Raw genomic sequence first — 140,318 nt, 5'->3', positions numbered from 1 at the left:
TCTTTCGCACAAAGTTAGGATCACATAAAGATAGGAAGATTTTCAGGTGTCAATGCCTGTGTAGACTTTGGATGAACTTGTGAGATGCTGGTATCAAAACAGAACATAGCATCATCAGAATGAAGACTTATTTTAACTTTTTAACTTATGTTCAGTAAAAGCTTTCTAAACCTCTGAAAACAGGCTGCACTACAAATGAATGCATGATGGGAGAAACTCATGGTGATTAGATTAGTGTGGAAAATCACAAAATGCATGTATTTATAGAGGAATCTCATTATTTACCTAGTCAAATTGTTTTATTTCAGAAGATACTTTTATGTAAGAATTAATTCTTTCCAGTGGTAGTCTTGTCCATGTCAGTTTTAGCTTTATTCCTTTGTCTTTTCCATCATATTCATGTTAGCCTAGTTTTTGAGGTTAATAAAATATTAACGAAAAGAAGGGATACAGGACACAAAAAAGCATATTCATTCATTGTATATTAAAATTATTGGTGCAGAGTTGAAATACTTACATTTTTTTACAGCATTGATAGCTCTGAAACAAGCAGTTTATTGAACTGAGTTATATCAACAAAATATGTTTTTCATAACCCAAATCATACAAAAAGACATAAATCCCTCATTAATCATAGTTTTATCTTACATAGTAACACAGGGTGAATCTGTTGCAGCTTTCCTGCATGTCTTTTCTTGCTGGCACATAACATGTCTCTGAATCTCTTTCAGGGCTCATTATATGGATATGAATAAGTGAAATTTTTCATGGTTAGCATAGCAAAACCTCTTTTGGGGGTTCATCTTTCTTTGCATAAACGTGAATAAAATATAGGTAATCTATAAAATATTTAGAATTCATCATGACAAGGCACCAGATACTTACTCTTGATCTATATCTATGAATCCCCATTCCTTTCCAGATTAGCAAAGCTTTCTATCATGGCCAAATTGCAAAGTTTGCAAGTACTTAGCAAGCACTATATGACACAGCAACCACTGGTCTGGAGGAGAGAGGCATAATAAGGGTTTAATCTTGAGAATGTACCCATTTCTACTTTAGCCAAAAGAGGCAATATTTTGTTACAATTTTTGATGGGTTAAAAATTTTGATGAGGAGGAAAACAAGACCATCATACCATGCTATCTCTCTTGTTAAAATGTTTCCATTTGATACGAATTTCAATTTTTGAGGCAGTAGTATACACATGGGTTAACAGACAGGCCTATTTTTATTTGTATTGTAATATCGATCAATAATCCTAGAATAATTTGATTTATGAGAGTAACATGAATGTTTGCATGAATTGATATTTTTCTGAAAGACTGAAATTCACAAGGAACAGAAATCCTAGGGAAAGTATGCAATGTTAAGTGACTCAAGAATGACTAGCACATAGCAGCAAAACAACTGTGTTAGTGAATACCTTTAAATAGTGATTAGGATGGATAAACTATCTCAGAGAGTTTGTACTATATCAGAACATAGGTGGAGAGATTTGATGATGCATTATGTAACATAAAAACATAAATGCTCTGAGGTACCTCATAGGCAGCTTATAATATTCTGCTTAACATTACTTGTAATGATAAAGTATGAGACTCTTTAGTTTGCAGCCTCATGAGAATGACCATTGATCTAATACTTGTGATGACAGTGATCTTATCACTGCGTGTAGCAGATAGAGGCATGTTCTGCAAGGAGGCATGGAGCAAGGTCAGGAGTCTTGGAAGTGAAAATGCTGGGTCAGCAATAATCATTGCAGTATTCATTATCCTTTTTACATCTTCATTAGGTTCTACATCTGCATCTAATTGTGACATGTAAAGCTCTTTTCTTCATACATAATTTATAATTTCAGTTCAAGTATTTTTACTTAATTTTTGTTATAAAAATATTATTTTGTCAAAAGCAAAAAATTATAGAGGAATTTATATATTGGATTTAGTATTTAACTTTGTGCTGGTTTAAAGGTAAACCACTGGATGAAATGAAGTCGATTCAACATAAATTACAAGTCAGAATTAGAATTTCCTTAAAAATATTGCAATAAATATAATGATACAGAGAAAAACTGATTTTAACCCATAAAAAACAGATGCATAACCCAGCACCCTGGCTTGCAAACAGAATGGTGTTCACTAGCTGCTGTGCTGAGTTCCATGTGGTCCCCCTGAGTACAAAGTAAATGGAAAACCTCTTGGCGAGGATGATGATTGCAGTCTTGCCAAGAGTGGCAGCTGCCATTCTGTTGAAGTTCTGGTCCTCTTCTGAATCTGACAAGGGGTACCAGAAGTACCCAAACCTGAAGATTATATATACTCAGGCTAAGATGGAAATGCCTAGTACCTCCCCAAGGGGAGGGAGTTTCACAATGGGTGATTTACTCTGTGAGTCATGGGTTATTTTTGGAATCTTTGATTGCTCATTAGCAGAGATGACACTTCAGTCTGGGTGTGAAGGTGCTAATACCTTCCTTGAGGTGAGTTACCATGGCTGAGTAATTGATGTGAAGACAGGAACTTTCCTATCTCACAGGGTCCTTTAACACCCAGCTTCTGGCCTGAGGTGTCAGCTGTGCCCTGGCCAGCTGCTGCAAATGATCCACTTTTCATGCGAAATGACATAGAGGGTGCAGGATCCATAATTTTGGTTATATCCACACAGTGTTACCGCAGTGTTGCTGGTCTCAGTTCCTGTAACTAGGACAAATTTTCTAAAAAGTATATTTTGGTTAAGTATTTTCTATAAAGTAGCACTATTTCTGACTGATAAAAAATATTTATTTTGAGACTATGTGACATGTTTTCCTACACAATTATTGCATCATGAATTATTAGTTATTCAACATATTCATAACAGTTTTGTTTCCAGAAAAATAGTGTCCCTAGTTTTGGCTGAGAACATATTTTTGAACATTCAGATTACATAAATGCCATGGTTTTACCAGATTTATAGGCATTTTGAACACTGTGGACTATTATAAGCATTATATGCCTATTAAAACATTTTCTAAATGCTGGGTTGCTGTACTTTCATCAGCCTTTAATTACTTTGATTGCGTAGTATTCATAATAAAAATCACATAAAAATAAAAACAAATCTTTTTGATGATTTATGCTTAGATCAGGATGTGATTATTATCTCATATATAGGATGCTACCTCTGAGAGGCATTTGATAGTACACAAATCCACAGTGCATTGAATAACTTTGAGCTCGTCAAGTCAATAAAATTAACTAATCCCAGTTTGATTTGTTAAGTTCTGTGTGATGCTACTACCTAAGTCTAGGCTTATGGCAAGATTGGGCCACAGGGAAGGACACTTGCAGAGTCATTAAGAGAAAATTTATTTTCTTTCTCTAAAAATTACTCTTAGCTTACTATTACCTTCTATTATATTACCTTCTGAATTTATTTGCTCAGCTTCTAATATTTTCAAGAACTTGATTCTTAATTGCTTATGAGACAAGGTTTTGGTTTGTTCCTGATGATATATTAGCTGTTACTAAAGCTCTGTGTTTGGGATGGTTCCTTAAAAAAAATTATTTTTATTCAATGCAGTAAGCATCCTCAGTAAAGCAATAGCGTGTATAGAAGAGTTATAATGGAATGACACCTACATCCAGTTTTATCTGGTGTCTTTATAACAATGTGTCACTTGTCACATCTGTTTGATCATTCAGACCTACATGTGTATCAATAGCATTGATAAACACAAAAGGTTTCAAATTTAGAAATAATTTGCCTTCCCAGCCAGGCTTACTTCACTATGTGGATGTTGTAGCAAAGATTTTAATTTTAGTAGAAATGAATTAAGAATAAGAGTAGTACATGAGGTTTTGTGCTGGAAACTGTGTCAGAAGCTTTGAATTGTTTTGCCTTGTTGCTCTCTGAACTCTTCAATCTAAATGTAACTCAAATTTTCAAAACTGATGTCACTGAATAGCCAGGGCTCTAAAGGTACAGTAGGTCTGGATTTTCAAATGTGCAGAATTACACTCCATGAAAATGTCATTTATAAGTACTTCAGTTTTACTTTTCTACTCCTTTCATAGCTCTCAAGTACTTGAAAAGTCTTCCTTGAATTAGGCATATAATTGCAAGAGAAGGAGAGTGCAAATAACTTACAGACACAATGAGCAGCTTCTATTTTACTGTGTCCCTGTATGACAGTATCACTGGGATGATCCAATGTTCCCACTGAAACATAGGCACCAATTCTCTATCCTGTCATATATAAGATTATTTTATTCTTCCCTGTTATGCATTTTTTCTTAATATGAGATGACATATTTATAATGGGAAACAGCCCTCTGGATAAGCTACCAGCTACCAGAGAAAGTCAATGTGAGTGTCCGTAGCCAAGTCCCTTCCTCAAGCCTTTTATCTTGCCAAACCCAACACAGACCAAATATGAAAGCATCCTGATTTGCCCTTCAGAATGTTTTTAAAATCTTCAGCCTTTTAGACCAATTTCTGAATATTTCTTACATTATCACTGAGTTAAAAGCAACTGCTCAGAGTTTGTCAGACAGAACATTTCAGCTGAGTTCATGAGCCCAAGTTAAATGCCAGGGCTCTCCATGTAAGGGGAACTAAGCACCTAAGAACGAAACTGGCACTTGCTGGCAAGTGTTAATTGGTCAACGGAAGATGCAGAAGTGTTAAAGCATGGCCTTATCCCAGTCAAGGAAACATTTAGGAACAAACCTCATGGTCAGAGAAACTCACAGCTGCCAAACTTATCCTAGCTTAGTGTCAAAACCTGGTCAGATATTTATTTTCAAAGGAAGACAAAAAGGGGAAGAAGAAATACATTTACTTAGAAAAAAATTCTTCAGCTCATACATTACCTGGGAACGAGACCAACTAGAGACTTGTAAGTTCAAATTCTTATATATCCCCTGCATAGGAAGCAGGGATTGACATAAGTAATTTCTCTCTGCTTTTCTTTCCTAAGTAAAATTACATGTCTGGATTGCCACTGTTGTCCTCACCTCACTGAATCATTCCACAGATGATGAGGACAGTGAATTTAAGAATAGGCTAAAAACAGAGCTGTCGCAAGTAGAAAAGAAAAAATAATTCTCTATGGATATTTCAGACAGTCATACAAAGTGTTGATTATTATCTAATTAGAGAGAAAGATGGAAGACAGAAAGTAGTCAGCCTAGATAACATTTGATGTGCTAAAACTATTCCTGAACTGAACTGCAGGTTTGTATTTCACATCAAGATGAAGTGCACTATTGAAGCCTGGATTCTAGTTTTATAATCTCCTTGTAGCAGCTGCCACTCAGTCTTTCCAATCACATACATCTTTGATGTCAAACTATTGTTCCACTAAGGTGCAGCTCACTGCTTTTTTCAACTCAATCTCTTTTAATCTTGCAAATCAAATAAAGCTCAGTAATGCAGATAATATGTCAAAAATGTCCTTACCTCATTGACATTCCCAGTGGAAGTCTACTTTTGAAATAATTTCTCAGCTAAGTTCAGATATGTTCTGTAAACCATGAAACATAGTTGAGAAGTGCTTAGTGTGCATCAATAAAAGGAAAAAGATAGCCAACAGGTATGACAATAATAGTTAACTGCGGGGATTTTGTACGGTAGAATATAGACGTGCATAAAAATAAAATCAGATTTCATGTCAATGCTATTATTGCTAAATACCACTTCTTTATAAAAAAGAATACCAGATTGTATTTCTAGTGATATATCAATGGGCAGAATAATAATTGACTAAGCCTGCTAGGAAAGTTTTGATACTATAAGTAAATGGTTGTCGCAGGTCTTTAAGCACTGCAGCCTATTATGGGATTTATCCTTGGTGGTAAATATTTTCATTGGAAGTTTGAAGACATAAAAAAGCTGTCACTTTGATAAAACATCATATGCATATCTGAGGTACCAGCAGTTTTTTTTTCTAATGTGCTTCTATAAAGTAAGATTTAGATAGAAGGGACAGAACAGCTTTTAACTCATATAAAGGTGTCTGAGCTTAGTGGACAAGGAAGCCCACAAAGACTTGGGAACTCTGCTACTGAATGGGATTGGAATGGGCCTCTGATAGTGTTTATGCTGTGAAATATTCATGGAATGTTTACATATTTAAAAGGAGATACTGAATATAGAAAGTGAATATATAAAAGTCACATAAAAAGTAATAGCTAGATTGTATTCTTGGTACAATTTTATTCCTTTATTGATGAAGGAAACGTAGATTTGACTGATACAAGGCTTACGGTACCTAATCCATGTGCAAAATCAGTGTCAGTTGAATACAGATGTCATCAAATCACAGGACCACAGAATGGTTGAAGTCGGACAGGACATCTGGAGGTCATTTATCCCCATCCACCAATGCAAGGGTGGCCAGCTACAGCCAGTTTTCCAGGACTGTATTCAGATGTCCTTTGAATACTTCCTGTGTCTGAGGTTCCACAACCTCTATGGACAGTCTGTGTTAGTGCCTGGTCAGCTTCACAGTGAAAAGTGATTTCTGTCATCCAGATGGAAAGTGATCAGAGGCGTGCTGGATTTTCTGTCCTGAGCTCTACCTCTCCATGAGGCATGATGGGGCTGGTAGTCTCAGCAGAATTTTTGCACGCTCATGATCATGACATACAAGTTTTCATACCCTTTCTGGTCACAAGACTGCCCTTCTTCTTTGGGACTGGAATACATATATGTAAGAATTTAAGAATTGTTGTTCTTTAAGTATTTAAGGACAACAAGAAGAAAATAGATTTTGGACTACAGAAGCTAGAGAAAAAAAGGAAAGACTTCATTAAATATTTTAGTTTTCTTCTTGATAATATGAGATTTCTAACAATAGTCTATTCCTTAGTATTTAGTCTGGCCTAATGTGTTTTTGCTTTCAACATACAGATTTCTGTCATTTATGCAGGGAAAGTAGTCAGTAGCATTCCCTTAATGACTGTTAATAGTCATCACCTTGAGACTAGCTAGGAGTTTCAAGGAATCAAATTAGTTTACCTGTAAGTTTTATTCCCTAAAATTCCTTTATGATATTTTTGTTTTCCTTGTATGCTAGACATTTTCTACACAGCTTCAATTATATTTGCTCTTCTTGCTGTAAGCTCCTTTTGGTTCATCCAAATTACTGTTCAGTAAAAGCCCACTGTGATGAATAGCTCACAAGTAGTAGTATGCTCACCCTGGAAAATGTATCTTTAAATTTTTCTCTATATATACACTTTCTGAAGGATGAAATAGCATTTTCCTCCAGCAAAGAAATTCAAGGAGACTTGGTGTTCTTATTTTATTCAGTTGTTGTTTAAAATCAGCTTGAAATATATGCTCAATGTCCAGTGATCCATCATCCAGTGGCACGTACTGCAGTAAAATGTACTTCCAAGAGGGATATGAAAGAACAAAAGTAGGAGTGAAGGGATGCTTAGCTCAGTGGTAGTAAATCACTTCTTAAGTTTTCTCTGGTGGTTTAGCAGATCTGGCGGTGCAGATATAAATGTGCTGTGTGAAATATTGAAATATTTTCTTTTTATTTGCCATAGAAATTTCAGCCATACTATTTGTTATGTTTGTGCTGTGAAGTCATGCAGATATATTAACACACATCATGTCAGGTATAAATAATGAATTGAGATACAGTTGACATAAAAGCAAAACATCTCTTTTTAGAAGTCACAGTAAATGAAGTCTTTAATTTTAGTTGGGTCTACAGACAGAAAACCAGAATTTTAGCCACTGTGCAGTCCTTTCCTACTTGGTACTGTTTTAGAGTGTATTTACCTTAAAAATGTAAAGTGGCCATAGACTATAGATTAGATAAAGCAATACTAGACTTAGCAGAGAACAGAAAGCATATTCCATCACACAGTATGATTGCCTGCAACTTTGTTTCATAAAATGATGGGTGGGTGAAACTCTGAAGAATTTGTCAGAAGACTTGTTTGGAAATCTGAAAGTGCTGATGAATTCATGAATCCCTAAACTGCCCTAAGCCTTCTTCAATGACTGTTAAAAAAGTTAAAGAACAACCACAAATATCAGAAAATCTTTTGAAGCTGTGGGGATGTCAAAATCTGTGGCCCATGATTGTGAATTTGGAAAGGTTCTTACCTGTAGTAGTTTTGACTTTAGTCAGCATAGGTCCCCATTTAGGCCTCAGTTTTTAGCAGGCCTCAAAGGTCGTGACACAGATTAGAGGGGACAGATATCATCTGACTTAAGCAGCCAAAGAGGTATTTCATATCATCTGACATCATCAGGAAGTGTCAGGGAGTATAACAAGCAAGGTGGGAGGAGTCTCGCCCTCTTTTCGGTCCCTGCTTCTGACCAGGACGGTTCCCGCTCCCTGACTGCTGATATCAGGCCCTCCTGCCGGTTTGCGCGTCTGTTTACCCGTGGACGTGAGCACATTCCTGTTAATTCCTCTTTCCCTCTTGCTGGGAGGTTTCCTCTGGGGAGGAGGTTTGGTTGGTTTGGAGTTTCACCTGTTAGCTGGGGCGACCTCGGTGAGCCTGTTGTTGTTTCCTGTCACTATGTGCTATTTCATATTCTGTGTTAAGCTCTCCTCTTCTCTGTATAAATATAAAAACCTCACTGTGTCTAAAGCCTCGTTTCTGCTGTTTTCCCTCACTCTCCTGCTCTGGGAGTGGACTTTTTGACTGGGTACCAGGCAGTTGGCATTTTGCCAGATCAAACTATAACATTACCAAATAGGACACCTAGTTATCTTTGGTGTGTTCATAAGCCTTTTAAAATTTTTTGTGTGTATGCAAAATTTATCTAATTTAAGAATTTATAACAATTTTGATGAACATATGGTTGAAAATCATAGGATTGAAAGATCACTGTGGAAGCATCTGAGTTCAGAAATAGTTATTAAAAAGCCTAAAAAAGTATAGTTTTTTAGGTACTTATGACCAGCTGGACTGGTGTTAACTGGACCATTGTGCATGTTGGTGTAGTTCTTTCATTTAAAATATTTGTATTTATTCTTTTTTTTTTCTCCTCATGTAATTACTAATTTTCTTCCGTTTAACTTGGAAAGTAATCATTGTATTCTTTTATTAATTTCAAATACAAGATCTTTCTCTTATACCATTAGTAATAACTCACTGATTTGACTCAGACCTAAGACAATCCTTTCTTGAAACTAAAAATGAATTTTTCAGAAAACCATCACTTAAAATTGTAAATATATTTATAGAAAGTTCCTCTTCTAATAAGAGAGCAGACTTGTCTGAAAAACAGATGCAGGAAAATACTGCAAGAAACAGCTGTTTTCCAATTATAACTTTTGTTCTGACAAAAGGGATAAATTCTCCTTTATTTATACATGCTACAAGAAAAAGGTTGAAATAAATTGGTATTATAAATATTGCAGAAGCAGAATTTCAATGTATATGAATTGCCATATACTTAATTTAGCCCCAGTCAGAAGCAAGCAATTCTTTTGCAATTGTGAATATATCAGATTTCATATTGAATAAAATAATAATAAAGAAAGATGTTAATTAAATAAATGCACAGAATCTTGGCTGTGGACAATTTTAATTATAAAGAGGGTTAATTTTGTTCCAATGTGTTATTAAGAAGCTTTTCTTTCACTTTTTGGTTATCAGAGAGTGCTTAAAGATTAGAAGAAAGATAGTGAAATCAGAAAGCATTCTTAGAACACTTTTTCAGCAGCATTAATCTAATCTGCAAAAGTCTGAAGGGATTTCTAGCAAATTTCTGGTCCACTCTCTTGATAAAGAATGAAGTCTTGAGGTTTTTTTAAAAAGACCAAGTACATTTTTTAAGTATTGCAAATGAAGCTTGACTGTATGCAGATGTTGAAGGCTTTTTTCCCCTTCTGATAAGGAAAACTCATCAACATACAAGGCTAGGGTATCATTTGCAGACTACCTTCTTTGTTATTACAATTACATCATTAAAGACACACAGCTGTTAATAGTAAGGATGATGACTAGAGGTATATTTTTTACTACTTAAAATAGAAAAGAATTTATCTTTGCTTCTGCATAGGATCGTAAAGAGTATAACATTGCATCCCTGGATTTTAATTTTGGTAAATTTATGTTGAAAGTAAATACTGGAAAAAACAGAAAACAGTTCATTATTGGCAACAATTATCTTTCATGCTCATTGTGTGCTTGGGAAGTCATATTTGTGATATAACTAAATGTGGGATTAATGATGACTCTGAAAGTAGACTGTGAATTTCTTGTGATGTTTTCCAAAAATTTCTTTCCAATTTTTGTGAATCTTGGGATTTATGATACACATTGGAAAATTAATGCTAAAGAAAATAATTGGTTGGTTGTACATAATACTGTCATCAGAAAATACATCACTGTCATCATTAGATAGAGGTGATACTCTATTAATGAAATGGAAGATATATATTTTTTTGGAAATTAGATTTAGGATTATTGGTAAATAACAGTTTGAAACACTACAAACCTAAAGATAATTATTCTTTTCTGAGTTTGTGTCCCATCTGGTTCAACAATGAACACCAGGGCTTCCGGGTGCACTACGGAAAGTGAATAATTAATAACATGTCAGCTATGAAAAGCAATTGAAGAAAATGAGATTTGGTATGATCAGGTGCAATTGACATGACTCCATACAAATTCTTTCAATTATATCAAAGGTTATCGATGATTTATGAATTCAGTTTTGCTTCGGTTTCATCAGTTAAGCTTTGACTGAGTAGATTTCTCTTATTTTCAACCAAGATTTGCTTTGTCATTTGTGTCAGTTTTCATAGATGCTGATTCCCCTAGAGGATATTTTATTGAGGGATCTATTTAGTGAAATTCATGTTGCAACTTCTTGCAAAATAAGTATGGGGAAATAAATCATACTCTGTCATGTACTTTATAAATTTTACTTAAGGAGGTCTCCAACCGGAGTGCTTGAGTTTATGGAAATGGATACTAGTCTGTGTAGTGCACACTGAGGACAAAGGAGAAGCCCAGAATCCAGCTGAAGATACTGTAGGGATCTTTTTTTATTGTCCTAGACCTGGGTATGCTTTCATAATCCCTTTGTGCAATTAGCAGCTGGAGGAATGTGCCCGAGAGACAAAGCTTGACTCTGAGAACTTGATGGTACTGTAAACAGTTCAAATCTTTTTGATACATATACCCCTGTGGAGTGAATATGGCTATTTTGAGAGCTAGTGTTTCAAGGAGGCCACAAAAAATCCGCCTTCAGCTGAGATCCTGTATTTCATGAGCAATAGATTTCAAGGCCAAAAGGAACTGATACGGTCACTGTAGTCTATGCACACTAGGCACACAATTTTGCCTGGTGTTCTCTGTAAGTTGAAGTACACATTTTAGGAGCATGTCCAATCTTAAGTTCAATATTTCTAATGACGGAGACTCAATCCCTTCCTTTGGCAGATTGTTCTGGTGGTGAATTGCTTCCATTTCTAAAACTATACAATTTTTTTGTAATTGGAATTTATACAATTGTTTCTAGCCACAATGTTGTTTTGATTCCCCCAACCATAATCATTACATCTGTTCTTTTGAGAATGTATCGAACCATATTTAAGACTCATTCTTCTTAGGCAAATGTCATGTCAAACACAAACAAGAGTAGGGTGCATGGAATGATCTGTTTTTTATTTACCTTGTCTAGGACACTTTACTGAGAGAAGTTTGTTAATTATGTAGGTAGTGACTGTCAGCCTATCAACTGACTTTATAGTCTCAGGAAGTTTCTGTCTAAACCTGTGGAATTCCCAATATTCCAAGCCTGTCTTTCATGGATGGTTATTAAACAGTATTGGCTATCTCTAGTTTTGTTTCCACTTCGATAATAAATTAAATGGCATTTGCAAATGTTGTTGATGCTTCTCCTAAGTATTGATAAACTAAATTTATTTCATGAAATATAATATGGCTAGGACATTTTAGGATAATCAGTGTAAGGGTTACACTATGTTCTCTGAGTAGCTGGTGAAGGCACATTTCATGAATCAGATTACCTACCTGGAATTCATGAAAGAAAGAATAACTGACAGTGATTTGCTCACAGTGTCTCCTCTTATTTATATGAGAAACAGTTTAAGTGCAGAGGGACATTTCCCTAGAACCTCAATAAGTACTGAAATTTCAAGTACCTGGCAGCAGGGCTTGCACATAAGTATGCAAAACGCATATTTGGCTGTAGGATTAAGCTGTAATGGATGGTGAAAAATTTAATATTATTAATGTAATGACAGTTGCATGTAGAGATTTGAATAAACTAAAATTCACCCCTGAAAACAAACCGAAAAAACCCCAAACAAAAAAAAAAAAGACAAGAAAAAGGAAGGGGGAAAAAAGTAACAGGAAAGCATAATTTGAAATGTAGAATGTTTAATAAACTTCCAGAACCACCTTTGAGGTCAAATTAAAAACACTGTGGTTGTGGAGTAAGATAACGCACTGGTACCCTTAAAATGCCAGGCAGTGGAAGGAATGCAGGAAAATTTATTTCCAAAGTTGCGAACACTACACTTAGAGAACATTAAGGCTGTTTCAAACACTGAACCTGGGGAAAGACACACCCTCTGTTCATCTCAAGGCTTTTATCTTTCCTGGTTCCCACCCTGGGGGGGGCCTTCAAACATATCTGCGAGGCCTTATCCTTTTCTCACATCAGTAAGAGTTTCTCTGGAATGCAGGAGGAAAAAGCATCTAAACTGTCTCTGGGAAAGATGCCTCTTCCAGGAATGAAAACTTTCTTAAGCAAAAGAACCCAATCTCCTTGTAGTAAAATCTTCTGGAAGGATCTTCTACCTCTACAATGTCACATATCACATCTGAGCATTGTATGCTTTGGACTTCCTTCTCATCCAGTCTTAGCTTTGAGGCATTGACTTACTTATGTTGTAAGATAAAAATTGTTATTTTTGTCTTATTTTAGGTTCAGCAGATTTTGGAATTATGTTCTAATTGTAGTTAATTTTTCTAGCCTTACACTATTTTGTCATACAATGCAGCTCTGGTCACAATGAATATAGTAAGACTTCACTAGGTATTAACTGTTGCCACTTTCATGTGTAAACTGGTGTCCCAATAATGCTGTGGGAATCTCATGTGTTGAATTCAAGTGAATTGAAAGTCTCATCTATAAATCTGTATTCTTATATATTTAAGCAGAAAATTTATTCTGTGCAAACTGATATTCTGTCATCCTTTATCAAGGGAAGATAGGCAGCTGGTGCAAGAAAAAGGGATTACATTCTCTCAGAGATCTCAATTTTTTACCTACTTCTTACGTGTCCTGTATTCAAATTATCCTTCCATATTTCTGAAAATTTGGCTCAGCATTTTATCATATAAAATTCTTATAGGAACTGAATTAAATGTCTGGTAGAGCTCATTGGAGGATATTGACCTCATTTTTCTTCCTCATAAAAGTAAGTTTCATCCAATCAATTAAAAATAGAAGAAATTATGTTTTGATAGAATTTTATAAGTTTTTTTCTTATGCTAAAATATGGTCTTGTACAAAATAATCACTATTACTTGTTTTCAAGGAACACCTATACTCAATAATGACTTCAGATTTGGCATATCCTTAAGTATTCAAATTTACAAGAAGATCTAATATTCCCACAGAAGTAATAGCGACATTTAATCCATTCAGAGTAATCAGGAGATGCTGAAGCACAGAGCTCTCAAAGGGAGCACTGTCTGTGGATCTTGAATACAGCAGACATCTCTGATAACCATGGTCCTTCTCTGCTGCAGTGAATTCCATGGTACTATGGCTACTGTAGTTTCTGGTAAGAAAGAAAAAGGAGACCTGAGAGTCTGCACTGAACTTTTTTTTTTTTCCTTTTTTAAAATTACTTCTCTGGGCCAGGACCACTCCTCACTTTTGGAAATCCAATGCTTTCATTTTATTCATCAATGACTGTTTTCCTCGTATAAATCAGTTCTGTAATACTGTAGTTCTAGACTAGAAGTCATAAAAATCAAATCCTCTGAAAGTATTATGAGCAAATTATTTCACTGGAATAGAATTGAATGTAGCTGTTTCCACCTGAAAAACCTACTGCCTTCTCCAAGGATCAAGGAAACTTCTTGCAAGGATGTGTACATTTCAGAGTTGCTCAACATCTTAATTACATAAATCACCATGCAAAGCCATATTAAAATAGTGTCAAGGTGTATGAAAAATAGTACCTTCATAACAGCTGTACATATAATGGACATAAAAAGTGAAGAACCAAGATGAGTTACAGAATATAAATGTCTTTCTAAATATTTTGATTATAATATATATAAATATACATTTTTTATGTTGCTGCTGCATATGAGTTTAGTAGCTTCTTTCCATCTAAGTATTGTCATATAAATTTAACTTTCTAATGTGTTCTAATAATTACAAATAAGTGTGTGATTAGGTGTGTGCATACTGAAGGCTGTATAATGAGGGATATTCTTGAGACTTTATTGACACACTCACTGAGGAATGAAATGATTAATTGTGATGTCAACAAGGCCATCACTGAACATGGATGAAAAATGACCAGAATGATGCTTGGTGCATAGCCCGCTTTTCCTGTTGTTTCTTTAAGAAATCAACATTCTCATAAATACGATTTAGTTAGAACTTAATCTGAGCTCTTAAGGTATTAATCAAAAGGGAATGTAAAATGAAGGCCTGCTTCAATTAAGGGACTAGAACTAATGAATTTCACAGTGAGTTCAGCCATCTATTTTTTGTCCATGAGAGAAAAGAAAAATTTTGAACACTATGATTTCAGTCCGTGAAGTATAAAGATGCAGATTGTGAAAATCAGATACAACAAGATCAATATTTGTCTGACAAAAGAAACATTCTTGATGTATTATTGACTGGGAAAATAATCTGATGTTGGAAAATCCTGACTACCCCATGAGGTAGTCATGTTAACTCACAGGGCCAGGTTCCTCATTCTTCATTGTGTTCTTTGACATGGCTGTAAAAATTTGTTTATTAGTGGCACCCTGTTTATAATCCAAAGTAAGTGCAAAAAGAGCAAAGTTCTAGTCTGTATTTTTTTCAAATTAAACTACAGACTGCTGAGTAAGTCTTTAACATAAGATACATGCAATTAAACTATTTAGCAGAACTCTTCAGTCAGCCTTCTCATGCCCTAGCAACAGCAAGTCTTTAGGAGGCATAAAATTGTCCAACAGTCAGGGAGGCAAGAGAGGAAAGATGCAAAGGGATGTAGCATTTTCCTCCAAACCAGCAGTGCTTAGGCTGGAATGCTTTTCCTTGTGCTGCCATTTGCAGTCCTTCCCCTCAGAGTTGACGTGTGCCTTTTTTGAGATACTGCGAGAATCTTACAATAAATATTGACTTCTTATATCAATGGCTACATTTCTAAGTAATTTCAAGAGGCAAATGATTTCTTGCTCATTCTATAAAGAAAGTTTTCTAGTCCTGATTTAAAGATTCAATGATAGATATGTTACCATGTTTCTTGAGAAGTATCAATAATTAAATTACTTTCCAATATTTTTTAAAGCATTGTGCCATATATTAGTTTCCTCCTTCTAATTCTAGTCATTGTATAGTGTTTTCCTTCTATAGTTGGAAGTGTTGTTTTTCTGCCTACGTTCAGAATTTTGTCACTGCTTCAATTTCTCGCACAAAATTAATTTATTGATCTCCTTAAATTGCTAATTCTCTGGACCTGCTTCCATTTCTCAATATTCATTTTTCACTGAATAATTAAGAACTAGGCAGAGTGGAATCTGTCTGGCAACACTGAGTATCTTTGGGTTGGAAGGTGATGTAGTTGCTTGAAGTTCAAGAAGGCTGTAAAATATTATTACTCTCTTTCCAAGGAGATGGTATGACTGGCCTGAATCAAATCCACCTTTATGTAGAGAAGAACTATAAAAGCCTCAGCAAGACAAAGCATCTTTTCTCATTTAAACCCACAGAAAAATGTAAATCAGTTATCTTTTTCCCTCCAATATTAACAATGTAGCCCAGACATAAGGAAGGATGAAAGATTTCTCTACTAGGTTTGATAAGCATAGTGCAAGAACATGATTTTAAAAAAATGAGTGTGTCTTTGGACATAAGCTTTTGGGTTGCTTTCCTTAAATCTGGCAAGAACATGAAATATCTCCTCTCTACACCATTTTAATCATCTGGAGAGTCTAAAGATGAAAACGGAATTTCTCAAATATGTATTACTAACAGTAAACCAAAATTAAGCAAATTGTGTAAGAGATATGGTAATCTTTTAAGTATCCCAGTGCAATACATATGTTTTCACCATAGTTAGAAACTTTACTAAGCAGCAGTATTTAGTTGCTGTATTTACATGAGTAGCTCTGATCTGCCTATGGGTATTCTGTACTACTTCAGTATATATGATTTCAAAACACCAGAGAATATTTGATTTTCAATAGTAATTGTTATTAAGGTGATAAAAGATGTCTTCATTACATTAAGATTTTAAAAGATAATGCCAGATAACATACAAAAGCAGCTTGTGAGAAAATGAAGGATACATATAGCAGCAATGTATGTTATTAAAAGATAATATACAACTAAGAAATTTAGATATTACAATAATTAATAATGCATTTTATTGATGGCATATAACCACTGAAAAAGAGACTAATCAGAAAATTTTCAAGGGATATCCCCTTTAAATTATGCATCTCAACTCAGGTTTGTACTATGAAAAACCAATTTACCTCATGCATTTACCTTACATACTCATCAAATACCAATGTTGCTCATAAATGGCAGCTTTATTCCTTGTTTTATTGTAGAATTAAATAAGGGACTGGAAGTATTTGACTCCTTTAAATAAAAGACATTATAATTATAAATAATCTAATAGCACATTTATAATTTAGTATTTTCAATTAGGACATCCTTGGATATTATCTGCCGGTAACTATGATGCTCTTTCATCAAAGACTGAAATTCTTAAAGTATTATGTGAAGGGTTTGAGTTTGCCTTATATGTAGCTGATGCAGGAGCCTTCTTTTATGAATGCTCCCTTGATCTGCACCCACCTGTCTGGTACCTTTCTTTTGTGTTCTGCTACACCACAAGATTTTTTTTCTTCATCTTTATCAATGAACATCTTTTAACCAGTGGGGTTTTAATGAATGGTCCTGAAAAAATGCTTAGTTTTGCACATACCTATTGGACCTTAAGGATGGTCCTGGTTCAACAAAGGCCATGCTTAATTTTAATCACTTGACTAGTGAAATGCACAATGAACTGTGTGATCTAGTTAACTTTGAAGATGGTTTGCCAAGGTTTTTTTGCTAGAGCATAGTCTAGTGATTAATTGAAAAAATACTGAGTTCAGCTGTTAAACAGAACAGTCTAACACCTATTGCTAAGTCATAGTACTGACACCTAGAATAACTTATCCTTTACATTCTGAACAACACAGAGAAAGTCAGCTTTACCTTCAGAAACCAGAGGACAGTGAAAGCTGATATTGATTCCAAAAGAAACAGTTGGCCCTTTTGTCTCCTATGGCTGGTTTCGTTTTAGTAAAAGTGCCTGGAAGCACAATCCAGCAGGTCACCTACCGAATTACCTCTAACATCAGCTTTCAACGTCTCTCATTTTCCAAGAAGATCTTGTTACAAAGCTGTATAAAACCACATCACCTTAAGCATTTCAAAGAAGACCTCCATCACAGCAGGTGCTCTGACATCAAAGTAACAGTGTTTCTGGGGGAACAATGAAAGTTTATTCCTTAATATTCTCATTTGCAGAGTCTTATCTGTGTGTATGTTCCTGTCTTTTTTTTTTTTTAATCCTTGTCTGTCTTTTTGTTTTAAGTACAAGTTCCAATGCTCAGAGATGAAAAGAGAAAGGTCAGGGAAATATCTTATGTAGGGTAATCCCTTTTACCATTTAGCAACTTTCCAGAGAATTAAAAATATGAAGGAAAATTTTCTTTACTGTTATTAAAGCTTCCAGTGCAAAAATCCATACCTGCCTTGTCTAAATTTATCTTCAGGTACCTTTTTTTTCTTTTGTAAATGCTCACATAATTTTTTTAATGACTCCATGGAGCTGCAATATGATACGTTCTTTCACTTAAGATGATAATTTCTTTTGCTGTATATTTGTTTTATAGACAATTTTACAGTGTCATTTGGCAAGTTCTGTTTCAACAGTACAATTAAATAATCCCAGGAAATGGCAAACTTGAAATAACTACCTTTTCAGAGTACACAAGAATAATATTTAACCCAAAACCCGATATTATGAATCATTTGTGTGACAAAACAATCTCTCTTCCTGTGTGAAAATATTGTGCAGCAAATTTTTACAGATCTATACATGGAGAAGTGAGTCTTCATAATTCTGTTTTCCAGGCCCCCAAGGCCTTTTTTCTGATCCCACTGGAAATCTGCTGCATATAAGGTACTCTTCTACATGCCTGAGGTAAGAGGGCTTCTCAGAGCTCTCACACCTCTGACACTCTGTCTCAAAATAAAGGAACAAGCAGGCTGCATCTGGCAGATTTATTTCTGTCTTTGGGGTGGTTGCAACTGGGAAAAATTGGTAGGAAATCATAGAAAATATTCCTTTTGAAAATAGAAAGAAAGCTAAACATCAAATTAATCTCATTCTACCACTGCTATGCAGTATTCTGATTGACTTGGGTCCTTGCACACATAGTTCCAAGAAAACTAGAGAAGAAACAGAGAAATGCGTTGAACATACAGTAAATGCCACCAAATTGCTCGAAATATATGATAGTTGCTACTCATTCATGGGGAATAGATACAGCATCAGAAGACTGAAACAAATATCATTGATATTTTGCAACTGTAGAGTGGGGTAAGGTAGGCTGGGTTGTGTGGAAAATGTTATATATTGATGAAGGAAACAGGTTATGTGGAGATTCAATGTGACCAAACCATTTGTGGTAACAGCAGGATCGCTTTCCTGTAGGGGTGTTGCTCTATTTGACTTATATAGCCAAACCTAGGGTTATTTTCTCTGTGGTAGTAATGTAATAATTTGGAAATACAAATTTGTATGAGTGAATCTCACTGTTTACATGTGGAGCTCAGCCTTGTGTTTTCTGCCATAGCAAAATAACTCTACAGGTCTTAATTGTTATTTTCTCTCATCTTTCAGACTTAGAAGTCATTATTGTCATGCACCAAAACAACAACAAAAAAGAAACTTGCCATTGCAGCATGAAATCACATTTTTCAAAAATAAATTGTGTATGCATAATTTGCAAAAAATAGCTGAGAATGGGCACTGCCTGAAGTGTGAATAAAAATGCTTGCAGTCTAATCAGCGTAGTCACTGAAATTTTATTAAGCTTTGGTTGCTGTGTGTCACATTCAGTTTTAAGGAACAAAACATATCTGAGCTTGTTTGTCCAGAGTTCCTTATTTTTTTTTCCCCTGTTTCTTTCTTTCGTGTCAAGGCTACATATATCCTTACATTTTTCTCTATTTTCTTTTTTGAAACCTTCCTCTTAAATCACAATATAAAAGGACCCATTTAGTGCCTACCACAGTTTCATACTGAATAACAAGAAAATACTAATAGTTGAATCCCAAAAAGTCTACTTTTTGAAATTTAAACCTCTGAATTTTCTTTCCATCCAGAGAAGATGAAAAAAGATTGTCTCTCTTAATAATCTGAAGGAAAAAGGAGAGATAGGAGATTTTCAGAACACAAAGGACAGAGTACCTATGCAGTGATTCAAAATACTTTTCCTATTGAGGATTTTTACTTGGCAAAAGCACCAGGACAGACTAGGCAGAATTCAAAAAAGAAGTAATTTAAGTGAATTCTGATAATAATGATGTTTGTGCAAGAGAAAAGAATGGTAAAAAGATCCACCATGATATCTATTTTAAAAGATATCATGAGCTGAGAGATACATAGCCTCTAGAAAATACAAAATCAGAAAATGAACAGTAAAAATCCTAAAGAATGAATTGTAATAATTGGGGTTTCATTTACTAGTACTGGAATTTTACCCAGTCCTCAAACCTTCTCAGATGAAAACCTCTTATTTAAAAGTGTTTATACCATGTTTATTAATATATGATGGGATACTTAAAATATTGTAACACTAACCTTACTTAAAATAGTAATGTCTTCCAGAATTTCAAGGATATGTTTTGTGTTTAACAATTTGCTGGATTTTGGAGGGTTTGTACCTAGGTTGAAATTTGTTCTGTAGGAAGTTCCTACTTTACTCTGGTTTATAATAACAGTGAATGGTCTTATCCAGAGTCTCCAACATGATGTTGTGGTTTAGGAATGATATCCCCCAATTTAGTGTTACTACTGAAATACTCCAGACCATGAGCTGCTCACTCACTTCCCCTTCGCCCTCCACTTTGGTGGGCTGGACAGGAGAACTGGAGGAACAAAAGGTAAAGATCACGTGTTGAGATAAGAACAATTTACTGCAAACAGCAATGAAATACGCAAATGAACAATAACAGCAACAACATTAATAATAAAATAAGCAAGAGAGGCAAATGATTCACATGTGAAAGCTCACCATGCAGAGCCCAACCACATCCGACTGCTCGCTTCCCACTATGCAGCCAGAAGGGGTTCCTTCCTGCTGGCCTCTGCAATGATGTGATGTGGTATAGAATAAACTCTGCATTCTAGCCATGGCCACTTCTGGCTACTGCAAAAATTAACTCTGTCCTGTCCAGAACCAGGACACAGAATAATTTAATATATGTGAAGTACAGTTTTGTTAAATATGTTAAAACAGGGTCTAATACCCTTTATTTTTTTAATTCTACAGACATGTCATTAGTGTGCACATGTTGAAGGATGGTCAGATGTATTTTAGGTTAGTTGGTAATATTCTTATTAGAAAGATACAGTTTTAAATATATTTATTGTAGTTATAAACATCTACCAAGCCATAAAGATTTGTATTTCTGATGAATCTTGTGTTATTCCAGACCTTGTTGTTCCATTGACCCTTTTATAAGTCAATCCTTTGCAAGCAAATAAGTATGTAAAAATCAAAATCAGGTAAGCAGTAGAAAGCATGCTTGTTTCCTTATGTTTCTCTCTTTTGAATGGTAAGATTATCAATAATAGAAATTAGGTTGAAAAGTGTTCTTCAAGTATAATATGGTGTTACTTAACAGCAAATGTTCATGTCTTGACTCCTTAGATCAAGATCCAATTTTGCCTTCTGCCTAATACTGTTCTATGGCTCTTCAACATTATCCCTGAGTAGAACAACCTGTCAGTCAGTTGAAAGTACCCATTACACTGTTAATAGTATGCTGATTTATGACTTTTGTAATGTGTCTAGTGACCTTCAAAAAGAAATGTGGACAGACCTTTTCATTTGAAAGTACATTTAGAAGTATTTGTTTTGAACGTGCTATGGTTTAAAATCCCACACATCAATGTTTTTTGTGAGTTAGGCATTGGTTTACATGGTTCTGACTTTTTTTTCCTTGATTAAACCAAGTCTTAGTGGAATGAACTGTATGCTAAGAAAATCATGGTTATATAGCTGCAACATCTTGTCTCTCTTAATGTAACTGTAGACTTGATTCATAACACAGTCTGGGTTTTTTTTGTTTTTGTTTTTGTTTTTTTTTCTGCAGAGACTCAAATGAAAGTTTCATTTTCAGTATAAATGGACCTAACCAATGTTAGGCAATCATAAGTGGCATGAATTATATCGATTTTAGGCTTATAATCTTTCTGAACCCATCCCTGAAAATCATCTGGCTATTTGTTGGGAATATCTTAGAAACTTTGGAAGACTTATGCAGTCATTAAATCCTCATCATATGCACACATTTAATAGGAATTTTTTGTTGCTAATCTCAGCTCGGCAGACTGAGTCCTTCCCTTGTTGCCAGTATAATTTATATGTAATCATAATTTGACAACCTTAGTCTAAAGCTGCACTCTGTCCTCCAAGGAAATTTTATACCTTCTGCTCTGTACACTCATAGCATTTATCACTCTTACAATAGGCAGATATGACCCTGTTCATTTACCCTTCAGTGTATGCAAGGAGTTGCTTAGTACAACCAGGTTCTCTACATTATATTTCAGTGCTTTTTTTTGTAGCTGTTGACTTGCATATGGGGTGTTGTTTCTGTTTTAAAACAGAGTCAAATTTTCAAAGCATTTATTATTTTCAGTGGGTTTTCTTACCTTGTTTTCTGATGTTATGCAACCAACAATGAGTAAAAAAGATCAGAGTACACCAATTGCTACGCTTTTGCAAGTGTAAAAACCTGATATGAATGTTTTTATCTCTCAGGAAGTGCAGCTAAGATGTTTCCCAAGGCACTCAGTGAGATACTTCTGACCAACAAATAGGAGTTTTGTATTCTTTGCCAATTCCCACCTCTTCTGTTGTGGCAGGTTATTCTGTGACTATCTTCCAAACACCCACCAGGCTGCTCACTCATTCTTTCTCCTCTGTGGGTTAAGGGAAGGAAACAGGATGAAAAAATCCCATGGGCTTTCCTCCCTCTCTGCCCCTCTGAACTCAGACTTCACTCTCAGCTCAAGTGGCACAGAAAGAATGGGAAGGGAATTAATCCACAGAAGGTTCTTGCTGCTGCTGCTTCCTTCTCACAGTTACCCTGCTCCACCATGGACTTGCAGTGGGCTACATTGAGAATACCTTCTTCACCTTCTGCCGTGCCTCCTCCCCCTCCTCTTCTGACCTTGCAGCTATTTCTCACTGTTTTTTAGTTCCCTTTTCATCTCTCTGAGGGCATTTCTTTTTGCCTGTTCTTAAATTTGCTTTCCTAGAGGTGCCACAATCTCAGCTGTAGCGCTGAGATGTTCCCTGTGGTGGGTTAGTTAGAATAGGATGGACTGGACTGTGTCCAGCATGACGTAGCCCTGGCCTCTTCTCACGGAGGCTGCCCCACAGCCCCCACTGCCAGTGCCTGTGGACCTTCATCAAATACGTCTGTCACTGGCAAATAGCAATGATCATAACAGCTTTACAAAGGTCTGATTGTAAAAGGATTAGCAATACACTGGGTGTATAGCAGTTACTGTCTAAGTTTGGTCAGTGCTGCCCCATTAATCCAGTGTAAGATTAACTCTCACCTCTTGTTTCTTGTCAGAGCAGGGTCTTTGGATGTTCCTGTTCTCAGGGTCTGTTTCCCACATTAAGAAACCCTCCAGTCAGGCCCCAGTGCCCCATTGGTTCCAAATAACAGTAGGTCATACTCTAGTTGAACTAACTTCACGTGCTATTTTGGGAGACTGCTGGGTCATCTGCGTTGTTGGTAAACCATCTAAAGTTTTTAGAAAGGGGATCTGATTAAGAAGTTTCCCTTTATTGCCATGTTCCTGTGTTCTTCCATAAGCAGTTGTTACTGACTAGCTTTGGAGATAAGATGCTGTGTCTAAACCAGTATGGTCAAATGCTCAAGTGTACTTTTTCTAATTTATTTGTTACCTGTCTGAATTTATTTATATGTACTCAAAGAGGAAAGAGGAATGCAGCTCTGTGATAAATGGCTTGGGAAATATCAGGAGACTTCTGAAGCATTTGTATCTTTATGTAACACTACGTTGAGTAAATATTTTCCTTCATGGAGGATTGGATGTAAAGCCACTGGGCATTGCTAAGCCTGAGGGAGCTGTTAAAAAAAATGTATAACATAGAACTACTGGCAGTACTGGAGTGGCCAAGTAGCTTATACAGAGCATAACTATTTTTTAAATATTGCTAAATCATCTTCGATGTGTGACTAAGCCTGCACATGATGTGTCAGTCAGATTGCTGGAGGGTTATGGTACTACTCCACAGGAACATCTGGGGAAATCTGGCCCACCCTAGGACACACTATGCTTCTCCCATATTAAGCCAGGCATCCTGCTTGTCCAAGCCTATAGTCTACATCTCTGGGGTGCATTTCCTATAGCCCAGAGCTGTAGGTAGTGTGTGCTTGGAAGGGGTGTGAACAGTGAGGTGCACCAGAGTCCTCAAGCAGAATGGCTTTTTTGAGAAGAGGTGCTAATTAAACCTTATGCGCATTTCTCATTTTAAGTTCTCCATGAATAGGTACATAGTAACAACAGAAACAACCACAGAAGATTTGAATGCAGTGTAGCTGAAACTAACATTCAGTCACTGAGGCGAGTGGCTCTGGTTCTGGCAGGATTTTTGCAGTGCACTTTAGTAAAGCCTTTTACACTCTTTCCACGGCATTCTCCTGGGAAAATTGATTGCTTATGGTTTGAATGGGCACATTGTTCACCGGGTAAATTACAGTCTGGATGAATGTATCCAGAGAGTTGGGGTGAATGGAACTAAGTCCAGATAGCGGCTGGTCAAGTGTGGTGTTCTCAGGACTTGGTGTTGGGGCCAGTCTTGTTTAATAACTTTACTGAAGATATGGATTAAGGGGTGAAGTGTACCCTCAGTCAGTTTGCAGATGACATGAAGTTGTGTGGGAGAGCTGATTTGCTGGAAGGTAGGAAGGCTCTAAAGAGGGATCTGGGCAGGCTGTATAAATGGGCCAAGCCAATTGTATGAAGTCAACAAGGCAAAATCACAGATCCTTCACTTGAGTTGCAACAACCCCATGCAGCTCAACAGGCCTGGGGAAGAGTGACTGGAAAACAGCCCAGCAGAAAAGGACATTGGAGTGCTGGTTGAACAAGAGCCAACAATGTTCCCAGGTGGTTAAGAAAGTCAGTGACATCCAGCCTGTATCAAGAGGAATAGTGTGGTCAGCAAGACTACGGCAGTGATTGTCCCTCAGTATTTGGCACTGGTGAAGTTGCACCTTGAATCTTGTGTTCAGTTTTGATCCCCTCACTCCTAAAACATAGTTGAGGTGCTGGAATGTGTCCATGGAAGAGTAAAAAGTCTAGTGAAGGATCTGGAGCACAAGTCTTATGAGAAGTGGCTGAGGAAGCTGGAGAAAAGCAGACTTAGGGGGGATTTTACCACTTTCTAGAAGTAGCCAGGTGGGATTGGTCTCCTCTCCCAAGTAATAAGTGATAGGACCAGATGAAATGGTCTAAGCTTGTGTCAGGGGTGGTTTAGATTGGGTATTAGAAAAAATTTCTTCCTCAAAGGAAAATATTGGAACAGGATGTCCATGGAGATGGTGGAGTCACCAGCCCTGGAAGTATTTAAATGACATGTAGAAGAGGCACTTGGTGACATGGTTTAGTGGTGAACTTGGCAGTGCAGGGTTAATAATTGAACTTGATGATCTTCCAATCTAAAACCTTCTTATTCTATGATTCTAAATCTTTAACAGAGAACATGATACACCTGCGATAGGACAGGAACAGAATAGTAGTTTAATATGTATCAAGAGATCTTACAGGTAGGTCACATCATAGAATTTTTCAGGCTAAGCAAGAATTGAATGGTCAATCAAGAAATGTAAGGTGATTGGAGTAGAGATGATTTGATTTGCCTATCAGCCAATAAACATACTTCACACCTTTAGGTTTAAGGCATGTTACATTATTTTTATCAAGCCTGTATGAAGGACTGAAAAAGGTTATTAAAAAGTTATTATTGGCTCGAAACAGCTCTGTGTCTGGGTGGAAGGGACAGATTTAGTTCTGCTAAAGTGGAATGGTGCTCTGCCCTGCCCGTATCCTCCCTCCTTGAAAGCCACTGATGCAGCTGTCAGTCATTGTCATCCCAGGAGCACTGCCCCACTGCCCCTGAAGCCCCTAACACAGTCCCTGAGTAGCTGGCAGACCCCGAGCCCCACCTGGGAGGACTGGCCAAATGAGTCCGAGCAAGCAAAATCAGCACCATGCAGCCACTGTGTGTTCACAGCCCTACCTTTCCTTGGATCTCTGGTAACGGGATCTATGCTGGATCTAAGGTGGTACCTGTAAATCTCTCTGTCTCTCTCTTTTTTTTTTTTTAACTGAAATTTAAAAAAAAAAGACCCAAATTAAAGCACTGAAAGAATAATTATGATTTTCTGCCCATGAACTCATGTTTGGGCAGAAATCATAGAACCATAGAATGGTTTGTGTTGGAAGGAACCTTAAAGGTCATCTAGTTTCAACCCCCTTGACAATAAGAACTTAGGAAGTATGAGTTTAGGATTTCTCATGTCTTTTAGATGGTCATAATTTAATATGTCGTATTTGCAAGTCTAAAATTTCTATATTAATTAAAGGTTAAATATAGATCACTGAAGCATTGTTCAGTCTTTATGAAAGAAGGATATACTGAGCATGGAGAATTGCCTTCCACTTGGCTAATTATTTCAGAGAAATCATTTGAGTAGCAAGATTTGATGATATGTTCGTTTGTAAATGCTTCTTGATCAATGTGTATCCTTCACAAAGTTAGGGACCAGCTAGAGGTCTGCTTGAAACCTAGCAAAGTATATTCCATTAAGTAATTCTCTTGCTTGATTTTTCTAAAGCAAGAATGTAATCAGTCTTTGTGCCAAAGGAATAAGGAAATATTATGGTTTCTCATCTTCTTTCTCAGGTATCTAAAATAAGCCCCAGTTGTCCCAGGCTGGTGAGAGCTCTGGGGCAGTGAAGAAAGATAGACATCTGGTGTAGATGATTTATGTTCCTTTACAGTTTCCCTTGCTCTTTGCTCAGTTCTGCACCTACTTTAGCTGAAGTGAATATGATCTGAATAAAACAGCGAGCAACCCAAGAAAGGAGGGATGGAAGAGAACCTTCTGTCTCTCAGGTCTCTGCAGCTGGAGCAGTGGATAGGTTGTATCAGGAGCCAGTCACATCACTTTTGTATTTCTAGAAATTTCCTGGATCATAAGGGTATTCTCCATTCCTGAATTCATCAGTCTTTGATGTTTTGTAGTTTTTTCGTAAGACTTAAGTACAGTGAGACAGTAGATACTTGGGGTTTTTTTGCCCCATACTTAGAAGCTCTAAAGAGGGGCAAAAGTAAAACTAAAGAAGTGGGATACCAAGAAACATCAAATCAGTAGCAAGTCTAAATCTCTAATCTGTAAAGGTTCTTTCAGCCAGTTTCTGGCTTAAATCAACTCAATGTGAACAAAATATTTCTCAAATTATATTTACTTTATATTTTAACTGACATTTAATTGTTGCATTACCTTGTCCATTAATGCCAGTCTGTGTGGTTGTTTCTCTGTCATTTCAATGACATCTTGGAACTTTGGGTGGATCATTGTAGAAGGTATTTTAAAGTAGAAGGCTGGACTTGAGGCCCTAAAGTTTATAGGTACTTGTATCTGCTGATATCAAATTGTCAGATCAGAGGTATAGAATCATCCAAAAGTACAGCAGCAACATTCATCAGATTTTAACTCTTATCCAAGTAAATCGGAATTCAAGCCCAAGTTGTGGCACAAAAGAGAATTTTACCAGTTAACTATCTGAAGGAGTTGGAAAATCTTTGCTTCTTCCCCTATATTAAAATAACTTTATTAAATGACTCCTAGGACTGGAAAGAGTTGCAGCATGGTGAAGGAAGGCACTATTCTGAAAACTCTGGAAAGTTTCAGTTTCTCTGAAAACTTCCATGTGCCATGTTATCTTTCTATATTCAGTTGTATAGAGGAAGTCTGAAATAAATTACATTGGTAAGGCTCCTTAGGCAGGAAAAAAAAAGACGAGCTCAGAATCGTATTCTGTTTTTTAAACTATACATTCTCTTTATAGCTTAAGGTCAGCAGGTACTTTATGTGCATATCATGTGAGTCATTAACCACAGCTGTAGTTGACTAAGCAATGACCAGTGTCTTTATACAAGCAGGTGCAACATCCATCCAAAGAAGGATTGTACATAGTATCATGTCATTTCCCTTCAAGAACACTACTAAGATCCCAGGGGCAGATTTCAAATATAATATATCCACTTAACACACTTGCTGCTGACTTTGCCAATGTCTGATTGCAATGACTGTTGAGTTTTGTTTTTAGCAATGACTTCTGATTGCAGTATCTTGCCACAGGTTGCACCAAACCAATATGAAAAGTGTTGGACAGCTTATCAGGTACTAAATGACTCTTGCTTATCTCAGCATTTAAATCTCTGGGACAATGAGTGAAATTGAATTTTCTTACATCCCATCTGGTAAACAGAAAAAAAATATGACTAGGAAATACCATTACTTTTATCCAACAGTCAAGAGTGTCTGTTTGTTTTGGTATTAACTATAAATCCCTTTTGTGTGCCATGGACCTTTCAAATTATATTTGTGAACACTTTGCTTTCTTCTCCATATTACTAGCAGTTGCACTTCGTATCCTTTTATTTTAGTGAATTATGCCTCTTGTCAAGGAGGCAACTGTTTGCAGGAGATAACACACAGAGGTACAAACACTCAGGCTGCTGAATTTCTTGTGCCCAAAACACTATTCTGGCCTATTTTTAGATGCTTTTAATATATTTTAAAGCAGACAAGATTTGAAAACAAAAATGGAAACTAGCAATAAAACAAGCAAACAAACAAAACCCTGAAACCGTTCTGATGAATACAGATGAACAGTCTAGTAAGTGAAAATGTGATTCCAAAGAAAGCTGAGCTCTGCAGTTTAAAAAGCTACTTCTTTTCCTTGAGTGAATTCAAGTTGTGTATTGCAACATTTACAGGAAGCGCTGTGGGCATATTTTAGTCTATGAATGATCACGGTTTCTTAGACTTTATTTTCTGGTAGTATGTCTTATAAGAAATGAGTTTTGTGATTAGTTTGTTACTGGCATGCTTGGTGCACTTCTTTGAAGTAGTGAATGGTCTTTCAGTTAGTCATAAAAAAAAGCTTAGGGCTAAAGCAAGGCACATATATTTCTAGGCACAAGCATTGAAATTGTGTGCAGAAATTTTTAGATTTAGGTGTGAAATTGGGGTGTAGAGTAGTTACCTTTCATTTATTGGACTACAACAAATCATTAACTTTGTTTCCTTTAAAACATTTGGCTTTTTTTTTTCATCTTTTGTTTAAGCACTGGCAGCCAAGCTTTAATGTGGGCTTGGCACTTTTGGTATTGGGGAAAATCCATATATACATCTAATTAATCACAGCACTAATAAAATGACAAAACAAATCAGATATTTAGAGACTTCAAATCAAACATGATATTTATCATTTGTTGTATAGAAAGAATGCACTGACACCCTGTCTTCTTCAGTGAGGGAGGTAGGGTGAAAGAAGACTTGTAATAATTTCCTTGTGTGTTCATTTAACTTTATGATGGTTCCTCTCAGGAGAGCATAATGAAACGGTAAGAGACTAATGATCCATAAATTTAACAGAACCCAGACTGAACAATCTTTCAGTCTGACAAAATTAGTTAACAGTAAAATGCATTTACTTGAGATGAGTATGCATATGTGTGTGTGAAATCAAGCCCCAAGATAAGAACATTTTTTAACTTTTCAAGAAGTTTATTTTTAGACTACAACTTTAACCTTCCAAATCTGACTCCTTTCTCCTTCACAATCTAAATTTGATAATTTTATTTGCATTTTTGCTTTTCTTTTTTTTCTTTTCCCCCCAAAAATACAACTGTTGCTGGTCATACTTCATATTTGATCTTTTCCTTGCATGTATTGTCACAAATACTTACTCAAGTGACAAACCCAAGAACGTGGTTGATTCTTTTTATGGTGATTATATCTTTAGTAGCAACATAACCTATGTCTTATTTACCTGTAGTAAACCTAAACTTATCTGTAACTTAAACATAGATTGTATATAAAGTCCCACTCTAGTACTGAGAACTTCAACGTTGTATGGGGAAATTTAAGTTGAGTGAAATTGCCCTGTCAGCTACTGTCTCAGTGACTGCCATTTCATAGTGTGGACACACTCACTAGTGAGTATGAGAGCATATGAAGAGTTAAGTCCTCTAAAACCGTTTCTAAAGGAGGTTTTAAATTTCCCTCCTTCCTTATAGTGAGCTGCAGATACAAACCAGAATGGGTGGACCAGTTGAAAGCATCAGAGCTGCATCATGATTACCGAGCTTGACAAGTACTTGCATAGTAGTCTGGCCACCAATACAGGCTCACCCTGCCTCATTCTGATCCTTACATCTGCATAAAACCAATGTAACTATTTGGAACATTTGCTAAGAGTATATCAATGCCTGTGTACAATAACACAGCTTCTGCTTCTACTTCAAGTAATCATACCCAGATTCTCTTTTACCTTAGAACTTCCAATAGTAATAAATTCTCAGGAGACTGAGTTTTAGGTTTGAGCATACAGAAGCTGAACTGTCTTGACTCATTCACAGGTGGCTCGTTCATACTTGCCTAGCAATATTCAAGGTCTTTTATATGCCTGTGCATGCCGAAGTCAGATTTCTGATGGTAATACAGAACAGATCTGTGCTTTTACTCGCTGATGAGGTTTGTTTACGTCTTTCTTTCTGTGGCAGAAAAAATCCAACAAAGGATTGTAAAAGGTATGTATTATACAGATGACAGACACAAATTTCACAGATAGGAATTTTATACCAATAATTTTAACGGACTTATTTGTACTAACTTCATCAATATAGGATAATTATACACATGTTGTACTGTTCTCTGAATTTTTTCTTTGTGATGTTTGTTTTGTTTTTCCTCTACCTACTGTGCTACATGGCAGAAAACATGAAATTCAGGTTCTGTCCTTCATTTGATGCCTTCCTTTGCTCAGTTTCTAAGCAATTTCTTTCTGAAAGAAGGAGTTCATTTTTTCCTGGGTAAATTCATAGTATCTTATCAATATTTTGCTTATTCTTGCATCACTTTTTAATGTGGCAGCATTTCATATACATGCTGGAAGCAGTGCTCTTCATAATCATTCCCTCTTCAGTAAAGTCATTAAGTCTACATTGTCAAATTTTACCTTGATTACAAATGCACACATTTTCCATGCTGCTAATATAAAATAAATGTCATGTATGTTTATTTGCAGCTCTAACCAAAGTGGTTGATATTAACGAACCATTAAGGAAACCTGAATCCCAGATCATTATTCATTCAACAGTCAAAAAAAGCATCTGTGCATTAGATGCTATTAGCACATGCAGAATGCCAGATATAATGATCCCATTAAGTCAGACTTGATTAATAGTTTATAAAGACTGAATTTGTGTTATTTTTGGAAATGCAGTATATTATCCATTTGCATTATTTTTTGGAAATACTACTTCAGTGAAGAACAGCCCAAAGGCTTTTCCTTGGCAAATGTATAGTGTTCTGTCTATACTGATCCACTCACCTAGACCAGGAAGGTAGAAGGTCATTATACAGAGAAGATTGTTTTTCTCTCAACTTGCATGTATTGAAATATGCTTTTATTATGTACTGTTCTATGTAACCAAAACTTCCTCAAGGATTTAGCAAAAGTTACTCCTTTTTCTATTTGACTGTGGAAAAATGTTATTATGTTTATAGTTGTAGGGGTGCTGTATTAATTAAACCAAGGTAGTTGTAAACTTGTTCCGTTCCACTTCTAGGGCTAAAATTAAATAACTTCATTTCAAATGGACTTAGTCCAGTGGGTATTTTCTTTTGCTGCTTGGCCTGCAAAGCTGAGACACTGTGTCAGGATCTTTAGTTTTCCTTTGTTGCCACAGAACAACTAAACCTGAAGGTTTTGTTTATGCTAAGTAGTTACATTTCCAGGGTCACTGAAAGTGGTTGATAATATCCTTTTTCTTGGCTAAAACTGTCTTTGTCTTTACTGGCCCAGCAATTTGCTCGGTGACTTTCCAATGCACCTTGGTTGAGATGAGTTGCATATAAAAGGTAAAGGCTTTGTACCTGTTTTTGCTCTGCCAGCCTTGTCCATCGCTACCCACCCTGCCCCTTTCCTCTAGCTACAGAGGTCAGAAAATTTTAAGTAAGAGCAATTCTGGGCTAAGTTTGTAAGATTTACATTAAATGTGTCTGACAGTTAGGGCTAAAACTGCTGGACTTCAATTATAAATATTTTGGTGAACCGTGTAAAGAAAAAAAAAACTAAGAAGAGCAGGAAGCTTACAAGCATGTGAAAATAAGTTGTTTATGAGTTATTTATAAAAAATTAAAAGAAAGAATATACAAGTTTTTCTTAATACCTAAAAATATTTATTTCATGATGCTCCTAGCAAATATACTGGTTTGGTGTTTTGATGAAGAAGTGTTGGTGGTTTTGCTTGTTTTGGTGTTTTGATTTATTTACTTTGTCCCGAAGGCTGTGATTACTGATATACATTATTATACTTACGTATGACAGTTGCATATAGTAAGCCCCTTGCTGATGAATAATCTGAGATAATAAAGGAGAGGCAGGAAAATTATATTCTGTGGGTCAAAGTTCTGTGTTACATGAGGACTGTGAATAGCTTTAAGCTCTCTCTAAAGCAAGGATAATATAATAGACTGGTAAAACCTTTATCATGTAACACTTCATTTTATGGATTGATATGAAGGATTATCAAAAATCTCACCTCTTCTAATCACAGCTGGGGACAATTTTTTTCCTCCTAACAGTAGAAGGAAATTCCTGTATTTAAGGAATTATACCTAATTTATATTCTGCTCCTTCAGAAGAAATATTTATCTTCAAGTTGAACTACATCCAAAAATTATCTCTTTTGTCATTTTAGAGGAGGTGCAACCTCAGACTGCTGAAGACATTTCTCAGTGTTTTTTGAATTCAAACTTCCTCTTCAAGTGCAGAAACACTTTGTATTCCAATTAATGTTACATTTTTTTATCATATCCTAAAAATGCTTTTCCTCATCTAGCTGTCTATTTCAGCTTGTTAGTTTCCTGAAAGAAGTTGCTGCTAGGAACTGCTGCAAATTTAAACAAAGATACGGCTCATAAAAATGGTGGTTGGACACTCTCATCAAAGGGAAAGATTGACTGCTGCGGCAGGCAAAACACGCCCCTGACTGTTTTAAGCACAGACCCTTCAGGAGAACTCTTAGTTTTGTTCACTGAACCACAAAATTGAAGTACCATGGAAGAAATCCAGACATGCAACAAATATGTATCATACTATACTGAAAGGCTTCAAAATTACTGTATTTACACAAGGGTATTACTGACAGAATAAATGAAAATTTTATGGTCTAAGAAAAGAAACACAATTTTAGTTAACTAGCATTTTTCTACTGCTCTAAGGCTTTTATTGGGAGCAGAGGGAATTTGTACTCAGTGAAGTAGATCAGTGAAATGATAATTTGTCTTTGAATGGAATACTTTTATCCCATTAATTTCTGCCATTATGGTGTGAGATAAGATGTAAGCCAGTGACTAACTGAAAATTAAGGTCCAAAAAAAGAGGCAATGAAACAAAAGAATACCTTATGCAGTATTATACAAAGTGCATGCTAAAATTAATTTTTACTCAACCTTTTATTGTAACCACTTTTAAACTTAATTCTTTATGCACTTAATCATGCCTACTTCTGCTATATTTAAATATATTCAGTTTACTCATCAGAGCTGCTTTTAGGGACATTTGATTAAAATTCTTTCTTGTTGCAGTTGAGGAGAAAAAGGACATTGTAGTGGAGATAGGCTTTAGGTGAATGTATGACATTGAAAGCTTTCCCCGTATACTGCAAATGAAGGAATCACTTAGCATATTGCAGGAGAAGCATAAGAGAATACTTTAGTTCATGATATTTTCAAAATTAAGTTGGCATTGTATGCTGACTATAACTGATAGTAATCCTTTTTCAATGAAGTGTAATCACCATGATGTTTTGAAAGCACATTTCAGGTTAGCAGGAAAGGAAGAAAGGATCATAGACATATGTTGTCAGAAATTATCTCCGGAGTTTAAGGTATTTCGTTCCATCTATTGCACTGAAGCTGGATCATGTAAAACTACCATATGCTTGTCTAATCTGTTCTTAAAAACAGTGAAGAATGGTTCATCCCATCCTTGGATAGCCTGCTGAAGTGCCTCATTACTTTTCATTAGAACATTTTTACTGCTCTGAACCTAAAGTCTTTGCTGATTTCCACTTGTCTTTCCCCCTATGTGTGTGAAGAACAAATGCTCATTTTCCTTTTTTTAGCTTTTTTAAATAATGGAAGGAAGTTATATTTTCTACTAGCTACACCATTCTTCTTTTGGACTAAACATATCTTCTATTTTTTTTCTCCTAAGTCATGGTTTCTGAAACCCTTTACATTTCCACATTTACTCCAGTTTTCCCCTCTGGAATTTTCAGTTTGCCAGCATCATTCTTAAGACAAGAATATCCCCAGTGAGCCTGAATCCTGCAGCTGGAGATTTCACACTACCAGTAAACAGTGCAAAGGTAGCTACCTCTCTTCTTCTCTGTAAGACCTCTTAATACATATCCTGAAGTGAGATTTCTCTTTAAGACAGAAGTGCCTTATGAATTTATAGTATAAACTGATCTTTTTATCATGAATATCTTTTCTTCCTGGCTGATTTTTCACAACCTGGAACGATGCATTCTGTTGAGTTGTAGTTCCTATCCTCCTTGAGGTTGTTTTGCTAGTCTTTTTGAATTTGTCTTGTTGAACAATCATAAGATTGTCCAGGTAAAATTTCTCAGGAGCTATGCTTTGAAAAAGTAGGAGCTATGCTTTACTAATAATTTTGAGATTTCACGTAAGTCTTTTCATATGAGTAGCTGAAAAAACTCTGTCTGAGTGTTTGGAGGTCCATCCTGGGTTCATGCCACAATTCCACCTGCAGATTGTCATTACTTTGTTTCTTTCCATAGTCTGGCAGATCAAAACTCTACGTAAGGACTCTACGGGTTCTATGACAAGGAAAACACTGAGAAAAAGAAAATACTGTGTAATATACCAGGTTTCTCAGTTCTATGTTTTTCAGTTTCATAAGGTGTGTTCTCCACTGTCATCCACAAAATTCATTGTTAAATAGTGATCTTTGTTTATCAATACTCTGGGCAATCTGAGGATTTCCATCTGCTTACCAGATCTTCCCACTGATATTGTTAGTTAGCTAAAATACTTCCTAGCATCATCTTCCTCCTCAGGTTGCCAGAGGATTACCTTTAATGTTCATTAGGTAGCTTTAATATTCATGGACAGGAAAGGGGATGGTAGAAGAATTCAAGGCAGAGCTTTGTAGCTGGGAGCTGTAGGGCTGTGGAAGTGGACCACTTCTAATCAGGCAAATGCATCTTACTTGCATGCACTCAGAAGGAAAAAGAGTAACAAGAAGTTTTCATGTCCTCTTCTCAGCCATTCACTCCTTTTTCCTCTGAAGTTGAAGTTACCAGTTACTCCAGTTTTGCATACTGATGATCTCACTGTGTGTGTCTCCACCTTCTGAGAGGACATAAACTTCGTGGAGAGACTGCAGCTTAAGCAGGAGCTGGAAAGCTATTTTAAATTGATAATAAAAAAGATAAATGTATGATCACTTGTCAAAATGATAATCAGGAAATGTTATTAGCACTAATGTTTATTATCACAAAAGCCAAGTCTAATCAGCTTTTAAATATGTAATTAAATTTATATTTTGATAGTTTTCTGAATCTGGACTAAGTTTTAATTGGGAATTCCAGGGAGATGGCCAAGCTGAAATATATCTAAGGAACCCAGAGCTGCTTTGGAAACTTAATATGCTGCCCAGAACACTCCAGAGTATTCTATAGAGATCTATAGTTTGTAGGAAGAAATCCAGGCTCTTCAGGAAAAATGTACACATGTAGCTGCAATCTTACTTGTATCACTGTATGCCAAGAAGCTGAAGCTATAATGTGAGTTTCATAAGTAAAGCCATTTGTGTGCAGTTAAGTGAATTATTTGTTTATTCTGAGGTAGAAACAGAATGGTTATGAAATCATTAATACAGTCTTGGAAAAGGATTTAATTTTTTATTTTTCTCTTTTCCAATAGTTAGTAAATATGAAGGATAAATTCCAGAAAAACAGTTGAAAGGAGACGAGGGAAGAAAAGAGAAAAAAATTTAATTTCTGCAGCAGTAAAAACAATGTCATGATATAACCATGACAAGGAGTAACAATTTATAGTCCAATTCAGAAATCTTCTATGAGAGGTTTTCAAACACTGTGAAACTCTGATGTCACTTGGACTAATAAGATATGCATTATGACTTTTCCTTAAATATACCAGCTAGCTTTATTTTTATTGTACCCTTAAAAATAAAAAAAAATAGAAATCTTTAAAAAGTGAACTGCTCATAGGCAAAGTAATTGAAAGAAACCGCATGTGGTTTATTTTTTCTTCTGGTAAATGAGAAAAGCACATTATGCTTATTCTATGCCTTACACTGAGTTTCAAAGCACTTAAAAATTATTCTACTATTAGGTTAATTCCTATATTCAGTGTTAATTGACTGGGAATCAAAACCCTCTGGAAAAAGAAGTAGGGGAAGAGAACCAAAGGGAAGACTATCTTGTGTTGCAAGGCAGAAATTAGTCTGACTTATTTTTGGTCATGGTAGCACACATGGTTTACTCACTGTTATAGTAAAACAAAAACTTGGAGCTTGTAGGCAGTTTTTTCTATTGCATATAATTCAGTTTATTTTATTCAAGGTCTCCGATTTTTTTTCTAATTCTTTTTGGTTTTGATCTTCACAAACAGGTGAGGGGAGGAGAGGCACTATAGGAGGAAATTAATCTGTAAAGATATTAAGTCTCCTTTTTGTTTGTAGACACATCTACTGGGGGAATATCAAATCTTTCAATCCTAAGAGTAGGGGTTTCTTTGTTGAGTTTTATTTTTTTGCACTATACACTAGCTGCAAATTATGCAGTGCAACTTCTCTGTGTAAGTTCCTAGTTTGAGTGTCTTGGTCCACCTCTTGTTTACCCTGACTGTATCTCTGTGAGGTTGTGGAAGTGGCAAAACACAATACTCATTCTTAGCCAGGTCAGCCCAAAGAGAAGAAAGAGAAAATGCACAAAACAAGTGACTTGTGTGCTTTTCAACATCTTCCAGGGAGCAGCAGCAGTTGCTTTGGCACTATGGAGAAGGAGGGCAGTCTAACCAATGGAAGGGGTCACTCCAAATTCAGTTACGGTGATTCCTTACATTATATCCAGCTTCTATTTCCCTGCTGCTGGGAAGTCAGAAAGAGTATGTGGGAACTTCTTATGTGTCACCTTGTGTATCCTCCTTTTTTTTCAGCACCTTCTCTTCATTTATTTCTCTTATCTATTGAGATAGATGATTAAAATTTCATATAAAAACCCCAAAATTTATGGTGAAGAGCCAATAATGGAAAAAAGCAAACAGAAAAATAAGAGACAAACCCCTCCAAGCTCCAAATTCTATACTAAAAGAAATGTTCTTGATGCTTTAATGTGATACCAGTTTGTTGAACTCATAGGATTAACAATAAACATGTTCCATATTTTAAGAAAAAGTTTGTAATTAAAAAAGCAAATATATGAATACATTATTACAATGAATTATGCAATATTTAATAATTTTTGAAACATCAGAAATAGAGATGTTTTGCTTACATTGCTTCATGTTTCCCTAAAACAAAAATAAAAATAAAAAATAAAAGAAGTCTCTCTTTCTTCAGAATTTATGTCACAACTGCATAACCTGAATATAAATTTATACTATGCAGATAAAAGATGGAGATGATAGGGATGTTATGATTTATATAATCAAGATCAATATACACTTATATTTTTCCTTTCTGTTTATTCCTTATTAGTAATGTTTTTTTCCATAACGTTATCTCACAATACCCTTCAACAGTTAAATCTGACCATATAAATTCTGTCTATTTCTGCTACAGCTTAATTCACAAAGGTATGTAGTCCATTACCTGTGGTCATCTTCTGTGGGTTGAAACTGTTTTCATTACAGTATTTTTCTTTCCTTTTTAGGAACATTAAGTTATTAATAAAACAGAAAAAGTTAAAAGATGGCACTATGCCAAAAATAAAAATAAATACCTGAAAAATAAAAAGTGCATTTAAATACTGACTGCCAACACAATCCTGGGATTCTTTAGGATAAATGTTTATAGAAGGGTCGAGCTGGTGATCCATCTAGTCTACTCAGCTCTGGTGAGACACATCTGGTCTGCTGGGTCCAGTTATAGAGTCCTCAGTACAAGTAAGAGGTAGACTTACTGAACCAAGGCCAGTGATGGGCCATTAAGATAATTAAGGGATTGGAGGATCTCTTATTATAAGGATACACTGAGAAAGCTAGGGTTCCTCAGCCTATGGAGGACTTGGACATCATGGATGGGGATGAAAAAGAGAAAGATTCTTCTTGATGGTGCCTAGTGAGAGGACAAGAGACAGATAGCACAAATTTAAATAAAGCTAATTCTGTTTAAAAGTAATGAGTGATCATAGTGAGTGTTCATAATCTCAATCTAATGAGATATGAGAGTGAACGAACACTGGAAGACATTTACTACAGAGGCTATGTAGTCTTCCTCCATAGAGACATACAAATCCCAACTCAACATGGTCTTTAGCAACTTGCTCTAACTGACCCTGGTTTGGGTAGTGCATTGGACTTGTCAGTCTTGAGAGGCCCTTTCCAGCCTCAACAATTCTGTGATTGGTTCTGTGATTCCACAGATAAATGATTTTTCATTGGGAAAACCTTTACCTCTATTTGTGTTTCATAAAAGAGAGGAAATTGATTTAAATTAGTCCTTTATTTCTAAAAGAAATACAATTTTTTTTGCATAAATTTACCAAGAATATTCCTGCTAAAACTGTTATACTCTAGCTCACAATAATATTCATACAAATATTCTGTACAGCATCTTAGTATTCGTATGTTCTACTTCACTGTCTTTTATTTTAAAAATTGGACCTAAGTGGGATTTGTTTATAATAGAATGGCTCAGCAGTCACAGCAGTCCTCTTTGGAAATTCAAGAAATGCAGGGCAAGTTATATGTTTTACATACTACTCTGGCAGTAGCAGGATGAGCTGGTTCCTATTCCACTCTTAAAACTAAGATATGTAGAAACATATTTGGATTTGGGGGATTTTTTTTATTTGCTTTTTTGTTCTTTGGTTTTACCTTTTTTTTCTTTTTTATTTTTTTAATAATATTCTCATCTCACTGGGAGAAGGGTTATTTGTATTCTTGTTTGTATAGATAAGGTTATTTTCTTTGTTCTTGCTAGCTATTGCCTCTGGAATACAAATTTGGAGCAGACAAAAGAAGTAAGTATCACTTAAATGTAGGAAAGCTATTCAGATGTAGCTTTCTGCCATTCTTTTAGGAATGGTCTAGCACCAAGTTTTGATGGAGGAAGGAGCAGATATATACTGAGTTCTGTGTCAGCTCTGTCAGCCCTGGGCAGGTGACTCAGATGCAAATATTTTACTAGAACAAAGCAGAATGCAAATATTAATTATATTTTTTCAGTCTTTAGAACTACAATCATATTTATCTTTTGACCTTAGAATTTTTAAATGTTTTTCTTTAAGCTTTTCTGTGTCATTTTGAATTTTTCTGTTTTATGTCATGTAAGGGTATAATGACCTTCACAAATATATAGAAGTAAGGTATATATGCTCAAGGAACAGATTAGAAATTTCATATAGCAAAGAATTAAGTAATTACTTTATTTATGGAGCCTGTCACATTAGCATGACATCAGACACTTTAGAACAGGACACTATTTCATAATGCTGTGTTGTGCTTACTTATGTTAGAACTATTGGACCCCTTAATTTAGCTGGCACAACGCACAGAAGTACTGAAGTAGAAACATTTTATCATACAAATTACTAGCATGAAACCTGTATAACTATAGGACTAAATCAGGGCCTGAGTAGCCTGACTTAATCTTTCCCTCCCTAGCCTTTGTGCTGGTAAGAGTTATGACAGTGAGCAGAGCTCTGATTCACAGTCTGTCTTGTGGACTGTACTTATGCCTCTTTGCTGAGCTGGTGGGAAAACCACACCTGATCCTGTAAGAACTGTGTTACAAAATGTTCAGAGCTTTCATTAGACAGGAAATGAGCTCAATGCTAATGAAGGAAAAAAAAAGTTGGTAGAAAACCCTGTGGAAGAAAGCATTTCTTTTCAGTTTGGGTGTGGACAGTATGATCTTGTGGAAGGTAAAGTCTTTTTGAAAGGTTTTTGAAGCAACTTTCATGAAATTAATTCCCAGTGCCTATCAGGATCAACCCTAAATCTCAAATGAAAGAAAATCAAAGGTAGCGCTCTATGAGCTCAGTCACAGCTATAGTAGAGTTATTTTTCTATTGAGTTCTCAAAGTTATAGAGACTAAACAGAGTCAAAGAAAGTTTGGACCAAGAAAGAAGACAAATGCAATTTGTCACTGTTCCTGACCACAGTGGAACTGTTGGGCAGCCCAGCCCTTGTGACAAGTGAATATAGAGTTGTTTTCTTTTACACTGAATAGCGTTACATTTGTTGGTATTTGTTCTACATATTCTCATGTATTCAAAATGCTTCAGTATTTCACAAGAATTACTGACATTTTTTCAGAGAGTCAGGCAATTATTTAAAAAAAAGAGTCAAGGAGATGGAAATGATCATAGTACATATTTATAATAAATATGTATAAAATAACACAGTTAAAATGCTAGATTTTACTTCAGACCTAGTAGGGGAGCAGATGCTGCCCATACTGTAAGCTCCTGTGTTGTGTGTGGCCTCTGAGTTTAGCTCCTGGCCTCCCTCCTATGTTCTGAGGATGCCAAGCCTCTTCGTAAGATACCCTGGAGACACAGCAGTTCCTTCCCATGGCAGGATTAGCTCATTACTGTTGTTACAGAGTCAAATAGGATCACGTTTGAACATGATCTGTTTGAATAGCAATTACATTTAGGTGTGGAATAGCTTTCTTTAGAATAAGCTACCAACAGCTGAAATAGTAGACTGCTTTTTAAGTATTTATGTTCCTCAGTACCTGAAAGCTTGAACAGTTTATGCTCATGCTTTGTTACTTTTAATAAGACTTTCTGATACCTCCAAAAGAAATATATCAACCAAGTTTTAAGGAAGACAATAAAGTTTCCCAGTGCCTCTTTTTATTTAGATTTCATGAAAATACTGTAGAAGTTACATAAAGATCAAAAAGGCCAAAATTTGCTTTAGAGCCTAGAAATATTAAGTATTTCATCAAGCTGGTTTTTATGAGGTAATACTGAAAAGTTTTGTTGATTTTATGTGTTGCATTGTCCTAGAGGCAGAGAAATGGTAAATCTACCCCAAGTCCTCTTTTCATAGATGATAATACAAGACCAACTCTCAGTAAAGTGTGTTTTCTTTGATTTGTAACAAACTAAAGGAAAGCTGAGAGGAAAATAAAAATGTGACTGTGCAAATTTGTCCAGAAAACTTCCAAATAAATAAAATAATAAAATAATATGAGCAATTTGATAAAATGACAATAAAGTTTTGGGATTTATGTAAATCTTAGCAGTGGATGCAATTTCTCTTTCATTCCAAGAAAGCTATAAAAGCATGTCCCGTCACAGGCTACTGTGCTAACAAAGTACACTTGTGACTCAAGTTCTTTATACAAAAGCTGTTTACTAGCCATAGGAGTGATTTAAAAGAAAGTAATTTCTTTTCTCTGTACTGAAAAGCTTGATTTTGATATCTAGGCCAATCCTTTTACTCCCATAGTGACACTGACACAAAGCGAGAATCAGATTTAGGGATGAACTCCTCATTCCCAGCATTTAATATTTTGGTCACTTCAAGACCAAAATAAGGGCACCTGACTGATAGGGTACCGTAGCATTGTTGAAATGTAAGTGGTCAAGTTTTTCCTTGGAGCTCACTTCCAAGAGTCAAGATTGACCTCTTTACTTGCATGAGAACTGTGTTCTTCAGTAAGGTTTTATCTACTGCTAAAACCTCAGGCTAAGATCAGGTCTAGCCTTAGTGTCACAAGAAAAGAGACAAGGTGTGGGCAATGTGGCTTAGTTCAAATATAACTGTATTAAAGCAATTATCATGCCACGGGGAGTGGAGGACAGCAGTCCTGATTCAATCAATGACCTCTTTTTGAACAGATATCAAAGAAAGGACTAAAGGGGAACATTTTCTCTCCGCTAGACTAGATTTCTCCTCTAGGAAAGTATCTGCATTGGATTTAAAGAGAAAAAATACCAAAGCTACCCAAGCAATCTATCTATCAGCAATTATACAATCTGTCAGCAATTCCCTCCACTGTATGTCCTCTTTCTCCTTGGTAGTGCAGGGACTGAAGGGTGCTTTTCTCTCATGGTCCTTACTTCATGCAGTTAGGCTAATTCAAGTGTTTCAATATCTGATTTTCTACTAATAATTCCTACTGTATAGCTGGATTCCTTTTGACTGTCTAATTGTGATTTTTTTTTCTAATATATGATTAGGTATAAACTTCAAGTGTAGCAAGCTGATTACTAAACTCAGGCAAACCAAAAGATGATAATCTTATTTTTTCACTCTTTACTTCACAATCACCAGATATAATTTTTCATGTGTTTATAACTCTCCACCGAATTTTTCAGCATCTGTCCATTAGTGCCCGAGACACAAGTCTATGTCATCATGACTAAGGTTTGGCCTTCTTGCTCTGTAAATAGCAAGAGAGTGTAGTATACTTAAACATTTTTTCCTTTGGCCTCCTGACAGCCTATCTTCTGTCATCTGCAAATGTAATGAATATCTAGTGAAGACATAGCCTTGGAGCTCAATCTATGAGGAGCCCAGAAGAAAATTTAGACTACCGCAGGTCCTAAGATCAGAGGAGAGATAATAGTACTTTTAAGTCCCATTTGTAGTGCTAAAACTGATATTTCTGGTGTGTCGCTGTTGCCAAGAAACTTTGCTCTTTAAATGCTAACACTACTTCGACTACTGTCAGTTTATTAGTAAATATGAAAGGGAACACCTGTATTGACAACAGGTTTTTTTATACAGTGGTAAATACCTGCCTCCAACAAGACCTCACATTGAGTTATGTTTCTTGAAGAAAGTGTTTACTTACAAGTCAATAGGAGTAGTAATGATAAGACACATTAAAACGGCATAATGATTCTTCATTACCAAGTACCATCACTATGTCCTAGTTACAGGGGCCAGGACAAGTTTATTACTGTGTGGGTATAATCAAAATTGTGTATTCTATACCTTGCATATAATTTCTGATGGATCACTTGCAGCAGCTGCCCAGGGCACAGATGACACCGCAGGCCATAAGCTGGGTGTTAAAGAACCTTGCGAGGCAGAGGACTGTTTCTATCTTCACACCAAGGACTCAGCCATGATAACTCCCCCGTGGGAAGGCATCAGCACTTTCACATCCGGCCTGAGGGGGTCATCTCAGCTAATGAGCCATAAGAGGCTGGCATTATTGGCAGCTGCAGTGACCTAGACCATCAAAGATTCCAAAAATAACCCACGACTCACAGATTTAAATCACCCATTTTGAAACTCCCCACCCTCAGGGAGGTAATGGGCATTCCCACCTGAACCTGAGCACATATAATTTTCAGGTTTGGGGACGTCTGATACCACTCATCAGGAAAGAACTCCAACAGGACTGCAACTGCCATTTTTGACAGGAGTGTAATCATTACTTCAACAGAACTGTGACAATCATCCTCACCAACAGGTTTCCCTTTCACTTTGCACTCAGGGGGACCATGTGGTGCTCAGCACAGGGGCTAACAAATACTGTTCTACTCATGTCCCAGAGTGCTGAGTTATATATCTGTTTCTTGTGGATTAAAACCAGCTTTTCTCTGTATCATTGTATTTATTGTAATCTTTTTAGTAAATTGTAACTCTGACTTGCAGTCTCTCTTGATTAGAAAAAAATAGATTCTCTTGCACTTTCATGTTATGCCCTTTCTCTTCCAGGTTTGGTTTCGTGCTTAGGATTTTTTTATTACTATTTTTCTTCTTTAGTGTTCTTAGCATACAGAATTCTCTTGAATTATATTCCCAAAAACTAACTGAAAAAATCTAGAGGCATAAATGTGTTCTGATTCATCCAAGTTTGTTAGAGACAAACACTCTTAAAATGTTTTTGACTCTTCCAATTGCATTGACTTGGGGATTCTTCAAAAATATTCAACAAAATAATCCTCTTAATCAGAGGAACAACAAAGCAATATGTGACATTACACTTGGCAATCATGCTTCATAGTCAACAATCAATTCAGAATGTTTTGCTTACCAGATATCTATGATAGATATAAATAACAGGTGGGATGATGAATTATATATAAGAAAGCTACTGCTTTCTTTCTTATGGAAAACATTCTCTGAAACATTCTAATTCTCTATGAACCTCTTCAACTGCAATGCTCTCTTCATCCTCAGAGTTATTATCCTTGTCACACTGTCAGATATTGTGTACATTTAGAAGGATGTTTCTCTAGAATTGTTCTATCACACACTGCCTTTTACAGTCCTCTGTATTGTGAAACCCCATAAACCTCATACAATTCTCCCCCAACATTGTACTGCTTGAGAAGGTTTTACTGTCAGTACTCTCTACTTTCTGCTGCCAAATAGTAATACTGAAAATTACATTTCAAATGTCCACCTCCTCAATTTCTTCCTTTCTGGGAGAGCAGTAAAATATGATATTAAAATCTGTGAATGCCAGAAGGTGTTATTTATCTGTTTGGGTTTTTTTCAGTACTCCATCTTCTGTAGAAACATCTGCTTCTATCCATGTCTCCTGTGTAACCGAAATATATATATGGAATAATTCAGCATTTCCAGACATGTTGAATGACAGTAAAAAATGAACAGGAAAAGCTTTTGGTTTCTAGTTTTCTTTTCTAAATATTTTTTAAGCTTGGAAATTTGTATAATTCGTTTCATTCAGGTGTTCCCATGTTATTACCATGGCAAGACAAGAGAATCATCTCTTGTATTTGCCTTTGAAAGTAACGTGTGCTGTAGAAGTATCTTGCTCTTATACTGCTTATTTTTGCATTAGTGCATTTTAACATTTCCCACTCTTTTCACGTCTTACAGCCATTTTTTTGTAACTCTTCTTTTAAAACTCCGTTGTTTATTGATACAGTTAAAAAGGACTAATTCCCATATCTTTTAAATGGAGGTTTGTAGAAGGAAGTGAAAGTGATTGGAGACCAAGGCCATAAGCAAAAGGCAAATCTCCTGTGTTGAACCTAGAGGTCCTGTAGTTACACCCCCCAAAAATAGTCTTTCTCAAACTCTATGAGTTGTTAATCATAGAAAGTGTGCACTGCATTTTTATGGAAGGTGTCCTAGTTCAGCAGGTGGGACCAGTTTATCACTGTATGGGTGTGACCACAGCTATGCGTTCTACACCCTCTATTCATGTCCCAAGAACTGTTAACAATGGACCATTTGCAGCAGCTGCCCAGGGCACACCCGACCCCTCAGGGTGTGAGCTGGCTGTGAAAGACACCTGTGAGACAAGAGCTGTGATAACTCCCCTCCAGGAAGTTGTTAGCACCTCCAAACCCAGCCTAAGATGTCATGTCTGCTAATGGGCCATCAATGATTCCAAAATACCCTATGACTCACAGAGTGAGATTATTCATAGTGTAATTCCCCGCCTTGAGGGAGGTACTGGGAGGTCCCAACTGGACCTGAGGGGATATAATCTTGGGGGTTGTGGGACTTGGGGAACCATTCATGGGATCCAGAGGAGGACCAGAACCTCAACAGGACTGCCACCAACCCTCTTGACCAGACAGTGACCGTCATCTGCACCAACAGGTTTCTCACTTCTTTTTACTTTGGACTCAGGGGGAACCACGTGGGTCTCAGCACATGGGCTAACAAACCCATTTGTGTTTGTGCCCCAGGGTGCTGAGTCATACTTCTGAGTTTTGTGGGTTAAAATGAATTTCTTTTAGTGCCATTGCATTTGTTGTGATATAGTTATTAAATTGTAACTCTGACTTATAATCTCTTTTGTGTTGGGTTTATTTCTCCTGACGGTTTACCTTTAAACCAACACAGAAGGTAAGGAGCAATGGGCAATATTTTCAGTGGAAAGAGGTCCCGTGAGAAGTATGAAGTGAGATGCAACTTATAGTATATGGTGAAACAACCTAGGTAATTTTAATATAGAGCAGAATTATTTCAGAAAAAAAAGAGGTAGTTAAATATAATAGTATTGAGTGGCTAACGTTTCTTTTTTAGAGTGTGTTTAATTAAAAAAAAATAAATATTGAAGATCTATACAAATTTAAAGGTCTTATTACAGTGGTACTCCATAATATAGTAGTAAACTTCCAAAATCAAGATTTCCATTACAGTTATTTACACTATTATTTTAAGTGGTTTAAAATTCATCAGTACAAATTCAATGCAGACTAAATAAAATCCTACAGCTTTCTAATCCACAGAAAATATACTTCTAGTAGATTGCTTTTAACAAGTTACAGGATCCATACCAAAAATGTTGATATGGACACTCTTTGTACCTGTTCTTGTTTCTTCTCTAGGGCATGATCTCCTTCTATTAAAAAAAAACACCAGCAAACAAAAACAAAACAAAACACCCAACAAAACCAAACAGGCAAGACAAAACAGAAGAGGACAAAGCAGCTTCCTTCTAAAAGCATCACCTCTATTTTCTATATTAGCTCCAATAGCTGATGCAGTATTAGAATAGCTGTCCCTTGATAATTCTAGAAGACATTCTAAATCCCTCTAAAAATGGAATTTGAAATTTATTATTTCAGGCAAAGTGTAGTAGGAATTAAAAAAAAAATAAAAGAAAAAAACAAACAAACCCCTCAAATCCCAACCAACCTACTAAACCCAAGAACAGAAGCAACGTTAGTAGCAATTAGTTCAATTTCTCTTCAAGTTTTCAGGTCCTCCAGATAAATTCACTCCTCTTGTTGCAGCACTCACACAGACAGGTGCAAGAAATACAATCTCCCCATTGCCCTCATGTGGTATTTCAATGAAGGGCTCTGCTGCTCCCATCTAGCCTACATGATTGTATTTCATTTATATGGAAACCTGGAGCTGCAGAGATGGAGTGAAAAGGAAGTCTGAACTACCACTAGTCCTTCAAACTGGACTGCAAACACGTTGTTGTGAGAGTGCCAGGCCCAGACATGGATGTGCTTCTGGATACAATATTATAGATATCACTTACAATGTGGGTATTTTATTTGATACATGAAAAAAACCCCCATTCAACTGCTGTGAAAAATTAGGGTTAAATTGTTAAATTGTTGTGAATAATACATATGTGCACATCACTGCCATTCACCCTCTTAAAGAAGAAATCACTTGTATGACATTAGAAAGAGCTATTTGGTTCACTCTCCATGTCTATTCTAGAATGTCATTCAAAGCAGATGCATTTTGCATTGTAATCTGAGAGTAATTAGGCTCAGTAATGAATGCAGAATAGCGTAACAGCTTTCCCTCATGGGCTCCATTAGCCATGGTGTTTCCTCTCAGCACAGCTGTGATCATGAACAGAAAGGAATGATTCTTGTGATGTATCAGTAAAGCATTCTCATTTCTATGAAGTCTCAAAGTCAAAACCAAAAAGTCTGAATTGGTTTTAAACTCCAAGATTTGATTTATACCAACTATTTTTTAAAAAACACAAAACTTTAAAAATCATGCTGCAGTTCATCACTTCTTGTTGCAATGAGGTATATGTTATGTTTCTCAGGAACAGGAGCTCACAGAAGCAATGGAATTTAAAATGACAATTATAAATAAACTTGTGGAGAGAAAAATAGTTTTAGGGAGAAGTAAAAATGATGAGTATGCATACTCTTATTAGTGTAAAACTTCTAAGCTAACAGTAAAACTTGTTATCACATCTGTTTTATGACAACATGACTGATGCAACAAGAATAATATTTAGATCTGGTCTTTCTTTAGTTTACAGAGATTATGGCATTAGTGGTTATCAGAACACAATACTCTTCTCTGATGCTATAGTTTAAAAATGTGTCATGAAAGACACACATAGAGATGTCTCTAATATGACGGGAATATTATATGTGCTATTTCATAATTATTTAGGAATAATTCAAGAAGGAAAAGCTGCATGCATGTAGAAGTGAAGAAGGTAGTCTGGTTACAGGTGCTCTAAGAGTACCTGAGGGACTTCGTAATGTCAGGTTTTTGTGGGTGTGCTGGTAAATGATGGTAAAATCATGGCAAAATGGCAAGTGTCTTGTTTTCAAATAAATTTAGGCTCAAAATATTTACTGCTTACCAATGAGTGTGTTCTAGAAATATACATATTCTTTAACAGTGAGAATAAACCTGGGATGCACTAATGATCTTGATGGTCCCAGAAGCATACCAGCTGAAGCTTCCTAGAAATAGAACTCCTATAGAAACTGCGAGCATAGAAAAGGGGCCTGTCCTGTTGTAAGGATTGCAATTCCTTGAGTTGGAGTTGGAACAAAAAAACTGAAAAATACTTGGCTGCACGCTTTCTTAGACAAGATATTTCCAGAAATTTCCCTTTTGTTCTGACATTTTACTTGCATGTGTGACCTTGTGACACTACAGAATATAATTTCAGGAAATAAAGATATAATCTTTGTTTATTGCACAAAATTTTATACAATATATCAAGTCAGAGACTGAAATCTTCCCTGCTGCATCAGTTTCTCCTTCATTCTTCGTTTGATTCCTTTATCTCTGCTGTCTGTTTAAATTCAAGCTGGAGTTGTGCTATAGTAGATGACTCACTGAAGTGATTATGTGCATCATTCTGACTAAGTAATAGTGACAAGAATTACCTAGTGTCAATAACTTTAATTCTTATTTATCTTATGATAGTTTCTCCAGCCATGCAGCATGAAGGAGCCTTCATACAATAGAGAATGAGGCCCAATGAGTTGAATTTAAAATTGAATTACGACATGTTTCGTTACAACTTGTTCAGTCTACTGTCAGTGCTTGTCATTTAGCACAAATCCCTGTCATATTCTTTCCCTTTTCAGTGTCTGTTATGGTTATTTTTAATTAAAGGTTGCACTTTGAATGATATTTCAAATGTTTTATTTATGGACCAAGGAACGCTGCAAAGCTGATTTCAACATGTCCCAGTCTGAAACTGTTCCAGTCTGAAAACTGTCCTGTCACAGTAGTGAAATGTAAATGCATTTTTTATTAGACCCAAGCTTATCCATTGTAGTTCATTGTTTATTAGTGTTGAAAGACATTTGAAGCAACTGCTTCATTTTCCAGTTGTTTTTATAATATATTTTTTAAAATTTAAAATTCAAGGCTACTATTGTTAGTCTATCCTAGATATACTCTCCTGTTTGTCTGCATTGCTGTTAGTGCCCAGTAAATAATGTATGATTGTGATGGTCTTTTTGCATAGCAAATCTGAAGGGACTGGATGGATGCTCATTGAAGAGTTATACAATGCATATGAATTTCATCCTATTGGTGCATACATGCAAGGGCAATTGGGACTTAGGAGGATTTTATTCCTGGTTTGCTAGTGATCTATTGAAAGGCTTGGGGATAGCTATTTCACCACCTGTGCTTCCCTTTCTCAAGAGAAGGGCTACTGCTATTTATCTCCTTTCTAAATCACACTGATATCTGTAAGTGTGCTGGTTTAGAGGTAAACCAGCAGGAGAAATAAACCCAACACAAAAGAGATTATAAGTCAGAGTTACAATTTAATAAAAAATATTACAGTAAATTCAGTGATACAAAGAGAAATTGGTTTTAACCCACAAAACTCAGAAGTATGACTCAGCACCCTGGGGCACAAACACAAATGGGCTTGTTAGCCCATGTGCTGAGACCCACGTGGTTCCCCCTGAGTCCAAAGTAAAAAGCAGTGAGAAACCTGTTGGTACAGATGACGGTCACTGTCTGGTCAAGAGGGTTGGTGGCAGTCCTGTTGAGGTTCTGGTCCTCCTCTGGATCCCATGAATGGTTCCCCAAGTCCCACAACCCCCAAGATTATATCCCCTCAGGTCCAGTTGGGACCTCCCAGTACCTCCCTCAAGGTAGGGAGTTACACAATGAGTAATCTCACTCTGTGAGTCATAGGGTATTTTGGAATCATTGATGGCCCATTAGCAGACATGACATCTTAGGCTGGGTTTGGAGGTGCTAACGACTTCCTGGAGGGGAGTTATCACAGCTCTTGTCTCACAGGTGTCTTTCACAGCCAGCTCACACCCTGAGGGGTCGGGTGTGCCCTGGGCAGCTGCTGCAAATGGTCCATTGTTAACAGTTCTTGGGACATGAATAGAGGGTGTAGAACGCATAGCTGTGGTCACACCCATACAGTGATAAACTGGTACCATCTGCTGAACTAGGACAGCAAGGAAAAGTACTATATAAATGTATACTATTACTAATAATTATATAAAACTTACAAACAAAATAAAAATAAAAAAGAAAAAGCTTCAGTTTTTATTGGACCTGCCTGCCAGGATAAAAGACTTAAGAAGGCTGTCAACCTTATAGAAAATTGAAAGCGCGTCTAAATGGGGAGAAAAAGAAAGCCCATAAAGCATGGCAGTTTGAGCATAAAGACGAAGTCCAAAGACTAAAACAGAACATGAGAGTTGTTTGCAGAGGATGCTCAAGTTACTAGTAAGAAGTTGTTTACTTTTTTATAAGATATAGGAAGTCAAACAAGATAATTGATGACTAGGGTGTAGCAGAGTACTCAGGAATGAACAAGACATAGCAGAGTATTGCAACAGGTTTTTGTGTTAGTCAACTGTTTAAAAATCTTTGATAATTCCCACGTCCTCACTATTCATTACAGCAAAGAGATCAGAGGAGTTAGATAAATTTTTTGGAATTATACAAAAGGAATTAGACCAAACAGAAAAGTTAGGTAAGTTTCCAGAACTGGATGATGTTTGGGAGAAATTTTTGGAGTAACTCAGATGTGAAACAGCAGATCATCTGGCAAAGCCTTGTAAAATGTCATTGTAAACAGTGCAATGCAATTTCTACTGTGCTAGAAGAGCAACTGCCATTACAAAGTAAAAAAGTCTAAGAGCCAAAGAGGGGAACCTGGAAACTATAGGCTTAAAAATCTGATTTCCACCCTGGCAAGGTAAGCATATCTACAAGATAAGACTATTGAGTACATGGAAAAACACAGGATGCTGGGAAAATCTAAGCATAGCTTTAGTAAATAAAAATATTGACTCACAGACTTGCTGTAGCTCTGTTAGAATGTCTGACCAAACAAGGGTACTTATTTGTTTTGTTTTATGAAAAAAATTAAAAAGAGTAAGTGTCCTCTCTCTAACTTCTAACAAATCACTCCAAATAAATTTGATTCTTCTCCATGATTCAGGGCATCTATAGGATGCTGGCAGAGTTCTTTTTTCTTTTCCTCCAATGGGTGAGCGGCTTTGAATCTGAGCCTCCTGATGTTTTGCAAGCCTCTCTAACTGCCTTGCAGATGGCCACAGTTGGACAGGAGATGCTCTGCAGGTGTATGACTGTTTTAAGAGGTTGGGGGAAACTGCCATGGCTGCCTGGTAGAAAGTGTCTTGCTCATGTACTTCGTTAAATGGATACTCAAGTTTGTCAAGAAGGAATTAGGTCTTCGTATGGACAGAATTTTTTCCTGTCTTCCTCTATGTCCTGGGTTGTAGTTTACTTTGTAGTCTACTTTGAGTAAATTCCCTATTCTCTGAGCCTACAGCACATGTCCACTCTCTCTCATGCACAGAGAAACACACACATGCACATAAAAAGAAGCACACAGTCTCTCATCTCCTTGTAACCTGTCCTGGGTAATTGTTTGTCAAGACAAAAGGACCTTCTGAAAATCAGGCATTGAGAGCAGGGGAATGGAAGTGGGAAAGATGAGCAGGTGGGAAAAGCAGGCAGTGCACTCACTGCTTGGATAATCTCTCCATGAGAGAACTCCTGTATGGGAGTTCCCATTCCCATTTTACCTCTGCAGACTGTGTTAGTTTTGGACAGTTTTTTAAACATTTTCCTCCATCCTCTATCCTTCAAACTACATACTCTCCAGTGCTGCTAAGTGATACTAACCTGTCACAATGGATTTACAGTATCTGGAATGGAAAAAGTCCTGCCAGAAGTGGACTTGTGAAGAAGATGAAGAAGCTAACCCAAATGCCTTAAAACCAGAAGCTTTTACTGTTGTATAAATACACAAAATGGATTCCCTTGTTCTTTTTTGCTAAGTCACTTTTCCCCTTCCCCAGATTCCCTGAGATAACTGTTATCTGACCCCTTAGGAATGTATGTAGTGTTCTGGAAGGAAGTTTCAAGTTGCTTTCTCCTTGGTTCCTATTTATTCTATTGGTTGTTAAAGCTGGATTCCTGACAGCAGTCCAAATCCCCCTATGCTCTCTATTGGTGGTATTTTGATCCCCCCAAAACCTTTATATACCTTTACTCTTGAGCAATAACCTCTCTCTCGTTCCTCTCCCGTGGTCTCTGTGTGAGTCTTTTCGGACTCCCAGGAGGCCACATGGTGAGGGACAGCGATGGAGCACATCCCCTCTAGGTAACGGGCTAAACCCCTGGGACCTGGAGCCCCTCTCAGCTGTTGCACTGATCCACATGCTGTCAAGTGTATTAGCCTGCAAGATCAGATGGATATTTTTTTGCTTGGCTGCTTCTTTTTTGTCATGCACATAACAGTCTTTCCTCAAGGTTGCAATTCTTCAGTGACCAGTAATTGCTATTGGTGAGTTATTTGCAGGCATGGATATTCAATCATGCTTCAAGCCCTTTGCTGTCATCCTGTGCTTGAACTCCTCAAAGGACATTGGATACCAATGTCTGGGTCACATAGGAAGTTCTCAGAACAGGTTGATAGCAGGCCTGATAGGCCAGGTTTGGGGTATTTAAGGTTAATATTATGCAAAATTAACCTAACTGCTTTTGGATGTTGCTGTCAATAGCAATATGGTTTTTACAGTGTAACTTTCTTATAATTGCATCAGACTTAGGTTTTGCAGCTTTTAGCATTTCACATTACAGGATCTAGGTTGACTATTAGAGTTTTCAAGTTGTGGTTGGATCTAGATCAAGAATATATTTTATACTTCAAATAGTCATGACTGACTGCAGCCATTAAAAAATTAGACATTTAGAGGGTATGCTATGCAACTACTCTACAAAACAGCCTCAAAAAACATTCTTATGAGGCACTACAGAACACAACACTGTCTCTAGCTATCTGGGAGCCCATTTTTAAAAAAGAATGGTTATAACTACTGTGGGTGAGGAACGCTTTAAAAATTGTTTACTAAAAAGCTTTCAGCAGAAGGGGAACCTTGTGAACACATCTGAAATAATCCTTCCACCATCTGAGTTTCTACACTTAGCTGTCTTTTTAGGCTATGTCTGCATTAGTGAATGCAGCATAAGTGGGCATGTGAAGGGATGAGGATGTCATGCCCCCACTATCTGCATTTATGTGTTATGGAGGTTCCTTGACATTATCCCTAATCTGGTCCTGGGGACTGAATGCCCAGAAGTTGGAGAACAAAAAATCTCTGTAAATATATATAATTTTGTTTATTTTCACCTGAAAGGAAAATTCAGACAATATCAGACCCTTTCACTTCACCCTGTGATAATCTGAAACTTAGTAAAGGGAAGATACAGGGAAATGTTCTTCAAAAGAGCACCCAATATCTAAAATAAAATCCTTGCAAAAGTGTAATGATATAAAACTTATAGTTAAAGAATGTATATATTGATTTTACATACAGGAGACAATATATGCTGAAAAGAGTGATGAAAATCAAATATAGACTGCAGATTTGACATTTCTTGGATAATGGCCCTTCCCTACCCACTAAAAAAGCACAAATTAGCAGCTTTTCTGAAAAGAGATTATTCTTGAAAAGTTAGCTTTTGCTTACCTGAAGTCCAGTCTAGTGATAACCTGATCTCAAAGGTCACTGCAATTTTATTTAGCACATAAGGTTTTGTCCCACAAGAAAATTTAGTTGATTTACATTAAATATTACTTTTGGATATGATTTGTATCCTAGAGAATACACATTCGTGTAAATGCTGTTCCCTGTTTGGATTAATCCTCTTCAATGTTATTTCGTTTTAATCTATTCTAGCTTCACTTATGTAGTGATAGGGCAAGGGAAGGGGTAATGGCTTTAAACAAAAAGCAGGCAGATGTAGATTAGGTAGAAAGAGAAATGACTTACTGTGAGGCTGGTAGCACAATGGAACAGATTGCTCAGGAAAGCTGAGGATGCCCCATCTCTGGGAGTGTACAAGACCAGGTTGGATGGGGCTTTGAGTACTCTGATATAGTGAAAGATGCCCCTGTCCATGGTAGGGGTTTGGAACTGGATGACCTACACTATATAGTCTGTTACATATTTGTATAGTAGTTAGCAGGTAGGAAGTTGTGGAGGGTATATGGCAATAGCTCAACTAGGGAATGGACTATCTTTTGTCATTCTCTTGTATTTTTCTGACTCAAACTACTTGGCAATGTTTCTGGTCTTAGAAAATGCATTGCTTTGATTAAATGGTTCTCAGCAAGATGAAACATACTATTCACTTAGATCACCCTCAACATAAAGAAATGGAAGAGGGCAAATGAGAAAATGCATGGGGTTCTCAGGATGAATAAAAGAGTTATGAAGCATTTTTCATATGAATGTGGGGTTTACCTCAGCTGGCAGGTAAGCCCTCAACCAGTCTCCTGTGGAATGAGGTGAATTGGAAGTACAACAGTGAGAAAACTCATGGATTGAGGCAAAGACATTTCAATGTGTAAAGCAGAAGAAAGAAAAGAAAGGAAAAGAAAAGAAAGGAAAAAAGAAGAGAAGAGAAGAGAAGAAGAGAAGAGAAGAGAAGAGAAGAGAAGAGAAGAGAGAAGAAGAGAAGAGAAGAGAAGAGAAGAGAAGAGAGAGGAAGAGGAGAGGAGAGGAGAGGAGAGGAGAGGAGAGGAGAGGAGAGGAGAGGAGAGGAGAGGAGAGGAGAGGAGAGAGAGGAGAGGAGAGGAGAGGAGAGGAGAGGAGAGGAGAGAGGAGAGGAGAGGAGAGGAGAGGAGAGGAGAGGAGAGGAGAGGAGAGGAGAGGAGAGGAGGAGAGGAGAGGAGAGGAGAGGAGAGGAGAGGAGAGGAGAGGAGAGGAGAGGAGAGGAGAGGAGGGAAGGGAAGGGAAGGGAAGGGAAGGGAAGGGAAGGGAAGGGAAGGGAAGGGAAGGGAAGGGAAGGGAAGGGAAGGGAAGGGAAGGGAAGGGAAGAAGGGAAGGGAAGGGAAGGGAAGGGAAGGGAAGGGGAGAGGAGACTCGAGGAGAGGAAAAAGAAAAGAGAAAAGAAAAGAGAAAAGGAAGAGAAAAGAAAACAAAAGAAAAGAAAAAAAGGAAGAGAAAAGAAAGAGAACAGAAAAGAAAAGGAGAGAAAAAAGAAAAGAAAGGAAAAGAAAAGAAAGGAAAAGAAAAGAAAAGAAAAAGAAAAGAGAAAAGAAAAGAAAAGAAAAAGGAAAAGAAAAGAAAAAAGAAAAGAAAAAGAAAGGAAAATAAAGAAAAGAGAAAAGAAAAGAGAAAAGAAAAGAAAAAGAAAAAGGAAAAGAAAAGAAAAAAAGAAAAGAAAAGAAAAGAAAAAGAAAGGAAAAGAAAAGAAAAAAGAAAAGAAAAGAAAAGAAAAGAAAAGAAAAGAAAAGAAAAGAAAAGAAAAGAAAAGAAAAAGGAAAAGAAAAAATAAAAGAAAAGAAAAGAAAAGAAAAGAAAAGAAAAAGGAAAAGAAAAAATAAAATAAAAAGAAAAGAAAAGAAAAGAAAAGAAAAGAAAAGAAAAGAAAAGAAAAGAAAAGAAAAGAAAAGAAAAGAAAAAAAACAAAAAAGAAAAGAAAAAAGAAAAGAAAAAGAAAAGAAAAGAAAAGGAAGAGAAAAGAAAAGAGAGAGAAAAGAAAGAGAAAAGGGAAGGTAAGGGAAGGCAAGGGAGAGGGGAGGTGCAAACATGTTAATACACCACCAGCCAACAAATGTCCAACCAGTCTCTAAGCAGTGGTTACTTGGGAAAAATTCTCCCCTGGTTTTATTGTTGAACATGATGTTATATGATGTGCAATATCTCTCTTGTCAATTTGTGTCAGCTGTTCTGCCTGCCATTTCTCCCAGTCTCTTGCCCATCCCTAATCTGCTTATGAAAGAAGACTGAGAAACGGAAAGTCTTGGCACCATGAAAATGATGTTGAGTAATGGATAAAACATTATGTTATCAACATTGTTTTAAGATTAGAATAGACTAGAATAGACTAGAATAGAATAGAATAGAATAGAATAGAATAGAATAGAATAGAATAGAATAGAATAGAATATTTCAGGGAGAAGAGACCTACAATGATCATGTAGTTCATCTGGCCATTGTTTGGTCACAGGTCTGAAAAACAGCAATATATGTGCTGCTATGAAGAAAATTGTCTCCATCCCAGCAAGACCTAGTACAATATGAAGTGTTTCAAGAGATGAGGACTGCTCAGTTTGTAAAACAGCTGAGGGAGGCTATGATAGGGTAGCATAGAGAAACAGAACAGAGTACAATTATTCCCTTTTTTCCCAACAGTCCAGTGAAGTGCCAGATGAAATGGTAAGGCTCAGGTGTAAATCAAAGAAAAGGAATTGCTCTTACACACAGCATGAAGGAAAACTCTGGAACTCATCACCAGAGTCTCCTGTGGAGGTTCTCTCTGCAAATGGGTTTGAAAAACTCTTAGGCAAATTTATGAAAGAAGAATCAATCAAAGGCTACAAAACAGGATGCAGATGCAGCTTTTAACTGGAAAAAAAAATCCCCAAATGGCACACTGCTGGAAACCAGAGAAGTAGGTAGAGAAAGTATCAATCTCTGCTTTTGCTATTCTTAATCTCTCTCACCATACAATTTGTTCAGACCCCTTTCAGAAACAGGATACAGGCTACATGGATCTTTGCTCAGATGCATTGCTTCCTTCTCTGCTTTATGTTCTTATTATTGAACTGCAGTTCATCTCAGGTTATACTTTTCCAGTGACACACTTTGAGTAGAGGAGGCCATGGAAGATAGAAACCAGGGATTCCTGACAAAGATAAATGTCTCAATGTTCTAAATGTCTTAAATGTTCCCTATGTACTCCATTGATTTGTGTTGTGTTCAAAACTAATTTCTTCTCCACCAGATGATTTCCCGTCAAAAACATCCTTGTTGACTTATGCCATAAGCTCTTGTTTAAACCATTTGCATGTGTTTTTTCACCTCCAAGTTTACTAGTCTACTTTCTTCCCCAGAGAGTGTTCACAGTTTCTTCAAAACTTTAATTCTTTTTCTGGAGTCTGTGATGGTCCTTGATGACATTCACCCCTTCTGTCTGTCAGGTCACTCTGGTCAAGTAAGGAAGTGGTGACTCTCGTTAAAGATACAATGAACTAGCTGATTTTAGTTAGAGGAGGTTAGAAAACATTCAGTTTCAGTCTGCTGCTTTCATTTTAGTCAGATTATCTAATATCTAAACTAGAAGCAGCAAGTATATGATCTGAAAATAAATTATGTTTTCTTAAATCCAAACCCTAGTGCTTTGGTATTACTTTCCCTGATGCTTCAGTTTAAGTTATGGGAACAGTCACATCAAATTCTGTTTTGGAATTGTAAAACTTGCAGCACTGTGCTTTTCTCTGAGGGTGGTGCAGGGCCTTCAGTGAAGGCTTTTAGACAATTGTTTCTAATATCCAGTTAAAACATCTGTTATTTGGAAGCTTGTTTTCATTACTGTGTTGAAAATGCAGAGTTAAAGACTAAAATGGGCCCATCTTAAAAACACTTTGACCATAATGATGTAGGATGATATGCAAAGTATTTTATACATATGTGTTAGACACCAGATCAGTTATTACTGGGTCAGAACCACCTCGTGGGGGGTGTGTGTTTGTGTGTGTAGGGGAAAGGGATGAGTCAAACTTCACAGAGGTGGAGTGACATTGTATCCCTCATGACAGCCCCTGGAGCCTACATGGGGAAGCCCTAGAGTAGCTCTCAGTCACAAACAACCTGGAAAAACTGTAACACCCCATAGCTCCTGGAGCTCCTAATCCAGCTCAGATTGGCAGGAACAGTGAGAATGCTGCCCCTCACCCTGGCCTGGAACCCCAGAGTGGCCAGTTGTCACTGGCCCTGCCTGGGGGAGTGGCCATAGGGAGCAGAGAAGATATAACCAAAGACATGTGTTTGCCAAGGGTCTTGGCCCTGCCATCTGGAAGTAACAGCTGATCTTCCACAAGGTTACAATGGTAGCTGTATGGCCTGTCTTTCCCTCTCTCTCCTTTTTTTCTTGCTCCCTCTACTTCTCCTTCTTTGCACCTTGATGCTTTGAGTGGCTTGGAGCTGGAAGGATAGGATTTTGACTTAAGTATTGTGGATTAGGACATGTTGGATCAGTATTTTAGTGGAATGTTTTGTCTAGGTTGTGTGATACCCTTTTGAACCTTTGTCAAGTTCCCTTATTTTCTCCCCTAAATTATCAATAAAAATACCTCTTGGGAACAAATCTGTGTCTCTTGACGCTATCTCCAGGTATTAAAGAATCCTATATATATATATTTTAAAGTAAAACTCCTGGCTAAGCCTATGAGCTTGAAGCTCCAGAGCTGGAGTGTTACTGTATGTCTTCCACTATTGTATTTTCTAATTTATACATTTAATAATATCATATTGAATTAAATTGAAAGGTAACTTGGATTACCTGTTTTTAGAAGAAAGAGCAGGCTGTTTCTGCAAATTCCACCCTGCACTCTGTGCACTGTGCAGTGCCTGGGGAAAGTGAGGGTCCAGAGCAGCGAACATCCCTTCTACAGACTGCCTGCAAGAAATGGTGAGAACAAGGACATACAGAATCCTGTGCAGTAAGCCTTAGGAAAAGGCTCATCCTTAATTCTTAGATAATGTTGCTGAACCACTGTGCAACAGAGAACTGAATGTAAGAAAACAGAGAAAGGGGGAAAAGGCAGCACAACTGTGTGAAGTAGAGGTTGGGACTCACAGTCAAACATGCAAATCTTTGATGATTTTTTTCTGAATATGTAAATTGAAACTGGACAAGACATTTCAATCCGGTTTGGGAAATGGAACTTGGACCCTGATCTCCCTCATGTCTGCCAGGTGACAAGTACTCTTTGAGGACCTGGAGTGGTGGGGTTTTCCCATGGGGTTCAACAGGGCAGGGCATGGCAGCCAGGAGCTGGGGAGCTAAAATGGAGTCCTGGGCTTTAGGCTCCTGGGGGAACCCTGGAGGTGTTAGATAGGGACATTAAGGCCCCTTGACATTCCCAGGGCCAGTCTCTTTTTCAGCAAACCACTTATGTTGTTTTGGTCTCATTCTTTCTATTCACTTAATGAATATTTCTTTCCTTGTAATTCTGTGACAATATGAAAGATGAGAATCTAAAACTGGTAACAGCATATAGCAAAAAGAGACATGACACCTCAGGAAAATTAACAAGATTTTTGTCAGGTAAGAATCTATTTTTACTTGCTAAGGTGAGAGCAAATACTAGAGCCTGATTCATACTCTGTCTTATTGCTGTTGAACAAACAACATCCCATAGTCTGTGGCATTATTTGTAGGTTTTGATGACGAGGACATCACAGGTAGCAGGTATAGTGGAGCTCAAGTTTGTAGTGTGATAGATTGGCCAAGGGTTGACCACACTGCAGATAACTTATGTTTTTTCGTTATCTACTATGACATTTTCTGGATGTGACAAATTTTTGAATTTTTGCTTTTCTGGAAGGTGATTGCTAAAGACTTTCTTGTGACGCTGATGATTACTAATTCATTTGGCACTGCTCTGTAATAATGTAAATCATGATGTTCTTTTGAGGCATTAGTGGATGTAATCTCTTTCAAAAATCCCACAAAATCCTCTATCTCTTGTCTCAGCGTAGTCAAGTATATCTGCTTTAGTGTATAAAGATTTGGCAGTGCTCCAGGTTCTTTGATGTATTTAGTTAGAAAGAGACTTGGTAAGTAGGTACCAGTGTTTAGGGATGAGAAAAGCCAGTTTAATATAGATATTTTGATTTGAGCTTATAGAGTTTAGCTTTTTCCATAATGTCCCATCCTTCTTCTGCTTACACTTAAATGTAATTAGATTGAGACTTATTTGTCTTGGAAATAATATCTTCATATCTAATTTAAAAAGAGACATGGCAACACTATGTAGAATTTGTGAGAAAAACAAACAAAAACAATGAAAAAAACCCCAAACACAACCCAAGGCTTTTCATTCTTCTCTGACAGTTACATAAAAATCAGATTTTGCATTTAAAAGTTTTTGCCAAGTGTGAGACTCTTATTCAATAACACAGAACAGTGAATGACTAGTTCTAAAGATGTTTTCAGAGAAACACTTGTTAAATTCTTAAAATATTTGAAGTAGTGTCATTTCATAATTTTTAAATTTCTCCTATGAAATTCTTCATATGCAGAAGCCTCCTTTCATTATACAGTAGCATATCTCTTTATATCAAGATATTTAGCTATTAGCATCACAAAACTGAACAGTTAGCACTTGACTTATGTTGTTCTTGCTCATACAACATCATGACAAGGCTGATGGATCATAAAAACCCTGAAGACAGGTAACAGAAGCAGAACTCCATTTTGCTCTTTCTTTCTCTGCTGAGAACAGTGAGAAGCAAATTGTACCTAAACATGTAATGCAGCTAGACTGCTGGACTTCTTATCATGGTACAGCACTAAATATGTTTACATTTTTCTGACAAGAATGCATTTAATAAACAGAATGTCAGGGAATCATAGTGGAGGGAAGCTTGAAACAGACCAGTGTTCTGAAGGCAGGCTCAGCTGTTCCTGTATCATTACAGTTACATATCTGTTCTACATACCTTGAAGTCCTCAAATGATGGAGAGCACTCAAACTACTAAATTATCTACTTCAGTGCTTTTTTATGAAGAGAGATACCTGGCTTGAATCACACATTTGTTTAAATTTTTTCTCTATTTTGATGCAACTAAATAGTTAGTCATGTCCAAATATCCTCCTTGTGATCCTGTGTTTTCTTTCTTTTTTTTTTTTTTTAATAATTCCACTTCCAGTTTTACAATTCCCACTTAAATGCAGATGGAAATACATTTATCCTGACTTAGGTACTTCTTCCATCTTTTTGAAATTCCTTCCTTTCATCAGTCCTGATTAGAGACTTAGAACTGGTTAAATTAAATTCTGAAACCATATCACCTCTAAAAATACTATACCGTCATGTTTTGAAGAGTATCGTGCAGTTTATGCCTTACAGAAATGGTAGAAAAATATCTTGTTTCTCAGGGAAATCTCTTTTCAGCTTTAGAAATATGATTTTTTGGATACATACAGGAGTTCTCACAGTTGAATCCTAAATCTGGAAATTTCTGCTGAGAAAAGGTGGCTAGCCACCCTCACTTTAAACTTTTCTCTACCTTGAGTTGCTTATCCCATTTTTTACCCCATACTAAATTCTCTGGCCTCTTTAAAGAGAACATCTTTGTGTGAAAAGGCTGATTTTTAAGGCTGCTTTTTCATTGTTTGTGTGTTATTAAAAATCAGCATCTGAAATGGCTTTGCAGCCTAAAGGCAGAGAGAGGCAGCAGGAAAAAGAGATGCAGGAGTTCAGCTTTGTTTTTCTCCTACATGCCTGTTGGCAGTCCTTCCATATGTTGGGATTCAGTCTCCCCCAAACCAGTGCCTGAAGCCTTCACAGTGTGTTGCTGCAGTAGAACAGTGAGCATTCAAGGGTTTATCTTTATTAGATTTGATCACTCACTGTTTATGAGGCAGCACAGCTTGTGCTGATAATGAAAGCCCTCCTCTTCCCTCCCCCTCCCAATTAGTAGGTTTTGTCTGTCTCATATTCCTTATGAAATAGTTTTATGTCAATATTGACAAGATGAGAAAAGGAAAATGAATTGATTTGGCACAGCTTGAGTCTCATCCTGTGAAAAATTCTGTAGGAGCAGTTCTATCTTATTCTCCAACACTACTCTAAACACAATTAATACCTTAGATAATGAAGATGACGCTCATGACACCAACTTTAAAATTTGTTTTATAATACTCTGGAGTGTTCAGGGTGTTGTGACTCACTTAACACCACAGTAAAAAGACCCCAAACACCCCAACCTCTTTCATATCAGAAAGAATGAAAAATTCACTAAACTTCCCTTACAAATGAGGAACTGGTTTATGGCAATTGATATTGGATAGATGTAGCAAATGCTACAAATCCCGGAATTTCAAAGAAGCTTTGTTTTGTGATGAAGGAACTGAATCTCATGAGTCAGAGGTGTGACACCCCACACAAAGTAGTTAATCTTTCTGGGTTTCCTATTTGCAAAATGAGATAGTAATACTTCTACTTACCTTTCCTCAGTTTTATCAACATCAATTCCAGACATTTCAAGAGGAGCTTCTTTAAGGCATTGTGTGTATAAAGCCCAACCAGAAACTTTTAATCCCAGTGTAAACTTGGTATCTTCTTTTTATCAATTATATTTAATGAGGAAATAAGTGGCAAGAAAATGGATGCCTACATTATCTTCAATAGTTAAAATGTGTAGACATAGAACACCAGTTAAGAATGAAAAGAAGTATCAGTACAATATAATAACAATTTATAAAAGAGCAACAGAAAGTCAACATATTGCTTAGTAGAGATTCCAGTAACTGATAAGAGAGCAATTCTGATGTGCTACTGTTTACCTAGCACAAGCTATGGTGAGTCACTTTGTGAATCCTTTGCAGACTGTATTTATTATAGTAGGCAGCAAACAAAGTTTTAGGCACCAAGTGAAAAGACTATAAAACACTTTTTCTATAACAGAATGCAATTTTGCAATCTACTGTCAGTGACATCATGAGGCACGTAATGTTTTAAAGACTCACATTTGGTAGACAAACTCTGTTGATGTTTATTAACCTTAGCATTGTTGTAGCGCACGTCATCTTTGAGTGACAAACCAAACTATTTACTTCCTATTCTTTTATTTTATTCCTTCTCTTCTCCCAGTTATGAGTCACATCCCTGGGATGGAAAGAAAAATATAGCCTGCTAAGAAATAATCAAAATAAGGAACTTGATGTGGTGAGCATTTACTGTTGGTCTTTTTCTCCATTAATTCTCCAGGGTCTTGAGTTGTCTTCATTGCCTACAGTTTGCCCATCTGTGAGAACATCATCTAGATTTGTAATCCCGGTTTGATATTTTTAGCACAACAGTGAAACTGAAATAAAGATCCAAATCTGATTATTGCATAAAACTCAAACAAAATGGGCCCTACGTATGATTTCCTATGGATTTTGTGAGAGATTGGGGTTTTACTTCAAGAAAAGGGATCCTTTTAAGGAGCCATTTCTTAGGAGAAGCTCGAATAGAGCAGTACTCATCAGCAAAGATAAAAATCAGGGCTCTTCGCTTCGGTGTTGTGTCTAGAATCTCATGGACAGTGGAATAAAATTAGAACTACTTTCTCAGTAAACTTCGAAAGCCTTCCAGTAGGCACCTGTTTTTTGAAAATGACCAGTCTGTACCAACTTGTTCAAAGACGTGTACTGCCAGAACAGAAGTCAGACACACATGTATTTCAGTTGTTCAGTGAGAGGCCTCATCAAAAAGACAGTTAGAATAATGGATGCTTGAATAATTCCAGGGCACAATGAGATTCTGAAGCACCTTTCACTAGGGTGAATGTCAAAACAAATAAGCAAATAGAAAACTAGTTAGTTTTGAGGGATTGCCTAATAAACATATTGTTACCTTAAATACTCAGGGACTTTCAAAAAATAGTTTCCCATAATGGTTTCAAAGGACTTCTTTGACAATAAGAACACTTTTGTGTCTGACTTTGTCTTCTGAAGATCTTATGCCTAATTCTTCTATGTTTGATTAAAAATATGTTTCCAAGAGTCTTTCACATGTACCACAATGCTGTAGAACTCATCTGAGAGTAATGTACTTATGTAGGTATCCGAAAACTCTTGTCCTGCTAATAAGATTATCTGAAATAAGATTATTTCTTGACGATACCAGTCTTTCTTATTGTGCGTTATTACTGCACCCTTTAAGTTTGGGTTTTTTTTCAGAAAAACTCATTTAATGTAGCAGATATATTTTGAAAGACTTATGCATGTCTCATCTATAATGGTGGATTATTAAATTAGTTTGTTGTTCACTGCCTTCAAACAAGAAACCATCATGTCAATTTCATTACTAATAAGTACAAATTCTTGTTTTTACAAGATCAGCTTTTTCAACTCCCAGAATTGCTGAAATAAATATGCGTCTCGGTCTGAAATGCAGAATTTCATAAAAATGGCCTTATACATTTTAAAAGAAGTAACTTGTAAGAGATAAACAGGAATAAGACAACTAATTGCTAGAAAGTGATTGGCTATACAGAAAGCTGTTATTGGACATAACTAAGTGCTATTTATATAGTTAGACTAAATTTAATCAGATGCTTGCAATTATTTTAATAGTTATTTTAAAATGTCAATCCTTGTGTCCTATATACAATTGTCCTGCAAAATGTAGCCAGCAGTTTGAAGATGATTATTTTTTTAAATTCTGTATATTGGGAAAACACTGGTATTGCCTTTCATTAGGGAACATATAAGTTAACACTTTTGAAATAAGGTATTTTGACATGAAAATTGTTATACAGAATCTTGTTAAAAGTTGCTAAAAATAATGTTACTCCTTTAGCATATACAGAGCTTGTGATAGTGTTAGAGTCTTAATTGTGTGTTTCATGAAATGCACAATTGTGGTGTTTTATAAGGAGAAAACATTCTAAAAGCTCTAAAATTGTACCATCTCTTTTGAAGACTATGTTATCATTCCTTATAAGAATTGCACTTGGAGGCAAACATCATTTCGTTGGCGCACATCTACATGGGCATTGCCAGACATCTCCTTTTTATATATGTGCTCCTTAAGCCATAAGGAATAACAAACAACAGTGAGTATGCCTTGGTTGTTGTGGTATTATGTTTGTTTGTTTGTTTTTCTTTTTCTTTTTGAGAAATGACATCGGACAGCATTGATATAATCTGATTTAACTGGTCTCACCTAACTCTAAGTCAGACTTCTTTGTCTTTTGTTTAAATCTGGAAGGGAAAATAATAGTGATGTGGCTTTTCATTTCACCTATTTTGAGCATCTATTCTATCCTACTTTAAGATAGATTCAATGTACTTATTTCAATCTGGTCAGAGCACCAAACCTGCCAGAGCTCAAGAAGCATTTGGACAATGCTCTCAGTCACATGGTGTGATTCTTGGGGCTGTCCTGTGCAGGGCCAGGAGCCGGACTTTGATGGTCCTTTTGTTTCCCTTACAACTGAGGACATTCTATGATTCTGTGATCTTCAAAATGGATTTGAGGTACCTATCTTTCAAGTGAATGATTAACATTAATGTGTCTAATTTGACGTAGATAAAATTACTTTATAATATATAACATGTCTGTATTTTCAAAGGTAAACTGGGATCACCTTTGACATATATCTTATATGCCATATGTTTTTACAGTGTGGAAGTGAATAGCTTTGTAAGTTCCTTCTGATTTTTTTTTTGTACACATTTCAACATAGAAAAACTATTCTCATCAAAAAGTCAGTAATTCAGATCACTTGAATTTCCATGAGGAAAAATACTGGGGTTTATTTCCTGATATTTATACTCTGTGATCCCCATTTTGCTCTGACTTATAATGGTCTAACCTCACTGTAGTCCCAGTGACTTCATTAATTCTGATGATTATTTTTTTCCCATTGGAATAAGTCACATATAATAGAGAATGGAAGAAAACTCTCTGTTATTACCAATGATTTTTTTTTAAACCAGTCTATTCATAATAAGTTGTATGGTCTTTTTTTAATGTAAATACTCCATATTTGGGCTGAAAATAGAAGTTATTGTCATCTCACACCTCAGATTGGAACATCAACCATAAAACTGGTTTTATAAATTACCATTCCTTCTGGCAAGGTAGACTGAAGATTAAAATACTTCTCTAACAAAATTCTTGTAATTCCACATTATTCAAGTATTATCCAAAATGGAGAACTATTGTGATTTATTGTGGAAAAATTAAGAGACCTATTACTTGCCATGAGTAAGTACAGGCATACTGTTAGTTTGACATAAACCACATAAAGATATTAAATGTGACTCTAATTAGTTTTATTCACCACTCGAATCTCTGCAGTTAGATTCCTTTGATGTCATCCTGCTTCTATCCAACATGAGTAATGGGAATGGTTAGTGAACAATATTTCATACTGCCACATTCCAGTAGAAGTGATTTCCACTTGTATGCAGTGTTCCAGTGGATGCACTTTGATAAAATGGTGAAAATGAGAAGCTCATAACTATCTCATTTCTCGACACACAAAATCCTGAAGATTGGTGTTACATCAGCATGTGCAAAATTACCCTTTGCTAATACGACAAAGCTGTTTACTAAAACACACTATGCTTACTTAATCACTGTTGTACAATAAATCATATTTGCTATGTACTTGTATAATGCTACTCAGCAAAGAATGAACATTGTATAATTCAAAATATCTGCAATTAAACTAGTCAAAACCAACTTTCCAACTTGTTAAGAAAAACCCCAAACAACCCAGAAACAAAGAGAAAGCCTATTCAGCTTACTCTAAAAGTTCTGTCCTCTAAAGTAGAAGCTATCTGTTGATCTGGGAAAAATCTACAAACTTGCTCCTAATCTTACAATCTTATCTTTGGTAAGGTCCCTGGACCAAGGACATATAAAAGCTTTCAGTGGGTTGACCTTGCCTGGTATTTGGCTAGCTGCCAGACACCCACCCAGCTGCTCTCTTACTTCCTCTCCTAAACAGGACAAGGGGAAAAATAAAATGAACAGCTCATGGCTGAGATAAAGATAAAGAGTTCACTTACCAATTATTGTCACAGGTAAAACAGACTTGACTTGGGGAAAATTAATTTAATTTATTGCCAATTTATTAGAAAGTGAGAAACAAAGACTAATTAAAAAATGTCTTCCTCAAACTCCTACTTCTTTCTCAGGTTCAATTTTGCTCTTCTGTTCTTGACTTCTGTAATTCCTTTGCTCCCGCCAACCAGGATGATGCAGAATGAGAATTTGAGCTCCTGTCTGCCACTCCCTCATCCTTACATTTCTTCCCAACTCTGTGGTTTGTAGTCTTTCTGGATAAACCTGCTCCAGCTTGGGCTCATCTCTACAGGCTGCAGTTCCTGCAGGAAATATCTGCCTGGTTCACCACTGTGAATGCCAAAACTTCTGCGGGCTACAGGGAAATACCTGCTTCAGGTCCCGGAACATCTCTTCCTCTCCATCTTCCCTGAAATTAGTGTTCACAGTATTATCTTCATCAATGCTATGCATCTTTTCCCCCCTTTTTAAATAGGTTTTTCCCAAGGTACCACCAGGCTAAAATGCTCAGCAGTGTCTTGTGGTGGGTCTGTGGGAGCTGGCAGCATCTGCTACAGGACAGCTCTTGCAGCCCACCCACTGCCAGCACCTGGACACAGACACTCCAAAAAACCATCTTTGATCAAAAGATCTCCTAATTAGCCTGTTATTGAAACCTCTGAATGGGGAAGTAAGTGAATAAAATATGTTCCTAATATTTGTCTCTTCTCACTGGGAACATGTTAATTGTATTTCATATTGTCTAGTACTTTGTGTGTGTCCTGCTGAATGGAAAAGACAATGGAAAATGCTGAATTAAATTTGGGACAATATTTAACAGGGATGACAGTGCTTGGGTTAGAGGGAGAAGGCTTAGTGGCTTATGATAAAAGAATCTGTTTTGATAGCAAAAGGAGTGGAAAGAAAAATATTATGTGTAACCAACAATATCTATGTCATGAGTACAAGTATATTAAATAAAAATATCAAATAGTACTTTCACTGGGAGGTTTTCCAGGGTATAATTGCACTGAGATATTCTTTCATAGAATCATAGGATGGTTTGGGTTGAAGGGAGCTTAAAGATCATCTAGTTCCAACCCACCTGCCCCAGGCAAGGACACCTTTCACTAGACCAGGTTTCTCAGAGATCCTTCTAGCCTGGCCTTGAACTCCTCCAGGGATTGGGCATCCACAGCTTCTTTGGGCACCCTGTTCCAGTGCTTCACCATACTCACAGCAAAGAACTTTCTCCTAATATCTAATCTAAACCTAATCTCTTTTAGTTTAAATTCATTCCCACTTGTCCTATCATTACACATCCTTGAAAGAAGTTGATCTCTATCTTCCTCAGGTACTGGAAGGCCACAAATAGGTTACCCCCAATCCTTCCCCTTTCAGGCTGAACAATCCCAATTCTTCCAGCCTTTCCTAGTGTGAGAGGTGCTCCATCCCTCTAATCATCTTGGTGGCCCTCTGCACTATCTCCAACAAGTCTATGTCTTTCTTGTGCTGAGGAACCCAGAGCTGGATGCAGCACTCCAGGTGGGGTCTCTCCAGAGAGGAGTAGAGGGGCAAAATCACCTCCCCATACCTGCTGGCCATGCTGCTTTTGATGCAGCCAAGAATATGATTAGCTTTCTGGGCTGCAAGTGCACATTTCTGGCTCATGTCCAGATTCCCATTCACCAGCACCTCCATGTCCTTCTCAGCAGGGCTGCTCTTGGTTTTTTCATTCCCCAACCTGTATTGATATTGGGGGGTGCTTCAATCCAGGTGTGGCACCTTACACTTGGACTTGTTAAACCACATGAGATTCCCATGGGACCACTTCTGAAGCCTGTCCAGATCTTTCTGGAAGGCACCCCATTCTTCAAGTGTATCAAAAGCACCACTCAGCTTCATGTCATCAACAATTAAGAAATTTTCAGAAATAGGATGCAACTAAGTGGTTTTCCAGATGAGAAGAACAATCTAAATAATTAGTATTTGTTATTACATTTGTAGTTTTCAGTACTGAAATGGACTTAGTGTATTTTAAAAGCAGTCAAGAATATCAATAGGGAAAGGAGAGTTGCAATGGAGAGTAACAATGATAGGAGCAGGACTCAGCTCATGCTGATTAGAGAATAGGTTCCATCTTAGGCTACAGCTTAGGAAAGGCACAAAAAATGGGAAAGAATTGCTTATATGGAGATAGCAAGGTGAATAGAATATTCTATGTCATGTCAGTATAGTCTGTTATGACCTTAGTGACTTTCTCTTTTTTTTTTTTTCTTTTCCTGGCAAGCTGGGAAAGACAGTGCTGAAATGAGTTCTTAATTAAAATAAAGTGAATTGAAGAAACTGATGATTCTCCATTATCTTCATAACTATCTTTTCCTTTGAAATGAAAAATGAAGAAATGAGAGGTCTGTTCATTTAAAGAGATGCCAGGATAAATTTTAGTCTACTGATTACTATTTTTATGTAATTTTAGACTTAAAATATCATAATAAGTGGTTTAAGAAAAGTCAAATTTAACAGGTGACTGAAATAGCCATCAAGAGTTTGGTGCCACAATGTTTTAGCCTGTAAGGTAAAGAAATATTTAAGAAGTAAGTGGATAAAATATTTAAAATATGTATCAAAACCAGTTTTGAAAGACTGTTTCCCTGTGTTCAGGTTGATACATTTCGTCCTATGTGTTTTCCCTGTTCAGGCAAACAACACAAAGACATCAGCCTGGACTGAAGACTTCTTTACTTCAAGAAATGAGGAAATATTAACTCTGCCACAAGATTTCCACAAAAGCAAATTTTTGAGTTTTTGCAATAATTTCAGTATAACTGGTTAAATGAACTTGTGAAAAATAAAATGTAGTGAGTATAATACAGTATTGAGTACTGCATAACCAAATATAGTGTCAGTGTTTCTGTCTGTAAAGAGGAGATAAAATGTTTAAAAACCACAGGAAGAAGGCAAAAATGCATGCCTAGTTAAGATTAAAATGGATAGCCCTGCCAATATTTATCAAAGGAAGAAAAATTAAAAAAAAAATAGTTCAGGGTTGAAGAATGAGCCATAGTGTGTTAGATTAGAACAGAGTCAAAAATAATGGCTGAGATTTTCACTGGCTTTCCATTAGAACTGTCTGTCTAATTGGACATTGAATGGGATTTGAGTATCTAGTTCCCATGTGACTGAAAATTCAGTAGTACTTAGTTAGTAGAACATAGTTACTAATAGAGAGAAATAAAATGCAGAACACAAGATGAAGGATTGCACATAGAAGTCAGCAACTCAAAAGAGTAAAATAAAATATTTCACAAGCTGAAATCATGACCATGGAAAGTATGAGCAATACCTGCTGTTGAGCAGAGATGTTAGAGGAGAATCAGGAGTTCATTATTCCAGAGTTCATATGAGAAAAGAGTCAATACCTGCTGTTAACAGTACTGTGGAGCTTACACTGACAGTGTAATGTTTGGGAATATAGTTGTCAGTGACCCAGACTCGTGCCTCTCTGAGAAACTTTTTGCCATTATATCTTCAAAGCAAAGATATAATTTTCTCAGCAACTAGAAAATGTACCAGAAGAAAAACCAGTTGCCCACTGAAAGACTAAGACACAAGTGGTCTCTCATAAATGCATTTTTTCTGTTTCTCAGGAGATATTGACTCAGTTTTGTTCATCTAATCCTGAAGGAAGTCATGTCCACTGGGAAAACATAAAATGCATTAAGCTAAAACATAGAAACATAAAGAATGTTTAATTAATATTATGGTCCACTGGAGAGAAAGCGAGAAGCAGGGACGACTAAGCTCCAGAGGAGTTTCCCAAAGAAAAGCAATGGCCTCCCTTGGTGCAGGATTTGTGAAGTAAAACAACTTCAATTTGCTGATGGGAATGACAGCCTGCTTTGGAAGATAATTAATTGTGTTGCCTAGTTGTAGTTGGGCAGACCTCCTCTGGAGCCATTCTTGGAAATAACAGAACTTTCCATTGTAGTGCATAACTCTGGGGCTGCAGGCAGACTCTACACCAGTAGAGACTGCATTGTTACTTCTGTGGTTTGCTTCCTAAGCATCTGCTTAGTGTATCTGATTTTAGATCCAGGCAATAGTTTTCATATTTGGTGGAGCTGCCACTTGTAAAACACAGTCCGGGATCTCTTTTTATTCTTTCAACAGGTTCCTGCCAGTCTCACTATGCATATACTTCTGTGATAAGCACTTTATTTTTCCCCTTGTGTTAGCCCATATCAGCTATACTTGCAAGTAACATTAAGTGTTTTCTTATTCCACATTTGCAGGAAGTTTGTAAAAAAAACCCTGTTAAATCTCAGTGTTTTCAAGAACACCCATTCTATCATGAACATAAAAATATGATTTCAAAGTAGATTGAAGCAGCAACAGGCAGTTGAGGCATCAGAAGAGAAGAGGGGTTTTGACTGTAAAAGCTGGTGATCTTTGGTTTCTCTCTTCACCTGAGGGGAGGTAGGCACAAGCAATCCTCTCAATACCAGGGGACAAGCAACTCCCTCACTGCTTAGACTCTCCTGGAATAAATAGGATTCTTCCACTGCTATTTGAATTGACTAACATTTCTGAATGCTAGTCACTCACAAAGTCCTTACAAAATGTTATGCTTAAGCAAATATGCTCACTTGGTGACATTGCAGAAGGAGAGATTTACCATCTGTCTTAGTCACATCTCTTTCCAGTCCTCTAAGTGTTTTCCACTTCCCCCCCCCCCCCCCCCCAAGAGGAATTCCACTATAAAAATGTCATCAGTAACTATGTGAAATACCAAAGTCAAAACTGATTTTGGAGAGATTTGGTGTAGTGCTTGAAATTTTAGTGTGAAAAAAAATATGTAAAGGGCTTAAAATTATCATCCTTGTGATTTCTTGATCAGTGAGTATTTTCCTATAATTCAAATGGCAATATTTTTCTTGTGCTCTGAAAATGGATTCTGAGGCTCTTCCACATGGAGGAAGCTGAGATTTAAGTGATAATGTGTATCTCCATATTTTGGGACCATCCATAATATCATTATGAATTCATCTGTGTAATTTAATGTTCTTTGAGTTTTTAACATCTAATGGCACAGCTGTTTGGAAAGACACACCAGTAATGCATTTAAAAAAATTTGGCATGCAAAAAGAAGATTCTATGAAGCTAAATGTGTATTTATTCATTTTCATTTTAAACTTGGGAAATGTCTAGTGCTTTTGTACATAGACTTTGCCACTAGGTAGATAAGCTGGTTTTTGCAATATACATGTTATAAGAAAGCTCTGAATATGTGCACTCTGCAGTCTATTACAATGACTGCTTTAATAATAGGGGAAGTAAAAATAAGTGTTTTCTTGTTTCCCTGGTGCAGGGACAGAAAAAGAAGCTGAAATCAGGACACTGACATCAAGAGCAGAATGCTGTCCATTTGTTGACTTTGAAAGGACTATGCATATTTGAACTTGATCCATCTTGCTACCAATAGTTCCCACATAAAAAAAAAAACAAAACATCAGACCAAAACCAGCCACAGGGTTATAGTGAGATCTATGTGAGGAGATAAACTCCTGAGAGGAAATGGGATGTAATTTTGGCATTACTGTTACTGCAGAAAGCATGCAAATGCAGACAGAAAAAATAATGACCCGAGTATTTTAACAGTTGGCTTACACTGATAAATGAAAACAGAGGTGGTGCCTCTTTGCCTGTAATATTGATCTTTTCAATGAGTATGATGAATGGAAGCCATATAGTAAGGTACTTATTATGATCTTTTCTGAGATTAGCCATCTCTTCAATCAGCAGCATATCCTATTCCTTAAACATTAATTCATCCAGTGGGAGGATGTTTGGACTGCACCATTCAGCAGCAACAGGCCTTTCAGTGGAATTTTTGAATGCTTTAGTTGTGTCTCTGAGGTATATACAGAAGAATTTTAATTTACTCCCTAAAATATCTGTCCGTATTGCACAGGATTATGTGTTCAGTTGCTACCAGCTCAACATTTCTGACTTAGCATTTTAGATACTCTGTGATATTTGTTGGTATTCAGTTCAAATAATCTCCTGGTATGATTGGTTGTTCTGAATCTTGCAGGCTTAGATTTTACACTTATCAAGTAGAATTTAAATATCACAAAATAATGAAGTATGTTATCTTTATATCTTGGTACTTAATCAGAATTAACCACAGCCTTTTCTTTATTCCTGATATTGGAAAAGATGCAATGGTGCTTGAACTCTGATGCAGTAAATGTATGAGTACTTACCTTTATGTTCAGTAGTCTACAGCATCCAACTTGCCAACAGTTTAAGAATTCCTCACTATAAAACATTGTTATGCCATTACATAAATTAATGATGAGCTAGATCTTGAATGCTTCATGTGATTTTGTTTCTACTAGGAAATAAAAAAGAAAAAGAAAATTAAAAGAAGGAGATGGTAGAACAAAAAGAGGTAAAGATAATGGTAGCAGATACAATTGAAGTATGGAATGATTTCTGTACGAACATTAAACAGAGGATGTTATGGTAGAGTCTACCATGTCTTATGGTAGGTTCTATAAAATCATACAACTAGAAGATTTATTTATTCTGTTTAGTAACAGACAGACCACTTCTTCCTACAATATTGAAGTATCACACAAAAGATATGTGGATAAGAAATGATGACAATTCTTACATCAGAAAGTACCAAAGGAACTTTTGGGGCAGCAAAAGGAGTTCCTTCTTTAAATAACATAGACATAAGACTGGAAATATATTGTGGCTGTAAAAGCTAAAAGTGAGAAAGTGGAAAGCAGTGAGATGAATTAAAGGAAGAGAACTTTAAAAGGGGTATTTAATAAGGATGTACAGGTATAAACTTAGAATATTCTTCAGTTATAGACTGGTATTAGCTGAGAGGAAACACCATGTATAGTATAATAGCATATTGAGTTTTTCAATCTTACTCTAACCTCTGTCAGAAATTAGTTGTGGAGAGCTCAAGGGAAGTCATATTCTGGTGGGGGCATTTGGAAGCTTGAAAGGAAACATATCAATTAGTGCTTCTTGATTGAAGAAAATACTGACTCCTGAAGCCAGGTCAGCTTCTTATAGTCTGGATGGAATTGAAGCTTCTTATAGTCTGGATGGAACTGATTATTGTTGTGCCTGTATTATCATAGACAAGAACTGTAGGCTTACGAGACGTTATTTTTTCACAATATGTCACAATTTAATTATTCCTCTGGGAAAAGTTTAAAAAGTCCATACATAAAATTCCTCAAGAGAAACAAAAAGACAGAAACACAAAACCTCATGAACAGAACTCACTTTAAAATTACGGAACTTAAAAAGTCAGAATTCAGCAAATGTAAATAATCAATTAATGTGTTGATACAGTGTCTGTGGTTTTTGTCTTTGTGAGCTTTTTAAAGGCCTATAGTCAAACCCAAATGTAATAGCCAGAAAAACACACAAAATGTACTACAACCCACCAGGGCCTGTTTATTTCCTCTAAATTTGTTTCTGAGTCTGCTGCCTAGAATGGCTCTGCCCACAGGACTGTTACACAGAACCATAGAGCTGAAGCATATTCAACTTTCATATTTCAATGCTATTTTTGATACCTAATTTGTGTCCCTAGTGCCAGATATCATTGTTTTAGTGAAAGCAAAGATGAAAAACAATAATAAAAACATAATAAAAGGAATCATAGGGAAGTAGAGGAAAATTAAACCAGTATAAAAAATTGTGTAAAAGAAAAAAATGAAGCAAAATAAAAAAATTCTATAAGCAGTCAGTGGATGTCCTGCCCCCCATAAGGACTGATGATAATTTACCATTTCTAGTTTGAATGCTAGTAAAGGACTTTGAAATTCTTCAATGGGACAGATTATTAAATGCACAATATGTTACTATCTTAGCATCGTGAAAGGCCAAGCAAGATTTTGTTCCTTTCCCCTGTTAATTTCTGAACCACTTTGTTTTTCCATCAATATGCTGCTGATAGTGCGATGTTCACCTCCCATTTCATACAGAGAAAAGCATCCCCAGGCAGACAAGCTGACTCCAAACTACTGCTGACCACTTTTAGAAAAGAGGTGTAGTTCCTAATGAGAACAGGCATTTATATATTTCTCATGCAAATTATTACTTCTAACTAGTACTCCCCAAATCACTGCAGTCCAATATGAGATTCCCTGTAACAAAATGCAGTTGCTAGGCAACATGAGTGGTCAGCCTTGTTCTTGTGAGAGCTGACTTTTAAAAGTACTTTATGTATTCTAGTCTGAAATTCAAACTACTTTTATTTAAATATGGTTGTATATGTGTTAAACTAAGGTTTTATATCAACCAAAGAAAGTAACAGACATCATTTTAATTTTGCTTGTAAATGAGAAACTTTAATTTTGGGATACATTTTCCACCATAGTTTTGCATGCAGAACCATAAGAGAACATTAATTAGCATGTTGTTAGATTGTAATGGATTTTAATGGCACAACTGGAAGGTTGCCCACATGTCCCTAGAATAATTATAAGCAGAGATTTTCCAGCTGAAACAGGAAAGCAGATGGATAAGTATGAAACTAACGTTATTTCTTCTGGGGCCAGAATGTCAAAGTGAATATCTAATGAAGTTTCTTTTCTTTTTCCTTGAGCACAAACCATAGAAAGCAGAAATAAATCAAGTATCATTTTAAGACTGAAACATAAAGAGGACTTGAAGTCATTTAAATGTATATTAGGAAAGAATGAAGAGCTGAAACTTTACTTAGAGATAAGAGTAAATAAAGTCCTTTACTCATTTTATGCATGCTGGGTTACAGCATAGTCTGACATATTAGAAATCAGTCTTCAGTCATAGAATTGAGATCAGGATGCAGCTCTCTGGAGACTGGATTCTGAATCATCTGTACATTTCAAGGGCAGATGATTCAGGGGGTCTGCCTGCGATTTTACACCTTTTCACAAAATAGGAGGTAAATTATTATTTTCCCTAAATTACTTATGTGAAAGTTGTGTCTAGAGACTGGAACAGGAAACTTTATTGTAAAGACTGGAAACAAAATTTCCTCTAAATTCAAAGGTTTGTCTCTGCAAAGTCAATTTCATGTGTTTAGTATTGACAATATTTCAATAAATGAGGTTATAAATGGATTATGCAATGACAATGTAGCCTACTGCAATATGTATTATGTTCAGCAATGATAAGTTTACAGAACCCAGGATTAAGGACTGCTTTGACTTTTGGGGAAGAGAACATTGGCAAGGACAACAGGATAAGCATTAAATATAGTACTTCTGGGGGTCTTTTGACTTCCATCTGTCAAGAGAGGTAAGCAGATGTGGCTTCCCTGTAACAGCTCATTGAAAGGATAACAACTTTTAACAGTGCAGTACCTTTCCAAAGACCATGGTTAGTGATTTGCTTATTTGGTTTCACAGAAATAATTTTGTACCTTTAGCAACAAGTTACTGAACTTGATCAGCCATATAATATCTACAAAATTGGTGTCCTTAGAGAAGAGATTGTCTCTGTTCATTCAAATAAGTGGTTTCAGAGAACACAGTAAAATTAAGTCAGTAATTACTTGCCCCATGCCCAGGCTATGAACCAGAAAAGGTTGCTGAGGGGATTTCTAATTATATCTCATTTAAATGAATTTGAAAAGGCTAAATGCTAGCAATGTCAATATCTTTCTTGATCCATCACAGACATGACCTATGCCTGTATCTCTAGAACAGCTGCAGTAGGAGGGCAGTAAATATTTGTGATAAAAATATTACAACATTTTTCCTAGATTCTTGGAAAATCAGAATATGAGGTGATACCTGGGATTATGGTAAATTATTAGGCTTGCCCTTGGACTAAACATTGAAATCCCTAGGAATAAAATTTGATGTCTCTTCAAAAGTTTCCACATTTAGTTCCCCAGCACATTTTGCCTCCCACCAAACAACAATGACTATAGAGAATACTAGACATGCTAGAAAATTAGACTAGAAAACAATACTGGAAAACAGTGGTAGATGTTGAGGTGATTGTGGTGGGACGTGTGTCACTTCATTTCAACATTTTCTCATTAGACATCCAAGAGACATGACTTAGTTTCCTTCATACTCAATACAGAAAAGAAACTCTTGTCTCTCTTATGCATATGTTTTGGCATTGATGAAACTACCTGCAAAGCAGCAACCTCACAGTGCAGTATTTCTGGAAAACCCCACATTTTTTTATGCTGTAGTCAGCATAGCAACATAATGTTAAGTTTAAATTAGCCAACTTCAAGAACAGAAGACCCAACTGGTCCAAATACAAAAGACATGATTCAGTAATAACTGAGATAAATTAACCTATGCAAAGTTTCCTGCTAAATTACTTTTGATAGTTGAATTGGCTTATTGATAGGCCATATGTTACCTCTAGATAATACTGCAGCCTTCTGTATAATCCTAACTTAGAATCCATATTTACCTCATAAAAGATCTCTTATCTTTAAATCTGGAACTACACTAAAAATAACTTAAAATAGGGAAAAGCATCAGACATGCTTGCCTCATTTTCACCCTTAGAATCATAGAATTACTGAGAAAAAATACAGTCATCGGAAAAGACCTTTAAGGTTATCAAGTCCAACCAACCATCAACATAGCACCACCACCATCTTCACCATATCCACATGTTTTTTGAACACTTCCAGGGGTGGTGACTCCACCACTTTCTTTAACCGCCTGTTCCAATGGTTTACAACTCTTTCTGTGAAGAAATCTTTTTCTTAATGTTTAATCTAAACCTCTCCTGGTACAACTTGAGGGCATTTTCTCTTGTCCTGCCACTTGTTACTTTGAACAAGATGCTGATTCCCTACCTCACTACAATCTCCTTTCAGGTTTCTGTAGAGAACCATAAGGTACTCCCTGAGTCTCATTTTCTCCAGGATAAACTCCAGCTCCCTCACCCACTCCTCATCGAACTTGAGCTTCAGGCCTTTCACTAGCTTTATTGCCCCTCTCTGGACTGCTCTGAGGCTTCAATATCTTTCTGTTAGTGAGGGGCCCAAAACTGGACACAGTACTCCAGATGCAACCTCATCAGTACCAAGTATAGGGGAATGATCAAATGATCACTCCCCTGATTCTGCTGTCTACATATTATTACAATCAGAGGCAGTATACTGATCTAGAGGGACCGTTAGATCTCTCATTCCCTTTGTTTGCTTTCACATAAAAAATAGTTTGAAAAAAGCCTATGTATGGGAACACATCATTGTGATATTTAGACTTTCTTTTCTGTTTTCCGTTAAAACACACACTTGGTCTGGTAACCATTACTTCAAATATTTTGTATTATATCTTCTAAATTTTAATTTTGAACATTGAAATTTCAAAGCTGTTGTATCCAGCAGTGCATCAAAACAGAAGTGAAGGATGAAATCTGACTCATATAACTGATAAATAATGGTGATTAATGTGCGGAAGCATTGCCCTCTTCATTCAAAATAGCAGTAATTCCATTTCCAGTAAGGATATGAGAATAGTATGCACAGTAGGAGCCTTAGGATTAGCAAACTGATTTCATTTGATCCAAGCACTTCCCACTAATTCTAAGAGTTCTGTATTAAGTAATTAAATAGGAAAGGCCCTCTGATGAATTAGGGGAAAAAACCCTCATAAACTGAAAGAAGCATAGTTTGCTTATAACAGCAATTGATCAACAGTAGAGAGAAAGTTGAATTACTCAACAATTAAAACAGTAATTCGCACATTTTTTAAATATTTGTAGTTGCTGTTTGGCTTGAGCAACTGATGGCTCATTAATGTTTTGTTAGAAGGAAATTGTACATGAATTCTAATTATTATACAACAAATTTATGTTATTTCTACTCTTACCATGCTTTCTCTTTTTCTCTTTTATACATAAATATATATGTCATGTCTTATGAAGTATTACCACTTAACAAAGCTTCTGTGTTGAAGGCAACTTCTTTTTTTTCTAATTGTCATGGGTTTTTTTTGCAAGGCCTAACTCACATTACTGTTAGTGGAAATTTAAAGCAAGCTAAGACTATGAGAGAGACAGACAATGTCACCACTGAGAGTTATCAGAAAATGCATATAACAGCAAACAGAAAGTAATGATAAACACATAGGCTCTTAGTTCAGTGTTCTTGTGTTAAAGTTACTAAGGAAGGAAAAGAATTAAAACTACTACCAGAAACAATGAACCACAAACATTTAAAATGATGTAAGTTATCATGGCCATTCATCAGTCCTTGTAAATTAGACCGTGACTGCTGCGCAGATCAGAATAGAGGCAGCAGTAATTCACATTGTCATGTATAAAAGGGTCTCTTGAACCTTAGGGAGATGTCTTCAGTGGATTTTGATAGAAGTTCCCTCTCTTTTGTTGATGAAATCTCCTCTTGAGTATGCACTCCATCTTCCCTTATACATGGCTCTTTGATCACTAATTACTACCCTATGAGAAGCATTAAAGTTGGTCTCCTTTTATGACACTTACATACATAGCCAATATTAGAATGGGATAGTCTCTGTTTCTTGGGGAAGAGATGGTGTTTTTTTCTGACTGAATGTTTGGACAAACCATTACAAAATGCCTAGCTTTGTTTCTGGTGGCCATTTTGCCCTACTGATGACAGGCACTAATAGAACTTCCAGCCAGAAGGAAAGGAAAATGGTATGTTTCTTTTTAACTTTTTCAGAATATGTGGGACATGATAAATGTAAGAAAACTGTGTGTAGATGCTGCCTCCAGATCTTTGATAAAGTGTTCCTGTGCCAAAACATTATTCAAATCTGATGAAAATTGTCTCCAAAAATGTTGTATGTGGTAGAGAGACTGATAGCCCTATTCACAACACTTCAAATTCCCTACCAAATACAGTTTAAAGATAACATGACACTGGTTTGACACAAATTGCTACAAACTATACATTTGTCATTCCCATTACTGAACAGAAACCAGGAATTATGGGCTGACATGCTTTTCATTCAAGTATGTCTGAGAGACTTAGATGGGAAAATAAATGAAACAGTCAATACTAGTGATATGATTAATATAGGGTCTGGTTTGGTCTGACTTTACAAGTATGCAAGAAATAGCTTGCTGGACTTGTGAGTATTGTCATTGTGCAACAATTAGGAGTTTATGGCTGTGAAAAGCACTTTCAATGTCAGTGAATTTGACTGTTAGGCAGCATATTTGAGAAACATTTTTGTTTACAGTGGAAGTGCCTATGCTCTTTTAGTTTGGTGATTTGATATTTATAAAAAACAGTTGAAGAAGAGGCTCAAGCTAGCTTTGTAACAGTTCCTGATACTAAAAGTATGCTCCTGTTGTATTAACAGCAATCATGTTCTGAAAGCAACTGAAACTGAGCTCTGTGGATTCAAGTAAAAAACAGACATGGATGACCACTGGTAAATTTCATAGGTTCTTAATATCAAATAACTTGTAAAGTGCTCATTTTCTATGACTATGTGAGCAGATTTACTTGCAAACTGTGGAGGAATCACATAGGAGCAACAAACATTAAGTAAATTCTGCATAATACTGTGGAACAACACATGGTGAAAAGCTACTTATGACACCCAATGCTAGTATATTTTTTTCATCACCGAATCCCTTGCAGAACAGTTATAAATGCCCAGGACATTATAATTTCTCTTCCTGCTAAAAAAGAAATCAGTAACATAAAGTTTAAATATCATATTGGAATATAGATCTAAGCAGTCATTGTTTTCACATGTGTAAACTGTGTTAACACAGTTTAGAGATGAAAACCCATTTTACCATTAGGAAAAAATCCTGCTACCTTGAACAAGCAAAACTGGCAGGCTGGAAGATGGCTTTCCCCAACAGAATCTTTGATCAAAATCCTAAAATAAGAAAAAAACCAGCAAGGTAAATGTAGCAGTGACCCAGGTTGATATCCAGGATAATAACTGTAAACTATAGAAGTTGGCTTTGACCTCTAGACTTATAAGTACAATTTGAAAGAATGAAAACTTGATCAGGAAACAGGAAAGTTGGCATTTTAGTTGCTCAGTTTCTGATTAGGTATCTTCACCTGCTTTTCTCACTAAGATCTTCCTGTGTAGCCAGAGGATAGATTAGACATTCATGATGTAAAATTAGTTAATTTTAAAAACGTCTGGTGTTATAATGGAAGTTTGGGATTAAATAAATTTACATTCAATTATTTCCTGCATTTTCCTTCTTTTAAATGTTAAACATTCATGATTCTCCTTCTTCTTGAAAAATATAGTCCTTCACAGGGGAATAGGACTTTTACCCATTAAATAGAGATGCATACCTCATTTTTATTGTATACAAAATGTACATTTGCACAGATGAAAGTGAGTAGAATTAGGTTTTTATGAAATCCAGAACTTCTAGTTGAATTTTTTCTACAGATTTTTAGACCAGCCTGGAAGTAAATGTCATTACAATAAGTTTGTAACAGGACTCAAATTTGTTGCTTGCTTGATGTGGTGAATAAACCAATGGAATCCTTTGCAGTGAGACCACATACAGGACAATGTACAATGGTCTACCACCAGCAACTTGGATAGGGAAATATGTTTTTGCTTTGGCTTGGCTTTCCAAGTAATACAGATTATCAGGTGAGGCAAAGAAGGACAGTTGCCTTATCACAACATAAAGCACTTCTGGAGAAAGAAAAACGTTAGAGCTCTTTCAAGAAAACGGAAAGAGCTTGAAATGGTAGATCACATCTGACAAACATTGTTGAGGCAGAAGAACCACCAAAAAATGAAGCCAGGAGTTAGGCATTATCTGCTCAATTACCCAGATTAGGAGCCTTGACCCAGACATTTTTCTAGAATGATTCATCTGACCAGACCAGATGAAGTCCTGATGCTGCAGCATTTCTGTCTCCACTGATTTGCAGAAAAAAAATCAATTTATGCCAGAGTAGTACAACTCTTAGAGACAAGCCTTAAACAGCACTAATATGGATGCTGAGAACTAGACCAGACAAAAAGGCTGGATGTGTCTGACCAAATTATAGACATCTGCAGTGTGTGTGCTTATTGACAAGGTGTGTGCCTCAGTCCTTTTCAGAGAATGAGATTTTCTAGAGTGCATTGCACAGGAATTATCAGAAATAGGCCACTGAACCTGAGACACCTTTTTCCCTCCATCACCCAGGAGGGGAACCAGGCATTCCAATTCATACCCAGATACCTGTATTGTCAATGACTATGGTCAGTCAGATGAGAGGAATCTAAGCCTGTTGGTCAAGGAGGAGCTGTGAAATCCCTACTCCCTTTCTGTTGTGGGCAAAAAGAGACTGTAGTCTATGTCTGTAGCTCTTTAAATCTGCTCAGACTTAACCTTCCCCTTTCTGGCCATTCCTTGAAATTCATCTACCTAAATTTCAACTAATTATAAACTGTAGACATACATCTTCATAATCCCTGGTTCACTGCTTACTTCCAAGAAGAAAAGCACCAGATTGGGCAATTTTGTCCTTCCAGATCTCTGGGCCTCTTACAGAGGAGTAATTTATGCACAATTAAGTATTATAAAGAAAGGAAATTTTTTTTGCACTGAAATCATGAGGTGTTACTTAAAAAGAAGACTCCTAACCTAAGAAAGCTTTTTGGTTCTTAGTATGTACATTTAAGAGCTCATTAAGTAAATGTTCTCATCTCGTTCAAGCTTGCTTCTCAGTACTCTACAATAAATAATCAGCATTATAAAGTTAATGCAAGTCCTGAAGTATCTCCTTTTCATTTTCTCATTCCTTTAGCTTTCTCATAGCACAAAATATTCTCATTAGAATGTTAAAATCACAGGCAGATCAGTTTTGTTGAAACAAATTTGCTTTTATATAAATTTCTTATTATGCATTTGTACATTTATAATACTTAAATACTATCTAAATATAACAAGACAAAATAAAAATTGAAAATAACCAAGTGATCAATTAAAGAATATCAACCAGCCTCCTAAAAGTGAGTAGCATCAGATGTTCAAAGTGAAGCGTTGATTTTGATCATAACTGAGATGGACAGTTTCTTAAGAGTTAGCTGTACATGGTTCTTTACAGGTACCCCTTGAACATGCATGGGTCTTGGTGGCATTTAATGTCTAAGTTCTATCTTTCTTCTCTTTGAAGAGTTCCATGTCTTTGCTTGTTCCATTTTTTTTTTTTTTTTTGTCAGAAGGATGACAGGGTCTTGTGAATGAAAAGGATGACTCTACCAGAGTAGCTGTTTGATGAATACAGAATTCTATTTCAATTTGTACAGTGGTGCTTGCAGGGGTGAGAGTAGGGATTCTCAAAAGTAAAAATGAGAAATAATAAAAAATTTCTATTGGCTTCCATTGGGTTCTTAACTACCTTTGTAGACATTTTTTATGAAATTTAAGTTACAATATATGTTAATAAACCATATATAGAAAGAATATAAATAATGAGATGTTTTGCCAAAAGGAAGGATATAAAGTTGCAGTGTTATGGCATCTGAATTGAGAATAAAAAAATATATCTCAGTCTGGAAAATCCTGCAGTGGCGACTTGTTTGCTAGCTCTTCATCCCTTGTACTTCAAAACCAAAAGGGAACAGAAAAAATATATTAGGACTAATCAGCATGAGAACTGAATGCAATTCCTATTATAAAGCACTTTCTTTATGCAGCAGATGAGTGTAAAATAACACTCACTGTGTACCTGAGCTGATACTAATTATTGTTTACATAGCATCTAGGTAATTTAAAGATATATAGACATCAGCTTGCTGAATGTGCCAGGTTTTAATTTGATTTTGATATGTTTTGATATGTAATTTTTGAAAGAGAAAGGTTTGGAAAGAAAAATAAATAAAGGAAACCATGCCAGGCTGTAGAAATATATCTCTGTTTTAATGTGATTTTTGAAAAGGCACTGTCATTTGCTTCACAAGATCTTGGAAATTCCTCAAATGAAAAATCCTACATTTCGACATTGCACAGATCATATGTATTACAATTTTCTGGGGGTGTAGGATGTAGACTGAGGGGAATCCTTTTCAAGCAAAGAAATTAGAAAAATAATTTTAAAAGCCCCTCCCACTGCTGTTCTGAAAAAAACCCTACAGCTTATTCTAAACGCAGAAAGGAAAACCAGTAAACAAACCATTCACTCCCCACCTCCTCCCCAAAAGAATGTAGTATATTGTTATTTATAAGAAAAAAATGTAAATTTACTTTAGGATAACTTGTAAAACAAAAGAAACAAAGGAATTTGTACACAACATGTTATCAGCTTTGCAACTAATTTTACACATAAGTTGTTTGCCTGAAGTGTAGCCCTTCATGAGGAAAAAATGGAAGCTCATTAACATTACTGGACGATTTACATTTTTCATGCTTTTTTAGCTTAAATCTGTCCAACCTGAGAGAAATTTTTATTTGTGAAGAATATTTATATTATTCTGTACTATGATTGTCACATTTTATCACAGCTCTTGCTTCAAACACTAGAGTAGATTATAAGATTTCCTCACATATTTTCAGTAATCACTTTTCAAACAATTCCTATTATAAAACACTTCCTTATCTAAAATGATATTTACTCCATACCCACATTTGTACTAAATATATTTTATGTAGCATGTAGATACTTAAAAAAATATACAGACATCATCTTGGTGTTCCATGAAGCAGTCAAATTGACAACTTCTCTATATTTTGTCTCATTTGAATCTGTAACTGCTGCCTTTCATATTAGCAGCTTTTTCCTCTTTCCTTGAGCCTTTCTTAATTTTATTGGTAGCTTTCCCTCCTTTCTTTCAGCATGATTTTATTTTACTTTATTTTTTTTCTTTTTAGTCCAATTTTGCCTTATGGAGAAAGAAGTCTGGAAGCTTTTGCTGACATACAGTGTATAAAGAAACTGGATTACAGTAGTTGACCTGGTAGTGGTAATCATGCACAGAAATAGAAGAAATGCAGGGTGAAGTTTTTGATCCATAGCGTAGAGTTGTGCAATGATCAATTGCCTGTCCAAATCTGCTCAGTACTTATTATTTTTATGGAAATGTATCATCGCAGCTTCTGTTAGGTATACTAGGCTTAGCTCTGTTCTCCCCTTGTTGGTGTTCCAGCAACTCCTGTAATCTTTAATAAAATACCCTGAAAACACAAACATACAGACTTGTGAAAGACTGGATTTTTCTCTGATTACCGCTGGAAAATCAAAGCTCCAACTCTGGTTGCTGAAAACCACTATTAGAAAATGCAGACTGTGGATATCTTAATGGAACTGGCCTACTTTCTAGAGTAATTTGTTTTGATGAGAGCCTGAGTGTAAATTTTGTGCAGAACACAGACAGCTATTATGCAGTTAATTATGCACAAAGTAAACATGTACAATTGCAAACATCAGAATGCCACCTAATAATGGATAACCTGAGATTTATGGTATGCATGCCCAATCTGTAAAGGCTTCTACTCATGAATCTAAAATGAACAGAACATTACCTAAATGATCCAGAATGAAGGATTTAACATATTGCTCTACCCTTATTGCTACTTATTTCCTGTCAGCAGATTTTTCATTTGATTTTTATTTATTGCACATAAACACTACCAAATGATTTGATCATATTTAAAAACATATGGTCTGTGCTTCTGATTACTGGTTATGCATTTTGCTACCATTTACTTCTTAAAGTAATCACTTCTTTAATTATACTGGTCAGCAGATAATGATTTTGCCTTCATTTACTTGAAGACTAACTGCAGCAAAGTAAGTTGTAATGTGAATGTGCCTAGAAGAACAAGGCAAATCCTTTATTGCACATATTTATTGGCTTTCTTTGAAGGCAGGTGTTTTCATAAATGTGATTGTAGTCTACATTTATTCTTTCTTCAGGTTTTCTGTGTCAGAAACTGATCAGCACTCAGATGAATTTAGGAGAGCTGCGACTGTATCAGAGCCTGCTAATGGGAGTGTTGGCTCACACATAGCGATCAGCCCTCGTCATCTCCATTGTGTCTTCTCTGCAAGCAGAAAAGGGCTTCAAAAATTCATAACTAATTGCAAAACAGCAAGGAACTCAACTGAACTGCTAGAGCAACTTCTCTGCAAAAGGGAGTTGTTATTGTCTCTTTCTGCAGTTGGATTTCTAGTTTGCTATTTTTTTTTAAATTCCTTTAGATTATTATTAGTTGTGTTTCATGTCTTAATGTAATCAGGTTTTTGTTTCTTTACACTTGCTTTCTCACTTTATTCTTTTCTTTGCTGACTTCTAGGTCCTGTTAAAAATTTCTACTGACTCAATTGCACTGTACAATCCTACAGTGTGCTAGTTTTGGCTTTAGTTTTAGCTAGGCCTCAGATTAGCAAGCCCAGAGAGTGTGACGTGGATTGAAGGGGACAAAGTCTCACCTGTCTTAAGCAACTGAAGAGATATCTCATATCATTTTTACATCAAATCAAGTATAAAAGAAGGTGTAGGAGGTGCCAAGCTCTCTTTCCACTTCATGTCCGGGTGCTGAGCAGGCCTGCTATCACCACTGCTGAAATTATTAGGCCTTGTCACCACTTCACAGCTGTTTAGTTTGGGAAGTACTTTTTTTCTTTTGTCGTTGGTTTTCTCCTCTCTTGCTGGCTATCCTTTGGGGGGAGTTTGTTGAGGTATTTTTGTGAGCTGAGAAGGTGGAAGTCTGTGTTGAGTGGGCGACTCGGTGGTTGTTGTTTTTTCCACATTTGTACATATATATGTGTTATATCATATTCTGTTTCTAATTGTCTCTCTTTTGTATAAATATAAGAAGCTTGCCTTTTGGGGTTTGTTTTTTTTTCCTTCTTCTTCATTTTTTTTCCTTGGCCCTCCCTTTCCCTAGCATGGGGGCTCTGACAGACTATTGAGCAGTTGGCATTTTGCCAGGCTAAACAAAAACACAGGGGTATTCTAATAAAAGAACAGCACAAAAGAGGTGGAAAATTGAGTCAGGAATGTGTGTATTATAAGCTTTATCTACATTGCTAAATAAACCAGACTCAGGGAGTGGGCTTGAGGATGTCACTGTTATCATGCATGTTATTGAAATATTATGCTCCCAGTCATGCTTTTGGCACCTGAATTTTATGAAGCAATGTCTGGGTAAGATTTGGGGCATAGCATGTGTCAGGGAGCTCTCATCCACACCCATGAGGGTTATGTAGTGCAGCAATTCTGCCCTGTACAGTCCTCCAAGAGTATCCCAGCAAGACTGGCATCCTCATGAACTCCAGTGTGTCCACACTCAGGCTATCCTCCAAAGCCTCCAAAACACCCTCAATTTCTGGCAGTGGAACACTGATAGACTGCAACACAGATTTCTCAGTGGTCTAGACACGTTCAACTGAAATGAAAACATATAGAGATGATAAGCATGACTTAAGGTGACTGAGGCTCAGAGAAAGATTAATACTAAGTGTGGATATAGCTAAGCCAAACCATTTGCCCAGAGACTGGACCCTGTCTCTGTTTTATTTAACAGCAAATATTGGGATTCCTTGGAGAGAGACAGAAATGCATCATACTGTGAGATATTCTTGTCTACAGGGGGATGGATGGATAGAGTACTTATCAAATATAATGAATAGATTTTTCTGGTGTTTAGAGAAGGAAAAATTACGTTCTCCCATGAAAAAACCCATGAGGATTAATTAATTTTTTTTGATGCAGCATATTCTTCTTATACATCACTGTAATTGTACTATGAAAGAGATGCTATTATAACTAAACTTGCCCAGACTGAAGTGACTGGTATGCTGAACTCTATAATCCTCTTCATATAGATCACATCAGGAAATTCATTTGGAATGGTGGAGGAAGAACCATGGTAATGCTACAATACACTGCTTTTAGCACACAAGCTATCTAGTTCAAAGCTTGCTTGTACGGTTCTGTCTTTGCAATTCATACACGCTTGGATGTATAACATTGCTGATGTTTGAACTACTTAGGCACTATTATGACAGTCCCTACCCCTATAGCTGAAGGGGAAGATGCTGTACATCTACAATTTCTTTCAGGCTGTGCATCCACAAGATGTTACATCTGACAAAAAAACCAAAACCAAAACCAAAAACCAAACCCCCCATCCTTCCTCCTTTTCTCCCCCCAGTAAACTAAAACCAACTAAATCCAAAACCATTCAGTTATAAAATTAGTGGTAAACACATATTTTGTGAAACTACAGGGAGAAGAAATGAAACAAACTGGAGAACTAGTAACCACAGAAAAAAAAGAAACAAACTCAAAAGTAAGGAAACAGGTATGCCTCTCTTCTGGATCATTAAAGGTTACAGATCACAAATGTGTACTGCATTGCATTGATCCTTTTTACTACTTTGATGGTCTTGCCTCCTTTTCTTGCAGTTTTGCTGAATCGATCCTGCTTTGTACATTAAGGGCTTATTTCCTTACAGTGTGAAAGAGCTGGGAGAAGTGCCACTTTCATCTTTGGGAGACAGTAGTATTTTTTTTTGTTTCCTTTTTTCCCCATTTGTTCTTCTATAATTAAAAATATCATTTCAGTTTTTCTTTACCAGCATTTGTTTTGCTTGCATAGCTCCTTAATTTTTTTTTTGCCTTTCATTTAAAATTTTATCTTTAATTACTATTATTTTTCTGGATCAGTCTGCTTTCACATCATAGCAGCCTGCTGTGTGAATCAAGTAAGCCTGGTAAGATACCTTTACAGTGGCAGCCTTGATTGTGTTTGCTGAGCTGTGAGAAAAACAAGAAGCCTGAAAAAAACCCCAAACCAAACCAACTCAGAGGCTTGCTTGTGAAAGAATCGACCCCTGCTGAATCTACAGTACAGAAAAGGGCTGAGAATTTTACACTTAAATTGAAAAAGACTTATTGAAGTCTCTTGCTGAGAGGAAACCATCTCATGTTGTTACCTTGATCTTAGTAGTTTTCATCTGTCTGATGTACTGCTCCAGCAGTGTATTGTACCCAGTTTGCATAGAGGTAAATGACAGCACGCTGCCAAGGCTCTGGGAAGTCAGGCCCTTACTCTTTACAAAAGAGCCGTGAAAGCAGTCACCCCAGCAAGGCTGAGACTCCATTGCAGCAGCTAGGCTGATAAGAGGATGCACAGCTGCAGGAAGCCTCTGGGGCTGGAGGGACCTCTGACCTTAATGGCAGCTTTGCAGCTGGACCAATTATTGCCACACATCCAACTGGATGCGAGGGTGTCGACTTCCAGCCTGAAGCATGCAAACAGGCATCATCTGCTAATTTGGAACAGAGGAAGAAGAGATCAGAGAAGTTAATAAGTGTGAAGTCAGTACTGTGGCCAGTTAATAGCAATACTTTCTTATTGTGCCCATGAATATGCTACAAAAGTATTGGCAAATCTTAACTTGCCTGTAGGGAAGTGGGTGGCTGACATGGAATAAGAAAGAATCTTTTCTTTTAGCTGTTAGTTTGAAGCTGCTCAGACTAGAAATGACAAAACTGTACCAGATGATGGTCCTTCTAATGGTAATCAATAGTCTTGAAGTATTTATTTGTTGGCAGGAGTCTATCATAAAAAAATCCCCTTTAGCAATAGAATTACTTGTGTTTTAACAAATCAGGCCTAGGGCATGTGTAATCTTCATGAGTTGGAAGAATGAATGCTTTTGATGGTTTGGTATTCCTCCCACTTCTTCTCATTTAGTCCCCTGAGAGCTTAGTAGCAGTCTGCAATAAGTCTTGGACTAGGTTTGGACTAGACATTCTTCCCTGCTATGAAAAGGAGTTGTCAAGCAGTGGTGGAAGAGAGGAGAAATACATCTTTTGAATGGAAGGATGTAGCAATTGTACTGAGGGCCTAGTACTAGAATAGACTGGTGTTGGGCCAAAATATGGTCAAGTAATAAATGGGGAAGAAGATAGGTAATTGCTTAGGCATTTGGAGCTTTCTTTTACTGTAGCTGATGACAAATTGTACTTTGAGGCAAAGATGTTTTCTTCTATCTTACATCCCCCTTGTGAATTCTGGGAGGTCAGCTTTGGACTTGAATGAACAATATAATTTATTTGTTTGTAACTTCTGCTACTTTCACCATCTGGCATGAATTATAGTGTACTGAACATGTTCTGTCTTATCAAATTCTATTATCACTTGGTGTTTATCCTGTAGTTTATCATTTTGCAACTGCTTGTGTAAAAATAAGTAAAGCAAGGAAATAAAACTATTAGTGGGTTGAAAACCCTTTAAAATCTTGTTGCAGCCATTCCTGCAAACACCTGAGGCCTGAATCCTTGTTTCTACTACATATAACTTTGATGCCTTTTTTTGTTGTCTGTACAGCTTTATTGCTTTGTAGTGTTATTTTACAACAAATTGAATACTTTTGGTTTTACCAAACAGTATATCCCTTTTATTTTGCTTCCACTTATTTGTCTCTGGTTCCAAAGAATTATTTATTTTGTGCATTTTTTTCTGTTCTTGTTTTTAATCTAATTTAATTAGTATCAAGTTCTAAATGTTTTTTGCCTCAGTTCCTTCTTATTTATGGGGTAGTGTATTTAATTTTTTTTTTGCCTGGTTTAGTGCTGCATCTTCAGTGTGCTTTTTATTTGCGTTTTACTTCAAAATCATATCTCTGTTTTTTTCTCTTCTCTTATTTTCATTTATGCTCTTAAATGTGCTCTGTAGTGCAGAACTTAAGTGCTGACTGTTTTTCTGTTAGCTAACCCTGTAGTTGATTTAGGATGATTTATTTACTTTTGCGGGTTATCTTAGGGATCAAATCCTTCACACTTCATCAGATAAGAGTTTGAACATGATGAAAATAATAAACAGAAGAGATTTCACTAATAGCCCAAGAGTGTTAGGGAAAACTACTTTCAAAAGGTATTTTTGCAAACCGTTACATATAATGGGTTGAAATCTTTGAACCATCTTAAATCTAGTAGCTTTAAATTTCAACTCTCACATCTAGTTTCACCTTTTGAAGCTTTTTTGGCTTTCACAAGGATGTTATACATCAATAAATATTTCAGTCTGACTCTTCATATGAAAAAAATAAGGCCCTTTGGCAAAATCTATGAATGAGAAGTACTTGATCTCACTTGATGTGGAAGTTTAAGTTTCTGTTCAAAGTGTTTGACCCACAAGACCACATAATCTTGTTCCACTCCGGTTAATTCAGAAGTGGAGCAGTTTTGGAGATTCTCACATGGTCAGGACACAGCACAGTTACATACTTATTTCTCTAGAGAAAGTTGATGTAAGATACAGACTTTTTTTTTTACATGTTTGCAGTATTATCTTGCTTTTTGCTAAAACACTGAAGAATACAAATCAAATTAAGTTACTCGAATTTTGGTAAATCTTATGCCAGATCCAGGTTTCAGTTGCTCTGTCTGAAACACAAAATTCCTTGGAGTTATACTGATGACATAATGACTATGACTAGAACGTAGCCACCCATGAATGTAAATGGTAAAACTGTCTATTTATGGGTAAATCCTGAAGGAAGTTATAAAAAAATCCATTGAACTCTCTTCTAAACTAAAAATGTATAGTGCAGCAAAGTAAATGAAGCTGGATGACTCTGAGTATTAATTAATCAATGTGAGTTGTTATTAGTTCCTTCTATCTAAATGGACTTTTAAAAAATTCCTGGCTTCTACTATTTAGTTGAAGTGGAACATCTAATACATAGAAAAGACAATCAGAATTATTGGATATCTTGTGATTCCCAAGGTAAAGTTATTTATAAACCATGATGTGACTTGAACAGTTTTGAATCAGAAGAAACAAATTGATTTACAATGTAAGAAGGTGAACCTGTTGCTATTTCACAATAAGATTGTTTGCTTGAAGGTTTTTTAGTTTGTATTTTTTAATAAATTTAAGTATTTGAATTTCCTTGATCAAACTGTCTTTCCAAAACCATTATCAGAAGGGTCTAAGTACTGTGAAGGCATTTTTTATTAGAGATCTTGATATGCACAAGACTAAAGCCAGGTTTTATTTTGGGTTTGAAACCTATGAAACATGGATAGAATGACAAATCACTGGAAGTATGAAAACACTTTTAATCACAACAAAACCAGAAGGAGACTGAAAAAATTGTCTGAAAGAATTGTCTTGTAGACATTAAGGCTTATGCCAGATAAAATATCTTAAAATGAGCATTTCTACACTGTAAGAGCCCATCAGTTTTGTTTTCATAGCAAGACATAAAGGGTTAGTAAATAACAAGATTTATACACAGATCCTGAGTAATGAGTTGGACAATCACATTTTTGATTGGCCACCATTATGGTGCTAAACCTGAATCTCCTTAATGTTATCATCTGTAATCATCTCTTGATTATACTCTCTAGGCATGGTCAGGTACCAGGAGAGAGCTCTGATTGAGCTAATTGGTTTGAAAAAGTTCCCTGGAGAAGAATTTAATTTTTCAGGCTGGAATTATCATCTTTGTGCCTTTGAATCTATACTAATAACATAATGGGGGAGAAAAAGTTTGTCTCTCATGTTGAAATAAAGCATCTGTTGCCTCCCTTTCCTCTGGGTTGGGTTTATCAAATTATGAGCTGAGTTTTACACAGCTCTTTTTCAGTGAGCAAAATGGACTTATAGAAGATACACATTTTAAATTCTTATGTTATCTGCTGTAGGACTGTTAAGATATGTAATTATTTAGCATCATATTTGAAAATACTTTTAAAACTCTTGATAACATGAGATAATTACTGTTGCTTTACAGACAAATAAATCCCATGCCAACTTCACACAACTGAAACTAATAATATAATAGCAACTCTGATCTTAACAGATTCTGTTTTTCTCTAGAGCTGCAAATCAATGATATCCTCATCTATGATGCTACTCTGGAGAAAAAAAAATAAAATGGGCATCAAAACAAAATCCCTCAAGCATTTGCTTCAGCAAATTAAATTCTGTATTAAGCTGTTGATGACAGTCAAGAAAGCTGATAATTTTATTTTGCTTGATCTAAATTTTATCACTGTTTTGCTATAACACTTGACAGAGCACAAACCCAGAGAACTGAGATGAAACCACTGAGAGCCCTTGCAGGCTAAGGCTTGTATCACAGATGCAGTAGCACTGGATTCATCCCATCAGTACACTGCTGCACATAATGTCTCTCTTTGAAAGAATATAAGGCTGGTTGCCTCTGGAGTTTCCCTGTTTAATACGGTAAAGTGGGAGGCTCTGGGCCCTCTCTTCAGATGCCATTGGTAAAAGCTTTTATCAAAACTCCGAAAAAAGTTAGACACTTTTAAAAGGATGGAAGTACAACTATATATATGGTCTTCCCCTAAAAGTTCATGATTCCTGGAATATTTTGCATCGTACCTGGCATTATTTTTCTGTGTCTTTCCAGAATTGTCCCTATATGTGTGTAGTCCATGGCATGTTTTTCAGAGTTCTTTTTCTGAGTGGTTTTTGTTTTTTTGGTTTGGGTTTTTTTTTGTTTGTTTGTTTTTGGTTTTGGTTTGTTGTTTTTGGTTTTTTTTACATTAAATGATCTCTTCCATGTATCTCCTTACAATCCTGACTTACAGATTGTGTTTTGAGCCTATTTACTGGGTATATGTATAATGCTCTATAGAGATTTCTATGGGGCAATGGAATAACTTCTAACATAACTTCTGGCACCGGGCTTGGCCGATCTACAAAGAATGCCATTATGGTTACTAAGCAAATAAAGTCTCAGTAAAAACCTAGTACCAGTGCAACTTGGCAGCACTGACATGAGATGCCTGAGGTCCCAGTCTCTTCATTCCTTGAACTCGGAGTATGTATGCAATAGAATGCTTGGGAATGTCAGGTAAAGGCAGATCCACATCAACGATTATAGGAAATCCATCTAAAAAAGCTAGAAATGGAGATGGCTTGAGGTTGTTAAATTTTCCACGAAAAGAAAATTCAGTCAACTCAGAACAGTTTCCGGTAGGTGCTCACACCCAGTACTCTGTTCCTTAATGCTAGGGAGGAAAAAATAAATGTGGTTTGTTTTGGTTTTTTTTTTTTTTTGTCTTCCCTACTCAAGGAAAATTACTGGTGACTTCTGTTTTGTCTAAGTGGTGTCAACCTGCTGAAGCACCGAACCATCAAAGCTGCTCAGTCCTAGAGCAAACTCCCTTACTGGAAAGAAGGAAGAAAAAACTATGGAGAAGAGGTTATCAGTGAAAACTCTGACTGTAGATACAGCATACAATCTAATATTTTTCTTCTAGTTTCTTGGAACTGTTCCACTCTCCTTTATAGATTTGCTTGAAAGCACTAAAATAAATAAATATTCATACATGTACTTCAAAGCCATTGAGAATGAAAAGATATGCATATTGGAACTAAACATCTGGAAAGAACCATAAGATCCAAGAACTGTGCAGCCAGGATGACTCTATTACATCATAATCTCATAGTCACCATGCTCTGCAGAGGTGATTGATGTACAAGTGGGACTGTAATGTCAGTCACCACCTGTACTGTAGGAAGCACTGAAGCTTCATCCTTTCTTTGCAACACAAATACTTACGGGGTAACTAAAGCAGAAATCAAACAAATCTGCATTGCAGTATGTTAGTAATGAAGTAATTATCATTGTATGGACACTGTACCAGTTGTATATGTCTATAAATAGGCTAAGTGTGAAATTCAGTTCTGCATCTTAAAATATTTCAGGTATATCTATAACTTAAGTGATTTCTTTCCCCCACACCCTTTGTTGAAGAATGGATAATGAAAGTGGATGAAACTATCCTACTTGAAAGTGAAATCCATGGTATGGAGATATTAATATGTGCAGTCAGTATAAATCCATGTCTCTCTCCTATAGTGTGAAAAAAGCAGTCTGCTTCCCAAATCCCTGCACCTTAGCTGGCTAGGAATTTCACAGAGATTATTTAGTTTTGTGTATATGTTTGAGACTGTCACTTAATTATTAAGACTATTTACTGCAGCTTATGGGACATGGTGTGTTTTAAAGCCCTCATAAATTTTACCTTTGTGAGCCCTTGTTCTCAAATGACTCTGAAAGCACAATAGTCTTTATAGTCAATGTATGTATAAAATGTGAAGTTTAGATATATTCTACTTTGACCATAGTGAAATCGATTTACTTTGCTATTTGGCATGGGAAAGAAAGCAGATTTTTAAAAAATTCTTTCTTTGTCTGCCGAATTTTACCCAAGTATACCAGATGGTAGTGCATGAAAGGGGAAACATATTGCAAATGAAAATTAAACAGAATATTTTGGTGTTCAAAGAAAATTTCCAGTAATATCCAAATTTTTCACAAATTAATAGAATCTTCTCGTACTGATTTATATTCATAAATAATCAGGGCAGCAACTGTTTGCTCTTCAGTTTTCACTTCTTTATCTTTGCTGCACTGTTATCTTGATGAGCTAAGGGTATTATGATACTGCTGATCTGGGTGATTTTTCTCACAATAATCTAAGGGTATTGTGTATGTCTAATTAGTACCAAAAAAGCATCCTCAGTCAGACAGGGATTTTTCCCCAATCTACTGCTGCCAGTGGAAGAAAAGCCACTGAGGGAATCGCTCTGGAACTAAAACTCTGGGGAGAACAAGAGAAAGGAAAGCTTCACCTAGATTACTCTCATAGCATGTGGTTTTCCTCAGGGAGCATGTATAAAACAGTGTGGGTGGGTGGGCAGAATCAGTAAAAGCAGCTGAAGAAGATGGGGAAACCCCTGTTCTCATTGGCTTATACTAGCACAGAGTAGCTGCAAGCAGTGTGGGTGAAAGTGAAATTATGAGACATAATTTAGTAATGATTATCAAATTATTTCATGTGATGAGTAAGGAAATTCTTTGTGGTATTTTACTATATGTCATAGATCTAACTAATTACCTGTGTAAAAATAACCTATTAGAAATACACCGTTAAAACAATTCTAAGAGGAAAGCAGAAGCAGTTAAAGATGGAATCACTTGGAAAGTAAAACAAAGCAGAGGAGCTATTGTAGGAGTACTTTCTATTTGACAGCTCTACAGATGATCCTTTAGTGTATAGTCTTTCCATGCTAAATATGTAGAATTACAGATAATATTAAATTAGGCATGCCAGACTAATTAATAGGACTAAATTACGGAAGATAATCCTGAAATTCAGGTGGATTATTTTGCAGTAGGGTAACTACTATAAGTAGATCAATGTGGTACTCTTAGCCTGGCTGTGATGAGAGAATCTCACATTTATTCCTAGCAAAGATTATTGTGTTCTTAGAGGAAATGTACATTTTAACATTTGGTTGCTTGGCACTCTGTGGTGTGTGTTATATGCTCCAGGTGAACAGGTAACATTCTATCTTGGAGAATCCATTTTCTGAGTCTTTAATCAGCCAGTATCAGCTCTGCTGGTTGTCTTGTCTTATACAGAGCTGGAAAACAGATGGAGCTGTAGTCAGGAATTTTGCATAGGTGAGGGCCCACCCTTGAGACAGGTGAAGAATCCTCAACTTGTCACTTGAAAAGAGGAAAAAAAAGGAGTGCAAACATAAATTTCACCTGTTAGCGTGGAAAAGAAAAATACTGGCATGCTGTACAAGTCACATTTTCTATACTCAAGGGAGGAAAATTTTGACAATTTGAGAAACTACACTAATAAATATGCTTGGTAATACACCAGGTACAAAACCTCAAGAACATGAGAGTATTGTCAAAAGTGTGCAGAAACATTCTGGACACTGGAAGAAACTTGCCTCTCCAGAATGTGGAGCACCACTTTATACACGGGCCATTGCAGCTGCCAGACAAAGGACAGCATTAGAGCCCACAGCCAGTGAAAGGAAGCAGAATATTGTGTCTTTCTATTATCTTGTATATTGTATTATATACAGGCTGTTCACTGGCCTTCCTCCACCCTGGATGTACTCTAATGGCAATGAGTGTTTTGGCAAAGAATGCACTGACTGGTGTCTATCACGCACTATCCAATGAGAGCTATTTTTGTTATCTGCTAAAACTACAGCTTGGCAATATGTGCTGCTGAGACATTTTTCTCTTTGAAAATGCTCCAGGAACTAGTTTCATGGCTGTAAATCAAGAATTATAATGTCATCATAATACCAAAAGATTTTCTTTCAGTCCCAAATGTGAAAATTTGATGTTCAGCTGACATGAATAGGATATAAACCAGAGGGGGACATGAACTGTTTCATAGTTTTCCCATGCATGATGCTAATATTTACCACTGAACTTTGGGTTTTGAATGTTTGTTTCATTCACATTGACATGAAAATTCTCACCTGTCCACAGCACTTGAAATGGCTGTTTTCCTAGTGAAGACAGAAAAAGGATATAAATTCCTGATTCTCTTTCAGCTTAAAATATTTTATATGTTGACCCACTTAAAAAAAAAAAGGTTTTTTAGGGTTTTTTATGCCTATGGAATGCTAATTTGCTAAATCTGCATGTGAGAAACTTTGTCTTTCATTTTTAACTACTTTGCTTAACTCTGAAATTTGGCAGAGAAGTAAGGAGAGAAAGTTCATTACTCTGAGCTCTCATATGCTCAGGTTCTTGGGATTTCAGCAGCAAGCTCCTGACCTGAGACTTGAAGGATGTGTATTCTGCCCCATCACATAAGTCCCATCTGGATTTATGACCAGGTTTCCAACAAGACACTCTAATGCAAGTCAGAAATGTAAATTATTAAAATGTAAAGATGGCTATTGCAGTATTGAATGTTACCATTAACTTTGAGATTTACATTCAGCTGAAGTCCACAGTCCAGAAATGAATACTATATCCCAGAGATGAGTATTGACTCCTAAACAGCATACTGAATAAGGAAAGCACAGCAGATTAAGGCACCTGGTGGTCCAAATGTACAAGTCTGCACCATTTTGCATGCTGGGTGTGTGTTTTTAGAGATCTGTACTGAAATATATCCTCATCCAGGATGGAGGTGTCTTATTGAGCCCTACCAATAAGCTGTGCCTCACCATTCAACATTAACAGTGTGGCTAGGATCTAACCTCATCACTTCAGCCCTCTTGCAGCCTGAACTGCCAGACTGCAAAGAGGCCTTTCTGGGATCATGCTTTTAATACTATTTCTTTTTACAAAAGTGCAGAACTTTCTCTGGGCCAGATGGTGACAGAGGGGAAGAGTAAGGAAGTATCAATGGCTCACTTTCAGGTGATCATTTATTGTAAGTTTGCTCCAGGATAGTTTACATATTTAAAACAGCATTTCCAGAGGGATGGGAATCCCAGGCTTCCCTTTCCAATTGAACGCTTCCACCTGTCCTAATCTGCTGAGCAGTTACATTTCCTTTGCTTTGCAGATGATTCGACAGGGACATGTGAACTCCCCCTGGAAATATAGGTGTGCAGTTTCTATGAGTGTTTGAAAGTTGGCATCCTGAATCTAAAGGAAGCTTTCATTGTCTTTATCTCTGCGGTAGTTTTGGCTTTAGTTTCAGCTATGCCTCAATTCAGCAGGCTCGGAGGATGTGACATAGATTAGAAGGGACAAGCATCACCTGACTTAAGCAACCAAAGGGATATTTCATATCATCTGACATGATCAAGAAGTATAAAAATAGGGGGAGGTAGAGCTTCTGCCTCTTTTTGCTCTTCGACTTAGACCCGTGAGGATGCACTGCCTGCATCTACAAAGATTAAGCCTTGCCACCATCCCCACTGTGTTATCCAGGGAATTGAACATTTTCTTGTTAATTTTTCTCCTCTCTTGCTGGCAGTTTTCTCTGGAAGAGTTTTTGGGAAGTTTTGTGGGGTTTGAGTGGTTGGAATCTGTGTTATTTGGTTAGACGGCTCGGTAAAGTTGGTATTATTTCTTTTCACATTTGTATATATATGTGTTATATCATCTTCTGGTTTTAATTTTCTATTCTTCTGTGTAAACATAAAAAACCTTGCCATTTCAAAGTTCCACTTCTAGGTTTTTTTCCTCCCTTTCCCTTGGTGGGAGGGGCGGCAGCTCTGACAGGCAATTGGGCAGTTGGCATTTTGCCAAACTAAACCAAAACGCTCTCCCACTACACACACACACACACACATACACACACGCACATCCATGCTCCCTGTCAAAGGAGTCCTTCTATCCTCAGACTGTCTGATGAATGATTTCAAATGAAGCAACATTCACCCCAAGCCATGAATTGTTCTTTTAGAAACCTCACAGTAATGAACTTATCATAAACAGATGGTAAAGTCATGGTTTATGGAACTCAGTTGTGCTGATGTGTGAAGCAGGTCTCAAATGGCTCAGCTGGCAGGAATGGGTGCTTGAGCCATTCACAAAAGCGGCAACCAAAGTACTTAAACTTTGCAGCCAGGCTTAAATTACTGATGTGAGCAGAGCCGGAGCAGAAGACTGGCAATTGCTTATCCTTCTGGGCATGATATTAGCTCAGTTGATTAGAGCCTGGTGCTAATAATGCCAAGGTTGTGGGGTTGATTCCTGGAGGGATCATTCACTTAAAAGTTGGACTTGAAGATCCTCTTCCCAGAATATTCTGTGATTCTGTAAAGAATCCCTGCTACAACTCTGGCCTGGAAATTTGTCACTGTGCCACTAATTTCCAAGTGCTGCCTGGAATCTCAGCTCAATCAGGGGAGTATTTGCATGGATGTTCTGAATGTGGCCACCCTGCCTCGGAGGCCCAGGGAGCTTCAGATCATGGATACTGCTCTTCTGGGACAGCCAGCCTCAGGGTCCTGAGCACATTTTGTTACAAAGTCTGGATTACTCATCTCTATTGTCCTGAGCTAGGCAACAACAAAGAAATAGGAGAGTTTTAGCCCCCAGTTCTAAGCCTTTTTGCTCTATCCAAGACTCAGTGTCTTCAAATTTTTTATTTTAAACTGAAATTCGTTTGCTAGGCTCACATAAAGTCAGTGAACCTGGATACCTATTTTTTTTTCAATACACAGGAAAAATAATACTATATCTTGTCTTTTTGGGCCTCTTGTTTGACCCTAAATAAGAATTACTTTTTAAACCTATTTTTTTTTGTCTGCACAGAATGAATTGCGAGACTGAGGCCCTATCATCCCCTATGCCCCCACTATGTAACACAGTTCCAAATGAACTCAGCTGTTGAATATTTAGCAGAAGAATTGGTCAAAGAAAAATACAATGAAGGGAGAAATGAGGAGGAAAATTGAATTAAAACATAGGTTAAAATGTATCTAATCATGGCAGTAAGCTTTATTCTGTCGGATTGTAAGGGGACCTTCTCTGAGCAGGGTAAATAATTCTTAATTCTATTTATTTACCCTCACATGTATCAAATTCTCAATGAAATTAATGAACATATTCAATTCAAAAGGAAAACATGAGAGAAGGAAGGAAAGGCTCAAATCTAGTGTTTACGCAAAGATGTATTTTCGTGTCCTTCATGTTTAATCTATCACACATGCACAATGAGTACTAGATTTGCCCTTCAGCTTCAGGGTCACTTCTCATAGATATTAACAAGGAGTTGCCCCATGTCAAATGTAGTTCTTTCCCTGTTTTTCCTCATGTGAAATGTGTTGTATTTTAATTTGGATGTGATCTCTGGCAACACATACTTACCAGAACAGTACAGGTTCTTGTAATTATTTACAAGATATTTAATCTGTTATGTGAAGATATAAGTGCCTGTGCATTTTTCTAGCCTGAGGATTTCAGAGTAAGAATTGAAGCACAATTTCACTAGAACCCATAGTATGACTGCTCAAAGCCTAATGCTCACTGTCAGAGACAATAGTTCCCATGAGGAGGGACAACAATCCCTTAAAAACAACAGCATTGTGCTCACAGTAAAAATGAATTTCAGCTCTCAGAAGAAACACATTTCTGGAACGGCAAAGAATGTGAATTTCAATATTGGCAAATGAATTTGTATTGAGATGTGTACTTCACATCCCACTCTAAAATCCATCAGGGAAAGGTAAATGACTGTATTAAAAAAAAAAAAAGTGGAAAAGATAAGAGAGGGAGATATGCAGACAAGAAATACACATGAAAAACCATATATTATGGAGTACAGAATGAAAAAAATATACTCAATGAATTCAGAATAATAAAGTAATGCCTGCTAGTCTGCTGCTTTTAAGTTATTTCCACTGATACAAAAAGTATAAAACTTTTGAGTAAGAATAAGCATTTTACACCTGTTTTATGATAAGAGGATGAGACTACTACTTCAGATTTACTGTTGATCTGTGGCTTTCCTATTTAATCTACGGAACTTAAAATATGTTTATAGCAGCTATTGGTGTGCTTCCATCTCCTATAATTTGTTATTTATAGACCCTGGCAAAACAAAAGTGGGCTGAATTATGGAATGTTTTATTCTGACATATAATAACTTTACTATGTAGTAAATGTTTGTTTAATAGAGAATGTATTTTATATTTCACCTGTAAAATCAAGAAACCTAGTTTTTCAGCTTGGATTTTATGTTAGCACAGAGTTCCCTTAGTCTCTGCTACTCACAGAATTGTAATGCAGAATCATAATTTTCACATGCTGTAGAACACCAGAATCCTTTTAGTCCTTTACATTTTATTGAAGGATATGAACCTCTATAAAGTGGTAGAAAATTGTAGCAAAGGCATTGTCCACCTTTACTTTGCTGAAAGTGTAAAATGTTAATTGAAATTTATATTCTATGTTTTACATGAGTTGTCTTTTGAGATGCCCATAGAGACAAGAAAAGCTGATAAAGGATTTTCTCTGTTTTGCTCAATAGCTTGGGCAAATGGAGAAAAGAGGAGTGAGAGGGTTAAATGGATACCAGGAAGTGTTGTTTAATTTCCTTTTAAAATCTGTGGGTATATATGCCCGTGGAAACTTTTGCTGTCAGGTGCAGCCAGATAAAAATCAGCCACAGAGGGAATTTATAATTTATTTTGGCTTGGCTGAATGATGATTTCTTAGTGCCACAGTTACTTTTTTTATAATGTATCTCTTCACTGTGAGAAGCAGATATCCTCCCTCTGGTATAAAACTGATAGGCAATAAATCTATTTAATATCTTGTAGTTCTGTGGGACTCCAGCTGAGAATTTTACCAACACAAATGATTCTCCAGATCACATTCTATGTTTGCCCATACTCACTAGAACATCAAATTTCAGTGACAACTATCTTTTAGTATACACATCATTGGATGAAAGTAGAAATGGAAAATACGATTCAGTGCAAATATAGTGGATCTTCTGCACAGTGTTATCTCCCTACTTATCCCATATTTTATATTTCTCTTCTCTCTACAAGCAATGGTTACTATCCACTAGGATAAGATACTTCCTTCTAACATTATTTTAGTTTCAGTTTTGTGGTGTCTGCTTTTGCAAATATCCATTAATACATACATGCTGCCCCATAATTATTCTTTTTTCCTTGAAAAACCCCTTTTCCCTCTGATGTAAAATTGTTTTTCATTCAAGTTATGCAAGTGAGCTAGAGATTTCTAATACTATAGATCTACAAATCAAAGCCTTCTTTTATAAATGGCAACTCGAAGGTACAGAGCTGAAGGGCTCTCCAATTAAAAAAACGAGGGAAAATCAGTCTTTTAAATTATTCTAGGAAGTTAGGGAGAAATTCAAATTCTCATAATTTATTTGAATATGCTTTTGTTTCCATTTAGAATTAGCATTAGGAAAGCAAAGAACTATCCTGCGCTGTGTCTCTGACATGAACAAAACTGATGAAAACATTCATATTCCTTTAACCTTAATGAAACAATGTGAAATCAGGTTAGGAAGAGATTGTGTAGTGGTAGACTAGCATTTTGGAAAATTGTTGGGTTTTTTAAATTAGCATTATTTTATTTTTTTATTTATCTTTATTTTGTTCCTCAGCCAAAGATGTAATTTGTGACTTTGGGATAGCCATTTATTAGCTTAGGTTTCTGCTTGTCAGGTTTGTATGGCAGTGTTTTGGTAATGGTATGGGAGTGTATTGAGGGCTGCAAATCTGGCTTCTATGAGAAGTCACAGCAGCTGCTGCTGGATCCCAAACAAACCTGCTGCTAGCTAAAACTGAGCCCATAAGCAGTGCTCATGGCAACTCTGTGATAACATTTAAGATGGGATAAAAAACACAGTAACTGTGAGAAAAAAATGAGGAAATGTGAGAGAAAGTGGGGAAATGTCAGCTCTGCAGACATCAAGGTCGATGAAAAAGGAGGGGGAGGTGCCGGAACAGAGATTGCACAACCGCTCTGTGGTGACACCAATTGCTAGTGGGTGGGAGAACTGAGATTGCTGCATAGCTCAAGATTTCAAATCTCTCCATCTTTGGGAGAAGCTGGAGAGAGTGTCCTCATCAAAGATAGGTGAGAAATGTGTAATGGTACAAGCTGGGCCGTTGTGTGGTAAACTCAGTTGGGAAACTTTACCCTACTTGTTTAAGAGTGACCCCTGTTTTTTTTGTGATGCAGATGGGATAATCAACAAGCTATAGTATTTTGAAGATTTCAATTCCCCAGACATAATGCACTTCCCTTCTGCTTTTTTCATTGCAGAAGAGCAATTGCACTTTTTATATTAAAATAAACTGTCTCCATGTTGTTGTATGTACACTGATCTCAAGGACCTTAATATTTTGTCAGGTTTCAGTGGTTATTTAAAGAGCTATTGTGTATGAATGGCAGGAAGTTTTTTATTGTAAAGAAAAATAAAAATTCTTAATTTACATTCAAGTTCAGAGTATCATCTGTTTCATCTCAATTTACTGTAGTTCACCATAAAAATTATGATTTTTTAAAAATTTTAATTGGCTAGACCATATCCACTCTCTCAAAGAAGTTGCAATTTCAGGTCAAGAACAGCACTTGAGGAAAACAAAATGAAAGACAAGATTTAGGAACAATCTAGCCTCCTCTACATTTGGCAATTTCAGGTGTTTCTTTACTTTTTGTTGTTGTTAATACATCTAAAACCTGCAGGGAGAAATAATGATCATCCTGGATGAACTGCTTCATATCCCAAGCTACACCACATCACCCAGAGACTCTTGCACATAACGTAACGACTTGTGATTGAATTACTAGAGCATGCTGAATTGCTGAAAGTCCTTTCATGGAAACAAGTTGTTCTTGAGAAGTTTGCTCTTTGTTGCTCTGCCAGTGTCAGGTCTGTGATGTCATAAAGTTCTTTAGCAGCAGTTTGCTGTGATTGTGCCATAGGGTGATTATAATTCTAGATGAGCTGCAAAAAAAACCCCAAAAAGATGTTGATTTAACCCCCAGTCTGTCAAAGATGAGCTGAGTTTTTAAAAACTCACAAAACCTCTTGGATTCTATTACTTTCAAACTAAAATAATGGATATGGTCGAATAAAGCACCAGTATTTTCTTTTGGAGATGTGGGGGTGAAGAAAGGCTCATGTGTGAGAATGGTTTACTATGCAGGGTGCTCAAAGGGCACTGCAGAATACTCTTCTGTTTTCAGACAAGAACTTTGTCTCAGGTGAGCACCTTACAGATATTGTCTGCAGACAGTGTAGGCTATCTCTCCAGAGCACGTATTAGGTGTTCTCACAGAGTGAAGAGTAGAAGAAATATTTTGCAGAGAATGCAGCTGTTTATTCAATTGTTGTTTTATTTTTTCTCCTTCACGTAGGTCATTCATTGTCTGTAATTGCTTTTAAACTACTGCCTAAATAGAAAAAAACCCAAACCAAACAGATAGAAGGCTATTATTATTCATTAGTACTGGCAGTTTTTGCTAAAGTTTTTCCACTACAAAAATGTAACAGTAAAGACCATTTCATAACTAATTTGAAGGAATCATCTTTGTCCAGTTATCAGATATCATGTGTGGGAAACCTAAAATGAGGACTGGTCTAACACAGTGATATTGTAACCCATGATAAAATTAATCAGAACAGTGTATCAGAGCTCTGCACAGCAGTGAATTGGAACGAAAATTTGATAGTGAGTTTAAAACTAAATTAACCAAATAAATACGAGTTCAGTTTGAGACTAGACCCTAAGTATCAACTCCTGTGAAGTGCTGAAATTTGTTAATTTACTACATTTCTGAAAATGAAAAGTCTAGAACTTCAGAAAAACTACAGAGAAGACAATAGACTTTCTGAACAACATTGTTGTTGACATCCTCTTTTCATAGCTGAGACTCTTTTGACTTTTCTTTGACTATTTAAGTAGTGCTTATTTCTCTTGTCAAAATTAAATAGATATCCAAGCACTTTTCTGTATTTAAGTTGAATTGTTTAGTGGAGACAGTTAATTATTTCTTTCCCAGTGGCTTCATTAAGTCTCTTTACTTATTCTATGAACTATTTTGTTTAAGTAGGCTTGTTTGTAGGCTATTGTCTCATCTAAAAAATCAAGACAGAAATGTATTCTAAAAGTCTGTTGGAAACTGGGCATGTATCTGAAAACATACTGAGGGTGCTGATTCATACTTTTAAACCAGTATATAGATGGGATGTGGCAAATAAGCAAATATTTATGTATGCTATTTGTTGAAAAACATTGATCAAACCTCTCAGAAATCTATTCCAAGAATTTAATCTTTAGAGTTTTAAAGTGGTGCTTATTTCACCAATCTGAAGTCACTGATGGTTAAGTCAATTATCCCAGCAGCTACCAATGTCAATGAAGAGTGAGGGATATAGTCTAACACAGAGCAGGGAAGTACAATATACTACTACCTTTCAGGTGGTCAAAAGCAGCTAAACAAGTCTTTATCATTTCAATATAAGTAGTCATTACAATACTACCAATTTGTAGCTAATGCACTCCATGTTAGCTATAAAGTGTACCAGGGATAACATTTCACAAGCTTTCCATTGTTCATAATTTCAAACATCAGTCTGTAAAATTACATTAGTTGTGACAAGATGCTTGTTTTGCTGGCATGTGAGACATGCAATTGTAGTTTTGAATGATTTTCAATTTCTGGTTATTCAGTTTAGAAATGATATTTCAATTTAAGGCAATGCAAATGGAGAGTAAACTGATATATCCTGCATAGAAGGTATAAAAATACAGAATCTATTTTTAATTGAAAACGAGCAAATTAGGCTGGATTGGGGCTTTCTCATTTTGGAAGTACTGTTAATGACTTTAAAAAGAGTTCTGTGGAGAAAAAATGTTATGAGTTGTTTGGATTTTTTTCCCCCTCCCAGAGTTCTATTTTGTTGAATCTGCTTAATTTGTTATGAGAATCCATAGAATTCCATAAGACAATAGTGCAATAAGCAAGGTTCTGCGTGTATGACATGTATAATATGTAAAGACACTGTAACTGCATTTCTGCTATTGCTTCATTTTTTTTTTTTCATTCGAGATATCATTCTATAGCAGATTTTATAGACCATGAGGTGAATTGATATAATTAGTTTGGTTTCTTGCCATCTTTCCCATAGGTCAAGCCAATTAAAAGACAACTGAAGGAGACTATTCCAAACTGTAGCATATGGCACTATGGCATAAAACACAGGAGATGGAAAACAATTCCGTTGAGATTTTAGCTCTGAAATTTAATTGAATGTAAACAGTATTTGTCTCTGAATTACCTTAATATTTCCTTCTTGGTTTCTTATTTTCATCGAAAATGAGAGTGCTATTCTTTTCTTGGGTGTTATAATAAAATCTTTTTTGCTTTAAATGAGTTCTCTGCTGCAGCTGTTTCATTGCTCAACATTTTACTTTGTAAGTAGAATCAGTTGAAAGACAGAATTTCTGGTTTGAAAATTCTAAATTTAGTTTTACTGCAGAAAGCAATCCTCCTCTCACCCCACTAAGAAAGCAAATAAAATGTGTAATTTTCAAATTTTCTTGCTATGTGAAAAACAGTAAGGCTAGCAATAAATGAAATTGGTCATTTTGTTATTTTGGGTTTTTTTGTTGTTGTTGTTTTGCTTTTTCTTTGGTTGGTTGGTTGGTTTTCGTTTTGTGGGGTTTTTTGTTTTGTTTTTGTTTGTTTGGTTTGTTTTGTTTTTTTGCTTCAAGTCAAGTTTCACAATGCCATTCCCTATTCAACCTGAGGCTGAACTCTAAAGACAGGGAACCTGATTTCCCTGGGAGCAGCCCTGGGGCAGTGTAGTGAGTTGACTATGGCTGGACATTAGGCATCCACCAAAGCCACTCTGTCTTTGCAGATTATGTCTATATTTCTGTAGGGATATCTATATCCCTCTGTAAGTGGGCAGGGGAGAGACAATATAATGAAGAGTTGATGGGTTGAGATAAGGTCCAGGAGAGAGATCACTCACTGAATATTGACACAGGCAAAACAGACTTGAATTGGGATATTAATTGAATTGATTACTAATAAATCAGAGCAGGGTAATGAGAAATAAAATGAATCTTAAAAACACCTTCCCCTCATGACACTCTCCTGTCCAAGCTCTATCTCCTCCCACTCAGAAGTTCAAGAAATTCAGGAAGGGAGGGTACAGTCACTTAATCATATGTTGTTTCTGCTGCTGCTCAGGGAGAGGAGTCCTTCCCCTGCTCCAGTATAGGGTCCTTCCCATGGGAGACAGCCCTCCATGAACTTCTCCAACCTGAGTCCATCCCATTGCACCAGTTCTTCACAAACTGCTGCAAAGTGGATCACTCTTCCATGGGGTGCATTCTTTCAGGCACAGTCTCCTCCAGCATTGGTCCTCCACAGGGTCACAACTTCTACCAGAAAACATTCTCCTTACTCCACCAGTCTGCAGGTCCCTGCCAGGAGCCTTCTCCAGCAGAGGTTTCCCATGGGTTCACAGCCCTCTCCAGCATCCACCCACTCCAGCATGGTTCTCCTTCATGGGCTGCAGATGGATCTCTGCAATCCCATGGTTCTCCATGGGCTTCAGGGACACAGCTGCTTCACCATGGGCTGCACCATGGGCTGCAGGGAACCTCAGCTTCGGAGCTTGGAGCACCTCCTCTCCCTCTTTCTTCAGTGACCTTGGTGTCTGCAGAGTTACTTCTCTCTATTATTCACTGGCTGCAATTTTGTCTGTGCAGTAACTTTTTTTTTTTTTGTATTCCTAAAGATATTATCACAGAGGCGATATCACCATTTCAAATTGGCCCAGCCTTGGCCAGCAACAAGTCTGTCTTAGACCTGGCTGGCATTGGCTCTGCTGGACATGGTGGAAGCTGCCCCTGCCCTGTAGCCCCCCTGCTACCGAAACCTGGCTGTGCAAACCCAGTACAGGCATCTGACAAAAACAGGTTCAATGGAAATTTCTACCAATGCTTTATCCCAAGGTGTGTGTGCATAGGGTATTTCTCAATGCTGCCTCTCTGTCCTCCATGTCTTGTAAATTGCTACCAGGTTCCTCGCAATGACTAAAGCACCTGCCAAACAGTATTTTACAGACAGTCCCTGGGTGAGACTCAAAAGCTAGAGTGACCTGAGAGAGATTCTCCTGACACAATTTGGAATTGGTCACCTTCCAAAGGCAGACATCTTGCAAGCAATGCTAGAAAGAAGAAGGGTATTGGACAGATCATTGGGAAAAACAATTTTTTTTTCTTTTTCCTTTTTTTCTTCATTATGCTTAGATTAGGTCTTTCCGGGTAAGATTTGGGTTTTTTTAAATGAATATAACTTAGTATATCTCCCATCTGGGACATTAAGTGTTTCTATTTGATTGTTAAAAGGTAACTCTGAATACTGGGTCTAGTATAAATCTAGGTCTAGTGTATATGTTTGCTTAGAAAAGGCAAGGTTCCTTCCTTATTGTTTAGGGATTCTTTCAAATGTAAGACTTTTTTACTGTTTTGTTACCACCCCCCCCAAATAATTCAGCCAAGGGAACACTTTTTATCTGGTAAATACTTAAATATCTTAACCATGGTTTTATACATATATGTATATATATGCTGAGTTTGACTTTCTGTTATTCCATTTAGCACCAGCATAACTCATCTTTCCATAGACAATGGAAATATGTAGACAGTAAAAGTCCAGTTGTATGCAATCAGAGTAATGTAGCTGCTCTGTAAATATAGTTATCTCACACTACTGGAGAACAGGCAAATGAGATCAAGATCCAGAATAAAACTGTCATTTCTGGATTCATGTAATAAATAAATTAATATCTGTATATACTATTCACTATGATCCTTGAATTGGGATACTCTCTGATGAGCATATCTGCTTAATTTTTAATCTCATCTATCGGGTAGTCCTTGTAAAATAATCATTATCAAATCAGTCTCTGAAAGAATGAACTTGTCAAACCCACATACATTATCTGCTGTGGCAATTGATGTCAGTATGATAACGCCATGCCAGCAGTGCTTAAGCTAAGAGTTTGTCAGTTGCCCCATGATAAACTCTAACATTTGAGGAATTTTATTCATTCCAGTTCATCAAATCACAGAGGTCTGACATTCAATGTGCAGTCCTCAGGGTTTCAAATGTTCTTTTGCTCTTGATTTATGCTAACAATAGAATATTTGAAAGAATGAAGACTTAGTATCATCACAGTGACTAAGTGACTCTGATTAAGTAGATTGCAAAAATTGGCTGTGGACAGCTGCACTGAAGCAGGAAGTTTGGATGAGTAAAGTTGGAAGTAAAAATAAGCTTGAACTTTGTAGCAGTGCAAAAGCACAGGGTAAAGAGGGAAGCAGCTTATTTCCCAAATTTCTTTGTTCTGAAAACAATGTGGAATTTCAACACATTCTTGATATTTGGAGACCAGGTGCAGGGACTCATCTTGACTTTAGAGGTCTTCTATGTGAATGGCTACATGTGGATTCATTACGTTAGGCTTAGGCATAGGCCTTTCCGAGTTTTGAATCTGTGTTTTTTTTAAAGTAAAGTTAATCACACTTCCTAGTACTTGAATGTTTTTACTGGCAGCATAGATCACTGATGGCAAACAAAAAATGTGAATGTCCATATTACAAATGCCTATGAATGAACTGCTGAATCCCACTTGCTGGTCTGGACAACTTAGCAGAGACTAAGCAGAAAAAAGAAAAGTACTAGTAGTGGCAAGCAAAGCAGAGAGTGTTGCTGCAGGTGGAACAAGCAGTATTTCATAGAAATGGTTGTGGAAGTCCCCTTTATTGGTACAACTACATGATAGATTAAGATCAAATGGAGACTAGTCACAATCAAAGCTTAGCAAGGGAAAAGTCTTTTATTCTGTTTTCCATCCTGTCATCAGTTTTTAATCTATCTCTCATTTTAAATTGTAGTAGTCATAAGATTTTGTGCAGAAAATTACATTAGTAATTTTATTACTTCTTTAGATATATTTTTATACGTTAAAATTTAAATTTATTCCACTTACAACAGTATGGCTTCCCAGGATACAAAGAATTTTGGAAACATTGTTCTCAGAAATATTCAATCAGATTTATCACCCTAGTGTTTTACACATCCTGGTATGTCGAACACACTCTTTAAATCCTTTTAGATATTCTTAAGTGAAAAAAGAATTAAACCCAACTCAAACATATATATAAGAAATGACCAAGAGCAAGTTATTTTCTTTAAAATAAAAGCTCTTTTATTCTCTAAATCGAGCTGAAATTAATATCTTCTGCTGTCTTGTCTTGCCTGTAACATTCAGGAAACAATTTATTTGTTGCCATACAATGCAACTAAATTAGAAGACAGAAGTTCTGTGAAGCAAATATTTTCCAAGGTGAATGTCTTTTCTCCAAAAACTCAGGGGTGAGAAGTTACGGCGCATTTTCATCACATTTCCAAACTCCCCCCTTCTTCTTCCCAACACCACATTCTCTCAAGGTTATCTTGAAATTGTATAAAACTCCTTATCCATGGAAAGAGCTGTACTTCGAATTTTTTCTCCTTCAGCACTTGAAGTACAACAAACACTTGTACAGCTTACACTAGAGGGCAATAGTGAGCTGTAAATATATTCCAGCTCACCCTTGGCATTTACTCTGCAGTGCCTCCCCGGCACATCAGGCCCCTCTTCTCCACTAACTATAGGCGGTTCTAAATGTAAAATCTTGCACAATAGGACCACATGCAGTTATGTGCTTTTTTCCATTGTTCCCAGGATTTGGTGTTTTTATAACATATAGTGGAAATTGGTGACTTTCATTATTATAGAAGGTTTCTCACCAGTTAGATTGAACCCAACATTCACTCTTTCCTACAATGTTAATACACCTGCCTCTACATCTCAACTCAATCAGCTGTTTGGAGCAATGACTCTTCCCACCATTGGTAGTAGCAAATAAGAGGCAACAAGTAAATGATTTTGCGTATTCTGCTTTGGACTTCTTTTTAAAGCCAATTTAAACACCTCTTCAGAGACCAAGGCATTACTATGTGCAAATGTTATACCTTGTTTCTGGAAGTACAGAAGCAATACCAATGGCGGAAAAGGTGAGGAGAAGTGAGTAAGATAAAAAATATTTCAGAAAAATATGAGAGGACAACATTTATGTTTCTTACTTGAAATTACATCACAGTTTCCTAAAATAAAGGATTTTTTTGCCTCAGAATTTCTAAGAATACTAGGCAGTGCTTCCTGTGTTTTCACCTGCTAGGTGGCTTGAATTGAGTGGTGTTTCCAAATCTAAAAGTTTCACCTACCCCAGCTTTCTATAAGTTTTGTACTACTGTCAGGGACTGCAAGTTGAAACAGCCCCTTTATTCCTTTGACCTCTGCCTCATCATATGAATTTTTTTTTTCTGCTTAAGCTGACTTATGGAATTAAGATTAAATGACAAATTCAGAATAGAGGAAGAATTTTTTTTTCCCATTAGCTGCCAGTTCATTTTGCATGAGCATAAAGACTTAGGGAACAAGTTATTATGACCTTATATATGTACATTTTTACATGTATCGAGTACAATTTTAACTGCCAAGAAGAGGTGATCTCCATAAGACAGAAATATAGTCCTTAAGAAGTGCTTGAGATGTAGTTTTTCCCTAAGCTTTTCTTTGGTGTTGGTAAATTTTTGGGGTTTATGTTTTTGTTTTATGTTATGTTTTTTTCATATCAATGGCATTGCAATTTAAAGAAGTTATTAAAGTGATCTCTAAATAGCACTAAGGCACCATGCACAAACACCAGAACAGAATGCCTGATCTGAGGGTAGCTACCTTCATTGTTTTCTGAATATAAGTTCCTACGAATGTCTGCCTACTTGGATCCTGCTTACTTGGATCCATCCATGGGACCACAACTGTTAGAGTCAAACCCTCAGGTTATGAACCTGTGATAGAAAAGGGTCCTAGCTGCCATTGTCTCTTTTGCTTTAATTTTTTTGTGGTGGAGGACTGGAGCTTTGAACTTGTTGCTTAATGGACTTTTATATTTAATAGACTGCCTTCCATTACATCAGTCTACCCCTCGGGCCCTGCTGAAGTACTGATTGATTTCTAATAGCTTTTAAAGTTAATACTGTAGCCTCCTGCTATTTTTCAGTGCATTTCTTTGGTGCTTTTCTGTATCGGCTTCCTAACACATACTCAGATAGGGAAATAGTTTAAGTGTTTCTGATTGGGAAACACTGCAGGGAGGGAGAGAAACACCCAATATTGTTTTTTTCATTGCTTTTAATTGAAAATATCACAAAAAAAGCATTCCCACAAAGCTGCCTAGTGTAAATCATCTGTCCTGAGAACTAGGGACTAAGCCCTAGGATGTCATTAATGGGCTCAGAGAATCCAGCAGTCATAGCCATGTCCAGAAAAGTCTGCTTTTACTGTTGCTACTTTCCATTAATTTGTGAAATCTTGAGAACCACCTGTGGTCCACATAAACTTCAAATAAAGCTCTACTTGAGACTGGAAGAGTATCCTCCCCTGATATTCCTGACAACCTGGTCACGCAGTGGATGCCTGAGGACTTGGCTGTTAATGACAATTCACTCTCTGATTTCTGGATTCTATCCCTACCTGGTCACCTAAAATCACAGAATCATTAAGGCTGAAAATGACCTCTACAGTCATCGACTCCAACCATTAACCTGACACTGCCAGGTCCACCACTGAACAAGCCATGTCTCTAAGCGTATCCCTGAGAAACACATCTACCTCAGAATCTAGAGAAAGTATTAACAGCACTGGAAGCTTACATGTGGCATGGGATGAGTGTATTGACTGAGTACACAAGTTTGCTGAATGCTGATTGTCCCAGAGAGAAGAGAGGAGCAAACCAAAAGGGGCTGAGCATAGACTTGGCCCAACCCTGACATAGGTCCAAAGCAATCTGTGGATTTTGGGCTGATAAACCAACTCTTCATACACACTGGCATCTTCCTGGTGCTGGCAGTAGTGAAGAGCAGATGTCTGTGAGGCAGCTGGCAAAGTTGCCCCGAGCTGTTCCTGGCCAGAATGATGCCAGGCTGCCCATGACAGTTTTTGTGGTGGATGCTCTGTGCTTCAGTGGAAGTCACCCAGCTGCAGCCTCCTACTCATACTAGCTCCCTCTTGGTTCCTGCTCCATTTTGGCCTCCTTTCTCATCCAGGTCTGTCTGCTGTCTCTAGGTAGCTAGCTCCCAGCTGCCAGCTGGAAAAGGGTGCTGAGTGAGGCAGGGGTCAGGCACAGCTTCCTCGACAGCTCTCTCCTCAGACTGCTGTAGTTACTGATTTTCTCCACCCTGATTAGAAAATAAAACAGCTTTCCTCAGCCTGGCCTTCAGCCCACAGTTCCCACATGCATCTTCCTTTAGCAACTGTTTTTATTTTGCTAACGGCATGATGTCCAGCAAAATTTGTCTCCTCTCATAGTAATGAGAAGAAAACTGAAAATCTCACAGCAACTCATGCCTAGCTTGGTGGATAGATTTGCTGCTCTGTGTTTCCAAAACACAGTAAAATAATAATTATCCCTTGCTGCTTTCTTTGTGGTTCTTAAATAATACTGCCTTCATTTAGGGAAAATGGCATCTGTTAAATCCAAACCCCACAGCGAGTCTGTGTCAGTTTTGGCTTTTGACCTCATACTCAGGCTGTCAGGTCATTTAACTTCCTTAGGAAGCAGAAAACTACCAGTTAAGAAATATATGTTTAATGAGATGCACCAAGATCTTCAAGAGGGGAAACAGCAAAAGTCTACAAGAAACAAAACAATCTCTTCTGTAGCTATGAAAATCAAACATTCAGTCAGTCACCCATCTGCATGGGGTTGGAGTCACTTTGGAAATGATAAATGATCACATTGCCAGTTAGCATAGTTTGAAGCAAACTGTTCATTAAGGTTTTGGCTGCATTTTCTCTGCACTTCTGTTCTGTCCCTATTTTCACATATTCTTATGGAAAATTGTGCCATTGTTTTACACAGCCATATGTAAAATACCATTGCATGACCTTGGTCCATCTGATAGGTGCCATATTTATGACAACATAGCATTTTTAATGGAGATCACAATTCACAGTGAGAGAGTGCTCCAGATATCACAAGCTGCTGTTCTTCAAAACAAACAATAAAACCCATGGTTGCATTTTGTATACAGTAATGCAGCCTGTTGGATTGTGCTGCTTACTGAATTGTCCTGGGATTGTGATAACAGAAAAAAACCCCAACAAAATAGTAAAGCTTCATTCTAGTACAACCAGATATATGAGATTTTAAAGTCATTACAGTCAGTAAACATGATTTTGAACCTTCTATGATGCATATAGATTAGCCTAAGCTGAAATCAAGAAGTAATAGGAACATCAGATGGAAGAAGCAGATCATTTCACATAGATCATGAGCTATATTTCACTTTTAACAGCTTCTTAATTTCACTTATAGCATATTCTTCTGATAGAGAAGAATAAACTAAATTAATGTATTATAGCAAAAACCCTAAAATGCTTAATACAAGATGCTTTAAAAGGATTCAAGCATAAGCAGAGCAGTATTTCTGAGCTCATACATTTACTGTCAGAAGTGTGGTCTTCCTTGTGAAGACAAATTAGCCTTTAAAAGTCACACAATCAAAAGCATATAACTGGAACCCGGGCAAAGGTCAACCAGCTCTGAGTGGGACTCCTACAGTGCTCGTGAAAGCATAGGATCATTTTCTCTGTGATTGTGCTGTAGCATGGGCTGTTTGAAAGGATTATCCACTGCTGATGGGGATGTGTGACCACAGGTATGTGCATTGTGTGTGATAGAAGACTTGAGTGTTGCAAAGCATGCATTCAGTGTCAGAAGCATTCAATTTAATGCTTTATTTCTTGGAGACTGTGTTCTTAATCTTTTTAAAAGTGGACAGCTGCAGTTCTACAGAGAGAAGCATTTATAGACACAGGAGAAAAATAAAAAAATACAAGTGACTTTTACCCCCCCCCTCCTCTAAAGACAATTTGAAAGCCAAGTTTTAAGAGCATGACTTTGCAATATCTTTTGTGGAATGTATATGTGATCTTCTTATGTACCACTGATGCTTTGCTCTTTCATCTATACATCACTTGTCACCACTTAAATACAAATTGCAAACATTTTTAAAGAACAGGTGTATTCCCAGAGGGATTTCCTATCCTTTGTAGTTCAAGGGGCCTGTTTTAAATTGACCCAAGTCCACTCTTTCAACTGACAGGATCTTTCTTTTTCTGATGTGGGAAGTGTAGGTGGTATGCATCACCCTATAGAACACCAGTAACTCAGTGAACAAGTATTATAAAAATCTAAATAATTAAATCTAATTTGATAGTGTTTTTGTTTGTAACTTGACAAAGTACCTTTTCACAAACTGGCTGAAATGGCTGAAATGCTTTAGGTTACAACATAGGGTGCAGATATGGTCTTATGCATGACTTCTCTCATTAAATTTCGGCACTGGATGTTGGAATATTTTATTACAATTATTGTCATATATAATATGAAGTCACATGTATAATTGAGAATGTTCAGACAGTAAAAGTGAAGGCCTTGGAGTGACCTGATTGTGGCCTGCCAGTACCTGAAGGGAACCTGCAAGACAGATGTAGAGAGACTATTTTCAATAAAATATAGTGACAGGACAAGAGGGAATGACTTCAAACTGAAAGAGAGTATGTTTCGATTAGATATTAGGAAGAAATTGTTTACTGCAAGAGGGTGAGACGCTGGCACAGGTTGCTCAGAGAAGTTGTGGATACCCCACCCCTGGAAGTGTTCAAAGCCAGGTTGGATGGAACTCTGAGCAACCTGGTCCAGAGGAAGTTGTCCCTTCCCACAGCAGGGGGATTGGAACTAGAGGATTTTTAAGGTCCCTTCCAACCCAGGCTATTCTATGATTCTATCCTTATAAAGAGATATACATATGCATACATGCATATATGTCTTTTTGTTTGTATTTTAAAACATCCAGATTTGTTGCTAAATGTCAAGACCCAAATGCTTCTGGATGGATTTTAGTCACTGGATGCCTGGTTGCTAGGAGGCTTGTAATGTATATAGATTGATTCTTGGTCTAAGTCTTACCACACATTAGCATAATTTAGGTGCCATAAAGAGGCATGTATTTCAGCTGACAATTGGTGAACTAGGGTGCCTCTTTCTCTCCACTGTCATCTGATTAGTGGTATCATCAAGGAGGGCTAGAAGTAATGTGGTGAAACAGATATGGCCGTTTCATAGGGGCAGTCTCCTGTTCAATGGACATTACCCCTATATATCTGTACCTTCCAAGATACATTTACTCAAATACTGTATATGTGACAATGTAATCTCCTGTTGATATGCCAAGGGTAGGGTAGAAAAATATCACCTCTCTGCTTCCAGTAGAATCTGCATGTTTTTCCTCTAAAATTGATTCCTCTCCTAAGCGTCTGCTCTAATGGAACAGCACGGATGGTGATGTCTGAATTCAATGTTTTGAATTGTGTCTATTTCTTAAGAACATAGTTTTGTACTGGCTTCCCATGAACTTTGTTTTGATTTATTGTTCTCAGAAATTATAATTGTACTGTGTGGACATATAACTAAACCAGGTTCCTATTCAATGCCTCAAAGAGGGGAAGTGGCCCTTCCAAATCGATTGAGGACAGACAGTAATGACTGGAAATTAGCTTAACTCCTCTCTATCAAATGTTTATCAATGCCTGAGGAGGCAGAGGAGGAATTAGAGAATCACAGAATCATAGTATATTCTAAGTTGGAAGGAACCAAAGAGGTTCACCAAATCCTGACTCCAGACAGGACACCTAAAATTTAAACCATATATCTAAGAGCTTTGTCCAAATCCTTCCAGCATGGGTCCATGACAACTCTCCTTCTGAGCTTGTTCCACTGCTTGACAACCCTCTCAGTGAAGAACCTTTTTCGCAATATTCAGTTGGAACTTTGCCTGACACAGCTTTCAGCCACCCTACCTTATCCTACCAGCAGAAATCAAAGAGATGAGATCAGCACCTTCTTCTCCACTCTTTCTCAGGAGGAGGTTTTAAAATCTTCTCTTCCCTAAGCTGAACAAAACCAGTATCTTCAGCTGCTTCTTATAATTCAGGGACTCTAGTTCTTTCACCTTCTTTATTAATCTCCTTTGAACACATTCTAATATTTTTATATGCTTTTTATATCGTGAATCCGCAAACTTCACACAGCACTCAAGGGTAAGGCTACTTCAGTGTGGAGTCTAATAGGACAATCACTGGTTTTGTCCACTTAGCCATACTGTGCTTAATGTGCCTTATGATGTGGTTGACACTTTTGATTGCCAGGACCCAGTGTTGACTCATACAGAGTTTGCCATCAAACAAAATCCCAAGATGACTTTCTATATGGCTGCGCTCCAGTCTCTGTGCCCCAGTCTATACATCCAGCATGCCATCGTCCCAGAATCTGGCATTTGTCCTTTTAGATTTCATACAGTCTGTGACATCCATCAAGATGTCTCTGTAAGATCTCTGTAACCTTGAGGTAATTGATAGCTCCTCCTAATTTAGTGGTGTTGGGAAACCTAATTAGTGTGTGCTTTACTGCTTTGTCCTGGTCATGGATGAAAATAGTTAGAGAACTGGCCCTAAAACTGAGCCCTGGCAAACCCTACTACTGATTTACCACCACCCTGAAATTACCCCATTTACTACAACTCTTTGAACCCGATCCTTCTGCCAACTGTTCACCCAGTGGATTATGTACATATATGCTGGACATTTTGCCCAGAGGATACTGTGAGAGATAGTATCAAAAGCTTGTATAAAAAAACTCAAAAAACCCCTTCCTCCTCTCACCTACTCCCCTGCTCATTTTCCATTTTCCCTTTGTCCACAGGAAAAAAAGGTTGTATTGTAAGGAGTGTACTTCTGTGCCATATCTCTGCGTCAAGGGACCATGTCACTCTATATACTGCACAGGATACACAAAATATATGCATATACAGGAACCGTCCTGATTGCTGCTGGCATGTCAGTCTTCCTTCGTTAAAATGTTGTAGAGACTGTTTACACTGCTGAGCTCATGCATTTTACTCTTGAGAATTAAAGGGGTTTCAGTGGCTAATGGCTTAAAGAGCAAGAGGCAATAATCAGACTCAACTAATGACAGAAGGCCAGTACAAATACACATTGGAGTTGTGTCAGAAAAATTAGAATGCTTATGTGGGTGTGAAAATACAACCTCTGAACTCACTGAGAGTCAGATCTACTCATGATTGTACCAAGAGGGATGTTCTGAAAATGTTCTCTTGTCATATTTGTACATTCAGCATACTTGTGTACTACACAAGTGTGTTGAGTTTGTGTGGCAAGGTTTTGGCATCAGGTAGACTACAGGAGTGGCTTCTGTGGGAAACTGCTAGAAGTCTCCCCTGTGTCTGAAAGAGCCAATACCAGCTGATTCTAAGATGAATCTGTCACTGACCAAGGCCTAGCCCACCAACAATGGTAGTAGTGCCTGTGGCATAATGTATTTAGGAAAGGAGAAACACTTCCGTGTAGCAACAGCAAGCAGAGTATGTGAAAATATGTGAGAGAAACAACCCTGCCAACCCCCAAAGCAGTGAAGAAGTAGCAGAAAGAGGTGCTGCAGACACCAGAGAAGAGATTCTTTTGAAGCCCGTGGAAAGACCATAGTAGGACGTCTGTCCCCCTGCAGCCCATCATAAAGGATCCCACATTGGAGCAGGTGGATACCCAAAGGATGCTGTGATCCTGTAGGAAGCAGGTTTGCTGGGAGGCTTGAAGTAAACTCAGAACAGGGCAGATATTCAGCAGCAGAAGGGTGTGTGTGTGTGAGTGTTTACTAAGACTGTGACTTAGGAAGAAGAAGAAAGGAAGGGCTGCAAGGGAAGTATGGGATACTCCGAGAAGAAGTTGGACTGCCATTTGTCCATGGTCTTTACTCTTACACTGATGAGAATTTTGGAAGGTCTGTGGCCAAGGGTCCTGGGAAGATTTTTCTACTGAGTGTGAAAGTTGCAGGTTGGTCATTGCTGGGCTGTTTAGATCAAAATGGAAAGGTAGTAACTTTTAATGGGAAAAAGAGTCCTCTGAGTCCAGACGTTAGCGCAATTGTCTTCTCGCCCTTGGTTAAAGTTGCACTGCAAAGGAAAAATACTGAATGTGAAAAAAAAAACCAAGAAGAATGTTGAGCTGTTGTCATCCTGATTGTTACCAATGTCTCTTTTATGAAATATTCACATCTCTACATGCACATCTCTGTATCCCCTAGTTAAGTACTCTGTGAGATAATGCTGTTACTCAGATTAAAGAAAGGTGTCCTAGTTCAGCAGGAGGGACCAGTTAACACTGTGTGGGTGTGATCAAAGCTGTATATTCTACCCCCTCTATTCATTCCCCAAGGACAATGGACCATTAGCAGCAGCTGCCCAGGCAGTCATTAGCACCTTCCACCCAGCCTGAGGGGGCGTGGCTGCTAATGGGCCATCAACGGTTCAAAAATACCCCCTGGCTCCCAGAGTTAATCACCCATTGTGTGAGTCCCCGCCCAGGGGGAGGGACTGGGTGCTCCCTGAGGGTACATAAGTGGTAGGCAAGAAGACCTCAGGAACTTCTCGTCGGATCCAAAGGAGCAGCAGGACCTTTACAGGAGAAGATCACTGCTCTCAACCAGACTATAGCCATCACCTGCACCAACAGGTTTCTCACTTCTTTTCTTTTTGCTCTGGACTTGGAGGGAGCCACACGGGTCTCAGCACAAGGGCTAACAAACCCCCTTGTGCCCCAGGCCACTGGGTTATACTGCTAGGTTTTGTGAGTTGAAAGCAATTTCTCTTTGTGTCAGTCTATTTATTGTAATATTATTATTAAATTTTAGCCTCTGACTTATAATCTCTCTCATGGTGAGTTCATCTCCCCTGCTGGTTCACCTTTAAACCAACACAAAAGGTCTCGAGACAAAAACACCACAGGTCAATGTATTTACCTTTGTTTTCTTTTCATGAGATGAAAACTCTACAGGTCAGTGTTTTTGTTCTTGTTTTCTTTTCTTTATTATTTTGGAGGGCAGTAGGATGTCACTTACAATGCTTCTAAGTTTAATAGTCTCTCTGTAGACTATATGTATCTGATATCTCTACGGCTTACTAGACAAAAAACACTTTATCTCTTCAATAGTAAAATGATTCATAGTCCTGTATTACTTAAAGTGTATAGAGGGACTGAAAGGGTTAAATGCTTCCTGAAGAAAAGGTAATATTTGCACTCCAGGAAGGTCTTCCTGACCTATCTTATTCTACACTGATGAGATTGTCTGGTGAAGAGAAGCCAACATTATGAGGCCTTTTTTTTTTTTTTACATGCATGATATTTAAGTACTGCAGTGCACAGAGCTTTATTTGCACAGGAGACTTTCTGCATGAAAAAAACACAAGGAATGTGTACCTAGAGGCTCATAAACAACTTGTCCATGGAAGTGTAATTTTTTTGTTTATGTCTCATTTTTTGCAGTTTTGTAATATGCTGACAGAAATATTAGAATTTTATGTGAACTTAAAATATATTTGACATTGGCTTGGCAGTTGTGATTGATCTTAAGTAGTTTTATCTCATTAACAAACATTACAGGACAAACAAAAAGACATTTTGTTCCTTTTCATGTTAGGCTACTTTGCTTTTCTCTAAATGTATTCACCTTTTAGAAGTGTTTATGTATTTTTAAAAGGTGTCTGCAAAAAAAAAAGTTTTAATAAACAACTTCTGACTTGGTAACTAATGGTTTCAATTTTGGTTCCTTTGTGGCTTAAAAACAAGTGTTTATTTAGAAAATGCCTTCCAGAAGGATAGATTTTGGGATTTATTATATGTCACAGATTAAATTATTTCTTGTTTATTCCCTTCACTTAAAATGCATAATTAATATTTCACAGTATGTAACTAGTAGTTACATGTGATTCTTTACTTAATTTTAAAAGTAATTTAAAATGATCTAAGTGAGACTTAGCCTTAGTACTCCAAGAGCACAACCCATAAATCAGGTTAAATGTTTGAGTCAGGGAGCTTTAAAGCTGATTTTAAATCCTGAATATTTGCAAAAATTACATTTTATCTAGGGTAGCAGTATCTTGTCACCCACTAATAATTAGCAACACAAATGCAACAGCTTTAAACAACTACATATCTGGAATTTTATGGGCATCTCCATATTAATTTTGGAGATTTAAGATGTCCAAGGTTTTACTTATTATTTTTTTTCCTAGAAAGAACCATACACTTTATCTTCACTTTATATAGAATAAACACCACAGAAGTTGATTTTTTTTTCCTTAGAGTAAAATATAACACTTGCCTTTAATGGATTATATCTTAGGTTTTTACACTACTTTTCCTGTTTTTCAGCATAATTTTGAATTCTAATACCATCCTCTAATGTACTTGCTGGCTGCAAGCAACTCTTTTTAGCCTGGGGTCTTCCTTCAAGCTTATAAAAATACTGCCTATTCTTATTCAGGTCATTAACAGAAATACTGTTAAATGGTATCTTATACCCTCTGTCTTAGTGTTCAAACAAAAACATGCAAAGAAAGATTCATCCCACCAAATCCTCCTGTTGTACAAAATAGATATTGAGATGACAAAGCATATACTCTTCTGTATGTGCAGTAGTCCTGAGTCATCTGATATACATGTCAATATTTATAATATTAAATTAAGCTGTTTAGGACCAGGACTTGATTATTGTGTGATCTCTACCTATAAGATATAATTGTTTTTAATCCATGCTGACTAGTAGCATTAAAGACAATATGCAAATGCCGCTTAGAAATTAGTGTGAGCCATGGACCACTCCCAACAGGTGGCTGCTCATTGTAAGCAATGAGTCGGATGTAACTACCTCTTTTGGTGGGGAAATTTTCTGTGTGTATTGCTGGTTATGCCATGTCACTTGCCCATGGGGTTACAGTGAGGCCTCTGCTCTGCTTTTAGTCTTTATACTTGCTAGCTGTTTTCAAAAAGGAAGTGCTTTGTTCCAGATGGGACTAGAAATAGCTCCTTGAAGAGACTGAATACTAAAAATTTTGTTTCCTGTCAGGCTGGATATGTAAGAAAATACAAAAGCAACTGGTGTGAGAACCTAATCTGACGTAAAGATGTCAATATCCTTCCTTTGTAAGTAATACAAAAGCTTTCATTCACATCAGAGCAGTTACAAAAATGAATGAAGACTATATGGAGTCATGTGTTTTGAGGCATTTACCCCCCTGAAATAGGACTATCATCCTTAAAATGTCACATGTGACACCACCATCTGCATGAAATTCGAAAGAACAGCTTCATATCTGATATATGTAATATGTAGTCTGTGAAATGGATAGCAGGTATTAAACAGTAGGTTTTACCAAGAGTAGTCTAATTTCTATTTATTTGGATTTTAGGACATTGCAAATTAATATATAGATATTATTGTTTAAGTCAGTTCTTGAGTATCAGATATTGTCGGTGTCAACACACAAAACCACACACCCATGTTCCTTCCTCTTCTCTGTGTGTTTTTTCCCTGAGGTTTTTCCATGTCGTGAAGGTGCCTTGGCAGTTTCCCTGGGTCTGTGAGAGTTCTGCACCCCTTCCCTGTCTTGCTGCAGTGAATACCACTGCTCCTGGGGCAGCACAGGGCGGCAGGCATTCCTGGGGCCCAGGTGCCCCCTGCTCACCTTCCCCACTCTGGATGTCTGTGTGTGGTTTCTCCCAGTACCTGAGCCTAACCCTGTCTTCAGATGTGCTGTCCAGTCCCTTCCAAACCCCGCCCCTATTGGGACCCTTATAACTAAACCCCAACCAAAAATAGAGTTCTCCTGACACGTTCAACAACCCTGTGTGTGTCTGAATTATCTCGGGAGCTGTCCCAAGTTAGGTCCCAAGAAAATATGAATTTGTGTTCTCTGACTTTAAGATATCTCCTCACAACATGGAATATACTGTTAACGTTCTCATACTTTCCACAGTATTGAATTTTGGCTGGTCTTGTAAGGGCAGCACATTGCGTGTAAAGTTCACAGAGGGTACTTCCAGACTTCAACTAAAACAGAATACTCATTAGCTCAAATGGAAACCTTTTTTTGCCTGTAACACAATTAGTAACACCACAGGAATTATAAAATAAAGAAACCCTCATTCTCAAGATTTCAGTCGGATTAGGTTAGTATCCTAGTGTTTTATCAAAGCTTTAAATTCTTTTTGATACAGATTCAGAAGTCATGCTATCCCCTTGATAAATATATAGTGCTAACATGAGAGAACAGAAGAAAAATGAATTAAAATAAATGTACACTTGTGACTTTGATAGCATTTGGGACTGGAGATGATGGCTACATCTGTGTTCCAAAAGTCATAGGTTCTAGAGACTTTCCAAGTCAGATGATGTCCAGTGGCTTGTGCCCACAGCATTTGTGGTGTTCACACCCTGCGTGGTGCCAGTTACTTATACTAACACTAATTAGAACACTACTTGACCTTGTTTCTCTTCTGGCCCTATATTATATTCTCCATGTCTTGAAGATATAGCTAATTTTAGATTTTTTTTTTCATTATAAATGTCAGAAACAATATAAGGTCTGTACTGTTCACAATATTGGTATATTATAGAATGAGACCAGAGATACACCAAGTATACATTAGTGTCTGAGAGCATGGGAAATATCTGAGCATTTGATTCCTCCTGGGGTAGAGTTGGAAGACAATGTTAGGCAGAGTTCAGAAGTTTGTCTTCTAGGAGGGGTCTTCAGGATCAAGCCTTGTTTAAACCCTGTTATGTCTCGAAGAGAAGTAATTGGTATTGTGCAAAACAGAATTAGTAGGAAAGTAATAATTCTTCAGTGTGGGCAATTTAAAGTCTAGCTCAATACAACACCTCACATAATGTTTTGGTATAGATGCACATCCAAAAAAATCTTATTTCCAAAGCTACTGAAAAAAATAATAATAATGTGCTCTATATTTATTTGCACCTGAGGTTTGCTGTCCTTAATTTTAAACATAGAACCAATAGTTTAGTAGGATTCAGCTGTTTGGTTTCATAGGTGCTGAAAAAGTCCCTGCTAATCTCATTCAGTAGTATTGTCCAGTCCTAATGTACAAGCCTGTAGTGTACATGTCAAGATCCTCTGCAGGAAGATGAATTTGAATTAAGGAAGAGAACTTCACTTGTTTCCCTGTCTTGGATGAATTACAAAAACATTGGAAGTTTTACATCTGTTTATTCTGCTTGTTCCAGCATTCTTTTGAAAAAGAATGTATGGAGAATCACAAATTTACTCTGTCCTCTAAGGAAACAGGATGCAAGTTACCACAGAGCTTAGCTCCAATCTGCTTGGAAACACCCCTGCAAATTTTCCTCTGGGCATTTCTCTGCTCTGAAGGCTCCTTATGGGTATTCGTCTGTCTGCTGTATCTGTCTAGCTTTGTATTGTCTAGATAACCTGAATACATACCGAGTTTGAGGTTTTAGGTCATTGTTCCCATTACTCTGCTATCTGAATGTGTTTGCTAACCACTAAGAGGCATCTCTTCTGTCCTTTTATGTTGGGGTTCTCTTGCCGGTTAACTTTGGTAGGCAGCTGAGCCCCAGAGTTGTTCACTCACTTCCCTCTCCAGCAGGATGGGGAAGGGAATTAGAAAGGTAATAGTGAGAAAACTCATCAGTTGAGACAAAGGCAGTTTAATATGTAAAAATAAAACTTCACACACAAGCAAAATGGAGCAAGGAAATAATTCACCACTTCTCATGAGCAGGTAAGTGTTCACCCATCCCCAGGAAATCAGGACTACATCACTTGTAACAATGACTTGTGAAAACAAATGCCATCACTCTGAACATCCTTTTTCTCCTTCTTCTCCCAGCTTTATATTGCTCAGAATGTGGCCCTATGGTATGGGTTATCCCTTGTGTCAGCTGTGGTCATCTGTCTCAGTTGTGTCCTGCCTCATCTCCTTGTGCATCTCCAGTCCCCTTGCTTGTGGGGTAAGACAGAAAAGACCTTGGTTTTGTGTAGACACTGCTCAGCAGTAATGAAAACATTCCAGTGTTACCAACATTGTTTTCATCACAAATCCAAAACATAGTGCCATAAAAACTACTAAGAACAAGTTTAATTCTATGGGATCCCAAACTAATACAAGTTGATATGGTTAGTGTCCCTGTGGCAGAACTATTTTCTGATGTCAAGCCATAGGAAGGTTTTTTGTTTAACTTTTTCTTAAGTGGACCATGCAAAGAGTATTTGTGTTCTGGTTTGGTGGACTTCAGGATTAATCTAATCTACAGTAGTCTGGATGTGAATCAAGTATTTAATGTTTTTCACTGTAGAGTTTTTTATTTTTGATTAATTATTTTGTTTTGGTTTTGTCGGGGTTTATTTGTTTGGTTTTGCTTTCTATTTTGTAAGGTAGGATTTGTTAAACTTTTAAGTTCCAGGACATGAAAGTAAGTGCTCTTAAAAACCTGTGTGTAGTTAGCTTCCTACCCATTTCTGTCTTGTACTAAAATTCACTAAGGCTGATTTAATTATTTTTTGATTGCATAGACTGTATAGGTATAAACATATAATTGTAAATATTAATTATAGAACACATTGATTTGAATACATGAGAAAATAGAACATATATGAAATTCTGTTTACTACTTTTCCTAAAATTTTCCTACCTTTCCAGTTTCAATTCTTGCTCATAATTAATCTAAAATGACAATGTGTTACAATTAGTATCAACTTCTCTTCAACTCTCCCAATTTGCCATGATATTTTGAAACAATTCTTTCTGTGATTATTAGGTTTTTTCCATTAATATCAAGTTACTTCTTCACACAGAGAAGATTTTGGAAGTTATTGTAATCTGGTGAGGTGTAGAGACTGTTAGTCTCTCATTAGCTTTCTAATAAGTCTACTTTGTCAAATAGAAACTAGGCTTCTCTACTAGTAGAGACTAAGTTTAAGGCATACATAGCAAAGTGTTTTCTACAGAATCTTCCTGCTCGCATGAGTTTCACTTTCAATTACCAAAATAACAGGTTTCACTGCTCTTAAAATTCCTTACCAGCATTTTTTTCTTAAATTTCTTAAATCATTCAGGATAATACTCTACTATGAGTAAATAATTTATAATTCCAAAGTAGCATTTTCCAAATTTACTTTAAAAGATGCATTAAGTGCAAGATATTTGTTTGCCAAAATGAGTTTTATCTACATGAGTACAAGAAACCCCTGTTAACTATGTACCCTTGGGAATAGCATCCTACTCCAGACAGAGCTGCAGAGGAATTCAGCCAAAACTGAAAATGCTGCTTGCAGATTCTGTCTTACATAGTATCAGGTAGTGACTCCTTTCATAATTTTTAAATCACTCCTTGCCTTATTAATCATATATTCAGAAATAAACTCATATATATCCACAAAAGACAAATGGAATTAAACAGTGCTAGAGGAACGCACTCTCCCCAGTTACTACAAATAATACTCTCTGAAACAAAACCATTAAAATCCATAGGTCCTACGCTTGTTCAACCCAATCTGTGATATACTTTATTTGGTGGAACAAATGCCCTTGTGAATGCAACATGGGTGCAATTAAATGAGTGCTGTGTGCTAGAATGAGCTCACTCAGGCAATTTGTAATGGATAGAAATAGCCACTTAACAGTAGGACAGGATTTTTAATTTTGTTTCCAACTGCTCATTCCTGGTCCTCCAAGGAGTCATACAGAGTACCTTCTAAAGATGAACACACAGACTAAATTTCATAACTCTGCTTTCTGCTAAAAATAAAAGGCTCAATAAAGATATTGATTTAACGGCCTATGCAGTTTTCCAGCTAATCCATTTCTCTAATACTAATGCTAAAACCTCTTTTCTGCCTCTGGTCCATATAAGCTAACAGCTACTTGCCTTTCTGATTTTGTTCATCATCTATTTGATAAACCTAATTTTATCTTACTTGGAACAGTTGCCCTTTTTTTTTCCTCATTTTTCAGATCTGATGAACACCAAGGCACTCCTGAGTCTGAAAGCTTGCCTTTCTGCTTCCCTGCATGTTTGTTGTCCCAATAGAAGACTTTTATTCTTCCCACAAATACTTTCATGGTAAAGAGTAATTTTTTGATAGCAAAGTAGACAAGTAAGAGCCAAAAATAACTGAGGGGTCCTATTATCCCAGGGCTAACTTGGAAAGGCAAAAAGGGAAAGGCAAAAAGGGAAAGGCAAAAAAAGTGTGTTCTTGAGAATCAGAATATCTTGCTGTGATTTTTTCCTTACTTAACCTAATCAGAATACCTAGGCAAAAACTGTCTGCTGTGGCAGTAAGCTAACAGCTGAAATCTTCACTGTCTGACAGTAGGGGCTTATGGTTTTATAGGCCTGGAGGGTGAGTTCTAGCACTTGAAAAACGGTTCAGTAGAATCTCTGGAGGCAACAAGTTAATGGCCAAAAGTCTTAATGGTCTAGAACAATTGATGAGTGTAAATTTGCGCTTGTATGAACCTTATCTGAGAGAATCTAATGAAAAGGTACTATGTGAAGGTCGCTGTTCCAGAGATGATGTCCATTAGGCATTGCACTATGAACTTGAAGAGAGAAGCAAGGTTATAAAATCATAGTGTTCCTCAGGATGCAGCCAAAAATAAGCAATATTTATAGACTGCTTAGGTAGCTTTAGATCAGACACTGCTGAAGTGCATTTTTCAAATGGTTGCTGGAGGTGAGTTTATAGCAGCGGAATTTTCAGACCAGCAATTTTAATAATTTTTGTAGATTCCAGCTGCAGCATTCTTTTTAATAATGCACTGAAGGATGGTGATGGATCAATGAGTTATAATGACTACAAATGCTAGCTGAAGTTGACTTTATTACATTACTGTCAATATTAAAAAAAAGACAGAGATTGTGAAAATTACTAGTACGTCTCTTTTGCTAAAACCATTGTTAAAGAGTTAACTCAGGTTGTGGTAGCTTGTCTAACTGAGCAGGTCCAACTTCATCTGCTTGTTCCCTTTGCAAAGTATATTTAGTCACATATTTAAATCTTCTGGTTTGAACTATAGACTGTAAAATAAGGCTACCCTTTCAACAGCATATCAAATTATCATTGCTTTATCTCTACTGGCTGTTCATATAGCAATACTGGTTATCAGAGAAGCCTATTATTACAGTGTGTTAGATGCCATTGTAGGCAGAAGGCTTTTTCTTCCTTTTCTGTGAAAAAGTTTTAGTGGACTGTGTTACTGTTGCTGTACTGGTTGGAGTCATTTTGTTAAAGACACCAATATGAAGGTATGCAAAACGGAGGAGGAAAAAAAGTAAAGAGATAATTATTTCTGTCTTCCTGGTATTGAAGGATACTTTCAGCTTACCTCCTGCAGATTTACAATCTTATATTCTGTTCTTTGTCATGCTGGCCAGATCAAACTGAATGAGACTGTTAAAGACATTGTTTTCAGCTGCCTCTCTGTTCACAATCTCATAGCAGTGTTGGAAAATGCACAGTAGGGATGCTTAAACCAGGTAACCATTGAAAAAAGAGAAATACCAAGGAGGGAATTTAAAAGAAAGGAGATTCATTGCATTTAGTTGTCACTTGTAGATACATAAAGTTATCTGGATAATTTTTTGTCTTTGGCTACTTTATTTTTTTTGGTAGTTCATCTCTAAAAATTAGAACACTGACCTAATGCTGTCACAATGATTTTGAAGAGATAGCATTCATAGTTGCCATGATAATAAAGATTCTTTCAGGTGAGTTGTCCTCTGAAAAATTATAATTTAAGGTCTCCAGCAAAATATTTTAAGGGAATATTCCCATTTTGTTTTGTATTCCCTAGAGTTATTTTGTTATTTTCATTTTAATCAGTACTTGAAACAGGACTAAGGGGGTTTGGTAATCTCGTGCCCATTTATCTCATTTTTAAAATGTGGTTGAAACATGGTTGTCGGAAAAAATAACAAAACCTTTTTTGGACTAGTCCAGCATCTCTGTCTGTAATTGCCACTGTCTTTCATAAGTAATTTCCTTGGAAGCTTAAACTGACCAGCTTTGCATATTTATAAATAAAATTTGTTGAGCATGAGTGATCCCAATTAACTTTCATCCATTCTCTTTTTTCCCAGGTGAATCTATTTGCAAATTCAAATTCCTTCCCGGTAGCATGGTGGCATCCATAGTGCAGAAGAGAATATGGGCAGTGTTCTGTAAATGGTTGCTCAACACAGCTTCTGGAAAGGGAAATCCCAACACATTGAGCTGCTGGAATTCTCTGACAGTCTCTCCAAGCAAAGGAAAAAAGAACAACCAGTAGGCATATTTTTTTTATTTTCCCGAAAATTATGAAGAATGGATAAAGTGAATGCAGAACTGTTGTTTGTGAAATCCATTAATAATAAATCTATTGGGAATTAGGGACACATTTTGAAACAGTAAGTGATCAGTCTTGGCTGAGCAAAAGGAAGGTCATGTTACATAAAAATATACAGTAGAGTCAGACTTGATTATTTTTGTTATTTCCTAAATTGTAAATGGCCCTGGATATGATTTTCTCCTCTCCTCTCCTCTAGGTATAAAGAATTTGCAAGTCTAGGCAAATCTACTTGGCAGCAAGTGTTCAGTCATGCTTGTAATGATAGTTCTAATCACAATTCATGAGGTATCACGTATTCAGGTATGATTCATGCAACAAGGAAATATGGCAAAAATAAAGCAAAAATAAAGCAAAAATAAATTAAATGGAGTCTGATATGGTAAAGGTTGAAGAAATAAATAGGCTTGGGGTCATTTTCCTTCTATTCACAACAGAGGACACCCACACATAGCTCTGAGAGAAAAGTCATCTGAGTGGAATGGAGGAATAGAAACAGTTGCAGTAGGGACCTTTGCCAACATGTAACAGATTTTTCTATATTCTGACTGTCTCTTTATGCCAACCCTACTTCCTCCTCCTGACACTGTACACCTTATTAGGTATTAATAAACAAGGAGCTAACTTAATGGTTGTGGAGATTGCACTGCTTATGTACTGCACTTCTTTCACCCTTCTGTTTAGTGTTTTTTCAGATTATCAGCTATTTGAAATGAGGACAGTGTGCTGTGTTTAGTGTTCGGTAGGGTATGGTCTCACTCCTGTCTGGTCTATGGGTAAGAAGTATAATGGATTAATCAAAATGCATATAAGGCTTTTCCAATCATTCCTAAAAGTTTTACACTTTGAAAGACTACTGTAATTTGGTCACTGAGCATCAGATAGGTAATGTAAATCCATGAGTTTACCAAATGCACAAGTATGCATACTCTTGAGAAAGATATGAACAGCTTTCCTCGCTGTGAGACATTTAACTTCATCTATTGTCCTGGAGTTATGTCTATTTCTATTTCCCTTTACTAGTACTGTAGCAAGGTACAGATGGAAAGCTTGAAAGTCACATACTCACAGGGGTGGAGAAACATTTTAATACCTGCAAAATCTTGCTTCTGTTCTTTGTGCTGTACTGATGGCAGGAGAAATTATATTTTAGTACTAGTCCTGCAGAGTATCCCTTGTGCTATTTGCCTGGTCCATTGCTTTTCCTGCTGGAGCTCCTTTAGTTCTTTTAAATAGTGTTCTAAGAGGCAGAGAGACCAAATTTTAGAAGCATCTTGAGGAACATGTTATTTCAAACCCGATAAAAATTTGGCTTTTTGGTTAGTTTTATTGGTACAATGGTGTTATAAAGGTTTATGCCTTCTCAAGTTTGATATGTTTAATAACTTTGTTTAGTATCTTAAATAATACATCTCACTGACAGCCAATAGACTGTCATTAACAAATCATAAATAATAAATTATTATATGAAATGACAATTCTTTTAGAATTTCTTTTCTTGCTTCCTAAAACAGGATGTTTCTGTGTTTTTTCCCCTCATGGTACATGCCATTTCTCTTTTTCTTTTCTCTATAATCTCTATATGAATATTTTTTAAAATGTTTAAGACATCATGTTCACTAATGCACATATTTTTCTAAATAACAACAAGGCAAGATACTTCTATGCAAAGCTGTATTTTGGGTGAAGAATACAATCCTTTTGTGATGCTAGTACTTAGATTTCCAGATATATAACAAAGTGATATAAAAATAGGATATCTGTACTTGATATAAAATGGTATCTTCTAAATAGCATAAGTTCTTTCAGGGAGATATTTTCCTAATATCTATAAAACCAGAGATTGGTTAATATTTTTCTTGACTATAATAAGGTTACAAGAGTGAAATGTGAAACAATAACCTTATTTCACCAAAAAAGAAAAAAAGGAAAAAAAAGGGTCAGAGATATGCACAGTTATTGAGCTGTTAATTACAGAAAATTTCAAAGCAAAGAAAAATCTCAACAGTTTCCCTCTTCACTCATCTAATTTCCTTCACCGGGAAGAGCAAAGCCAAACAAATTTATTCCTAGCACAATTACACTAAATTCCATTGTAGTAACAGAAAGAATGAGGTTGGCTCTGTATGAGTAGACTCAACTCTAAAAATGTTTTCTGAATGAATAATAAAACCAGCTTCATGTCATATTAGAAGTAAAATGCATTCTTTCTAAATCTTCAAACAAAAACATATCTTAGGTGTTTTTCTCTTTCCATCTTTACATGTAACCTTTAATGACTAAAACATTTTCAGGGGGAAAACCTTTCAACACATCACAGCATCAAAATATTTTTCAAAATGTTGCCTTTACCTTTCAGAGGTTTGGGATACTGCTTAAAGAACTTACTTTCCTGTATGTATGTAGGGACTAGTACCCATCATCTGAGTAAGCAATGTTAGACCATACACTAGTGAAAAAGAGTTGTAGGAGATTTCATATTTGAAATCAAAGTAGATATATATGTAGATAATGTGGGATTATAAAGAAATCTTATGTGTAAAGGACTTAGTTTTAACAAAATAGAGATGACATATTTGATTGGAGGATTTTTCCTGGGACAGAACACAAAAAAAATGATGTAAAAGTATTTTTTTGCTATAGAATTGAAATTTTCTCATAAGAATAAGCAGAAATGTCTTTTGAGGCTTATGGTCAAAATGTATTTTTTCAAGACACTGTCAATCTCTTCTGTGGCAGTCTATTTATTTAGCTTTCATGTCATCTATGAAGATGAGAAAGATATCTCAAAACTAGACAGATGTCTGTCAGAAACCTAGTCTCCATCAAAATATGCTGACAGGCATGTCCAAAATAAGATTCTAGCAGGCCAGGGGGAGGAGTAATAAGAAAAAAAAAATTACCCTCTGTTGTCGTTGTCTGCCTTTTAGCCAAAAGGGTTAAAGTTATTCTTCCTAGCTGAAGGCAATAAATGAGGACCTGACTGCTAGAATGTCATTGGAGTCATTGAAGAGGTATAGCCATCATACAGAGACTGAATCTCATCTGAAAATCAGCTGAGTGTTTTTTTTAATTTTTTTAAAATATCTGACACTTTCAGATGAACTGCAAACGAACACAAAGTTTATCTGGATTCAAAATTAAGGTGAGTCTTTTTTTCACCCTGCATACCCAGACATGCTTTCAGTGGTGCACTGCTACCTCTCCAAGTTCCCCTTCAGAATCCCTGTAGCATAATGGCGTGAGATTCCCATCTTTGTGCAGAGCAAAAGTGATGTGTCCCTGATGGCACTCTGTTTCAAGGGAATTTCTTTTTGTTCCAGAGTGTGTACTTGGGGAAGTCCTGTGTTGATCTCGATTGAAACATGGAGTACTAGCCGTGGTTTGGCCATTTAATTATCCACCAGTGACTATGCAGAAAACAGGACTAGATCATGCAAATTCAAGATTTAAGATTCACTGGAAGGAGTTATAGTTCTGAACTATATCCGTTCATATCTATATCTGGTATATCAATTCACTCAAGGCATATTAGCTTAAAAATTAGTACCTGGAAACTGATCTGCCCCTCTGGACCAAAGATGCAAGGGACATTAATAACTTTGCCTGATTAGAGTTGTCTAGTGATGCTGGAGATAGATATTGTGCAGTATCTCCTGGTTACTGGTAGTCCAGACCTGGGGTACCAGGTCTCACTTTGGTTTTGTACACACTAAAGCATGACAGATGTGATGTCATGCCATTGCTTATATTTAAATTATAGAATTGTGCCCAAGTGGCTGGTCCACTGAATATATTGGTTATAACTGTCTTTGACTATAATGAAATCTTAAACACTTATCTCACCTGTATCTCTAGCTGAATGTTGAATCCAAAGAATTTTACTGGATAAAAGCTAAAATAATTGTATGACCTAATTAAAAGCACCATTAATGTGTTGGTAGTCTGTTGACAGACCACTTGGACAAACTAAATGACAACAGAAATGGAAAGATTATTTAAATTTTTTTATACTAATTGTTCAAAATTAAAAGTGTAACAGGTCTTCATGAAAGCTTAGTTGGACTATAATGTTGAGATATATTTTAAAAAATTGCATTCAACTGGATGTATTTAAAAGACTTCATGGACAATTATAATTTTATTTTAATGATGAAACAACTGTATTTTAGCAATTTGTAAAGAGATTATTACTGCAGCCTTTCTTTTCTTTCTCAATATACTTGAAGAAATGTTTAAGAGACAACTCTGTTTCATTCTAGAGTGGAAAAAACCCACAACAACAAACTCCAAATCTTTACTATTTCTAGTGTAATTTATCTTTTTCATGAATTCAAATGATGTGTGAAATAGAATACAGGCTGTCTTGAAAAGGTGAAGTTATGAACTATGACTATGCAGGCAGAAAAAGCAACCAGCTTCCAAAGAATTTTCAGGGAAATATCTGAAATGTCAGTCTGTTTACCTGTATATCCTTGAAAATTCAGGACTGGACTTTGAAAAGGTTGAGATTTGTAGATTCCTGGGAGTTGTGGGGAGAAGTAAAGCTTAATGGCCTAATAAAAGTTCACATTGTAACTGGTGCAAATTCTGTAGTTAGTCACCCTTACTCCTTTCAAATACTTTTCATGGGAGAAGCCCTCTATAAGTGAACAGTAATCCATACAGATAATGAGATCTGCCTTCATGGAAGAGTTCACAAACCAGGGTCACTGATACTTATGAAAGTTTACTGGAACACTACTATTAACTAAGTCATCATTCACTCTTCATTAATACAATGTGCACCTCTACACCACTTGACCCTCCATTTTTTTGTTTTCCCTATGATAGGGATAATTATACCTCCCAATGAGTCCATTGCTTTGTAATTAAAAAAGCACAAATACAGTGCAAGGTAAACAGTTTGGTGGTTACAAGACACATGCCACAATCTTAATTCACTCAGACAGGAGCCCACTATAATACTGCTGGTTACAACCACTAATCTCAGGCCCTCTGAAAATCATTGCTTGAAACACTTTGGCAATTTTATAATTCAAATATGTTTCATTAGAAGATAAAAAAGCAGTTTACAGTCAAGACATATTATATTGTTGGTAAAACTTATTATATTGTCATCCCTGATTGTTCTAAGCATCCATTACTGAGGATAATGGGCAAGTTATGTGCTTTCTGTTTTGTTATAGGTATCATGTGTTTTCCTCCATTCACCATTTACTTTCCTCAGTGCATTAAGTTAATTCAAACCAGACTCTATATGTGTTTGTATTTGCATAAAAGGGAGAAGGGATGCATGGACCATAATGATGGTGTCAAAGAATTATCAAGGGTTTTATGGGAAGAAAGGAATAAAAAAGCCCATGTTTGCATAGGGGTATAGTCCTTGTGTAGTCTCTATACTGTAATAAGATTTAAACTTCCAAAGTTAGATGTAAAAGATAAAAAGCAGTTTATTTTTTATTTTAAAACTACACTTACTTCTGCTAATATACATATATAACAAATGGTAGCTATGTGGGAATGGTTAGGGGTTAATGGATTATGAGCTTTCTATTAGAAAGCAGCACAGCTCAGCTTGTCTCTTTCAGCAAAAATAGGTTCAAGTGCACTGGATGTAACTGCCAAAAACTCTCAAAGAGTTAGGTGTAAGGAAGAGAAATGTGCAAGTTAGGCTTCTGTTGCACCTTCCTTGAGCTATCTGTGACACATAATTTTTGAAAAGCCTGTTTAAAATAGGCTGATTTTGGATATGTTCTCAGGGAGAAAGCAGATTTACAGGTGGCTCTTAGAGAGTGAACACCATAGGCTCACTTGGAAAAAGCAGAAGAATGCCAGCAAAGCCTGCTGCTTGAGGGATGCATTTAGGATGGGCATCCAGAGCCCAAAATGCTCTGAGGCTTGCTTTGGCAAAACAAATATTCAGCGCAGATATAAGCAAAGTCATGAGAAAAAATAGCACGGCCAGTGCTATGAATATTATTGTTTTGCTTGTTGGCTTTATCATGGCATTACTTAGGTTTTGGGTGGGTTTGTTTGTTTTGGGGGATTTTTTTGGCTGTTTACTGCTGAATTGTCCTAGGATAAATTGTTGCTGCCTTCTCTTTTTCTTGTTGGAACAGTGTGCTTGTTATGACCTGTGAGACAAACTTAGACTCCCTTCAATGAAAGAGAATAAATAGGGTGACCTAAATGTGCAACAATAGAAAGTGATGGCATCCTTTTATTTTCAAGACTTCACATGCACTGAAGAATGAGAATTTTATGAATCTGCATGCTTTACATATCTCTGTGCTGTAAATATTGAAAGTGCATTGGTATGATATAATCCTCTTCTAATCTTGAGGACTTCTGGTGTTCTTTTTCTTTTTCTAAAATAAATAAATTTGGCTACTTCTGTGTGCTTTTTTATCATAGCAGATAAAAGCATTTTTATACTGAAAAATAAGTCAGACTGGGATTTGTATGTCTATGGGAGAAATAATCTGGTTTTGAATTAAAAACACTCCTCTTAACAAGTTTGATCGCTGTCAACATGCTGAGGAATCTTTTGGAAGTTCCAATCTTCTAAAGCTTTTTTTCCCTCAATAACATAAGTTTATGAAAACAGTCATTCAGTTTTTTAAAATTTTCTGAAAAGTTGGAATTGTAATACAAAAAGAGATGTTTAATATCCAGATAAGGTGAACTTTTCCATTTACTGAAGAGAGAACACTTAGATAAATAAATCACCATTCTCTGTCACATGCAAATACATGCCAAGGGTAGATTTTCATCCTTATATTAGTCTAATCACTCTGAAGACAAGATCTAAACACCATTAAAAACTGTCTCAGAGGTAAATACCTGTAACATACTGTTAACAGAGATCAGTTATAAGGCTCCCTTCAGCTTTACTGAGTGCTATGGTTAAATTCCCACGAGTTACTTAGAAAATGTACTCTACAAAACTGAATTATTTTGGGTTGTCTAACAATGAGAAGAACTGCTCACCAAGGAATTCTGAAAACATAATAATTGGAACATTAATTTGCTTCTCTCTTTGAGACAATAAATTGCTTCCTATTTGCACATACTATGATTTACTATATACTCATTCTTTCACTGATTCTTTTGCTCTGAATTATTAAGCATTTATCTTCCAACATTCAAATCCCCAATTAAAACGTTAAATTGATTTAAAGAACTTTTATATGTCTATTTATTTTTCTTTAAAGCTCCCAGTTGGCAAACAAAACAAACATTTTACTGTGGTACCAAAACCAGGTTAACATGCAAAAAAACCCCTTAAGGTTTGTTTCTACAAAGTACTTAATTTCCACGTGTGGTAGTTTTAGTTAGGCCTAGATGTAGGCCTTAATTTTTGTAGGCCCTGATAATGTTATATAGATTAGGAGGGACAGGTGTCACCTGACTTGAGCAACCAAAGAAATATTTCATACCAGATATACAAGCTGAGACATAAATACAATAGAGTAGGAGGTGTTCTCGCAGTTCCCACTATGGCTGAGGTAGAGACAAGACGCACTGCTGCTGTCTTGCTGACTCACTGCTACTTCCCATTTTGTTTGAATTTAGGGAAGTAAACATTTTATTGTTATTTCTCTGTTTCTTGCAGGGTGTCTTTTGGGGTGCTTTATGGATCTAGATGGATGAGATTTGTTTTCAGTGGGAGATAGAGGATTGTTATTATATTTAACTTCTGTAGGTGTTCGTGTTATACTGTAGTTAATTTGGGCAGTTGGCATTTTGCCAGCTCAACCCAAGACACCCCCCAAACTTCCTGCACAACTTCCTTAGTTGTTTTTTTTGGTTATACTTTGCTAATCTGTTTCCAAAAAGAAATGGATGTATGTTTGGAAGAGTGGCAGATGCTTATCACCTTACTACTTCATGCCCATAACTCAGAAATTTTCCATGGATACCTGGACACTATTTCATTTCGTCACAATTCACCAGAAGCAGAAATCTTGTGCTGGAAAATGTTCCAGTAGAAAAGGTACAAAACCACCAAAAAATTCAACAGGTTTTTTTGTCGTAAAATCTTTCACTTTATAGTTTGTCATAACTTATCAGTTGAAGAGTTTGTATTAATCTGCTTTTCTTTATATTCACAGATTTAATTCTGTGTGATTTTCTTCTTTGTTAACTTCTTGACTAATAAAAAATCTAGGAGTTAATTTACTATGTATCTCTGTGGACATGGAGGAAAGTATTTTATTATCTAATTGGTCAAACTAATCTATCAATACACTTAGTAGCTACTTGAAAGCCATTTATTTTAAACAATTATTATTCTATTACTCCCTATCTCCAACATTTGCCAAGAAAAACTAACCTCAATTTTTTTTTCTGAGGCTTGTAGCAAAACGTTATACAGATTTTTCTAGGGCATGCATCCCTTTTCAGGGAAGCAAATAACAATTGCTACTTCAATGTCACCTGGAACTTGCATTCTTAGCTCAGATCTACTTATTGAAAAAAAAAATTCAAAACCTCAAACCCTTCTATTGCATCTGTGCTTGCTGGCCTGGTTTCATCACAAAGGGTAAATCAATGGCTTTAGTCTTTAATTGAAAAATGTATTCCTTAGCGAAAAATGAAAGAATTTGGAGACCAGCAGTACAGTATTGTTTGGAAATGAAAGGATTTTACTTAAGCAGAACTGGAATAATTATATTTTCTATTAATTTTTCTTAATCAGGTCAGCATGCTATTTCAGCTCCTAACAAATGACACTTCAATTTAAAAATAAGTAATGGGACGAAGTTGCCTAAGCTATGATTATGATAATAGTACTGTGACTGATAAACTGAACCTACTCTTTGATAACTCTGGTTACCACATTAAAACATCTTTTCTGTGTTTCTTATAAATAAACTTTTCCCCAAATGCCAGCAGAGTACAATATAGCTTATCTTCTTAATATAGTGTCAGAAGGGGAATTTCAATGACAAACAATAACAAAAAAATTTCAGTGATGGAAACAGAAGGGACAATATTGAGAGAAAACAAGCATATAATCCAGAAAAGTTTGGTTTAAATTCATGAAAATGTAGTTGATTACAAATTTCATAGTAACAGATGGAGTTTAGTTTCCATCTTCTTTAAACAGATTTGTATACACTTTAAATGAACAATTTTTGCATTGATTTTGTTCTTTATTGCTAAGCATGTGATTCTTCTTTTAGACAGCAAAAAATTACTTTAAAATTGTCAGAAATATTGAGTCACTGACACCTTGGTTTATTTTAAAGAAAAAAATGAATGTAGTAGTGAACATGTAACTGCATAATTTGAATGTATGAAGAAATGGTATTATGTCATTCATGATGCATTGTTGTAGCTTTGAGTTAAAAGCAAACAAGCAAACTATAACCTTTATTTTATTTTAAGGTCTGTATAAGGTTTTGAAAAATCGGCATATGATCTTTTGAATAATTTGAAACAAACATCAGAAATCATTGCATCCTTTCTTATTATAACACTGCATGTTGTGTGTGTGATACACAAATAGAATAAGAAAAACAGAAACTACAAGTCAATGCACCCCCTGCAAGTTGCAACTTCAGTGAGGAAAAACTGGCTGATGGGTAAGAAAATGTAGCTTTAAACAACCTTTTTGCATTTCTTCAGTCTTTTAAACTGCTGAAGAGCAGCCCATTTCTCATCATAACATCTAACGTAATATGGTCAACGCTCTGTTATATAACTTATGGAGACTTTTTGCAGTTCTGCATTTCATACACTAAATATAGCAGTTGACATTTCCTCCTGATAAGAGGGCATCTCCAGTGAGTTGGAACATTTGCCAAACTTCAAATTTTAACTTAAATGGACTCAGAACTTTTCAAATATGCAAACCAAAGCCATGCTGTGGCTTGAGCCTGTTCTATACACTCACTGCTGGTATGAACCTGACACAGTGCTGACAATACTAGTTAGGGCCAGTAGCCTTCATGTGTCATGTTGTTAGGGTAAGTCAGAGTATTTAGCTGTACAAATCCTTGCTGATCACATACACCATTTTTCCTCGTGGTCTGCAGATTAGACATCTACTTTTATTTACGTTTTACAGAGACAGCTAGAAGATCAGACAGAAATAAAGTGAGCTACAGTTTAGAAATATTACCATTTTTATACAAGGTTTTCCATGAAAGAAAAATGTTGCAAGAACCCAGCTCATGAAACAGTAGTAAACTTGCATGCAGTATTACCAAATAACACAGAAACTGTGATGAAAAAGGCTTTAGGCAAGATCAGCTATATCATACCTTATAGTTGTCTATTTAACTGACTCTGAAATCTTTCTAGTGGGTCTAAAAGCTCTCAGGACAACACATTCTAGCATTGTACCACACTAAGTCTTGCAAACTTTTTCCCAGTATCTACAGTACAGCTGTCTTGCTGAAGTCTTACGTTCATTATCTATCTATCTATCTATCTATCTATCTATCTATCTATCTATCTATCTATCTATCTATCTAATCCCCCGAAGGGGGATTGATTTTTGATTTTTTTTGGTTTGTATAGATTTTAGAAGTACTTGTAATTGTATTAAAAAGCAAATGTAGTCTGCTAATATTTCTGGCAGCTTAAGTTTATTGTTTATTGTTTATGTATCCTAACCCCTAGCACACATCAGTAGCTCAAGTTCTTTCAGTTGTTTAGACTCTCTTCAAGGTAAAGAGCTGGAGACGATCAGAAGGCCTACAGAATGAAACATAAACATAAGCAAACATCCTTGGGACTCAGAACATTGGAAGAACTCCAGGAGCCCGAGGAAGAAGAGCTGATGAAGACAGA

The 140,318-nt window shown here is 36.6% G+C and overlaps 1 long non-coding RNA gene across 2 annotated transcripts; it reads left to right on the top strand.

Annotated features, from left to right (window-relative positions):
* Positions 1 to 30,080: 30,080 nt before the first annotated feature.
* On the top strand, positions 30,081 to 130,916 carry LOC139668321 (uncharacterized). Of its 2 annotated transcripts, XR_011697029.1 has the most exons (4): positions 30,081 to 30,407; positions 88,054 to 88,128; positions 129,268 to 129,451; positions 129,712 to 130,916. It is a non-coding gene; the product is annotated as an uncharacterized lncRNA (long non-coding RNA). The 2 variants fall into 2 exon arrangements; XR_011697028.1 differs by lacking the exon at positions 88,054 to 88,128.
* The last annotated feature ends 9,402 nt before the right edge of the window (positions 130,917 to 140,318 follow it).

Source organism: Pithys albifrons, chromosome 2, assembly GCF_047495875.1.
Source record: "Pithys albifrons albifrons isolate INPA30051 chromosome 2, PitAlb_v1, whole genome shotgun sequence".
NCBI lineage: Eukaryota > Metazoa > Chordata > Aves > Passeriformes > Thamnophilidae > Pithys > Pithys albifrons.
The sequence above is the reverse complement of the archived record's forward strand: the minus strand, read 5'-3'. Positions and strand labels throughout refer to the sequence as shown.